Raw genomic sequence first — 144,179 nt, 5'->3', positions numbered from 1 at the left:
CAGCGTTGGCATCCAAAAACTAAAATTGTAAATAAAGATAAATTGTTTATATTATTGACTTCTGTGGCTTTCAGCTGACGGGTAACACAAATTTATATCTACTTGCATCCTAATTTATCGTTGTGCCATTTCAGAATCTGTTTGCATATTTGAGAATCTCTGAAAAAAAAAATAGAAACAGCTGCTCCTGAGAGTTTACACAAACATTTATCTCACTTTTTCTTATTTGACTTGGGGAGGCAGGCAGATTACCTCCCGTTTCCCCGGTGCCCTTTCCCTTCATCCTACATTTCCACTTCTCAGCCTTGATCACAGACGTGTTTTTCTTCCCAGGGAGAGAAGTGAAGGGGAAGGCTGCGCCTTTCACAGAGGGGAGCTAAGTCACAAACAGCACACTGACAAGCGCATTCACAAAACACAAGCTGTCAGCAGCTGGACATGTGTTTCAGTGTCACAGAGGAAAATAACATCCTCTCTGAGGCTTGTTGTTTTAAGATTTGATGGCTGAGAGGAGAGATGCACGTCCTACTTGAGGAGAAAATGGACAGAAAATGCTGCAGCTGAAAAGCCAAAAATGACCATGTGTTGGCTCAGTTTTCTGGAGATGAAATACAGACATTTTTTTTCCACTTGTCCACAGTTTTGGCTTGTGTTGTGTTGAGATGGTGCTGGCACTCTGAAGAAACAGATGCCTTTGATTAGCTGCCATTACTCCTCTGTGACATCATGCAAACATATTCCTGCTTCCTCCCATGGGTGATCGCAGGCCCAGTGTTATTTTCAGCCAGTGTTGTTCAGGAGTGTGTGTGTGTGTGTGAGTGTGTGACAGAGTGACAAACAGGGAGATTAAACACAAAATAGGACAATGAGATTGGGGATGCATGACAGAGAAAAAGATATCTGCGCAAGGAGGCAGAAGACTTATCCAAACACAGCTCTTACACTTAGTCAGCTCACAGGGATGAAAATCCAGGTTCGATGGCACAGTCAGGTTGGTCAGGCTGACGGGGAGCCTTTAAAGACCGGTCCAGTAGATTAAAGCAAGACATCTGGCTTTGATGCTGCTTCCATGGTGACTGAAGTGGAGCAGGATGCTGAGCTGGGTTGTTGTTTTGCCCGGTACTCAAGTGTCTTCTCATCCTTGGATGTAGAAGTAATAGCTTTTCCATGTTTTGGATGTGGAACCAGGGGTCATCTTACAGTAATGTTTTACATAAGGAGCTGGCACCAGAGCCAGGCCAAAGAAAACCAACTTTTAGATTGATGGCACATATCTGGTTATTTACATGCAGTACGTTTTGGTGGAGTCACAATGCTTTTTGAGGGACGGGTTGTCAAGTTGCCAGCACGTCATTTGGCTAAATTTGAGGTATGAGCTACTTTATGCAAATCAGGCCTCTGAAAATTCACCAAAAAAACTTTGAAACTAGCAGCTGTCAGTTTCAAAGAAGACCAACTGAGTCACTGTTCCTGCTTTCACCTGACTGTGCAGCATCAAAATGACAGCAAAAAAGAAAACTTTTGATACTGAATTGATGTAATTAAGATGTAATTAAACCTACGGCCATCTATGACACTTTTTGGGCATATATAGAAGAGCTTTAAAGTGTTCTATTCTATTCTTTAATCATAGCCCAAATGAAATAGATTTGGGGGTGATGTGATTCTGCTGGCTTCATTGAGCTTCATTGCTTAGATTGCTGCCCCCGCGACCTGGAGTGGCAGAAAAACGGATGTTGGATTAAAACAGTAGAAAAAAGTCATAACGATGATAAAAATACTGTTAACTAAAATATGTGCCTAGATCAGATTCGACCCAATATGTGTAGTTGCTGGTTTGATTGACAAGACTAACAAAATTTGCTCATGTAGACGAGGAAAAGTATACAAAGCAAAATAAGCTGCCTGCAGCTGAGTGTACGACTGTTTTTAAGAAAAGTTTCAAATTATTTGTGAAAGCAGCCTTTAGCTTCTTCTCTAACATCTGTAATGGTAAATAAATGTAAATGAAGTGGCTTCACGGCTGCATTGAAATAATGTATCTTATCACATTTAATAAACCTCGGGGGACATGGTGCGTTCTGATGAGTTACTGAGTGTATTTACATACTTTAATAGTTCCCAGAAAATGCCATATGGCACATTTATAATCAGTGAAATCTTTATTCTTAGTCACTTAACAGGCGCGTGAGCGTGCAAGAGACAGCACTGCACATCAGTGCTGCACGTGAGAAGTGACGGGCTAGAAAAGCATGACATCTAATTTGTGTATTTCACATGATTTTGAAGCTTTCTGAGATATTTTGACTGATGCATGAAAACATTCTTGCAAATTATTCAATTTTGAAACACTAAAAGCAAGATGGAAAATAATGAAAGTCAGAGGAAAAGGTGGGAGTTTTACTTTGTATTTGTAGTCATCATCTATAAATGCACGTACACGAGCACCAAAAATGAATTCTACTTCTAAAAATCAGGATTTGATAAATTCATTCTCTCTTGCTGTGGGACTGCATGACTCACACATTATCTGCTCTAGACAAATTAATGGCTGATACTTGAGGAGAAAATCATACTGAAATGTGTCACCATCCAGTGATGCCTTGGTGATCATGTCTTGTTTTTATAGCCATCTTAGTTAAAAATCATCAAACGTAACAAAGATAAATCAAGTCAGGAAGGTCATGAGTTGGATTTCATGACGTACTCTGTACAGACTATTTACCAAAGTTGATTGAAATACCAGCACATCAAAGAAGAACACTTCCACTGACAGGATTAATCACTCTCACTGTTAGCAGTGCTTATTTGTGCGCTCTGTCTTCTCGCTGCTGATGATGTGGAGGGGCATTAAAGTCTGAGAAAATTAAGGCCATCAACGCATGTGTCATGCAGAGTGGATGATTGCAGAATTCCCACATCAGGGAGCAAAGTCCATTACCATTAGTTATCCACCGATATGTGCCGCTGAGAGTCACGGATGATGGAACGAGAGGATGCAGAGGAGGAAAAGGCAACCGGGGAGGAGGGAGGAGACGAGCTGGCTAAGATACAACAGAGTGGGGGAAGAGTTCAACAGAGCAGGCGAGACTGAAAAGAAAAAAGAAAACGCAGACACATACAGAGCTGGGGAGGAGACACGGGGTGAGGAGATAGTGGGGGGAGAAAGTCAGAACAAGAAAAGGCTATTGATTGTCGCCTCTGCACCTGCCATAGTGAAAGAAAAAGCTCCAGACAAAATGAATTGTCATCATTTGGGAAGAGACTGGCAGGTTCCCTGACTCATCTCCCTGCAAGGACCACTCCGGCTGTCATCCAGCATTCCCTCCAACATTCATCAGCATTCATCTCCACTGGCCCACAGTGACATTCATCTGACAGAAGCACACGCAAAAGAAATAATAGTGGACTAACATCGATCACTTTGTTCCGTTATCTAAGCAAAGAGTCGAGCTTTCTGAGCAGCTTATTAGTTTATTGTTCTTATGGTCTCGACATGGTTCTACTTCAGCCTGTGCAACCTGTACAGCAGCCACAACGGCGACAACAGTGTTTTCTATTGTGTGCTGAGTTGTTGTGAAACTGCATAAGACATAAGTCAGTTTTACTCATTTAGACGCCAGATTGACAGAACAGATTTTGTCCATATGGCCGTGATGGTTCTGAAATGTGCTGTAATCCTGGATCTGGATCCAGATTAATAAAATACAGCTCCAAGCCAACAATTTCATCATTTATCATTGGCTGAAAGGGTAAACGTCCAGGAGGAGAATATTAATTGTGGATGCTTAATGTTATATTCAGACTCTATAAAACTGGGTCTGATGAGTAAAGCCATTGTATAAAACTGCTTTCTTTGTAATGGTGTCATCATGCAGGCAGAAAGGACCCAAACGCAGTCGCTACAGGCAGATGGATGCTAAAAAAATAGCAAACATTTATCCAGGTCAAAGGTCAAAGGTAAAACCCCCAAATCTCAGCATCTATAAAAGAAACGGCAAATTAAAGCCTGGAACTGATGGAGAACACACAGGGAAAACAGTACGACAAGGACAAAGGGAGGACTGAGGCTGATCAGGGAACAGGTGGGTAAACATACAGGTGCAAACAATCAAGGGATACTAAGATAAAGGAAGTAAAACTAAATGAAAGACAAGGGACAAAAGAGACTACCAAAATAAAATGGTGTAGTAACACAACAGAGGTGGAGACTAAACAAGACACAGGGGAGGCAGGATAAACAGAAACTCCAGGAATTAAAGCCATGCAAACCTAAAGCCACAAAGAAACCAACCAGGAAATAATTGTTATAAAGAAAAAAAAACCCAAAACACAAGAATACAAAATTAAAGCCAAAACTCAGGCATGAAAAACCCACCGTCCATGACAGCTGTGGCTCCTCTGGCTGAAAAAAAAAAAAAATGAAAGTCTATATGAAAATAACCATAACTGATCAATGACTTCGAACACTTCCCACTCATTTGTGTCATTTGAAAACGTTCATGGTCCCGTTTTAATCCTACAGCAGAAAAATCAGGTTATACTTCGTTTTTCAGTGACTTCATTTTTTTAACCTGCTTTTAAGTAAAAACTACAAACAGCAGCCCAATCAATATCAGCCTGGCATTGCTCCATCAGGTCTGCCATCTCATCCGAATATGGTCACATAAAATAAATAAATAAATAAAATAGTGCTAAAAGGCCAAAATCAAGGCTTCAGAACAATGGCCATGCCCATCATCCATATACAGTTCATGCATTTTTTGCTGAAGTAAACCTAAAGATGAACTATAACATGGTGCACAGAGTTAATATTTTACTTCACTGTGTGATTACTTCCACTCTATATTCATGATTAGACTGTTTGTATTCCAACTGGCAAAAACTCCAAATCTTTTCTAGTGAAAACAGCTTGTTACAACCCACCTACCTGAGGTCCCGGGGTCACAGGGAGTGTAACACAACTACGCCGGCAAACCGCAAACTGAGTCCTGCTGCACTTAAAGAGTTTATTTACAATCTGCTGTTTACATTTAACTCAATCAAAACAAAAAGTCAAAAGGAAGCATGTGAAACGTCAGGGTCCCCAAGACCAAAATAAACCACACACACACACACACACACACACACACACACACACACACACACACACACACACACACACACACACACACACACACACACACACACACACACACACACAGCTCATCACTTCCCACTGTAAAAAATGCCTCCTACTCTGATGGATATCATAAGGAAATGTGGATTTCTGGAATGTGGAGCTGAGTAAGTAATCTGTATTATTTCAATGTTAAATGTTTATTTATCATCTATTTAAACGTAGTTTTCAACAGCTATGAATAATTGAAATGTAAAGTTACTCAGATTTATTTTAAAAAATGCTGTTGAGCTCCAACCTCATGGCCATTATATAAATCTCCGTAATATCGCCACTTTTTTGCCTTTGCATCTCTCTACATGAAAGGCTCTTTAGTTGGATGGCAGTGTTTCCACCATCATTTTCAAGGACCTCTACACAATGACACTAGAAAGAAAACAGTGTCTCTTCATTGTCAGAACCAATACAAATGCCTCCTTTTAATCTCTGCAGGGTTGAAAATGTTTCCACACCGATTCTTGACCCCTTTCTGCTGTTGTATATTTAAGCGAGCTGAGTTTTTGTTTCCACCTGCACAGCTTTCTCTGACAATGTCACACTGGGATGGGAAGATAAGGAGAGGGAAGGCTGAGGGTAAATGGAGCCAACATCCCTCCTGTCTGCTTCACTTGATTTCAATTTGGAATCTACTGGAAACAGGCATTCTTCTCTGGGCTCATAATACCGCGTGCACCTTACCGATATCTTTAAAATGGGCTCATCAGCACTGACTAATTTTGAGCGGGCATTGATTTTATTAAAGAGAGCCAGGAACAATTTATGGTATTTTTCCAACACACTCACAAAAGATTTAATAAATAAATAAATCAAATTAGGACAGTTGCATCTCCTCATGAGCCCTACTTCACTGCTGCAGGAAATGTGGTCTCTGCACTGATTGTGGTGGTGGGGACGTTTATGAGTTATTCTGGTATTGTTGTATGATCTTATTATTTGTTCTTTTTGGGTCATGGTTTTTATATCAACATTTGTATGACTCATAATTGAATTCAATTAATTAATAAATTAATTAAAATGGCAAGTTTACCTCTTCTTTTTAAAAAATTATAGATCCTTTACTTGAAACCAGGAGGTCACATTTAATTGCAACTAATGTTGGGTAGAAGACAGCTGCCTACCATTCCACTGTGTCACACATGGGAAACTGGAAGTGGGGAGCGCATACTAACAAGTCGCCCACACTCTGCACAACAGATCAAACAGGAGACACTTGGGTGGAGCAACTTAAATATGAGGCCTCTTCAAGATTTATCTTTGTGTACTTCTGCACCATTTTCAGCTTGTGCACTTGTGCCTCTGGATATGCAGTAATCTGGATGTTACTCTGTGTTGGTGTGCAGGCACATGGCGGGTCGCTGGCTCAAACCATAGCTCAGACCTTTTCTGCTGAATTCCCCTCTCCAGATGCCTCAGGAGCTCTATTTACAGTCTCAGCTTGGGGAACCAATACATGGTTTACAACCCCAAACACATATGCTCCTGATCACTTGGAAACTCTTCAGCTGAACTCATAAACAATGACTCTTCAGATGAGGTTTGACTTCCATGGTGAACTAATAGAAAGCTGCTCTGGAAGCGGTGTAGACATCCCCAAGAAGATGATCAGCTACGGGGGGAAATTTAAATCATGTAAAGACTTGAGCCACCCCACATATCTTTGAATCTAAGTGGTCCTGAGCAGGAGTTCTCCAGGCTTTCTGGAGGTCTTTCAAAGTCCTTTGGACAATTTTCAACTCGTACCTCACCATTTTTAGAGGTTGTTGTCATCGCCGTCGTTGTTGTCAGTGGTTAAGCCACTTAACACTCAGCTATGAATCATTCAAGCATTGAAAAAAAAGGCATTCAAGGGATGAACCAGTGTTGTGTCTACAACTTAGCAAAGAGTCCATTTTAAACTGAATCTTTGTTACTTTGTTACTAGCAGCCTGACATGACAACATTTGTTTTCCTGTCTTTGGTGAAATCTATAAAAAATACCAAGACACAGGTGAAGAGAAGTAACAAGATGAGGGGAAGCAAAACTGAACACAATGCAATCAAGGCAAGAGACTATCAAAATAAAACAGGAAGCAACTAAACACGTGACACAGAAACGCAGACACGGAGAACACAGGAAAAGTAGGAGAACGGAAGCATGCATTTAAATAAAAATGAACTATAACCAAGAGCAGACCCCAGACAACTGAAACCAAGAAGGCTTTAGGTTATAGATAAAGAAACCATCCAGGAATAACTGCAAAAAGGTACAAAACTCATAACAGCAAAAACTACAATAAACTAAGAGTCAGACAGAAAAGATAAAAACACAAAGTCCAAAACCTAAAGCACTGGTCAAAAACCAGGATTATGACAATTTCAATTTCAAAAATAAATTCACATTGTGTGTAAACAACATGAAAGCACAGATCCACTCTGCCCCTCATCAATAGTTGTTGTTGTTGGGGGTGTAATGGTGTGGGGGATATTTTCCTGACACACTTTGGGTCCTTTAGAACCAAATGAGCATCATTTAAATCTCACAGCCGACCTGAATATTGCTGTTGCTGACTATCTGATCACATTATGACCACAGTGAGCCCATATTCTGATGGCTGCTTCTAGTGTGATAATAATGCACGATGCCACAAAGCTCAAATCACAATCATCAGATCTCAGTCCAGCGGAGCTCCTCTGGAATGTGGTGGGATGGGAGACTCTCATCATGGCTGCTGATGCTATCATGGCAAAAGAATCCACAAATTTCTGAGGAATGGTGTGTGTGTGTGTGTGTGTGTGTGTGTGTGTGTGTGTGTGTGTGTGTGTGTGTGTGTGTGTGTGTGTGTGTGTGTGTGTGTGTGTGTTGTATTAAGGTCTATGAATGCGCAATCATTCACGGCACTCGCGCTGGTGGCCACGGAGGGTTAGGGGGTGGAGCTCTGCTCAGCCCTTGATAAGGAAGCCCGGCGACAAGAACCGTGTGCCACTTGTAGATAAAATAAAAGGACAAAGAGAGACAAAAAATAAAGAGGAGGCTAAAAAACACTGATTTTATGACCGTGGCGACTCTCCCTCAACTGAATCAAGGTTACAGCGTGCAGGGGCACACACATTTCCAGACACTGTAACAGGATTAGTTTCACCATACAGTCTAATGCAGCTTTGTGTGTGTGTTGTAGTTTGTGTGTTTGCCTGTGACTGAGGATTCAAGCATCCCCCAAAAGCTCATACAAATACACACTTGATGCCTGCACTGCATAAACCTTATTTGGTTAGTTTTTAACAATTTTATTAGATTCCAAAGCATGCTTGTACATGTCATTTTCATAAAACAAAACAAAACAGACATATCATATAGGAGCAAATGCCACATTGACATTCCCTGCCACACATCGATTTGACTCCTCTGGCTTTGTTGGGAACAATCCTGACTGGTAGCAAATATGTCTTCAGCATCGACGCAAATTAGAAGAGTCCAGGAGTAATCATAGCGTGCCTGGGAAGAAAATTAGACAAACAAATGGGATTGAAGAGGATCTGAGTTCTGCAGGAAGTCACGAGTTTCACACCAGCACCTGCAGGTTTCTCAGTGTGTTTGAGTATTTTTTTTTTTTTTGCAAACAGAGTCCCTGTGAAGACATTCGGCATTTTTCACTTGCAGAAAACACTTTTTAAAAAAAAGAATTTGGAGCCAGGCTGTTTGCAAAGGAGCTTCTCTGAGGCTGAGTTGTTGTGGAGCAGCAGGTGGTCACCAGGTAGGCAGGTTCTCAGAAATCCCAGGACTGCAGTGGGAACAACAGAATATTCTAAGGAAAGTGTTCACAAGTGGATACAATGCACGTTCAAACTGTTACTTAATTGCAGTGGATGAATGTAGACATGGACACACGTGTTTCCCACTGTTGGGCGTATTTGGTAACATATGTGTGGAATCCAGGTTTGTGTGTTCTTGAGTTTGGGTAGTGTTTTCCCTGCCTTTGCCTCCATCTTTGTCATCATCCTGGTTTATTTTGGTAACTGCTTTTCTTCCTGTGGCTCTTCCCCGATTCCCTCATTGTTTTCACCTGCTGTTTGTTGTTTCCTCCCATGTTCTGTTCTCACCTGTCTTTTAGTCTTTTGTCAGATCCTGTTTTTCTCTGTGTGTTCTGGGTTTACCACAAAGCACATTCAACACACCCACAATATCTCATACAGTCAGGTGGTTATGGACTCCATAAGTCCACCCAGGCTGTCCCCATCTACAAGTGTGATCACATGAAAGCATGTGACCATTCACAAACATGGAAAAGTCTGCTGACAGCAGTGACTGATATCATAAAGGAAGATAAAACTATGATGTTAGAGTATGAAGGTTAAATGCATCAGGATGAAAGTAACACGAAACAGTGAGCGTGTAAAGAAAAAGTATCTTATGAATGCTTTAAGCACTTTGGTAAGTACAAGCAGAAAAGAGCTGTTATATTAAAGTCTTGCCAGGCTGAAGGAATCATAACTTGATCTTTAAGACAGGAAATCTGACAGAAAACTATTCAGTAAATTAAAGTGAGAGGCAGTTTTTGCTTTATTCTTTCAGCTGCAAATATAAAAGCAGGATTCTACAAATAGGTGAGCTGTTTTAGGATTATACATTAAAGCAAATAAGTCAATAAAATTGCTGAAATATTATTTGCTGCCAACAGGGGGGAAAAAAAAATCCAAAAATCGAGGTGCCCCGAGCTCTGAGGGATCATTCTGGATTGGTGATGCTGGTTTGTGGAGAACTGGTTGGTCAGTGGGTGGAGATATCAGTAAACCTAACCTGCTGTTAGTTGTGGTGTTTGTGTGTCCTGCGTTTGGGTCTCCACGACTGTAAATTATAATGTTTTGTTAAAAGTGACACAAAGAAGCTCTAAATAAGTTCTTAATTTGTTATTCAGTAAAATAACAAAAACACATAAATCTAATCCTCTGATATTGATCCAGTAACTGAAAATAGCTGTTTGAAATTCTCAGGTGTTTTTTATTTATTTATTCACTTTGTTTTGATCTGTATAACTGGTCATAATATGTTCCATCACACATATCATTTTGCTCCTGATTCCTCTGCTGCAGTCATCTTCACCTTCCTGTCACAGCTGGATGCCACTTTCAGATCATCTGTGCTCCCGTTCAGCATCATCACGTCACATGGTTCTTTATCCCTGATGCTTCGGCGTGCTCGCGAAACAAAGATGAGCAATGTCTGTGTAGATTCTCAGTCATCCAGGTCATAGTAGTCTCTGGAGTCTCCAGTGGACTCCCAAAGATCCACAAAGAAGGAGTCCCACTTCGACCCATTATCAGCAGTATAAACTCGGTCACCTACAACATTTCCAAACACCTCGCCACCATCTTATCACCGCTTGTTGGCATCACACCCCACCACATTGAAAACTCTACAGATTTTACTAACAAGGTCCAGAATCTTGTACTGGATCCAGATGAAACCATGGTGTCCTTTGATGTGGTTTCACTTTTCACTTGCATACCCACAACTGAGGCAGTGGAGACCGTCAGAAGACGACTACAGGAAGACGATTCCTTACTGAACAGAACCAGCTTCACCCCAGATCAGATTTGTGCACTTTTAGATCTCTGCCTTACCACAACATATTTTAAATACAATGATGGATTCTACAGACAGAAGCATGGATGTGCCATGGGCTCCCCAGTGTCTCCCATTGTAGCCAACCTTTATATGGAGGAAGTGGAAAGTAAAGCTCTTGGTTCTTTCAAAGGGATGGCACCTAGCCACTGGTACAGATATGTAGATGACACCTGGGTCAAAATCAAAACCCAAGAAGTAGAAGCCTTCACTCGTCACATTAACTCAGTGGATAAATACATACGTTTTACCAGGGAGGACACCAGAGATAACAAGTTACCATTCCTGGACTGTGCGGTGCTTATCGAGGAAGATGGAAGCCTCAACATTGAAGTTTACCGGAAGCCCACACACACAGACCAGTATCTCCTCTTTGACTCCCACCACCCTCTGGAACACAAACTTGGGGTGATCAGGACCCTACAACACCGTGCGGAAAGTGTTCCCTCTAAGGCAGAAGGGAAGCATAAGGAACACACACACATTGAGAAAGCCCTCAAAACATGCGGTTACCCCAACTGGGCCTTCATCAAATCAGCTAAGATGCACAGGAATGAAGGCCAAACACAATCTACAGAGAATAGGAAGGACAAGAGGAACAACATTGTCATCCCATATGTGTCAGGCTTGTCAGAGAAACTCAGAAGAATTTTCTCCAAGCATGACATCTCAGTATACTTCAAACCAAGTCACACCCTAAGACAAAAACTGGTTCATCCCAAGGACAAACCCGCCAAACACAAGATCAGCGATGTAGTGTATGCTGTTCAGTGCAGTGAAGAGTGCTCGGACCTCTACATTGGTGAAACCAAACAGCCTCTTCACAAACGAATGGCACAACATAGAAGAGCCACCTCGACAGGACAAGATTCAGCAGTACATCTGCATCTGAAGGAAAAAGGGCACTCTTTTGAGGATGCCAATGTTCACATTTTGGACAGGGAAAACAGATGGTTTGAAAGAGGAGTGAAAGAAGCCATCTATGTCCACTGTGAACAACCATCATTGAACAGAGGAGGTGGATTACGTCACCAACTTTCCCCCGCTTACAGTGCTGTCCTGAGCTCCCTTCCCAGACGTCTCAACCCCCATTCACACCTTTGTTCCAGTGACCTCAATAGGCCACAGGAAACAATGGAGCGGAGTCCTAAATTGGTTTCAACTGAAACCACTGATTAAATATGACCCACGCCCCCTTCACACCTGGGCACATGTGTTCACGCACATGATCAATAGAGGGTCATAACCACCTCCAGGGGACTACGCCCACAGGGGTTTAAATACCTGGGTCTCTCCACCATTTGGTTGAGAACTGAAGAAGCCTTTCGGATGAGAGGTGAAACGTCTTCAAGAAACAAAAAGAAGTCCAGTCGCCTTTTTCAAGCTCCAGAGACAAAGATGAGCGATGTCGCGCTCAGTTTTGGCACGTGTCAACAGAAGCATTTGGATCATTAATCGAGAATGTTACAATATTTCATATCGGCTGCAGAAGGAGACAAAACAAAGATGTTGAAGCTGTAAAACTGCCCCGTGCAGTTCAGCAGATACAAATGAAAAACCTTCATTGAATGGGGAGACACCAGAGGATGGAGCCTCTGCAGCATTAAGCCTCTGAAACATATTTTGAAGATAAGAAGTGATAGAGATCAAATGAAAAACCTTTAAAGTGTGCAGTGAACTGGGCCCGCCAATGATTTTCTTTCTTTCCCCGGGTATTTCCAGGCAGCCAGGACGGCTGATTGAGATTTTGCTCTTGTGATATGGAAGTCCTGTTGGAGACGAGGTGGTAGAAGGCGCAGGGGGTCTTATCTCGTTCGGAAGAATTCCCACTGAAGATATGACTAACTTGCTCCCACACAAGGGCGCCGAGTCATTTCGAGAGCAGTTGTTGCCTTTCTCGCTCCTGGAGTGCTTCTTTTACATGAGAAAAGTTTCCGCTGACATGTAAGACAGTCTTATTTTTTCCTTGTTTGCAAAATCTTCTTACATACAGCCGCCGCTGTTAAACCTCTTTAAGCTCTCAGTGGGTAGAAGAAGCGCGCAGGGAAACTTATTTCTGACAGAAAAAAGCATTTCATTTATTTCATGGCAGTGAAGCTGAATGAAAGCTTCAGGTTCATGACTAACATCTCTGAATGAGACAGCGTGACTCACAAACAACTTTCACTGCATGATTTCATGTGTAAAACATTCACGTGTTAAAGATTTATTTTTAGATGCAAATCTTATTTTAACCAATGTGCTTTTTTTTAATGAAAAAAGTCTCACTTCTGGGAACCAATAATTCAATCAGTTCTCAATGATAGTTTTCTGATTGGAGAGCACAGATTACACGCCGGCGGGGCGCTGATAAGAACGTCTGGTTTGTGGTATGTTGTTTAAATTTTAGTACGTTTTCCTGAAATGCTCTGAGCTCAAATGATATGAAAGTTTTGAATTCTCCAGCCTGAAAAAAAAGGGGAACTTCACAGTATTTGATTAAAAATAAGAACAACTGGGTTTGAAAAAAATGCCCAAAACACTTCATGTTTTCCTACACGTGTCCTTTTGAGGCTGTAAAAAAGTATGCAAATTAAGTTCTTACACTGCCACAGTATAATTTAGGGAGGCCTAATTAGTTAATTGCATCACAGTGTGACATGTTATAATTATACTTTCAGTATTGATTAAACTGTCAGTTATTTTCTTCCAACAAGCCGCCCAAAAAAAAAGCATCACACTGAATGTTTGTTTCTGTCTGCATTTGGTGAGAGGTCAGGGAAAGATAACGGACACTTTAAGAAAAAAGAAGCCTTTTGCATCATGATGCACATTAGAAAGCAGGTTACTGGGGTATCAGGGTCACCCCCAGCTACAGGTAATGACACAGGTGCACCTTTTTCCTGCTGGGGTGGTTCTACTCTTCTGTTCTGCTGTGGTGTGTGTTATTGGACACGCAGCACACTGCAGGAGTTCAGCTACACTGATATTCACTCACTAACTGCATTAGTGCAGCTTCATCCTCTAAATGGAACGGGGGATACTGTGAGGAGAGCTTGTGATTAGAACATGACCAACCACACAATAGATCGCTGGAGTCTGCACACCGGTGGTGGTGGAGCAGAGTACCCAGATAATGGTGGTGATGGTTCGGGGCCTTTTGCCCAGTGTTTTGTGGGTTTTGGTTTTGTTGAGGTCCTGATATTTTGTGTCTGCTTCTGGTTTAGATTCTTAGTTTGTAGGATTTGTGATGTTGAGTTTTGTACCTTCTTTAGTCCCTTTTTCATTTTTTGTTATCGTCTCAGACCTTCTTAGTTTAATTCTTGAGTTATGTTCTTGGTTACAGTTTATTGCGTTCCCTGAGTCCCCGTCTGGTATTGTTGTCAAGTCTTCATTTGCGTCATGTTGAGTCACTTCCTGTTCTGTTTTGTCAGTCTGGGCTCTTGTCCAGTTTTGCTTCCCTTGTCTCGTTAGTTTGATTCAGTTCACCTGTTCTCCCCAGTTGTGTTCTGTTTTCCCTGACCACCCTGTGTGTATTTAAGCCCTCAGTTTTCCTCAGCTCACAGTCCCCTGCTCTGAGTTCTCTGTGTTCTAGTTAGTTTGATTAGTGATGCTTGTAGAAGCTCGACATGTTCCATGTATGTGTGAGGAATCAGCACTAAAGCTGTGCTTGCATGTTTGGGTCCACATCCTGCCTACCACACTGCCCATTATGACAGGCTGAGTGAGACATTGGATAATATGGGTCAGCTGAAGGTGGGTAGACGGGAGATCCGAGACAGATGGCCTGAAAGGCAAAGTGACAGATCAGCTGATTATTGGGTAAGACGAGTGATTAAGATTAAGATAAATTTGAAAGCAGACGAGCACGATGAGTCCATAACACCCAAAGGACTGGAGACTGCAGGTTTAAGTGTTATTGTCATTTCAGATACATACAAGTATATACTGAAACGAAACAATGTTCCTCCAGGGACCAGGGGGCGCTACATAGAACAAAAAGTGCGAGATAGATACAGCACACAGTGCAATAAATACAGAAAAAAAATTTAAATACACACTTCAATAAATACAGAAAAAGTTCCAATTCTAAAAAGTCATTAAGGAAGAAAACAGAACGAGGTGAGAGGACAGGTGAACTTTTGGCAGCAAAGCTTCATATTAATTCTTCATATTCTCTCAGTGTATGAGATTCAACTGTTAACCTGCAAAAGCAGAAACAAGAGAAATGAACTGAGATACAGTCTAAAGTCAGTACTTATTAAGGTGGATGTGTAAGTAAGCCAATCACCATCTGGCAGCTCTCAGGAATTATGGCTGCAAAAAACAAAACAATGAGAAGGCCACAGATTTTGCTGGTGACAGCTGATCTATGCTCCTGTATGAGTTACTGTGTCTTTGGAGGCGGGATGGGACTGGATCGATCTGTTTTTGTCCTTTTCATTGATTTTAATGTTGACTGCCCCCATCAGCTTTACCCTTCACATGAACAAACTGAGCGTGACGAGAGTCGGCTCATGATTTAGCTGAGTGATTAATTTTTAGAGCTTCTGTCATCTGTGGTGAAAACACGGCAACACTGTAACATCCGTGATACGGAGCAGAGGTAGAAGATGGCATCTGCACCTTGAAAAATCCCTGCAGGAGAATGTCAGTGATGCAGCAGTTCATCTGGATCATGATCCATCAACACTCAGAGGTTACGGTGTTCCATCGTCATTAGTTAGTTGTATTGCACAAACAAATTAGAGTTAAAATCCACTGAGAAGTCAGGGAGGCTTCCAAGCAGCCATGTCCAGGATAAAATAATCTTGTTTCACTAAAAGCTGTCTAATAGTTCAGGAGGAGGAGTGATTCTCAGAGGGGACGGAAGGATGCACGGAAGGATGGACAGAAGGATGCATAGAAGGATGCACAGAAGGATGCACAGAAGGATGCACAGAAGGATGCACAGGCAATGGCCTTGTCATTGCATAAGCTCATCATTCCTTCAGCCAGATGAGGTAAAGCTCTTTGGAGTGCATACAAACATTGCTGAGTGTTTCATAAATAACACAAGAATAACATAAACATATAGCTGAATGGCATAACTCAATTTGCAAAATGATGAATCTGTGTGAACCTGTAGGTACCCTGATACAAAAATCCTGAACAATACTGCAGTACTGGTCACATTATACTGCAAGGGTGGATATCACTGCTAGTGAGCAAGGCAATCACACGAAGGTTTTTGGTGCTGCGCCCTCTTTGTTTCCCCAGAGACATCCAGCAGTTTTTCCACAGGACCTGGAGAGTGCCTCGAAGGACTCTTTTCAAGTTGATGCAGATAACAGAATTGAAACAAAGCTTCAAACTTTACAATTTCACCAATTTTAAATTATTTTGCAATTTTTTATTTCTATATAAATAAATGAAACGTAGTTGAGAGCCTCTATTTCAGCTCATGTTTGTTCAGAAGTAGTAAGGAGGCTGAAATTAAAAAAGCTCTCTGAGACTCAAATGCATTTGAATGTTCATACCCTAAAGAAAAAGGACGGTTACTCACTGGTGCTGGCTTCCACCCCAGTGCCACCAAGCAAACTAACGACAATGATTGCTTTCCACTGTGTAGCCAGAGGAAGAAAACACAGATAAGTGGAGCAGTGAGTGCTGCTGAATGTTGTTGGACAGGGTAGATGGAGACCAGACATTTTTTGACTTTAACGTTGCTCCTCTACAAGCACAGAGGAACATAAGCATAAAGTAATTTGAGGCTTAATTTCCAAATGTTAATTTTCCACAGCATACATAGTCAATTTTGAAATGTCATGATCTGTGTTAGACCTTTTCATTTGATTCTAGTGTCATCAACAGCTTTGTAAGATTGAATATATTGTGACAGTGCCTCTGTTGTACATTAAGGTCAAAGTTATTAACTTTAGCAGAGAGCAGATTCATTAGGATTAACACTCAATCTGAAATTCATCATCTTGTTATTTTAATTAAGGCCAAAGAGACATCTCTGTTTTTATTAATGGGAAAGCACCCTTTCTGAACTGCAAGTGTGTGTGTGTGTGTGTGTGTGTGTGTGTGTGTGTGTGTGTGTGTGTGTGTGTGTGTGTGTGTGTGTGTGTGTGTGTGTGTGTGTGTGTGCACCCCTTTGGTTCACTTATCTTCCACTTCCCTCTCAGAGGCCGGTGCCAGTTTGTGGTTAATATTCCCTCACTATCACTCACTGAAGTGGAATATTAAGAGTTTCACTTCCAAAAACTTTCACATCCTGTTTCCTCTGAGCAGAATATTTTTAAACTGTCCACTCTGGAAGTGGGGATTGCATCGACATTGGTAAGAGTCGTGGTTGCAACTAATTATATACAGTACCAGTCATAAGTTTGGGCACACTCGCCCATTAGTCTTCAATACAATATGTATATTTTAAGTTCAATTGTCTTGTCAGCTTTAATCCATCCATCCAGATTCCTTCCACTTGTCTGATTCAGGGTGGAGGGCTGGAGCAGTCATTTTGGTTCAGGGAATAATGGCTCAGTTCCATCCCGGTGAGCCAAAACAGTGAACAAGCTCACACAAAAGTGGAACCTCTTCAAACCAGAATGCAACCATCATTATTTTACCTGAGCTTCCTATGACCATGACATGTCAAAATATCCATGTAAACTGTCTAAGCTGTCATAATGTATCCATGGTGTCTTGCATGAATATCCAGTCTGTGTTTGCAGGTGCTCACTAACTCCATTGTCTTGTTATGGACGAATGATGGGAACATGGCCGCTGTATTGATCCTCCTACCTCTGGAGTAGCTGGCAGGTTGGAGACATCAGGAGCTGCAAAAAGCACTCGTGTTCATCAGTCTGTGACCACTTTAGTCCAAACCAGGGTTATAATAGTTTTGGATTTTACATTATAGTTTAGTTTTAGTTAGTTTTTAACTTTTTTTTCTCTAATTCAGTTAGTTTAAATTAGTTTTCAGAGTGGTTTTTCTCATTTTTATTAGTTTTTATTTTTGGTTTCATGCTTAATTTCAGTTAGTTTCAGTATTAGTTTTAGTATTTTCATACCTAATCAGGTGCAAGACTCAAGGCGCAAAAGTGACTATTGTGTAATGAAAACTTGACAAAAGATACAGTTTAAAGAAATATATTCAACACCCAACAGTTCACAAGACATGCTAAATGTGTGTAATATTAAGGACACACATGAACATCAACAGGGAGAAACAAAGAAAAACACGAACTCCCAAACTCAATAAATTCTACAATAAACTCCACAATAAAGTTCAGCATCAGTGCAGCAGATTAATAACAGCTACATGTGGTGTTAAACAAAAACAAACTCTTTGAAGGAGTCAAAGCTCAAATCCAGCTGCATCCTGATGTTCTCACCACCTGAAGCTGCTTCTGTTTTGGAGCTAGCTTGGTTAGATGCTGCTAATTAAACTTGCAGGGTCTTTGTACATAACCTACGGAAGTGTCCGACCTCATGTCCGCATTTATGCTTGTGTAGCTGGTGTGTGTTAATTACCTTGTGGTCGTGTGCAGGTGTTTTATATGCGGTGCATGCTGGGACTTCTTTTTTGGTCCTCGCTCTTTGTGCTCAGTTTTTTGGCTGCAAACATATTTGTCCCTGTTTTTTTTCACTTTCTTCATTCCTTCACGTCCATCCTGATAGTTTCAACAGTCTCCTACCAGGAATTTGCTGACAGTTGTGAGTCCTTATATTGATGCTTTGATTATTATTCCTGATTGTTATTCTCTCACTGATAAAGTAGCCGGAAACGCACAAGGACGCAACAGTTTGAGGTGGACTTTGATGTTGCTGGTTTTTCCTGACTGAGAAATGTTCCACACATTTTTCATCATCCACAACAAAACTTTCGATTCTATCTGTGCTCTTGTACTCAAAGAGCCTCCATACGGGACTCTGCCGCTTTCTCGGCAGACCGCAGCCATTACAGCGTGGTGAGCGCACGCACATGCGCACTCACACAGTTGTCCTGTGGCGCTCCCAGCTTAAACTCGGAGAGAGGAAAAAATGATTTCATATCAATCCACAAGGCTTAAAAAAGAAAAAAAACAAACAAGTAAATGAAAGTCAGTTTATCGATAATTTCAGTTAGTTTTAGTTAGTTTTGTAAACTCACAATTCAGTTTTAATTAGTTATCGTTTTTTCCTTTTAATTATAGTTTTTATTTATTTCAGTTAACGACAATGTTTTTTCAATTTCAGTTTTCGTTATTTCGTTCGTTTTCGTTAACTATAATAACCCTGGTCCAAACAGAGAGGAAAGTAGAAAAAGATATTGAAGCATCCCGTCTTAGTGGTTTAAGATGCAAAAGGATGTATTAATACTCAAGAACTCTGTCTGCACTTCTGGGCTCGTGTTGGCTGCTCCTGAGATACAGCATTGGGCCACCTACACATTACACCTGCAGGAGCTGCTCAGCTAGGAAAACCCATGCCACGAAGCTCCCGGCTTCCTGGCTGTGGTTCCTGAATGCTTCCACTTTGCAACAATGTAACACATTTGATTGTGAAGGAGTGAAGTCATTGTTACAGCAGTCAGTGAGCTCTTTAGGACAAGCTTTCTTTCACAGATGTTAGTAAAGGCAGGTGGAAGGGCAGGGTGCTTGATTTTTATACACCTGCAGCAGTGAAGCTTAAAGCACATGAATCTAAAAACGGAATTCTGCCTGATGGAGTTAGAATACAAAAATGTAACATTTACAGGGTAAACTCTTGTAATCAGTCTGCATTATGTTTAGAGTTTTAGTTAAATATAGTGTTATGGATTTCAATGTAACCAAAAGCCGCTTGATTTCACATTAAACAGCCTGTGACACCCCCCCCCCCCCCCCCCCCCCCCCCCCCCCGCCCCATCAAAGGAATTCTGACTAAATCAAACAAAGCTGAACGTTAGTGGAAACCTTTGTGTTTCCATAGTGTAGGTGTTCCCACATTCACCAAATACATGAAAGATCCCAGTTTGCAACCAGGAACTAAATCTCAGCTTCCTACTTCCTGGTCACAGGGCCCACTGCTGCGGGTCCCACGCCCAAATTAATGGGAAGGTTGCATCAGAAAGAACTTCAGATGTAAAAATCTGTGCCAATAATTCTGATTTTGTTTTTAAAGTTAACCAAACATGATATTAAAGCTAAAGAATAGCTACTGTTTTTTTTTTTTACAGTGTATTTGTTTGAGCCTTTTAACTTTATTCACGTCTATGCATTAAGGACTATTTGGAAGCACCTTCCAGGTGACTTGCAGCCATTCTCTGTGATATGGGATTAAAAGGAAACGGAGCTCTCTACAGACTGACTCAGATATTTCTTATTTAAGTGTCTCTCTGGAGAGCTTTACTCACAACACCACAGTTCTGTGCAAGGATGGAGCAACAGAGGTTTCATGCAAGTGTTTTTAACATAAGAAATTGTATGTATGTATTTTATTACTAGACAAAGCCCAGCTGCAAAATAATAATCTTGTCATCACTCCACATATAGCATACATATACCATTAAACTGAGGCTCAGTATTTCTCAAAACTCCTCGTTAGTGGCAACACCTCGACCTTTCAGGGAGAAAGATAAACCTTCCTCCACAGACTGTAACAGGGATTTAGGCCCCACACCCACACCCACAGTTACAGGTGCGTGCAGTAAATACTGCACGTAATTTATACAGGATATCTTATGGCTACTCATATCAGCCAATCTTCTAATTTCCGAGAAATACTTTACGACTGCCAAGAAATAATAGGTATGGCCTCAGTGTTAATTGCATTCGAGATTCAGAATTATACAGCAGTTGGAGTCTGAATTAAGTTATTTCTACGCAGCTCCTGTGACGATTCCTTGTGAATATTAAAAGGCAGATTTGTATAATGTGGGACACAAATGTGATGCATACGGTTGGCAAACTTTGGACTGGGGCGGGGGGTGGATGGTTGATGCTGTGCATGCCTCATCTCTGCCTGACTGTAGAAAGTGGGCAGTTTTGTTGTAAACGCAGGTTAAAGCAGCTGGAAGAGTTTCAAATGTGATCTGTTATTTTCTTTTCCCTGAAAGCTACGGAAGATTCCCTCGGCTGCAGTGACGGCAGTTCCACCCGTGCTCCGTTTTCCCGTTTAGTTCTTCATCGGTTGATTCAGAAACACACTGCGTGGATGCAGCACGGAGGTTTAACACAAAGCTTCAGGCATTATTTCAGGACCAAGTCATCGCCGTGTTTTATCAGTCACAAAACATACATTTCATTTATACATAAATGTAAGAAAAAAAGATAAAACCATGGAATGCAAATATGAACAAAAATGCCTGTGAAGCGTTGAATATAAAGCAGTCTGTAATGGCAGGTCACCAAGAGGGTTTTATGAGCTACAAAGGCTCCCGTGCTGGTGGGCACAGGATGTCGGAATTAAAGAAAAGTTGAACCGGCAACAGCATAGTTCATGAAATGTTAAATAATCAGGCTCCAGAGTCATTTACCACCTGCTGTCCCTGCTTCCTCAAACACATGACTGAGGGGAGCGCTGCACAGCAAACTGGGAAATGCTTATTTTCCATTATCTGGGATTTACACTGGGACAACAATGAGGTACTTCTGCCAATTCAACAAGGGCCAAGCCAAGAAAATGTCATGGTGATGGTTCGAGGCACAACCGAATGAGAGGATTTCAAAACACGAATAACCTCGTTTCTGAGAAGTTAGAAGCAGTGCAGGGTTGGCAGAAGGCAATAAATATTTTATAAAATGATCCAGTAAGTCACCAAATATTTTTACAGGCCTTCACATCCAGGTTGGTTATATTTGCTCTGGATGGTTAGCCCTTCAGTGAGGTTGTGGTGGGGCAGAGCTAAGCTGGGGGACCAGAGTCAAAAATATTAAATTATGAATGATCACTCATTCAGGAAAATTATCCCTGTGCGTGCACAGCGTAAACTATTTAGAAAACAAAACAAGGACTAATTAAAATCTCGGGTGATCTAGAGAGATTATATGAATGTGAATGTTTTCAGAGTAACTTGTTTTGTGGGCAGCACGGTGGTGTGCTGGTTAGCACTGCTGCCTCACAGCTAGAAGGTTCGATTCCACCTCGGCCCGGGCCTCTCTGTGTGGACGTGCATGTTCTCCCCGTGTCTGCGTGGGCTTTCTCCGGGTACTCCGGTTTCCTCCCACAGTCCAAAGACATGCAGTTATTGGTGTGAGGTTGGTGATTCTAAATTGCCCATAGGTGTGGTTATGAGTGGTTGTCTGTCTCTCTGTGTGACCTGTACAGGTGTACCTCCCTCTCACACTGCGTCAGCTGGGATAGGCTCCAGCCCCCCCGCGACCCTGAACAGGATAAGAGGATGGATGGAGTTTGTTTTGTATCTTTACAAATAACAAAGCAGACCAACCTATCATATCAAATTTGTCCAGTGTTTACATTATGGCAGAAAAACAACAACAACAAAGGTTGATTTGTTCCACAAAATTAAAGTTACTTTTGGCTGATTCATATACACTAATAATACATTTATGTAATAATATTAAAGGCTAGAGCAGTGACTGAAAAACATTGAGAGATGCAAATATATATATATATATATATAAAATATAAAATGGTACTGAAGAAAATTCATTAAAATTTCATAAGAAAAGCAAAAGCCAAAGGAATAAGAAATAAATCATGATGACTGGGTTGGTTAATGCAGGTAGATTTATCTAGTGTTAGGTATAAAGGGCACACATTTTTCTCTGCAGTCAGCAAGTCCCAAAGTTAAAGTCACAGTGTAGAAATCTCATAATCTAGAAGATCGAGACGTCCCATTACTGCTTGAACATGCTGCCCAATTAAAAAAAAGAGGATATAAACTAAATCAAATGTTTCCAATATGAGTTAAAGTAGGAGACGGCTGAAGTGCTGCAGAGTTGTTCACAAATAGGTCAGGGACTAGTCTTTGTCCACACAGCACTTTGGAATTACTTATTATTGCAGCTTGCATCTCAGTAGTTTTCCTTTTTTAAAAAAATGCAAGTTTATTTTAGTTTTTCTTATTTAATTAATTTCCATATGAATGTTTGACACAGACGCGGTCATATTTTTATCTCAGGAAGTCTCTGGGACGATTGGCACTAAAGTAAACGGACTGACTCATTAATTTCTGCCGTGCTGTGCACAGACTGACCGGGCCAGAAACTATCATCATAAACAAGGTGTCTGATGAACAGCAGACAATGTAGCACGACATCCTGTGAAGCTGATGATTCATGTATTGCTAGCCTCAAAGACGAGACCACGGGATCCAGGCAAATTATTATATTCATGATTTTAAGAAGCTGAGATCACGTTCAAGGGACAAATGTATCACCGTAAAAATGTTTGTTTTTCTTCTCTGTGTGAAGCCGGGACAATTACTGTGAACACAACACTTCAAAGCCATTTTATTCACCACAGCTGGGGGTTCGCTTCGAGGAGGACTCTATACTGCTACCTGTACCACACATAACACAGAGGCCATTAGGGTTTGCAATAAAGAAGATACAATTTTCTTTCACATCATTGGCTCAGTGGCCACATAGAAGGGCAAAAAACAGAAACACATCACCAGCCTGCTGGTTTCATAGCTGCAGTCTATGTTTCTGCTTTTGTTAGAGAGCTGCAACATTGCAGTGCTTCACTACAGAAAGCCTTGTTTGCTCTCACTGATAAGCACCTGCTGAAACATCTTACACTAACACTGTATATGTACAAAGGAACACTATTTAATCAGAGTATAATATTGATGTGGTCAGTAAGTATCAGAGGGGGTTCAGTTTCAGCTGCTTTGGTCTTCATGAAATTAATAACAGGTGCACTAGAGGGGCAACAATGGGACGAGCCCACCCCCCCAAAACAGGAATGGTTTTACAGGTGGTTTCACATCCTCATATTTTCTGACTGTTTTTCACTAGTTTTGCATTTGCCTAGGTTCACAGTCACTGCTGGTAGCATGAGGCCATACGTGGGCACTACACACAATGTGTCCTCCTTTGCAGGCATGTTTTATAACCAATACCTACATTTTAAAATAAAATTAAGCAACCTCTAGCCATCATGCACGTGTGAATAACATGTTTGGTTTTCCGAAGAAATACGTAAATATGGATTTTCTCAGATTTCTGAAAGGTTTACGGGGTTAAAATGGCATTAGATACCACAGGAAAAGCTTAAACATTAAATAAATAGCCTGCTTTTTATATTGCACTTGTTACGCCCCAGTCTAGGGGTCAAGGGTGCAACACAAGGGTTGGAAAGGTATCTGGCTCCGGGCTGAACTAAGGCCAAAACAACAAACAAAACCAACTGTTCCCAAAGAAGTGCTACCTAATCCCTGTGAAAGGAACCCAAACAAGAGACAGACTAGATAGGCTAACCCTCCCTCTCTAAGTCATTAAACAAGAGAAAAGTGTACAAAATAAACAGCATTTCACTCCTTCAGCGATCACTGTAACTATTTACAAGATACTAAACACACACAGAGCTGCGAGCACACAGTTGTAGAGCACTGCTGCTGCCCAGGGACTAACTGCTGGAGACGGGGATCTGAGGTGTCAGCTGACGACGGGGACCGACCAGCAGTCAACACATCAGAACCAGTCCTCCAGTTTAGCCAGGGGCTGGAGAAGGACCTGCAGGGAACTCTTCCACAGTGTGTCTCTCTCCCCCCCCTCAGCAGATGACCCCCCCTCCCTGAGCCTGGTTCTGCTGGAGGTTTCTTCCTGTTAAAGGGAGTTTTTCCTTCCCACTGTCACCAAGTGCTGCTCATAGGGGGTCGTTCTGACTGTTGGGTTTTCTCTGTATGATTGTAGGGTCTTTACCTACAATACAAAGCGCCTTGAGGTGACTGTTGTGATTTGGCGCTATATAAATGAAAGTGAATTGACAAAATCAAAGTGAAAAAAATTATGTGGCAGGCTGGAACATTTTTGATCAAAATGTTCCAGCCTGCCACATAATTTTTTTCACTTTGATTTTCGCTGTCTTTGAATTCAGCTTCTGTAGGTTGGTAAGTTTCATTTCCATCAAACGGTGTGGCATCCTTTCATTCCTACCACATTACCCAGTCCATATCAGTGTACATATCCAGCATGATTTTTTTTCCCATTGAGATCTGATGTGTTTTCAAAGTGTTCCTTCAAGTTTTTTGAGCAGTGTATAACAGCAAGCGGTGGGTAGATCTCAACAATGTTACAAGCAGTGTTATCACACAGTAAAGACAAATACAGTATTTCAGTAATATGGGTGAAGTAACATTTGGGAGATCCATCTTGGTTTGAAGGTGCAGTGGGTGATTATAATTCACATACACGGATGTTCTTCTTCCTGGAAGCAGACTGCCTTGCACAAGAGCCACTGACACAAGAAAGCTGTCAAACTAGAGAAGTATCATTCTATCACTGAGATAATGTGATTTGGATGTATTCCTGTATAGATAGCTGTCTTATCACTACTAATGATAAAATAATTGATAATGATAATAATGAAAAATATGTTACATTCATCTTGAACATCTTGTCTTTTTATCTTCGTGGTCTGTAAGTGGCTTTTAAACGTTTCTCTTTCCTCGTTTCTCATACAGACACCGATGGCTATCATGCTGCCTTCCTTTGGCCGTTGGGAGCAGCTCGGGGCTCAGTTTCACTTTGACATGTGAACGGCAGGACTCAGACTCCAGTTTCATGAGCAGCGGATAACCCCAGCACCACCACTACCACCACCTGAGAAACAGCAGTGCACTTCAACAAAGTGGAAATTTATCAGACAGAGAGGGACTCATGGACGAGTTTCACTGCATAAAAGTTTAATATCCTGCGTTTTTGGCATTTGACTCACAAAGTCTGGATCTCTCAGCCTCTGCTGCTTCAGTTTGAAATATTCTGTTTTTGTTTGTTTACTTTGTCTCTAAAGATTTTATGGATGCAGTAGTTCATCAATGAAATTGCACTTTACAAAATTTAAGACTGTAAAAGCAAACCAGCTATTACCATTTTATTATGGTAAACAGGTCTTAAGAAAGAATTAAGGAACTGAATACATTTATACTACATGCTAAAACTATCTCTCTCTTTAAGTCAAACTGACTGGACCCACTCTCTTACCTTTCAAGAAAAATAACACACAAAAGCGTAGTGTGAGAGTAGTGATATAATGTCCGGCAATTAGCAGTTTGTTCTATAGATCTCTTTTTGTTTTATTTATGAGAATAAGTTATTCTATGGACAGTAGTGCCAAAGCCTAATTCGTCAGGTCTTTGTTCATGGCTGGTTTTGCACTGGGCCTGGTCAGCCAGCAGAAACCAATCTGAGGAAGTGTGTTCAATAAGCATACACAGGCAACAAATACTACTCTAATATATGACCATAACTACAGTGTGTGGCATTGTAAACCAACACCAAGCAGTAAAAAAAAAAGAGTATTACTGAGAAGTTTTACTTGGTTTTATCTAAGTAGTCTTTATGTCATTTGTTTTTAATATTTTAAAATGTAAAACAGTGAGTTTCACTCCACAAGCAGAAAATTAAAATGTAACTATTTGCAATTCAATTAATGTTGTAACTCAAAAATGACCAACACTGGTTTCTCGCTTTTTCTATTTCAAATGATTTTAGATTGAATATCTTTGGGTCCTGAAATGTAAATAGCCTAGTTTTTATATACTCTAGCTGAGCACTCAAAGTGCTTTGAGTGAATTTATTCACTCCAGAAATAGGTAATATTTATTGATAGACTGCATTATACACCAATCACAATAAAAATAAGTGTTAGTTATAAATACTGTCTCAGTGGGGAAAAGGAGACCATATAGTTGTCATTGTTATAATTAGTAAATAAAAGAGAAGTTATAGTTGCCTGATGTCAAAGGTGTCAACATGTAGTACTCCGGTTCTGTCTTCAGTCTATCGTTGCCTCCTTCCTAACCAATTTCTGTGGGTGAGGGGGTTCGAGTTTCCCTCACTAATCACTAGAGATTAACTTTAGTGCCACCCGTGGGTGTAACGGGGGCTCATTGGACTGCCTGCTCTTTTATCTCACAGGAGAAGCCGTGAACTCCACGGGGTGGGCAAATATAAAGATCTTTAGTCATTCAACAGTTTTTGCTCACTCGTCGCCCCTTTAACCCCAGAATGAATTTCAGCACCGATTCCTCCTGGGTGCTGCTGCACAGTAACAGTACAATTCAAAATAGCAAGCACCATAATGTTTCCTGTATGTACTTTTGCTTTCTCCTCTGCCCATTCTCTGAGACCCACGCTGAGAGTCTGAGACAAGAGTATTTGTGTATATGCACACTATTATCATCTATGAAGAGCAGGCACCCCGCAAGCCTTCTGCATCTGTATTTAGATTTCAAAATGTCCAATTATCCATGTAGAAAATAATGAGCAGATCAAGCAGAAGATTAGTCTGTCAGAAAAGGCACAAAGGGAGGAGTTATTTCTGCACATTGATATTATTTGAAAGGTTTTGCATATTAGAAAAGTACTGGATATTTGTTTGTTAATATTGACAAACCTGTATCCATCAGGTGGTGAGTGAGGGTGCAAAGGCTCGAACACATGTAGGAAAGATGGAACAAGACTTCATAAAATTCCTGGTTAAGATTTGAAACCAGTGATGTGCACCTTAAAGATCATGTGCATATGCTCTCTATTCAGTAATGATAGGTTGTAGCTTATTTTGGTTCCTGTTGAAAAAAATAAAAACTTCTATCTGTCCTCATGGAACAATTTTACTGTGAATATAGTCAATATATACCATCTGGTTCTTACCTACCCAATACTCATGACACAGTAGCTTTTAAGCATCTTTCTCAATACTGTCATGTGTCGCTGTGTGAACAAAAAACAGACCCAGGATCAGTACGGCTGAAATACAGTGAATCCTGACCTTCAAACTGTCTGCTCCATACTGGGGCTGAAACTATAAGATGAATAATTTATTAGTTGGTCAGCAGAAAAATAACCAAGAACCTTTTTCAAGTAATACTCTAAAAATCTGAAGGATTTCTGCTTTACCAGTTTCTACAATAGCCACTAAACCCACTATATATACAATGTATCCTGTCAGTGTATGGTCACATAGTCAATAAAACCCCTAAAAATGAGTTTTACCTTGTTGATTTGATTCCATCTTGTTATGCTCAAAGCACATTTTTTTGATTACAGAAAACAAATGTGATGAGGGTGTGTCAGAAGCCCACCGGCTGACTGGGCCTGGTTTCACTTCCTGCTGGCTGAAGCACCAGGATATAGTTATTTATTTATCAGCTCATCTGGACGAAGAACCAGTGAGTGTGTTTGTCATCCATCTGTCCACTCACAAGTCACAAGAATTGCTCCTCCTCCTCGAGTATTGGTCAGATTTTAGTGAAACTCAAACACAGTTATCACCTAATGGCTCTTCACTCAAACTGTGCAAAAGTCAGGGTCACATTTATCATTTTATTGGCATTTTTCCATTTTCACAGCGTAATATTCATAATCTTCATGTGCACTGTGTAACAATTTCACCACATTCCCGCTCCTGAAAAGTATCCAGTTCAAACGAAGTAGCATAAAGTCATTAACATAAGATTCTCAGTGTTGATGAATTTTGTAACTTTGAGAAAATGATGTGATAAGTTGAAATATTACTTTGCCGCAGATGTCACTTGTGTCCTGTTGGATGGTGATGGTCTCATTGGTCATTGATCATAGATGGTAGTCCTGTTGGTGGACTTCCACATTAGGAAGGTGTGGCTGGGCCTTCCTGTCACCATTATGTGGCCACGATGTTATGATGTAGTCACATATTTTTATACTTTTTATGGCCATGGTTATTACTAACCATGAAGTCATAATAATCCTGAACAATTTCTCCTGGATATGACTGTTGACTGTTTCTGAGTCTCTGTGACTTCTCAGTAAATTTTAATTCTCATGTTTGTGTAATACAGCCAACCAGTGATAACAGGTAAGCAGGTGAGTCCTTTCCTTTGAGCCTCTCCAGTTAACGCATGTGTCCGACAACTGGAAAAGCAAATAGAACTGGAGTTGGATTACTGTTATACAATTTGTTCATTCAGGTCTACTAATTAGAGCTCACAGCAGCCCTGATCATTTTTTGCTGCAGGTGGATGAGGCTGTCTCACTCGTATAGGCTGTGAAGTAGGAAATAAACTCGCAGGCTCGTGCTTTTCGGAGCCACTGGAGGCAAAAGCTTTTAGATTATTTTCCATTTATTGTGCAGAAGATTCTTCCATGAATATTATGCCTTTGCAAGCAATGGCCTTCCCAACAGACTCTGACAATGTAGCATGTGTCACTGTCCCAAGTCTATGAGGAGCAGATAAACTGTGCTCATATAATCTTACTTTTGTTGAAATAAAGTGGCTTTTCTGTCATTGTAAATCATTTTTGAAATATATTTGATGTTAAACTTCCTGTCCATTGCCCCCCCCAAACCATTAATATTTTAAAGTCCAAAATATAGTTTTGAATTCAAGCCTGATAATTAGCAGTTAACGGCAAAGCTATCCATCACCAAAGAAAAACCTGCAAAACAGCTCAAAAACACTTCAATCCCTTAATGCCCTCAGAGAATAGAAAGGCAATCTAAAGCTAATTATGATGAACCATGTGCAACGACAGCATTAGTTTTTCTTTTTTCCTGTGGAGTTTCAGCATATCATTAATCGCACGGCAACCAATGCAGTGTGAGGGCTCAGCATGCATCCTCTTATTTGTCTGATCCAGACTCATCAGATGCAGATTTAGGCTCCCATTGTCCACATGCTTCATGTGGCACTTCTTTCCCTCTCAGGTAATTGCATGTTACCGTTTTGAAAGACCCCTTCGCTCTAGGAAATAACAACCTCCTTTAAGCCAGCAACTGAACACACACAAAATAGTTCTGATGAAGTTTGCCGAAGATTTGTGACAGTAACAAAGTCGCCCCGCTCTTTGACATGCATATTTTACATTTTTTGAGGCAGAGGATTAACAATTTTATGGATGTTTCTGACATCCTTTGTCCAAAAGCCTCACCAAAGCAAATTGCTGCATTCTGGGATTAGCACCATTTAAGACAGTTAAAATAAAGAGTTATCTTTATCCTATTTACAGACTCAGTCAAATGTACTCATTGGATTCTTCCTTTAGTTCAATATGGTCATGCTGTTATACACAATACACGATCAGAAATGGGCTAATGCAATCAACCATTTACTGATGAGAACATTTGAAACTTTTTACAGAAGCCTTTTTTATGCTTATAACTACACTGCTCAAAAACTAAAGCAACATTTTGAAAACACATCAGATCTCAATGGGAAAAAAATCATGCTGGATATCAATATGTATCTACGCTGATATGGACCGGGTGATGTGTTCTGAATGAAAGGATGCAGGATCGTTTGATGGAAGTGAAAATCATCAACCTACAGAGGCTGAATTCAAAGACACCTCGAAAATCAAAGTGAAATAATGATGACGCAGTTTGATGAAATTTCATCAAACGGAAAACGGCGCTCAGTGGTTCGTGTGGCGCCTGCGTGCTGATGACGTTGGGGCTCGAGCAGGGAAAATCTCCACCTCACATTGTGCTGTTGGTCTTCTTTAGCTGACGGGAGCCTCAAGTGTGAGAGACAATGAGACCAAATGTGATCACTGATGATTTCACTGGATGGTCATTTTTGGAGCCGCCGTCTTCTGTTAATGTTGAATGTGGACGAGGCGAGTACTGATGGTCACAGGAAGACAGCCTGAACATTATTCACATCATCAAAGTAAATACACACACACACACACACACACACACACACTGATATAAGTTTACAAATTGTTCTTTCCAAAAATGACACAAAACGTTGGTGTGCAGAAAATTATGCATCCTTTCTTATTTGATATTGCTGTAATTTAATGAGAAGTGATTTTAAAAAAGCAGAGCAGAGCTGGTTTATCATACCAATAAAAATTCTTCTTCTTATTTATTTAGTCAAACTCATTTTAGTCCATGGATGCACCTACGGCCCAATTTGACCTCAGGTGGTGGCGAAACTATGAGTTTTAAAAGCTATAAAAAGAAAAGATTTTTTTTTCCCCCCAACACATTTATTTTCAGTGTAAATCAGTAGACGTAAAATATTCACATTTCATGAATCATCAGTTTATGGCACAGATAGCAGAATGAACATGAGATACAGTAAAAAAGTTTTTTAATAATACATCTCAGTTTCTCTAAATTCAGTCCATCTACAGTTGTTACAGTTGTTCCAGATCTACCAAAAACTTTGGATGAAAGGTGTTTTAGATGCTCCTGAAAAATGGCTGACACTCTGATGGCTTCTCAAATTCACACCTTCAACAACTGAACTCTATTAATTAATTCAACTCCATGATCCATCCATCCTGGAGCCTATCACAGCTGTCACAGGGTGAGAGACAGGTCACCAGCCTGTCTCTAACACAGACAGACAGACACCCCACTGACTGCATGTCTTTGGGAGGAAAACCCACACAGACACGGGGAGAGCATGCAAACTCCACACAAGGCTCGGGACAAAGTGGATTTGAACCAGAACCTTCTAGCTGTGCACCAACAGTGCTAACCACCACGCCACCATGAACTCCAAGAATGGGCACATTTTATTTTCCTCATCTCACAGCGTGCTCATAATCCAAAGACTTCTAATTCCTAAAAAAAATAAATGCAAAAACAGCACAGAGCTATATCAGTACCAGCATCTGTAATGCAGTAGGACTCTGGAAAAGTCATTAAAACTGTCTGGCTACAGTATTTACACATTTATTCAGGTGTGTATTTAAAAAAAAACAATTCATTTCTCAAGCAGGATTATTATTCCTGTGTGACTGTGTCACCATGTTCTCCCACTGCAGCCAGTTATTCAAACTGCCAAAAAGTATTTATTTAAAAGTTAACAAAATGATTTTTTCAGACCAACAAATCAAAAAACTTCATCATCGTCTCCTTTTTTCAGCGTGTCAAAGGTGATGGGGAGCGTCTCAGTAAAGCAGATCTAATGCTACACATTATTTAGCACACTTGTATTTTATCATCATAAAGCTGCCCTGTGAGGTTGTCCTAAAGTTCCAGGCTTGAATAAAACTGTAATATTATCTAAGTTATAATAATTTAACAACTGAATGGTCATTACACATGTTGATCACACATGACACTAACAACTATGTGGCACAATAGCAATAGTATTACAACAGCAGTAGTAGTAGGGCTTCTATATTTAAGTAGCTGATATAGTATTGGTATACTGAGTATACTGATATATTGGTATTCTGGTATACTGAGTACCAGGCTGGGCAGAACTGGGACAGAGTCAACAATGATAGCATCATGCAGCTGCTGCAGATTTGATGCCTGATGGAAGGTGCTGAACTGGACTGAGATCTGCTGACTGTGGAGGCCGTGTGAGCACAGTGAACTCATCATCATGTTCAAGAAACCAGTTTGAGATGATTTGAGCTTTGTGGCATGGCTGGAAGCAGCCATCAGAAGATGGGTACACAGTGGTCATGAAGGATGGATGTGGTCAGCAACAATTCTCAGGCAGGCTGTGACATTTAAACAAAGCTCAGTTGGTCCTAAGAGGCCCAAAGAAAAATAGCCCCCACACCATCGCACCAACAACAACAGGCTGAACTGTTGATAAAAGGCAGGATGGACCCATGCTTTCATGTTTACACCATAATTCTGACCCTACCCTCCAAATGTCACAGCAGAAATTCAGACTCAAAGCAATGTTTTTCCAATCTTCCATTGTCCAAGTCTGAGCCCTTACAAACTACAGCCTCACTTTCCTGACAGGAGGGGCATCTGGTTTTGTCTTCTGCTGCTGCAGTCCATCTGCTTCAAGGCTCGATGTGTTGTGCATTCAGAGTTGCTCTTCTGCATACCTTGGTTATAATAAGTAGTTATCTAAGTTGCTGTTGCATTCCGATCAGCTTGAAGCAGTTTGGCAAATCTCCTCCGACCTTGGGCATCAACAAGGCATTTTCACCCAGAGAACGGCCGCTCGCTACACATTTTCTCTTTTTCAGACTTTTCTCTGTGACCCCGAGAGGTGGTTTGCTGTACAGTCAGCAGAAATCAGACAGCCATCAAGCTAAATACTATAAATAATAAATATACAAACAAGGCAACATTAAAATTAAGAGCATAGTGAGTTCTTCAAAAGACCAATTATAGCATCAGAATCAGAATCAGAATCAGAAGGTTTTTATTGCCATATGGGTGAACAGGTTCACAGCATTAGGAAATTGCTGCGGTACTTCGTGCTTACAGAAAAAAACAAATAAGTATAAAAACTATAAGACAATATACAAGTATACAAATTGCAAATATACAGAGATATTAGAGCTATAACTATAGCACAATATTACAAAATTACAAAATATACAGTGCAGAGACTAATTAAAAGATAAAAGAATGTAGACTATATTCCACTAATATGTACATCAGTGCAGTCAGACAGGTGCATAGACACAGGGTCATCAGCGTTTGTGGAGGGTGGTGGTAACAGTCTTAGGGTAATTGTTCATGAGTCCAACAGCAGAGGGGAAGAAACTGTTCTTATGGCGGGAGGTTCTGGTCCGTATGGACCGTAGCCTCCTGCCTGAGGGGAGAGGGTCATGCAGTTGCTGTATCCATGGCCCTTAATAAGGAGTGGCTAGGATCATCCAGGATCGACTGGGCTTTCTTCAAGGTCCTAATCTTGTATAGGTGACAAAGGTCATTCGAAGTTGTTCTTACAGTAGGTTCAGTGACCCATGCCGTACCACAGATCTTTGTGCAGGAAAATCCCAATCTGGCACCAACAACCACACCACACTCACTTAAATCACTTTCTTCCCCTTTCTCAGGCTCAGTTTGAACTTCAGCAGGTCATATTGACCATTTCTGCATGCCTAATTGCACTCAGTTGCTGCAATATGATTGGTTGATTAGATTTTTGCACTATAGAGCAGCTGAAAGTGGCCAGCGCCTACAGCAGTCCAGATGAACACAGCACTGACCGTGAAGGAAAAAAAATAAGCCAAATTTATACAAGGATGGATTTTTTTATTTTAATGAGAGGGGTTTTTGAGAACTTTTTGATCATACCTCATAATTCAAGACACATGATTATCTCAGTTTTACCTTTTAGGCCTTATTACAATTTTTTTTAATGCAGAGCCCAAGGGGGAGAAAATTTGCAAAACCATATTCTTAAGTGCTCACACCTGTCTGTGTATAGCTGAGTGAAGTAAAACCCACATCGATACACAAAGTAATAAATCCTGCTTTTTAAGTAGTGCTTGGAGCAAAATAAAAGCCATCGCCCATCAAATATTATTAAGCTGGAAACACACTAAACTCTGCTGGAGAACACCAGCGGGCTCCCAAATCATATATTTTTTCCAGTGGTGATGAACACACAGTTACTTTCTGTCAAGCTGTCCAGCGATTAGTGATGTCTAGCGGGTAAAGGCTATTTGAGTGTAGGGGGAACAAAACACATCATTGCCCATGATGCATTTCAATGAGAAACTACACATAAAAACGATTTGCCTTCAAATGATTTTTCTTACGAGGCTATCTTCTGCGAGTGTCCTCTCTCATTGTGTTCTCCTGGCATAAGAGCTCCATTACAATGATTTAGTCTGCACAGAGCAAGTGTGCTCTTGAACACACACACACACCCACACACACACCTAAATGCACTCATGCCTCAGGCCTAGGGACCCATCAATTACAGTGGGTTCAGTCAAGTTATCATCATCCTCCCCTTTTCTTTTTTTTCTTCCTCAGTGCACAGAACTGGCACAATATGGACTCTCAACCCCTCTGAGCACTTCAAATCTAGAGCACTTGCATAAGAGTCTATTTTATAAGCATGTTAGCAAAAATAAATCCCAGATTCCATCGGGGTATTGGGAGTGAATCTTCGTTATGTCAAGCGGGGAAAGTGTGAAAGTCAGAAAGGTGTTTTGGGGAGCAAAGATTGGCCATCAGACTGTGTTTGTTTGCAGGCTTCAGGTTTGCTTTGCACCTCTGCTGTTCGCTGTCCTGATGACAAAGACTGCTGTGCTCATCAGGGAGCCGCATTTACGTTGTGCTGTCAGATGTCATCTCAGGAAGATGTTGGGCTCAGTGTGCGCGCACATGCATGTGTGCCTGCACGTACACACACACACACACACACACACACACACACACACACACACACACACACACACACACACACACACACAGGCACTCCACCATCCCACAGCTGTCTTTGAGTCAGGTGTATTTACTGTTCACAACCTTATGCTCCACTTTGATGTGCATCCAGAGGTTATTGCAAGGTGATGTGTTTTTTTTCTTTGTATTTATTGCAGTTTATCCTGTTATATTGATGTTCCAGGGGAACGTGAAACTATGCTTAAAAACAAGAATCAAAGCTGTAACAATAACAACAAAATATACTGAGACAATTAGTGAAGATGCTTTTTTTATATTGTACTTGAATTTAACAACATCCTGGAATGTGGTATGCTTTCTTTTTTGCTTTAACAACATGTTTTTTTTTTTTTAACAATTTTTAAAAATGTCTTAAATTTATATTCAATATACTGAAAATATGACCAAATCAGAAACGTGATTTTTGATGTGGATTCAGATGTCTTAACCCCACTGTATACTAGCTATGGTCTTTTTAAAAGAAAGCCTCAGATTAGATTAGATTAGATTAGATTAGATTAGATTAGATTAGATTAGATTAGATTAGATTAGATTAGATTAGATTAGATTAGATTAGATTAGATTAGGAGAAAACTTTCTTGGAAACCTGAGGAAACACATCACATGAAATAGTCATCATAACATTAACAAATTCAAACATGAACACGTTCACTGTTGAATTATTATTAATCAACAGTTTGATTGATAGTGGCACTAAAAAAAGATCACAGGGTAAATTAGGACACTTTTTGGTTAATCACTTGGAACACTAAGAAAATAAAACAACTACATATGTATGCCATTTAACTATGTTCCTGTCAATAAAAACCATTTTTAATATTTTTATGTTGAGTTGATTTAATAAAATCCAGCTGTCCCACATTTTTTAGACGAGCAGTGTTCAGGTAAAATGGGACGGTCAAACCACAAAACAAAAAGGAGATATCTTTGATAAAAATGAATTGAATTTATTTCAGGATAATTTTAATTTATTAATATAACAGTGTAATGTTGTATATTTTAGTGGAATATTCCACACTTTTGAATGAAAGTCTGCGTTTGCTTTTTGGCCTCTCTCGACTGTCTCCCTATAGTCAGCTCACCTCACCCTCTCCTCAAACCACTGACTGTATTATTTATTCATTTATTTGGTCTCTGTGTCTGCCTCTATCATGTGTGCTTGTGTCACATTACCTGTGCTTACCTTCTCCCACATTAGGTGTGGCTTCTCCAGGCTCTGGCGGGCACACCTTTGTCTCATCGTTCACTTCCCTGCAGTATTTAACTCCAGCTCGCCTCTTCATTCATTGCCAGATCGTTGGCACAGTGCAGCTGTGCTGCAGTGCTGCTCTGGCTGTCTGGAATATAGAAACTACTTTTGAAACTTAGCTTTTGTTTTTGATGGCCTGAGCACATATTAACACACATCACGTCTAAGCACACTTAGAAGGAAATGTGAAAAAGGTATAAAATACGTGTAATAAAATATATTATTATTACAAATGTATTTTTAATAAGAGGAACCACCAGAATTGGGTAAATTCAGCTCAGAAGGGGGTCCGTTTAAGTGAACTCCTTTCTAAGACATTGGTTTATTTGAATCATTACTTCTAGACATTCATTTATTTGTTATTGACACATCAACCTTATTACTGACAAGTGCAATTTCACATCAGTCACAAAAAAGAAAAGAAAGTTCAGGCTGAGTAGGACAGCTATGAGAACCACTTGTGTTTGACAGCACGGCTTTATCGGACACTTTATTATGCAACAGCGATGGCTGACAATAAGCCTGATACACTGGGTTAGAACATGGAGTACATCCCTTCTCTAAACCAAACTGTATCCCCTTTGAAAACTGTCTGTGTCCTGCACCAAGCAGTGCCCTTCCTGAACAACCTATTTTGTAAGTGAATCCACTGATGGGCTCCTCTAGCTCCGGGGTCAGAGCAGCAGCCATATTGATTTTTCTGTTTATAAAGACAGTGGCAAACAGGGCAGACTCTGAATGCCAAAAAGAGTGACTCGAAAAAGGCATGGCCTGGAGGTATTTCTCTTTGTCTGCCACTCTGTTTACCTTAAATGCATTTCACTCTCTGTGCCTCTCACAGTATTTTTACCAGTGCTTGTTTGTCTATTTATCTACTACATCTTTTGTTCTATATGGATAAATAATTTCTGATAAGATAAACAAGAATGATAAAAACATATAAACACAGCTGCTACAAAACTGCTCCATTAGAGACTGTTTGTTGTGGGATATTCTCTGCCACCCAGCTATGGATTTCTCTGACAAGTTGATAAGTAATGCAATTAAATGGACTGCATGCTGTGGAACAGGGATTATTTATTCATGGCTAAAGCCCATTAAATTTTTTGCTTAAAAAAAGAGCTCATTTTGAGTGTTTTAACAGCATGTGTGCTTCATTTTGTTTCATTTCTGAGGGTTATACGCAGTGAGTGAAATACTTCATAGTACATATTAAGTATGTTTAAGAGTCTGTTTAAAGCAGGGGCAGTTAACATGAATACAGTGCTCATGCTACCAACAACAAACTTCAAAATAATGTATCAAAAAATAAAAAGATGCATTATTTAGAAACGGCATATTTTTCAGGCAAATCTCTTCACAGAGACAGTGATAATGTTGACTTTTGTACACATGAAATATCTGTACAACCCAAGCAGTTTGCTAAAAATCAAAACAAAACACGAAGGATGGTTATATTACTTTACACTGCCAAAAGCATTTGCTCGTCTGCCTTCACACACACATGAACCTGAGTAACATCCATTCTTAATCCAGAGGCTTTAATATGATGTGGGTCCACCCTTTGCAGCTATAACAGCTTCAGCTCTTCTGGGAAGTCTTTCTACAGGTTTGAGGAGTGTTTATGGGAATTTCTGACCATTCTTCCAGAAGCACATCTGTGAGGTCAGACACTGATGTTGGAGAGAAGGCCTGGCTCACAGTCTCCGCTCTAATCCATCCCAAAGGTGTTCTATCAGGCTGAGGTCAGGACTCTGTGCAGGCCAGTCAAGTTCTTCCACACCAAACTGGCTCATCCATGTCTTTATGGAGCTGCTTTGTGCACTGGTGTGCAGTCATGTTGGAACAGGAAGGGGCCATCCCCAAACTGTTCCCACAGAGTTGGGAACAGTGACCCAACCATTCCCAGAGTCTGCCACTCTGCAGCTGTACTGCTGGCAGTTAAAAGACGTGCAGTGTTGAGTTTGAAGTAGACTGTAGAGCAGGAACAGTCAGTGACTACGATACTATTGGGATGCCTTATCAATGTAATTTATGACACTGATTACAGCAGCGTTGCAGAAATGGCTGTGTCAAGTCAAGGCATCGATTCTCCCTGAGAACAAGCTAAATGGTGACTGGAATTAGTGCCGTTCTAGTCTTATTGACCACTCAACACTGCAAGCCACATCCACAAACCTACTCACACAGCTTTCTATGCACATATCACTTTTATATTACACATATACACAGCGATGCATACATCACGTACTCATTACACTTTGACAATGGAGGATCACACCATTAACTCTGATATTTGGAAGACCTGCTCTACCTCCCAAGCCACAGACACCCAAGCTGCTCCTAAAAAAAAAAAATACTTGTCCACAATCATGTAAATTGTGGGAGTACTTTAGACAGAGACCCAGCAATATGCTGCTCTGTAAGGACTGCAGATGGGAACTGGCTTATCACATCACTAATACTGATTCTTTTGAGCACTTGAAGTGAAAGCATCCCAGAGCATTTTGTCAAGACTACATCAGAACCACAGCAGCTCCGGCACAGTTCAGTGTAGTGCTCTCTGGTTCACATGAAGAAAAAGTCACGGGCACAGTTCAGCTGGACTCACATTTGGGAAATGGTGTGATTGCTACAGTAACTGTGCCCAAGCACAGAAATGAAACACTTCCTGTGTGCCTGCTGCCTCTGTGCTGCACAACTGCTGCGATAAATATTTGATAAATCTATCGGGCATGTGAGAGGGCTGTGTTACCAAAAACAGCACCAAAACACACAGGTAAGAGGTAAATAGAATCATGAATTCCATTGTGCTGTGCAAACAACAGTCATACCATGACGATGGTGTGTGTGTGTGTGTGCGAGTGTGTGTGTGTGCATGTGCGCGCGCGCGTGCACTGAACCCAACAGCTCAGAGAAAGAGAGTGATTAAGACTCGTTGATTTGGGCTTTAACACTGCAGTGATACTGAATTTAGATGATGGCTTGATTATTTTAAACACTGATGTAATATTAAAGAGACCGTTTTTTTGATAATTTATTTGTGGTTATTTCACTTGAGTAATACAAATATCTGAGGATCATTTGAATAATTAGTAAGTGACTAATCTACTCATAAATTGCTGATGATACTGATCAGATGTAAAACAATTCTGCCAAAGCTGAACAGGCTCTAATTTGAACAAAAAAGTTGTTTCATTGCTTCTATTGAGAAAATCACAGTGAAGCTATATAAAAGTAATGTTTAAGAAGTATCTTACAATATTATAATAATTTTACAAGGGAACAGTTTACCTGGCCCAGGATTGGCCTGGCTCCAGGTTGGGGCCACATTCAGAGGTTTCCAATATTACTGAACTCAAGAATAGAGTAGTGAGGAGGAAAAAATATGAAGATTTCAGATGCAAAACCTGCTAAACGCCACTTCCATCAAAAATGAGATAATGATATTTACAGAATACTTTCCACACAATCAATCATGTTGAGTCATAACCCAATACCATGGCTGACTAATCTGAATAATCAAAAGCCCGCAAACGCCACTTCCGATTGCCCGTAAATGCCTCCATGTCCCTAGAACCAATCAGAATGCAAGCTCGGACCACGCGACTTCAAGTCTTTTCAGCACTACGCTGCACTGAGGAGCCGGTGTTGTGCCAAAAAGTGATTGCCAGAAAATGATTGCCCATATTGAAACTGTTGTAAATGACTTGCTGACCTATCATCTGTGAAAAATATGTCAAACATTTCTCTCGTGAATGAATCAAGTCATTTTGAGTAAGAAACAACATTTCTGTCACAAGCTAGAAGCTGCAATCAGTTTTTGGCAGCGACTTTTACTTATTCTTTATTTATCAGGGTAAAAACTGTGATTGGCCAGATTTTAAAGAGATATCTGGACAAGAGGGCAGCAGAAATCAGAACAAATATGACATTACACTCTATATAGATATTTTAAGTGACCAAAGAGGACTGGATTTATTATAATGTATGTGCAATAATGCAGAGTCATAAACATACTTGAATAACAGGTCATTTCTTCATTTTATATTTAAGCCCTTCATAAATCCTATTGTTTACACTCTATTCACCAATATGAGCCAATACATTACACATTAAAGCACATAGAAACATCAAAAATCACTTTCTGGCAGACGATCACTTTTTGGCACAACACCTGCTTTTGTTGGTGGTGCTTAGATTGCAAACACAGCTGAAGGTGAGTCTGACCTTGTTTTGCGTAGAAAAAATGTTCGAGCTTGTCTGACTAAAGGAAGTAAAAGCTGTAAAGAGATTTCCGATGGTGAACCTGCGGAAGGATCGTTACCGGCTGCCGAGCGTACTCCCCGGCCCGCGGGGCTCCGTCTGCTTTGAGCGTCTCTCACACGGACTTCTTGCGGGGATCGGACGGAACCCCGCGGCCGAGTATCTGCTACTCTGTTATTGTTAAAATAAATGTGCTGCCATTTTGTGCCATTGCGGTTGTACTGTGTGAATCTATGTTGAAATCTTTTATCATAGTCTGATATTTGGGCCTTTTGCCTTCATTCACACTGGGCAGAGGACGGACTGAAGACTTTGCTGGTTTTGCCACAAAACAAAATGCCAAAAATGCCAAAATGCTCCGTAAATCTGTAACGTTCTGACTCGACAGAATACTAATTCAAGATATCAGTGATGTCATTCTGACTAGTCAGGATGTTGATTTAAGATATCTTAAAGATAAAAACCGTCTAATTCAAGATATCTCTAATTCGTTTGGAGGTATCTTAAAGGGAATTTTGACTAGTCAAAATTACAATTCTAGATATTGCTAATTTAGTTTTAGTTGCCTAGTCATTATTTGCTTTCGTGATATCTAGAATTTAATTTGCACTAGTCAAAACTATATATCTCCTATCTAAAAATACAGTTAATATATCTTGAATTACTGTCATTCAAGATATCTTTAATTAGAATTATGACTAGTCAGAACACAAAGTGAGATATCTCAAATTAACTTTATGACTAGTCATAATTTATTTGTAGATATCTGAAATATGTGTTTCAGATAGTCAGTAATTCATTGTAGATATCTTGAATTGAAGCCTCCATTCAACTCAGTGGTAAATCTGATGTCATTTCTACTAGTCAGAATATAATTAGAGATATCTTAATTTACTAATACGTCTAGTCCTAAATCAATTTCAGATATCTGGAATGTAAGTGTGGTGAATCGGATTTTATATTAAACGGCCTGCCATAACACACACAGCATTGCTGAGCGATCACACGTCTCTCTAAATGTGCCGTTCACTGACAGAACTCGGCGATAATCAATTCACGTTTAAATATCAAATTTACTTTTTGTTTAAAAACATTAGCAAAGCGGTTAAATTATTGTTTTATGCTTTCATATACATTAGTCCATGAACACAAGCAGCTTGTTCGGTGTGCGCAGCCTATTGGCAACAAGCAAATATTTCTATCAGTGTTTTACAGAAAGGTTCAACATTATGATTCTGTTATAATTGCAGAACTTCTGAGCAAATTTAAAATGTATGAATATACAGCCTAGCGAGCCGTAAATTAATGCGCTTCCATTTTCACATCACCACCAGTTTTCCTAAATGCTGCTTAGGGGCGTTACCGCTCGTGCTCGCATTGCCAACGTCACAAGCAGCGGATCTCATTACGGCCGAGGATCCGCAGAGGATCGGCCACGGACCCGCCAAGGTCCCGTCACGGACTCGCCGGCCATTGTTGGTAGCTGTGTCTGCATAGATAAATGACTCAGCCATCGTGGGCTGGACGGCAGCACTGCAAGTTGATTGAAGCAGCAATTGCATCAGTTGGATCTTTGCCATCTGTGTAAACAGAGGGAAAGACATAACAAAAATCTTATTCAGTTTTTATAGATTGTTATTCATAGCTCAAAAAAAAAAAAGATGCAGCATGAACAGAAAAATCTAGCAGACTTCTGCACATGTTGATCAAAAGCATCTGTTAAATCTCCTGGAAGTTTCACAAAAAGTATTTTCTCCCCATGTGCCAAAAGCCCTTAAATTCTGGCTGAACACTCCAACATGACTGCTGTCCTCTCCAGTGACAGCTTCTGAGGTGACCCTTAGCTCGTCTTCAGGGGCCCTGCGTAATATTTCACGGCGCTGCGTGACACTTACCACAGATGAGCGCTATTCTGTATCCTCTGGGCCCAGGACAGGCAGATCTGCCATGTCGTCCTCAAAGCCTGCAGTTTGTTTACCCTCATGGAGACTGGTGATTTAATTTGGCGAGATGGTGTCCTCTTACCCTTGCCCTGTGCAGTCGGATCTCTCCGTCACACGGCCGTCCCTGAACGCCTCTTCACCTGCCTTGCTTGATTACACTGTGCTGGGTCACAAAATAAAATACTTTAGAGTCTGAATGTTAGTTATGTAATGAGCCTGGGTGCGACATGCAGTTTGGTCGTTATCCTTGCTTTTATTTCCCTGTTTTATTACTTTTAGATAAAAGGTCATATTTGGGTTATATCACAAAAATTGCATGCTTTTGCATAAACAGACTCTTAATTTTTGGAAGAAAAGCAAATTGTTCACACCGAGGTTCGATGAACAGGGCAGATTCCTCACTCTGCAACTTTGCTTAACTAAAATCCTATAGTTTATTCTGATGCTTATAAGTAACAAAGCATGCATTTTTGCATAATCTGTGCAAAAATAAAACATCATACTGAAAATCTGTGACTCAGCAATCTTTGGGGGTTAGTTTTTATATCCCATTTTTAAGCTGCAGGTTGGTGTAGATTGACTGGGCCGTTATAACTGTGTCTTCACACTAAAAGCACCTCTTTCACATTAAGGTTTCTGATTCTGTTACTGAATGTTTACCTCTTTAGTCCCTCTCTGCTGGTCTAAGTGTGCTGTTTGTGTTTCAGGTGTAGTCATTTCCTGTTTTATTTTGGTAAAACTTGTGCTGCATTTGCTATTTTACTCCCCACCCCACCTCCACCACTTTATGATTACTTTTCAAACACTGATTAGTTTCACCAGCGTCTAGCGTGAATATTGTGCATTGATGGACCTTTATGACCTTTTAGTCTTTGCTTTTGGTAAACTTATCTGTGCTCCTTTCTGCTCTGCAGTCTATTTCTAGCATATCTCCCACTGTCTCCTACCCTTTCTCTGTGTATGCATTTGAATATTTGCTCTTAAGTTACATCATATATATATATATATATATATATATATATATATATATATATATATATATATATATATATATATATATATATATATATACACACACAGGAACTGTAGATTGCTGCTGCTGTTACTGCGACACTTTGAAGTTTGCCCATGACACAGACGGGTTCATCCACTCACCTGCCAAGTGCATTTTTGAAACTGCCTTCTGTTTTCAAAGCAGTTTCCAAGGACAGACTCTTAGAGTATGTTCACATCCAAACAGCCTTGACTTACACTGCGCTCAGCGGTCTGAGCCCGAGTACACTTCAGTTTGTCTCGGCATCTCAGCGCCCCTGTACTTTCATGCACACACATGCTTTTGTAGAGTTTGTGTAGAGCACACCGAGATCCATGGTTTGATACATTTTGCAGCTTAATTGTTGCAGTTTTCCTTTCACAATCCTTAGCCTTCATTGAGGCTCCTGTTGGTGAGGAGGCTTTGTAGGTGCATACTTGGGTGTGGACTGCTGTTAGGATTTGGGGCAGGCTGGTTTTTTTCTTTCTCTCTCTCCCCCTCTCGGGTGGAGAGGTGAGCAGATTACCTATGCCTTCACCTGTTTGTTCTTGCTCACCTGTGGCTCGTTGCCTTCATCAGCGCCTTCTATTTAAGGACCGACTGTGGCAGCGATTCTCTGCCAGATCGTTGTCTTCACTACGGTGTTAACCCACTCTCCACCAAGTCATCTCCAAGCTACGTCCTCTCATGGCTCAATGTTCTTCTCCAACAAATGTACACCAGTTATCATCACTGAGTAACCAGCTATCTTTCAAACTTCTTGTCCGTTGTCTGAATTTGTTCCTGAACTTAAACATTAGACTCTGTTTCAATGGTTCAAGTGACTACATGAAAGAAATCAGTTGAAACCAGATAATTTTTAAGTTAATTGTACATCGTGTATTTAGTAAATGCAAACGGATTAAATGTCGTTATTGAGGAAAATTTAAGCAAATCTTATTTAACTCATGTTAATTGTATTGAAATCAATGTTTACGCTTTAAACTTGTATGCATTTGATCACTTAAATGGTTTCATTAATAAATATGCATATTCTTCTACATGGAAGACACAGCTGACCCATTACTCCCTCGGTTTCAGAGGGCCTCTATAGTTAGCATGACTTTACAGATTTAATTTTGTGCCTAACTGACATCATGTACAAAACTAAAAATGAAATATTATTTATGGCCAGTCTAGAATGATCTACATTATTAGCTATAAGGCACTGAGTCATTTTTTAAAATGACAGCCTTGTGTGGTGTCCACAAACCAACAAAATAAAGTTAGGCTATCAAGAAAGATCCTGAATCCCATTAAATGGGAACAAAAATCATTGTTATAAAATCTGTAATGTAAGCAAAGATTTAGCGCACGTTGCATCTACACCGTGTAGCTCACGGCTAAAACTATTGTATTTGCTCTCAAAATACATTTTGAAATGAAGAAACCCACTGAAAGCTAAACTTAATCATTCAGAATCAGCTTAAACAGCATGCAATAAATAAAGAGTGAAAAAACATCTCTAGAACTAACAGCATGTATCTGACATGATGACACAAATGTGTTTTACATATCTTTTAATAGTTACATGTAAATGAGTAAAATTAACTTGCTTTACATTGGGCAGTACATTTTGGCTATAATTAATATGTCTAGTCTTAAATAACACATTAAAATCTAAGAAATAAGCTTGATTAAACTATATGACATCTAAAGGGCATGGGACACTTGGGCCTGTGTGCATGTATTGCTGGCCCCGGTCTGGGGCTTGCTGTGCCTTGCCCTCCACCCCTGTGGGACATGTTTGCTGCCCACCTGGGAGGTAGGCACTGATGGTTTGAAGGTTGGGTTTTTTGGCATGGTTTTTGGCCCGCTCACTTGGGGGTTGTGCTTCGGGTTGGCTCGGGGGGGAATGACTGGCCTCTGGGTCGCGTGCCCGTCATCGCTGGTTCTCTGGGACTCTTACTCTTTGGCCGTGGGAACCCCAGCTGGGACCTCCCTCCTCCTTGTGGTGTGTGGTCTTTTTATTCATTAACTAACAATACAAAAAAGGACCCACATTGATTTTTATTTAAAGGTGCTTATTATCAACACAAACTACTGTGTGTTTATTTTCACAGTCATTCACCTCAGTTGCGTCTACAACTAGAATCCATTCCTTTAATACGAGCAGATCAGAAACCTCACAGTTCGTACTCAGAGGGCAGAATGTATCCATTAAAATACAGCAAAAATAGGGCAATTTTCACATTTAAATAAGCCTGAAAATGCATAAAAAGCCACGTTTCTATGGTGACAGCCTGTACTGCAGTGTCGAGTTAGGTCAGATGTGAGGGATTATCTATATTGTATCACTAGGGAGAGAACTTTCTGTGTGTCTGTGCCGACAGGGTGATAGGAAATCATGTTTAATATGATTGTAGAAAGATTTAGTAAAGCAACATGTGCCATAACTTTTCCAGCAGGTCTGCTAAGTTGTTGCTCTCAAAGCTAAATAAGTTTCCTTAGTTCTCACAGCTGTGTTAGAAACCCTACACTCCATCAGTCCTACTCTGAGCAGACAGCTTCCTCACACCTTGACCTCAGTGCCACATCACACAATAGAGTTAAACCAGGTGCATTTACTCTCAGGTACTTGAGGGAGGTTTAAAATGTAATTTTCATGCAAGTCATTCTAGAATACAAAAGCCTGCAAATGAATTATTTTAAAAGGTTTGAGCAGACAGAGCCAGAGCAGCCAGTCTGGGTTTTATAAGTTAATATAAATCTGTCAGAGCCTTTGTCTTCGTTAGCAGCAGTAATGCTGCATGCATCTGGGGGTTATGTGGTTTATTAAAAAAGAAGCCTCAAAGTTTAACTAGAGATTTGTTTTAGTCCCGGTGGACATTTTTAAACTGTTGCAGTACCATCTGGAGATCAGGGAGCAGCTTTGTGACCCACTGAATGGTCTCATTATCAGTTGTGCAAACCACGACTGTCACCAGGTACACAGAGACTTCCTGACAACTTGTCCAGGTGTGATCAAGCCCTGGTTCATGGCCTGCAGTCAGCACTATTCTAACAATGCCATCACCACTAAAGCATAAGCCTTTTCTAGAACTCAAGCAAAGTACAGATTTGGTACTTTTAAAATATATATAATGTTGTTACATATGTTAATAAAAAAAATGAATGCCATTTGATTCTGTAATATGACTAATTTTGAACTAGAAGATGAAGATCTTTTCTTTCTGAGGTCTTTTAGAAGTAAACAGGAAAAGTGAAATGTAAATGTTTTATTGATGTTCATCACAAATATTACCAAAAGTTTTTCAACTAATTAAAATGCATTTTGGAAAAAACAAACCAAAAAAAAAAAAAAATAAGCCTTGTGCTTTTGAATCATGTACTGATGTGGACATGTGGCATATTGTTATCTGGTCTGCGGGTTTATTAAAAGTGAGCTTGTTATCACATAATTTTGAGTTTTGCCAGAATCAGTTCAAATATTAAATACATGACATACAAATATTAGCTACTCTTAAGCCAAAAGTAATGGTCCATAATATTTTAATTGTTACAAACTAGTTATTCAGTGTGCACACTTAGGGCATTTAGTCTCTCTGATGAATATTTCTTTCTAAATATTGATAATAACCAAATTTGAATACATATAATTTCCTTATATTTGTTAAAGGTAATCAGTCTTTCAGTTATTGTCCCTTTAACCATGCATAGGTTCCCCAGTAGTATTGTTGTGGCATCATCTATCCATCCCTTTTATTACTGAGAACCTCCAGCATGATGTTCTTGTGCTTTTGCTCCTCATTAGCATAGATACAGTTTATCATGTTTAACATGTAGACCAATCAGCAGCCCCCCTGAAAAATGCATTTGCTTCTTTGTGACCAGTTTAACCCAGTGGTTGCCAGTTGATTGCTGACTGATCTCTGGGTCTGTGTGACCAAAGCCAAAGCTGATCAAAGCAGTGACAGTAAATGAAATTTGAACAAAAACATTTTTGATTAATTGTTCTGTGACAAACTCATGGATTAAAAGTGCTCAGGAGACAAGCCACATTTCTGTTAGCTTCACTTTAAATGTAGATTTTGGGGCTTGTATGCTGAACTAAAGTTTACAACTACTTCTTAAACTTAGCATTAAATGAATAGTGACACTTCAGATAAAAAAGCAGATCCCAGATAAATCATTACTGTAATATCTCCTCAAAACTTTTTTTTTTATAAAAAGTAGCCTTCGTTGTCCTGAATGCTGTGGTGACAGCCTATCCCCAGATAATACCAGTGGTTGATTTCTCTTGAAGTAATGTGGAGGAGTGCGTGCTGAAAGTGAAGACGGAGAATAAGAACAATGCTGTGAAAAGAAAATATGGTTTTGAAAGAAAAGGTGAATCTTTGCTTTACTGTTTTTTTTTTCTTTTCAATTTATGCAGAAGTGCCACAAAAAGAAAGCTTGATTCTTATTGATAAAGAGAAACCAATGTTACATTTGTGAACAATTTGCCTTGTCTGTTTCTTTTTGACTTGGAAAAAAAAAACATGAATTCATCTGCTCTAACAACTGCAATTACTGTCAGCTTGAAATCTGAAAACCATTCAGAAGTTTTCAAGTATTCCTTTCGCCTCTTTTGAAAAACTCAGATAATATGTGCTTTGCTTGGAGTGGATTCACTTCACGCTCAGCCCCGGTTGTGTATCAGCTAACCCAAAAAATTACAGAGGATTGTTCAGTTGTCTTTTGAATAGGCTTAAAGATGGAAATGGCGCAAAGCTAGATGCTGCTGAAGAACTAAATCTGTAATTATTTCATCTTTTGATGTTATATTGATTGGTTAAGCATTAAACGCATTAATGCATTAAGCACTGACTTTGATGGAGAACACAAAGGCTCTTAGATATATGTGATGTGTAACATTTTAAAATCAATTATTGTCACTTCATTCCTTTAAAACACCAAGGCTGAAGCATGAAATTATTGTCTTTCGACAAATTAATGACTTTTCCTGCACAGCTTAGTGTCCTTCAGCTGAGCTTCTCACATAAAACCACTGCTGGCAAAAGCACTTCATAAAAACACTCTGCAGGAGGAACCCCAACCTGCTGCCCCCAGCGCAGCCCTCCAATGTAACCTCAGCTTCATCTCACGGCAGAAAAGGCTGTTTGATATTCCCAACCATAAATGAAACATATTCTGTGTTTTGCTGTAGCTGCTCGTCTCTGCCCTCTGGTTTGATTTGAGAGTACCTCTGCTCCATCTTTATGCAAAGCACACTGATGAAGCAGCCACTTATCATTAAGTGGCTGGCGTTGTTATACATCAAGGTTTTGTGTTATCAGCTAATATATGCATTATTAATCCAGACAGGGTACAGCACTGTGTCTTTGTGCATACCTATCAGGAGGCAGTGATATTAATTCCCACCTATGCCTACAACTCTTCATCAGAGAAAAGATAGGCTCGCATGACAATGCAGTCAGTACAGCGAGAGAAAACTTGGGTTTATGACACCTTGTTCACAACTCGGAGCTAAACACCTTGTCAGAGTCAAGCAGCGCAGATTAATTTGGAGTCAGCTGTGTGAATGGCACATTCGACAGCAGGAACGTCATATGAACCGATATCCAAAGACAAGAATAAACAGATTCATGGTGACGCGCTGAAACTCTAAAAAGCAGCATTAACTCTGGACTATCTCCGGTCTCCATGAAGGCCTGTCAACAGAGAAACACACCACCAAAGGAAATTACATTTATTATAAATATAAAATCTTTCACATGAATACGAGGTGAATACAAAAGAGCTGTGGCCAGTTTGCCTGATTTTTATGATGATTATTGTTTTCAAACTTTAATTAATATTTTCTGTGCATTTTGTTGTAGTTCTATATTTCAATTCAATTCAATTCAATTTTATTTATATAGCACCAAATCACAACAAACTGTCGCCTCAAGGCGCTTTGTATTGTGGGTAAAGACCCTACAATAATACAGAGAAAACCCAACAGTCAGAACGACCCCCTATGAGCAGCACTTGGTGACAGTGGAAAGGAAAAACTCCCTTTTAACAGGAAGAAACCTCCAGCAGAACCAGGCTCAGGGAGGGGGGGTCATCTGCCGCGACCGGTTGGGCTGAGGGGAGAGAAAGACATGCTGTGGAAGAGAGCCAGAGATTAATATCAATTAATGATTAAATGCAGAGTGGAATATAAACAAAGTAAATAAGGTGAATGAGAAACAGTGCATTATGTGAACCCCCCAGCAGACTAGGCCTACAGCAGCATAACTAAGGGATGGTTCAGGGTCACCTGATCCAGCCCTAACTATAAGCTTTATCATAAAGGAAAGTTTTAAGCCTAATCTTAAAAATAGAGAGGGTGTCTGTCTCCTGAATCCAAGCTGGGAGCTGGTTCCACAGAAGAGGCGCCTGAAAGCTGAAGGCTCTGCCTCCCATTCTACTCTTAAGTATCCTAGGAACCACAAGTAAGCCAGCAGTCTGAGAGCGAAGTGCTCTGTTGGGGTGATATGGTACTATGAGGTCTTTGAGATAAAATGGGGCCTGATTATTCAAGACCTTGTAGGTGAGGAGAAGAATTTTAAATTCTATTCTAGATTTAACAGGGAGCCAATGAAGAGAAGCCAATATGGGAGAAATCTGCTCTCTCTTTCTAGTCCCTGTCAGTACTCTAGCTGCAGCATTTTGGATCAGCTGAAGGCTTTTCAGGGAGCTTTTAGGACAGCCTGATAATAATGAATTACAATAGTCCACCCTAGAAGTAGTAAATGCATGAATTAGCTTTTCAGCATCACTCTGAGAAAGGATGTTTCTAATTTTAGAAATTTTGCGCAAATGCAAAAAAGCAGTCCTACATATTTGTTTAATATGTGCATTGAAGGACATATCCTGGTCAAAAATGACTCCAAGATTTCTCACAGTGTTACTGGAGGCCAAAGTAATGCCATCCAGCAGTGGCGGTCCTAGCCTGTTTGGCGCCCTGGGCGAGCATCCCTGCCGGCGCCCTCCCACCCCTACCCCAACCCCCCATAGCAATCGCGCAGCAGCGCCTACCGCACTACTCCACTTGGGGGGTAATGAGCACCTGCTGTGTGGTGCATGTAGCTTTCTGCCATGGTCTGACAGACAGCTTTTAACTGAAGGTCTCCCCACCATCACAGGCACACTCAGAATTTCTTTTAAATTTTATTTGAAAAAACATGGAAGAAACTGAAATATTACACAGCTTCTGCTTACCTTCATCTTTGCTTATTTCTCCTGTTGTTCTTTTCTCTTTTTCCTAAACTGCACACCTGATGGCTTTGACCTTTTCCTTTCCATCTGCCGTAATTTGCACTGAAGCTGAATAGGTTATAACCACCACCCATCCACAGGGTTGTCAGATCTGACTGACAGTTGCCAGCCCAACACAACAAAACCTCCATTGAAACTCATGTTAATAACACCAGGTGTGATATATATTTAACTAGAAGCACTCAGAGAGCGCAAACCTCCGCCAAGGCCATAGGGTCACTGACTCTGTAATATGTGTATCTAAATACTTTGAAATAATCTTTCATCTTTCCCAGACAACAATAACCCCCTATCCCGCAATGTGGGTCACCTTTAGCAAGGCGGAGAAATGCAGCAAGTCGAAGGATTTTAGCAACAGAACTTTTATTCCTTTTTCCACCGCCACCGAACACACTTTTTCCCTCGCGCTCATCTCCCACGCTAGCCTGCATACACACACACGGAAAGTGGGTGGTGTCTCTTAAAGGGGAAGGCTCTGCCTGTATCCCGCAATACTGAAGAATCCTTAAAAAAATTCCTGGATCCAGATCGTGATTTGGATCGCTGCCAAAATTTAATCACTTCTTCCTCTTGTCATTTCCAACCGCTCCACAAAATTTCAGTGACATCCGTTCATAACTTTTGGAGTAATTCTGCTGAAAAACAGACAGACAAACAAACAACGCGACCGAAAACATAACCTCCTTGGCGGAGGTAAATATACAGAGCTTTGGGTGAGTTGCCTTTATTTATAATTCAGCAGTTACTGTTGGCTGTAACCAGACCAAAACTGTACAGGCATGAATGAATGAACCCGGCTGACTGTCTCACTCTCACGCCATCACTGCTTCACTTGACTCGCAGGAGAAGGGGGCGGGGCAGCGCTGTGTGTGTGTGACGATCTAGTGAAGCAGTGACAGCGAGACAGAGAGAGAGAATCCCCCGCCTGCCCCTTTCCTTCTGTTACAACCTGTCAGACCATTGCAGAAAGCTACATGCAATACACAGCAGGCAGAGGGCGCCCATTACCCCACAAGTGGAGTAGTGCGGTAGGCGCTGCTGCGGCGATCGCAATGCATTGGGGGAAGGGGGGCGGTCATGCCGCCCTAGATGAAATGCCGCCCTGGGCGGCTGCCCATGTCGCCCATATCAGAAACCGCCACTGCCATCCAGAGTAAGTATCTGGTTAGACACCATGTTTCTAAGATTTGTGGGGCCGAGAACAAGAATTTCAGTTTGATCTGAATTTAGAAGCAGGAAATTAGAGGTCATCCAGGCCTTAATATCTTTAAGACATTCCTGCAGTTTAACTAATTGATGTGTGTCATCTGGCTTCATTGATAGGTAAAGCTGAGTATCATCTGCATAACAATGAAAATTGATGCAGTGCTTTCTAATAATACTGCCTAAGGGAAGCATGTATAATGTAAATAGAATTGGTCCTAGCACAGAACCCTGTGGAACTCCATAATTAACCTTAGTGTGTGAAGAAGACTCCCCATTTACATGAACAAATTGGAGTCTATGAGATAAATATGATTCAAACCACTGCAGTGCAGTACCTTTAATACCTATAGCAAGCTCTAATCTCTGTAATAAAATGTTATGGTCAACAGTATCAAAAGCTGCACTGAGGTAGAACAGGACAAGAACAGAGATGAGTCCACTGTCAGAGGCTCTAAGAAGATAATTTGTAACCTTCACTAATGCTGTTTCTGTACTGTGATGAATTCTGAAACCTGACTGAAACTCTTCAAATAAACCGTTCCTCTGCAGATGATCAGTGAGCTGTTTTACAACTACTCTTTCAAGAATCTTTGAGAGAAAAGGAAGGTTGGAGATTGGCCTATAATTAGCTAAGACAGCTGGGTCAGTGATGGCTTTTTACGTAGAGGTTTAATTACAGCCACCTTGAAGGTCTGTGGTACATAGCCAACTAATAAAGACTGATTGATCATTTTTAAGATTGAAGCATCAATAAATGGAAAGACTTCTTTGAGCAGTCTAGTAGGAATGGGATCTAATAAACATGTTGCTGGTTTGGAGGAAGTAACTATTGAAGTTTCATACAACAGAAATATTTTTTGGACTCGCCTGTTCTCAATGCAGCCGTTCATACCGACTGCATCATTTCTTTTTTTGGATCAAGTTTGATTTTTGAGACTTCTGCAAGTGAATAAATTGATCTGACCAATCAGAGCCCTGCATTTAGCAACATGTCAGGTCATAGCTCAATGTGCATTGATACACTGAATATACAGTAATGTGGAAACAGTAAAATAATAAAATTTTACCTCAGACACACAGCTACACGCTGCTCAATCGGCTCTGAAATGATTTCTCTGCCTCCTCAGATGTGATCCTAACTCTGCCAATAAGAGCTCAAACTGCCCGCTGACATCCTGAACTATGTTTGAAAGCGGTTGTGATGCAGCTTCAGCTCCGGGATCAAATCATGAAATTCTCCCTGCTGCTGCTTTCTCATGAGAGCTGGATAAACCCAGAAACTATTTCTTCCTTCTCTTGTTTAGAAACTTGAGGACCTCGTTACATCATCGCTTGAAGCCGACTGGATTTCTTTCATGAGGACACGCTATTTGCAAAGATGCAACACATTTGATGTGTATGTAGGTTAAACAAGTTCACATCTGAAAGATTTGGAATTTTGTGTCATTTTTTTTTGCAATATGTCTGGTGTGTAAAGGCCTTAAATCTGAAAGATCAACTGGAGAGAAAGATTCTAAATATCAGTGGTACTGAAATTAGCTGTATAGAAAGATATGTCTTTGAGATGGTTATGAATAATTTTTATCTCTAATGGTTAAAAGGTGAAGGAATACTCGGTCCAACAGAGTTGTCAGGCACTGATTTGAAGCTTACATATTGGTAACAATGCTGGTTGGCTTTGTTGGCAGGTTGTATTGGTTTGCTAGTTGTCAAACCAGCGTGTATTTTTTGGTAATATGTCTACCCTTTTGTTGCAATATTTCCTGGCAGTCATCATCTGCTTTCTGTATTTCACATAGCTCCTGAGTACAATGTCCATGAGACCATTTACCACATGACCATAAAGTAAGAAAGATGGTTATTTGTACAGTGTGGTGGTGTCTTTGGTTCATGCAATATTGGAAAATTGGAAATCAATCTACAAATTTATGTTATAATTTAGGAGACTGTTTGCAGCAAGTCTGAGTTTTGGCTTGAAAACTGCAGATTAATTAATCTATATCTAGTAAGAACAAATTCCTAATTGGAAAAGCTTGTTAGAACAAAAAGAAGCCACACATTGACTTAATAGAATCAGACATAAAATATCCATTCATCCATCAATTTTTTTAACCACTTACCCAGCTGTCACAATAGGTTGAGAGGCAGGGTACACCCTGATGATGCCAGGCTATCACATGGCTAACACAGAGAGATAGACAACCATTCATGCTCACATTCACACCTGTGGGCAATTTAGACTCACCAGTTAACTTAACATGCATGTCTTTGGACCTTGAGAGGAAACCAGAGCACTCAGAGAGAACCCACACAGGCACAGGGAGAGACACACAAAAATGCCCCAGATTTCCAGCAAGTTCAAACCCAGACCTTCTTGCTAACCACTGTACCACTGCACCCCTCCTTATCTAATGTGCTCAGATAATCTCAGTGATGTTGTAAACACCATCTTAAATTTCTTGGAAATATATGCACTGCTACAAAATATTTCAAACTATTGAGAAAAAAAAGACATAGTAATAAAAGTTAATTTGCCAGACATAAAGGCTGTTGGTATGTGAGCTAGCTTTGCTCTATCAGTTTACAGCCTGCAACCAATTCCAAACGTCTATAAATAGGATATATCCTTTAAAGTATTACACAGAGTTTTCTGTTGTGGTATAAACAGGGTGGTATCCCTGTAGTAGTCTGTAATCCCCTCGAAGATTTCCAGCAGAGTCCTCAGCAGTGGCAGCCAGCAGATGATATGCAGCATTAGAGACGGAGTGAAGAAGAGAAGAGAGAAAAAAGGAGGGAGGGCTGGGAAGGGGGTTGTTGAGTTGTGCCTCTGTGCTGTGTGTTATCTAGAAGTAGACTAAAGAGCAAAGGAGGAGGTATCCGATGGTAGGGAAAAGCTTAAACCCCTGAGGGGAAGTTTGTGTCAGCCGGCTGGTCCTCTCTGAGCCAGGCCTTTTATTATGCTGATTTACTCGGCCTTTTGTCCAAGATATTGACGAAGCAATTGTGTGTGTGTGTGTGTGTGTGTGTGTGTGTGTGTGTGTGTGTGTGTGTGTGTGTGTGTGTGTGTGTGTGTGTGTGGGAGGGAGGGAGGGAGGGAGGGAGGGGGATAAGAAAGACAGACTTACACTGTTTGCAACATAATGCAGACTATATGAAAAGTAGACAAATCAGTAATTACATATTTAAAATACAGAAGAGCATAAAACCACATAATACAATACTTGATACATACAGTGATCAATTATTCCTGTGACTGGATATCAAGACAAAGGCTCAGAGATGCTCGGTTACAGACATTTTTCTAGGCATTAATATAGTCATCTCAGGGACATAGCTCCTGCTGTGAGCACAACAAAAAACACCACTTACTGTTCAGCTTTGTTGTTTACAAGGAGGAGCCAATCAGAAGAAAGTTAGCTTAAAGGCAGGGAGAGGAGAGCCAAAGGTGCCTGTGGCTCAGGAGGTATAGTTGGTCTTCCATCAGTCAGAAGTTTGAGGGTTTGATCCGTGAACCCTCTCAGGTCAAGATACCCAAGATACAGGATACTGAATCCCTCATTGCCTCCCAGTGTGTTCAGGTGTAGTGTGAGTATGCGTGTGATGGAAAGTGCTTAAATGCATAGAATAAAAGTACTGTGGCTTTTAGTAAAAAGTGCTTTGAGGGCTCAGAGCTACATGATCTACATGAGTTACTAGTTACCCAAATGGGTTGCTCCAGACAGTGGGTAAGATCAGTGGCTGCACCAAAGCTCAGTATATAATAAAATAGGATCATTTGTAACTATGAATCATGGAAAGCTACTCTAGTAGTGAGTCTAAGATTAATAATATGGAGCTGAAATGAACCTAATAGGTCCTCTTTAATTATTCAGGAAAAAGAAATTGGATTGATTTTCTGTTTATGAGCTAATGTATTAATTCTTGTAGGTTTACAACTGAAATAAATTTGTGATGCTTGGAATGAATTACGGAAGGCATGGGGAAAGGAAGCAAAAAAGGAGGGACCGAAGATAGAAAAGGACAGAGATAGAAAGATGAAAGTGAAAGAAACAGAGAGAAAAATGGTGCTGGTGAGGAGGAGAAGTGAATCTAATCAAGGGTTTAGTCGAGTGAGAGTAACACACAGACAGAGAGAGAGAGGTTGACGGAGGATGTCCCCTTTACTCAGTGTCCAGCCCCCAATTTTGACGTCACAGGCTGAGAGACACAAAACGAGCCGCTCTCAGCTGAGCTCCTCACTTGATTTTCACTTACACGCTCCGGCATACCCGCTCTACAACTTACATATACGCCTGCCCTCAGACACGCCGCGGCACTTGCCTTGACGCCCGCACAACCCTCAGCCTGTGTGCAGGGGCGCACAATCATCTCTACACTAAAATACTGCACTCTAACAGCAAGAAAAGCACTAGGTTTCTCACTCCTCACGACTGAAACATGCTCCATCTATTGTCAAGGAATGCCTAATTTTGCGTAAAGCTGCCGAAAGGGAAAGAGGAGCGCTCCGACTTCCAAACCCAACCCAGACCCCCATCCCAAAGAGCAGCAGATGTGACAGAAGAGGAGAGGCGGAGTGAGAAACACAACCTCTCCTACCCCTCCTCATCTGGGAGAACAATACCCCGTCTCTAGTTGGAGAGGGTCAGCTTTTGTGCTTCTCCCCACGCTCCCGCTCAAGAGTGAAGAGCAGACAGACGCGCTGACACATTGACCTGCTGCTGTGAGAAGAGAAGACGGAGCAAAGCAGCTGCTGCTCTCTGCTCGGTTTGATTCAGTACTTGGACAGTTCCTGAGCAACAAGCGGCGTCTGTGTGTGAGAGGAGACTGTCTGCTGAGTGACTGAAGGCTATTCGATTTGGAGAGCGAGAACCAGAAATGCAGCCACCGCGTCCACTTCAGCTTGGCCCCTGTGGCCCCTCTCCGTCCCTGGGATCTCAGGGCGGCACTGCCGGCCTCCAGCTGGAAGAGAAGCAGCTCTTTGAGAAGTTTTGGAAAGGGACTTTCAAGGCTGTGGCCACCCCAAGACCAGAGAGCGTCATTGTGGCTAGCATCACCGCCAGCAGGAGAGTGACTGAGTGAGTTTATAGTTTATTATTTTGCTCCTATTCACATCCAGCAGTTTATGTGGATTCTTGCTCAAACAAGAAATATTGTCCACAAGTGCTTGTGGAGTCATTGCTGATATAGTTGCTCTACTTTCTTTTAATTTTATGCCAGTTTTATTATTATTATTATTATTATTATTATTATTATTATTATTATTATTATCAATTTTCAAGAAGTGCAAGTTCACAAAATTTCCCCCAGAAGAGCATGCCTTCAAAGACATCTGATTATTGACTGAAACCTGGAATAAATATTGTTGTAAGGATGCAAAGTAAGCTGAGCGCTTTCTATGTAAGCAACATGTGAACAAAATTTCACTCACCTCGACATTTTCTGACCCACAGATCAGCACATCGGTGCACACGGGGGTCGTGTACGAGGCTAGCTCACACATGGCTTTGTTATTGATTTATCGCCCGGCAGCCATCTGGATGATCTTTCTTCGCTAATATATGCAGCCACATGCAACATGCAGCCAAACACAGCTGGCCTGAAGAGTTTGATGCTCAATTATCTGACCTCTTTAAAGGTCACGTGGCAGCACTTTTTTGTGCTTTTAATGTCAGACTTGTCCTTTCTTCCCTCTGTGACATGGCGCTGTGCCAGAGTTTCTGTTGAAGGAGCAACATATGAGACATTTTCTTCCCCCTTTTCATCCCTTCGACCAAAGGTTAGCTGTAGCACTTAAAGCCTTTAGGGGAGGATGGATGTCTGATGCCCTTTTCCTGCACATCTCTGTTCCCTTGTTTTTGCCCCATCTTTGCTCGTGTCTGTACGATCAACCATCATCAGCTGGCTTTGACAGCTTTATCCATGTTATCAGGCTCTGTTCTGCCTGTTTGTCAAATGTCAGAGGAAGTTACGCTGCTGCAATTGAAACGGCACGTACGGCTGTAATAAACGCTCAAACGTATACACTATTTACACAATCGCGCTCACAGAGCCACAGGCGCATGCACACTTATCTGTCAAACGGTGTTGCTTGCTTGGGTGACCTTTGAATGGTTTTGACACCCACTATCAACTTTCTCTTATGTGAAATTAGCTATGTTAATGAGGATTAGAATGGCCCATTTCATCCTACATTGGCACAGGCAAGGGAACGACACAGTGAACCACATAATGTGTCCTTAATGGCTTCTGTTACAGCAGGACCGTAATACTGCATATGGCCTGGTTATAAAAGATTTTATTGGCTTGTAGGATATGGCTAAAAAATACTTTTTATTATAAGAAAATGATCAAATATGCATTTGTTGCACTGTGCCCCAGCTCTGCAATCTAACCAAATAACTGCAGCCACAATTTTTCTGTCAGTCAACCATCGCCTGGCACCGATGACAGATCCAAGTCTATTTGGGGAAACTGGCAAAATAAATTAGGAGCAAAGTGAATAGACTCACGAAAAAAGGAAAGAAATGTATTGTGGCTAGCTGCCGTGAACTGAGCAGCCTTTTTTGAAATAGCTGGAGACTCTGGAGCGGGGCCCAGCTGTCTATTCAACTTTAGCTTCTCTAGGAAAGAAGCTTTCCTCAAGTGGCTTTGGCCCTCCACGGGCTCCGTTCGGCTGACAGTGATGATGATGGCGGCATGGCAGGGGCAGGCGAGAGCAAATGTCCCCACAGAGAAGACATAATGTTGCTACTTTGCCCGAGTCTGTTTGTGAAAGACAGCGCTGGCGTCCCTGTTGTCCAGAGTTTGTCTCTCACCCTGCCTCTGCACATATTTACAATAAGGAGAAAGTCAGAGGGGCTCGGGTGATGCAGATTGTAAATAATGAGTAAAACACAACAAACAAATGCAACACCCTGAGAATAAGGATGCAGGACAAGGCTCGGGGAGCCTAGCTCCTTTCCGACTGCACTGTTGGTTTTGCCCAGGCAGAGGGTGACTGGAGAATGCTTAGACCATCAGAATGTGTTGCCTTAGGCTTGCTCCTCTGCCTCTTTCTCTCCAAGAGGAGACATTATTATTCGCTGTGGATAACTGAGGGGTGATGAACAATTGCAGTGAGAGCGAGAGGGCATTATGTGCAACAAGCAGAGATGGAAAGAAGAGAAGAGACTGAGGGAGAGCCACAGGGCGATGCTTCATGTTCAATCAGCACGAGTCTTTCTCTGTTTGCACCGTCCTCGCCTTTCCTCTCTGTTCTCCTCCTCCTCCTCTCTCACGGTCTCCCCTAACTCCTGACATAAAATTGCTGGAGGAGCCAAATAGCCACAGAGGAGTAATTAGAGTCCGCTGTTGTGCCTCTGTCCTCCCTCGATCCTCCTCTTCAGGCCAGTCACACAGAAGAGGGGAGGAGTTCACTAGCTCGATGCAGTGGGGTAGGGTTTGTCTCAGAACCATTATGACCCTGCAAGCTGTTTTTACTTGTGGGGGGGCTTCTCATTAAAAATGCAGCCTGGCTAACTTAATGCTTGTGTAGTGTGTGTGACCATGAGTGTGTGTAAATGTGTGCATTCATGTGTGTCCATACCGTTTTTCAGCAGTTGTGAGAGTTTGAAATAAGGGTGTAAGCTTGTAATGTATGTGTATGTGACTGCATGTGTGTGTGTGTGTGTGTGTGTGTGGCTGCCATATTAGTGGGGTCCTGTCCAACTCTGTGGCAGATGGCAAGCTTGAGAGACTGCAAAGGAAGGGAGGGGTGAAGTGGGAGCGCGCGTGTGTGTGTGTGTGTGTGTGTGTGTGTGTGTGTGTGTGTGTGTGTGTGTGTGTGGTAGGGGGTTTCAGGCCTCTTACCTCAGCAGATGCTGGTGTAATGAGACAAAGAGGGAAGGGGTTTGGAGGGGCTTGTACGCTGACAGCACCGGTGGGAACATGCAGCAGGATGGACATAATAATAGGAACACTTTTGAACAGAATGCAATGGAAACTCAAAACTTTAGTTTAAGTTTGAATACAGTTTATTGGAGTCACATTACACTTAAGACTTAAATGTAATACAGATGTTTAAATGAATTGCAGGTTTATTGTAGTGAACTGGTTGTATTTCCAGATTTGGTGAGTACACTTTTATTGTTGAGTCATAAAAATCAACAATTGTGTTTTTTTTTTTTAATTGTAGAAGGTCTACGCCTGCTGCTGTGTGTGGGGTGCACGTTAACTGCTAGTCTGAATGGATTATGAATAAAACAAGAAGCTAGTATTTGCAGCACAATAAACCATTTTAACCTCAACAATAATCTCTGAGCTGTTTTCCCATTTGTATTAGAGGCACTGGAGCGAGTGAAACTGTGCATCTTATTAGTCCAAACTTACTGAATTTCACCAAATTGATATGGTTTTACTTCCAGTACTGTAAACCTGACTGATACAGAAATATTTACAAGATGTCAGCTGATACTGGCTTGACAGATTTACTGCTCTAGTTCAAATTTACAAGTGGGATCGTTCTGTTATCTGTAATGAAAGGACAGTTCTGGTTACAATTTTACTGTTCACCATTGTCACTTTTGGATAAGTGGCAGTTTCTTGATGCCTTCTGCCCTTTCAGTGTTTGCTTTATTGATGTTTGTGTGTCCACCTCCTCGGTTTTATGATGGGCTGGAGCCTATCCCAGCTGTCATAGGGCGAGAGGCAGTGTACACCTGTACAGGTTGTCAGCCTGTTGCAGGGCTAACACAGAGAGGCAGACAACCATTCACACCTATGGGCAATTTAAAATCACCAGTTAACCTAACCCCACTAACTGCATGTCTTTGGACTGTGGGAGGAAACCAGAGTACCCGGAGAACCCACGCAGACACGGGGAGAACATGCAAAGGCCCGGGCCAAGGTGGAATCGAACCCAGATCTTCTAGCGGTGAGGCAGCAGTGCTAACCACTGTGCCACTGTGCTGCTCGGTGTTAGAATTAAACAGAATGTGTTGGGTTTAAATTGCTATGGCAGCCACCTCTGTAAAAGAATCTGCACCCATTTAGGCAAACACAGAAATAACACTGACCTGAGAGTAAATAAGTGAATACAGGATATACTGTAGAGTCTGGGAAACATCAGAGTAGAAGTCACAGCTCCCCTCAGGACGAGGCATCGCTCTCTTTCCTCTTCTCTCTGAGACAATGACAAACATGATTTAGTGACGGACGAGAGGTTTGTCTACCGTTATACATCTCTGTCTGTTCTCCCGCTCTCATTGCCGAGTATCTTTTCCCGACTTGTCTCCCTCCCCTCGCATCAGCATCTCTCTCCCTGCCTCTCCCAGTATCTTTTCAGTGTGTGTTAACTCGGCCTCTCTGTGTCTGTGTCATATTACTCAGAGCGCAGGATGCGGCTGCTGAAGCATGCTGACAAGAGAGCAAGAGATGATGCCAGCTCCCCAGGCAGGAATCGGACTTATCACCAAAATGGATTCCCATTTGATACTGACTCCCAAATCCCATTTGAGCCAGTCCCCCTTCTGTAGCTTAAAACTTGATGCACTTTTTATGTCGTGGCATGAGAAGAAAGAGCAGGAAGGTTGATTGGAGAACTGAACTTCTATTAGATTATTATATCTGCATTGCTAAGCCAAACACTGTTACAGCATGTAGCTGTGCATTAATAAAAACCACAATATTAATATAAACCATATAAAGCACAAAGGAATACAGACTGTAAAGGTTTAAAATAATAAAAATATTCTCCTTTCTCAGATAGCTGGGACATTTGTTACAATTTAAAGTCTGCAGGATGTTGACTAATAAATTCATCATCTCTCAAGTTAGTAATGAACTGATTATATCTGTCTCTAGAGACTAAGCTGTACTTGGGGTAAACTGCAATTCAAAAGGTTGGAAACAAATAACACGTTCACATTTTTGACAGAAGGTGTTGGCCAAGTTATTGGCAAACAAATTGCTTCAGTCGCTAAAAAATAGGGTGAAAAAATCCCCCCAAAACACGAGCTCTTCAGCAAGAGCTGTTTGTAGCTTGAAGATGAAGCATTTTTGAGTTTGCCCAATAGAATTTAAAAGGGTTTCATAAATACTAAGATGTGCAGAATTTCCCCTTTTCTCCCAAGCAGCACTGAACTATTTAAAAAGCATCAAAAGAATTCCAACGGTATATTCAGTACCTCTCATGTGAATAAGCAAGTGAAATAAACATTTGAGCTGCATAAACTGATGCTAAACTGAGTTAAACAACTCTTTGGTGGCAGGGCCCCCCGGGGTGGACGAGGTTCGCTCGGAGGCCCTGAAGGATCTGGATGTTGTAGGGGTGTCTTGGTTGAGACGTATCTGCAACGTCACGTGGAGATTCAGTTGAGTTTAAATCAATTTTATTTATATAGCACCAAATCACAACAAAGAGTCGCCTCATGGCACGTTATATTGTAAGGTAAAGACCATATTATCACTACAGGGAAAACCCAACAGTCAAAATGAACAGTGGGAAGGAAAAACTCCCTTTTAACAGGAAGAAACCTTCAGCAGAACCAGGCTCAGGGAGGGGCAGTCATCTGCTGTGACCGTTTGGGCTGAGGGTAGGGGAGCCTATCAAAGATATCTGAGTTTGTATTCATGGGTGACCATCTGACTAAGATGCCTCCTGGACATCTCTTGGGTGGGGTGTCCTACCAAGACGAGGTCCTGGGGTAGACCCAAGACATACTGAAGAGATTATATCACTCGGCTGGCTTGGAAACACCTCAGTGTCCCCCATGGATGAGCTGGAGGAGAGGGGAGGTCTGTGTTTCTCTGCTTAGGCTGCTGCCCCTGTGACCTGGTCCTGGCAAATGGATGGATGGATGGATGGAAAACATATAGAAAACCTAAATACCTTCTTAGAGGTGGTGAGTAAGAGAGCAAATCACTGCACATGGGCAAGAGGAATGAATCAGGAAATTTTTATTGCATCCTATTTTTACTCAATGAGTACAAAAATCCTTTAGAAAGTAGTAGAAAGCATTTGTGTCATTGCAGTTACCTTTTGTGGGAAAATAATAGCCTGCAGGAGTTGTGCTAGTGAGGGAGAATTACAGAAGAGTTGAAGGAAGGAGGACTTTTTTTTTGCCCCCATTAAAAGTGAAGCTAAACAGCAGCCTCTATGACCACGAGTGACAATAACTCAATGGTTAAAAAAACAAAAGAAAAAAGCTAAAAACCGAGAGACAAGTAACAAATTAAGTAATTCACTGCTCTGTGGAAGGTCTCTAGATGGACATTTAAGCGATTCAATCAAAAATCCCAGCTTTACCTGGCTGAGTTTGCACCTGACCTCGTTTTTTTTGTTTTTGTTTTTTGAGAATATTTTGATGACTGTGTTTGTCTTTGGCTCTGCATGTTTCTCCTGTTTGTGCTCCGCACAGGTTTGACCACACCAACACTCAGTAGATGGTGGGGCATTCTTGGTTTTGTTTTTTGTTTTTTGTGTGTGCTGGTTACAAATAGTTTTTAGCTGCATTACTGCCACCTCCTGATTGGAGTTGCTTGTTACTTTTGTGCAATTGGAGCTGGATACAACATGAGATTTGATTGCTGTACAAACATATAACTGGTTAATTGCACCTGGTCTTAAAGGAATATACATGCACATGCATTATTCTAGAATTAGTGGATTAATTAGAATATTTACTGATATAATTTGTACATTAAGTGATGCTGCAATGAGGTCTGTGAAAGCAACCGATGGCGGTCTAATCCCACAAATTCAAAGTGCTGCTTCACCATCCATCCATCCATCCATCCATCCATCTCCCCAGCTAACTCCTCCAGCTCTTCTGGGGAAACACAGAAGTGCTCCCAAGCCAGCCAGTCTCTCTAGTGTGTCCAGGCCCCAGGTCCTCCTCCTCACAACTCACCTAGAAGGTATCCAGGTGGCGTTCTAGTCAGATGACCGAAATACCTGAACTGGCTCCTCTGATGTGGAGCATTAGCAGCTACTCTGAGCGCCTCACCCTAATGCAGCCTCGCCTCCTCAGAGAAAGAGAGCCCGGGCTGAAAGCTTCAGAGCGTCTGCTTTGGTATAGAGTCAAAAACTGTGAAGCTCAGAGATCATATTCTGTCTTAATCTATATTAAATGAAGGATTTCGTGGAAGATGAAAGAATTTGTTCACTTTATCAACAGCCCCCCCGCCCCCCCCCTCAAAAAAAAAAAAACCTGGCATGCAGAAGGCACCACCTTAAAAGACATTCACTGGTCTATATATCACTGGGGAGACTCTGAAGCTGTTATTGATGAATGCCAGTGACTCAACAATTACTTCAAAAGGTGATATTTCTGGCTTTTAAAGCTCACTTTGACATTTCCAAATTTAATTCTCATCTCGGCATGTTAAAGGCACGGCCCCGCACAGTGAGAAATGAGTTTAGTTAGAATGACACACCTATTGATTCTGGCTGAAGATAGCTGCACTTGTGCGCTAACTTGTGATAGATGTTTAACATTGTGTAAGCATGATGGAGATAAAGGCTAAAAGCAGCACTGTGAATGGATATTTGAGCCCGGGAATGGTCCCCATACTTCATGAAATGATCTAAGAGTGTGTGTTTATTCAGGTTTATGAATCAGAGGATCAAGCTGCTATGAAACCTGCAGGGCAGTTTGTCCACACACACACACACACACACACACACACACACACACACACACACACACACACACACACACACACACACACACACACACACAAGTGTGTTTTGCTATCTTTGTGGGGAATTTCCATTGACTTCCATTCATTTCTACAGCCTAAACCTTACCTTTACCCTTTTCCTAACCCTAACCATCACATACCTAACCCTAACCCTAACCTAAACTCAATTCATACCTTAGCCCTAACTCTGACCCCTGACCCAAAAACAGGGTTTCCCCTTGTGGGGACAAGGTTCCAGTCCCCACAAGGAGCAATTGGTCCCCACAACGTAGTATATGTCAGGAAAATTGTCCCCACAAGGTATTATAAACATACGGACACACACACACACACACAAATATATATACTGCATGTATGCATGCTTTTATATTGCACGAGCTCTTCAAGCCCCCAAAGGCATCAACAGCCTGGCAGTGAATTGGAACATGTGTGTTATTGTTGCTATTTCATCTTGTTCATTGTCTTTCTCCCCGTGCCTGACAGGCAACATGAAGATAATAAAAGAGGTGGCTGTAACATAAACAGAAATAACATAAAACTGAGAATGGCAGCAGCAGCAGTGACAGAGTGAGGAAGATGGTTTATAGATAAATGTGAGAATGGAGGCAGCTGGTTCAGCATGGAAGCTCAATTTTAAAAAACTAATTATGAAACCTTGAACCAGCAGTTATAGAGACTGTGTTGCAAGGAGGGAATATTTAATATAGATTTTTCCCTTTGACCTTTTCAGGTCTGCCAAGGATTTGGCAGCGACTTTACAGTCGCCTTAACCCGAACCCTCACCGCACAGTGTAATATAATAACTATGATAATGGTGAATGTTGGGAAAGGAACAAGTTAATATTGGTCAACCTTCATCATCAGTATAAACACTTGAATAATGTGCTTTCATGTGCAGGTGCCTGCACACATGATGGAGAACAGACATACTGTAGGCTCATACTGATTCAGGTTGACATATACATTCAAAGCTGAACCGCAGCAGCATTTTTTTAGATGAAGGCAAAGAGCCGAGAGTTAACCCTTTTTGTCAGACATCAGCTCAGAGCTGCTGTGAAATTTTCCCCTCAGGTTTCACAGTTCCCCGAGTGTGGCAGCTCCTCTGCTTGGAAAACGCCACCCACTGCCTTCCTCCTGCAGCTGCCGGCTGCTGTGAAGTCATATCCGGAATATTATTATGTGTGATTTGATGTAGTCCAGATTTATTTTTTCTAGTTTTACAGGAAATAAATGCTCAGGTGTAAATTCAAAGGTCAGGAGTCTGTCTGTGCAGGCTTTGCTTCGTTTGGTCCGGTTTAGTGCCAACAGGACAGTTAGTGGTGGACTGGCCCTCAGGGACGTCCTAATCATGTTTTTTAAAATTAAAGAGTTCATGAAAGTAAATCTGTGCATCACCTGTCACACACAAGACCCCTGATTCAAGACTGAGAGGAGACACAAACCCCAGGAGGCATAAAAATTAGCCAAATCAAATATGACACATTTGCCATAATTGTATCCATTTGTATCTATTTTCCACTAATCTAAACATTTAAGAGTATTATATTTTATAAAATCACAGTGCATTTTTACTTGTAAAAATGACTAAATATTAAAAGCAAATAAAGCATTAAGTTTAACAACAGAAGACACAAAATGTTCATACTTATTTTCTAAATCGCTCTAAAGTAATTGCACAGACTTACTTTCCCACTCCGAGCGCCGGCAAAACGATGACAACAGAGATTTCATTAAAGCTGTATGCAAAGATGTAGACGTTCAATAAGCATCAGTAAAACATAAGGCAAGACTGTAATCTGTCATGCTGGGAAGAGAAATTTTCTGCTCCAACAGCAGAGAAGGGGGAACTGATTCTGTTTGAGCCCAAGTTTTTATGCTTGAATTGATTTAATTCCATAATGATAACAGAAAAAAAAGAGACCCATCTGAAAGTTAGTGTCTTTCTCATTAGAATTTCAAGTGTTTGTGAGCTGGAGTAATATGGATCCATTCTGCACCTGCTGCACTCACACTATGTTAAAATCGAGTGCACTGACATTTAAAAAGATTCATGGCATTTAAGTCCATTAACATAGTAAATTGTGTTGCTTGTTCACAAGATGTGCGTTAGAGTATGTGCTTGTGATTTTGCCAGTTTGCCGAGTGCAGGCTCTGCAAGAATAAATATAACAGATGGAGACATAAAGGTGGGGAATCATAAGCAATGCACAAAAATCTCTGAAATGGAAAGAGCCTAAATTCTCCTGTAAAAAGCAAAATATTTGTTCAGTGCTTTGGTTGACACACAGTCTGATTACCTGAGTTTTTTTGTTTTGCTGTTTTGGCTTCTGCTTTTTTTTTCTTTTAAGAACAAAAGCTTTGCTTCTTGGAGCTGCTGCATTATTTAACCTTGTTCGAAGGCTCTGAAAGAAGATACTGCATCCTTTGTTGACAGTGAAGAACAAGCACACAATAAGGTCAAAGCAAACTTAGCTGAATAGGGAAAAAAAAAAGATCTTTCATTACTAAAACATGTCCAGCATTATGTGAAAATCACATGCTGTCGAGAGCCTCTGATTGCAGCCACTTTGTGTAATTGACTTGTTTGTAAAAGAAAGAAAGATGGGGCGAGGAGAGGTGGTAAAATGAGAAATGAAAAGGAGAAACGGTTATTATTTGTAATAAAAAGGTGATGGAAATCAATATAACAGTAGTGCGAGGCATGGCTGTAATAACTTTCTCGGAGGGGGGAAGAAGGAAAGGAAAGGACAAAGGAAAGACGGAGAGAAGGAAGGAAATAAAAGTGCAGACTCTGTGAGTGACATTTTGAGATTGTCCATTTCAGGACACCAGAGCAGCAAAGGTTATTACATTTTACTGAATATCATATTCCAGCCCATGAATAGAAATCCTTTCTCGAGTTGTGGCCAAAGGGAATTGAATTATATGTAGGCGCATAATGTACAGCATTGAATAAACTCATAATAGACGGTGGGGGGTGGGGACTGCTCCTTTGTCCTCTGCTGGCTCAAGTTGAAATGGACAGTAGTAAATCTTACAGACAGTAAGAGATGACCTCTTCCTTTGAGCAATTCATTACCGATGAGTGTGGTACCGAGAGGGACGGCTCGCTCATTAGAACCTATCAGATCTTCACAAACCAGAGACAGGAAAAAGGTACGAGTCGGCTTTTACTGCTGATCACTTTGCCGGCAGCACCGAGAAGAGAAACACAAACAGATGTAAAGTATATGTGAACCAAAGGCTTACTAATGCAAAATAGATGAAAGTACTATTGTCATAATTCCTCAGTGGAGTTAACGTGGAAACATATGAACTGTAAAATCTCTGGTATTTACTGTTGTCTCTACTGCTTGTTGCAAACTGCTTGCTCACACGGTGTACACATTATTGATCCATTCACATGTTTTATTATTTATGAACTTTGTGAAGTGGTTAGTCAGTTTCAATATGATATATTATGACTGCAGTGAATTAAATCAGATTTTGGGACAACGTGATGCCATCGACAAACAACCGGGTTACCCTTCAGCTCATCTGCTGACTCAGCGTTTGGGGACCGTGGCCAGTTTTTCAGAGCTATGGGGGACATCTCAGTGAAAACTTCCTGTTACAGCCGAGTGTCATTGTTTACAAAGGCACATAAATGTAAAGAAGCCAAAGAAGAAAAAATCAGTCAAAGCCAAACATTCTTTGTAAATGGATGCAAACTAGAAAAGAACCCCAGAAGGCTTCTGGTATCAACATCTCGTCCCTTGCCTGCAGATTTGGGATGTTTCTTTAAGGATAAGGTTTTTATTAATCAGCACCTACAGTAACTATCTGCAAATCATACTTCTTTTGTGCTACAGTTTGAACTGCTGCAGAAACTGGCTAAATGCATTTGAGAAAAGAAAATATTGAAAGCAGATTGCTATTGTTTGAAATCTGATTTCTGATCCAAAGCATTTGATTTGCTCTGATATCCTGATGTAAACTTCCTCAGAAAGTGCACACGTGTGACACCCAGTGTTTAGGTTTTGCTGTTGGTAAACTGCACAAATTTGCTTGTTGAATTTGACAACACAGCATGAACTTCACTCCAACGTTGTGTATCAGTGATAAATCCTGTCACATCTGCTGTGGTACCAGTATCAGCACTGGTTTGTTAAAACTATGACCACAAAGTTTCCTAAAAACAACCAAGGATTTTATTATTGAGGCGACTTGATGCGCAGCAGCATATCAGTCTCACTGCCAGCTGCTGCAAAATCAGCACAAACCCAAAAGGAAATGGAGATTAACAGTTATGTTGGTGTTTGTGTGTATGCGCTGATATAACAAACCCTTATTAGTTAGTTGATCAACTGGTAACTATTTTTATAGTAATAGTTTGTTGCTTCTCAAATTCGGAAAACAGATCAGAATAAAAAAACTTGGTCTGTGAATATTTTTGCAACCTTTTTAAGTTTTTTCATACTTTATTTGCAGTCATAGGACAGGCTGATTTCTCAGTTTTAGCACAGCTCTAAAATCCTCGGTCTAAATGATAGACTGTGACAGGTGCTGAATATACAGCAGCTGATCATAATAAGATCAGTGGTGCTTTAGGGGTAGACAGATTATTGCCACATCCAACTGGAACATGCCATTAGGTAGCACAATCACTCATAATGACAGTAGGCAGAAATCGTTCTCTCTCTAAAATGGCACTGAGGCTAAAGCCTCATTAAATATGTATGCATGCACCGGAGTTGCCATTTTGGAAAATCTGAAAAATCCCAGATAATAGGCTGAGGCCCCCCTTTTCCTCTGGCAGCAGTTTAAAAAAAACCCCACTGAGGAGCCTCTTATTTACTGCACTGTAGGTCCACACACACACACACACACACACACACACACACATGCCCCCACAGGGCACTGAGGAACAAGCTTCAGCTTTGTCTTACACAGACTGACCATCAGCCTGTTGGTCCTTTTTATTTTTGTGTCATGTGTGCTATTTCTTTATTAAAATGCAAACTTATCAAAGTCAGCTTCTCATCACTTAAATCATTTCAAGGCTGAGTGGCTCCCATGTCTCAGCCGCCTCCTCCATTTTTCATTTTTGCTTCTTGCCCATCCTCATTTCAGTAAGATGGTCTGCCACTCATCTGAAATTGCCACCATTTGCATAACTGATGCAGGGTTAAGGGTGCAAACTGCAGCAGTGTTGATGTCACAAATGCAATCAGAGATGGTAGCTCAGGAATTAATTGGCCCGCCACATTATTTCCTTCCCACAGCTTCACTCTCACCTTTGCTGTCGCTGCATGACTCGAAAAGTCACAAAGTGACAAGCGGTTCAAAAACTCTGGCACCAGTAAGGTTCGTGCTCGCAGAAAGACGAGTTTGCTTTATATGTGGATCCTTTCAGAAACTTTCCCGTGAAGTTACATCAGAGTAGTTACTCTGAAATGTTTGTTTTTAGCTGCTTTTATCCAAGTCAATCAAAGACGAGGACCTTTGCAACCTATGAAAAATTGTCGGCGTTCAGTTCAATATATAGTCTTAATAAAAAAAATCCAGTTAGTCCTTCTCTTTAGCATTCTGCTGCCCATCAGCTGCTATTCATTTTTGCTGCATGCTTTCTTTTTAAGTGGTAATTTATTTTTTTAGTGCCTTTTTAGCAGTAAAATTCCTGTATTTTATGTCAGGGTTGACAGGATTGTTGATCAATACCAGTGTCTCCCAATTTTAAGACACTCCCAGCATATAACAGCTAGTCATTAGTGCTGTTATAGCCGCTCTAGGGAAGATTTTAATGTAGTGTAGGGACACAATGTCACAGACAATGAAGCACCCTTCAGAGTTTAGCACTGTCGCAGCAGGGAGATACGTGAATGATCCTGTTTCAATCTCTTTTCTAAAAAAAAAAACACAATATAAATCTGCTTGTTTTCACAAATTAAAGCCAAATTAGTTCAAGTGAGCTTAATGTACAACATCTCTCCCTACATGCAAAATCCCAACCTTTTTACTGCAATGAATCAGGACTGAAATGCATCAGTATGGGAAAGCATTTGTAAAATTTCTACTATAAACTTGTTATACATAACAGGATGAAAAGACTGCTTTAAATGTGATTCATTTTGACATGTACCTTTAACTTTTGTCTTAACAAGGCTAACCTAGAGTCACACAGAGTTCCTGAATCTACCCAAAATCCTACGATAGTTTATAAATTGTGCCCATTTTTCTTAACATCCTCTGTCAGAGCACAAACTACCCAACAAAGGGGAGCTGCTTCTACATAGGATTGCATTCAGAGTCAAGCTGATGAGCTTTTTAACAGAAAGCAAGCTAGCTATGTTTTTTTTTTTCTCCTGATATTTACACCCCTGGGAACAACATATCATTAGCTACAGAAAAATCACAAAGAAGTACAGAGTCAGGTAAACTTTTTACTGCTATGTTTCTCACTTGCTAACGTGTTAGTGGTTAGCATTGTTTAGTTTAGTTTTTGTTTCCATCTGTATTAAATAACCGGGCCCTTCCAGTATATCATTTGGTCTAAAATATTCAAAGCTGCTGTTTGATTTGATCACATACAGGGTTTTTGGTTATTAAAGTAAGCTAGCTGCAGTTCACATTTTGGCCTTTAGGTTTCCGCTGCCCTGTGTGAAGCTGTCTTATAGAGCTTTAAGTCAGATTTCAGAGGCACACGGTGTCTAATGACATGCTGGATAAGTATAGCTCAGGAATACTAAAGCCAAAGGCTGATTCAGAGCAGTAGAAAACTGTCAAGGTCAAGGTCAAAGAATGACAGTGAAGCTGAGTAGAAAGCTGTGCAGAGGGGACTTGCTCAAAAACCTATCTTCCCAGTGTGCTCCTTCCCATTGTGAGTGTTATTCTGACTGACAATGCAGTGGCCAGCTCATCTTACTGAGAACTGATTAGGACAAATGGAGCTGACAGGTTTGTCGCTGTTCCTGAAGTAAGAGAGACGTGCTGGGAAGTGGAGTCAAAATCTCCCGTTCTGACACACCAAATCAGAAAGAAAGAAGAAGATGATTTATAAAGCTAACCAAGACTTTCATTTGAGACTGTTCGATGGCTCAGTTTTGTTTTAAGAAATAAAAACACATTTTCTTGGCAGCACCCTCTAATCATTTCTTCAAATGACAAAGCAAAATTATGAAAAGCAAAGATAAACAAAGTCATCTGTGTTTGGCTTTCTTGTTCACACAGCAAATAGATGATCTCTCAGATTGAAATGATTTCAACAAATGGTGAGTCAGCCGTGCAATGTTCTATTTTCAGACTACAGACGATAACGCAGAAAAGTTATTATTTTTACATACCCAGACACCATGAGATTGCTATTTGAGTCACCCAGGTCTTTGGGAATGGCTCATTTATTTCCTTAATTAAGTTTAGTGATAGCCTTGTTAACTGCTTAGTCATTGGACATTAGTTAAATGGGGTCAGTGTAAGGGAATCCGTGGCTCTGGACGCCACGAGCACAGAAATGACTTTGCAGATTTAGCAAATGCATCGCTCGCTCATTCATTCATTCACTGACTGAATGAGCGAGCGATGCATTTGCAGATTTAGCAAATGCATCGCTCGCTCATTCAGTCAGTGAGTAGCTTAAGGATTTGATGAGAAACTACTCAGCCAGGATAATTAATGAAAATCCTAAAAGTGAATACAGCATTAGTTTGAGAAATCTTGGCAGGTCAACATGTTTCAGTGCCAGCCCCCTGATAGCTCAGCTGATACCACTCTGCACGTCCTTTTGGCAAATCTTTTAAACAACACGCTATTTAAGCTGTAGTTGTGCAGCCTGCAGTTGCTGAACATCTGCAAGCTGCTTTGCAAACCACCTCCACCTCAGCTCCTCCTTTTTATTGACCTTATTTGTGTTGCCATTGCTTCCTGTTTCCTGGCCCTGCTCCTGCTCTCAGGCTTCCACTCTGTGCACATGGAAAAACAATCTCTACAGAAGGAAATAACTACCTTCTGACTAAAATACAGATCATATTTTTGTTGTTTTGTTAGTCACCTAACACCTAGTTAGATGTGTTATGGCTACGTTGGTGTGATAAGATATTTTAATCATGCTAACATTCATACTGCTCTGAATAGGAACCAGAATATCTCAAGAAGTACTGAGTAAATGCTATGAAATGTTGTACAATACTAATTCCTTTGGTCACCCCCATCTTTTCCTGTAGTTCCACCAAAGGGATCACCTTTATGGTTTTATAATCATATGCATACCCCTCAGAATCAATTATCACTGTGGCAGTGCCTTATCTGATACTTTATCTCATCATCAAATAACATTTTTAATTCATTCACTGTTGTAGTTCATGCCAATTACACGAAAAACTACAGTTTCCATCAACCTCTGCTCACAACTTTGTTTATTTGATGACAGATTTGTCTGACAAGAATATTTCAAATCTAGGTTAAGTAGCTGAGAACCATCTTAGAAAGCTATCAGCATTTGGATTTTTTTTTTTTTAAATAAATCGTGATTCCATAAAGTCGTATGCCTGCTTGTTGCTTGCTGTTGAGCCATTTTTAGTTCCATCAGGTCTTCAAAAAGCACCGGTCAGTGCAAACAGCTTTATTGCCTGCTGTGGTGGAAATATGCCTTTGAAAACACCTTGAAAGTGAACCAATACAAACTGAGACATCTATTATCCTCAGAAGAACTGCCTTGTAAAAATATGGACAGAGCATGCTGAGTTGAATTTGCCCAATAATTAAATCTATCTGGCACATATCGGGGTGATGTGGGGATAGTCTACCTAATTATAAGAAATATAATTAATGTCTCTGGCATAAGAGCTCATTTCAGTGGCTTCCTATCACTTTTGATGGAAGCTGAGAGACTTTTTTTTTTTTTCAGTTTCACATCGATGAAAGAATCGGTTATCACACTCCCCCTGATTCATTTGGAAAACATGAAAGCCTCTCAGATAGCCACATAATTAAACAGTTATTTTGGGGCATTCAATTTAAACTTGGGCTCAGCGGTGCCCTTGCAGGAGAAATAGAATTGCTTTGTCTCAGCACTCTCTTTGAGTCTGAAGACAGTTTAAAGAAATCTAGTTGCAATAAAACACCAGATCTGACTACAACGAGGATCCACGAATTAATGATTTGCCTTTGATCCGACCAGGGCGTTGCACCAGTGCCTTTTGTCCTCAGCTAAATGAGTTCCTAGTTCTGAGGAAGACTGCTAAATTATTAAGACTGTTCTAGAAGTTTGACTCTTTGATTTTGCTCTTCTTGCATTGCACCGAGGGAACATTTGGGAAAGAATCCAGAGGTTTAAAATGAAAATCCTGAACCATGTTTATGATAATCACGATGCCCCAAAAGACTGGAGTTACAGGACATGTGCCTAATCCAATCAGCTTCCGCATTAACCTACATTGTCTGCATTTGAATATTGCTTCAGAACGTGCTGCAGTAGAATGCAGCAGAGTACATTAGATGTTGTGATGAACCTCAAGCTGCCAGCTACAGTGTGACAACAGGACGCCCTCATCCTGTTTGATATATTCATCCAAGGTGGGGGAGTTGGCCCATCAAAGGATGATTTGCGTAAATAAACAGAACCCGACTGGTGGCATAATTCTTCTCATGATGGCCAAAGGGCAAACTTAATGCATGTAGAGATCAACGTCAAAGTCAAGGAGCAGAATAGTTTCTATTTTTAATCCGAGTCCTTGATTTCCTGCACATTTGCCTCCTTATTCAGTTTGATGAAAAATGCTTTTGAAATGCAGAGCTTTTTAGATACAGGTGGTGCGCATGATTCAAAACCACCACGTATGCGTTGATAGTGAAAACAATTTCTTTAAACTCGCGCCGCATAATAAAGATCCAGGAGTCGTGTGTTCTGGTGTGGTAATGTGAAGGCTTTCCATGCAGAGATGCTGGGGAAGAACAGAGGCAATGAGCTTGTTGACGTTTCTCTCTTCCTCTCCAAGAAAACCCCCTCAGTGCTTCAGGTGATTGACATATTTACTCCTTCTCTGGCAAAGTCCTCCACTATCCCTCTCTCCATCTGTCAGTGCCCTTAACAGCACCTCATCCTGCTGAGAATGGGCCGAGAGAGGCAGGAGATTAGGGGCTAATACTGTATTGGAAAGGACAAATAATCTCACAGACACCCTATCTTTACTCATAAACTTTGAGGCAAGAGGACAGTCCTCCAGCTTGACTGACAGACTGGCTTGCTGTTTGACTGACAGCCGCCAAGGTGAGGGTATGTCAGATTGAAGGAGTCGTGTTTAAATACCCGTTTAGCAATATACCATCTTCGCCTCCAGGTCATGGTTGTGGATGACCGCCTGTGCTATCAGCCCTAATCCTGTCCTAAAGCCCCGTCCCCCGTGCGCCCGGGCCAAATATCGCTCGGGGACGTGACGAGGTTTTGCGATGACATCTAATTTTTTCAAAGATCTGTAACGATAGGGTGTCTGGGCAATTTTCTGATTGTATTTAGATGAAGCTAGAGGTCTCCAGATAACAATAATCTACTGAAAACTGGACTTTGAGGTACTTTTATCGATTTAAAGAGACAGTAACCCCAGAATCTAATTCTTTCTAACAATCCAAGAACAAAAAGTGGTTTTAAATGGTTCAAAATGAGTAACATCTGACTGCTAACCAGCTGCAGTAACCACTCACATTTCCGGCTGTGATAAGATGTTTAATGATAACTTACTTACTGGTGTGCATTACAGCAGTTCTTACAGATAATATGAGGGGTTTTTAATTGTAGTCAGGCTTATTGAGGTTGGCAGGTATTTATGGAGTTATCTATTAATTGCGCGGGGTGTTCAAATGACCCCGTGTGAATACAGCTTATGTCACTTTTCATCAGCCTGCTGATGTTTTTCTTAATCTGCCTCTGCTCAGAATACTGCGGGATCAGACTCACCTTCCTTTAAACCCGGCCACCTTCGGTTCCCCTGAGAGCTCAGAGTGGACTCTCAACTCCTGAGTCACTTTTACTTTGCCGTCCTCGTGCTGCTATTTCCTGTCTGGAAAATGTACTTACAAGATTTCTGTGACAAAAAAAATTCAAGTTTATTTGTATGCACGCTTCTCGGGGACGGCCGTACTTCAGTTCACTCAGGGTACGACTGTGTTTGCCAGCAAGGTGACAAAAAACATGCTGTCAGGATGCTGGCAGCATTGGAAGCATGAGACCGGCTTTTCCTTCAGGGAATATTTTTGAACACATCTTATTTCCCAGTACAGTGGAAAAAGATATGAAATGTGCAATTTATAATTTTATGCCTGTTTGGCTATGTTATGAAGCAGTGATGCTTTTCATAATGCACTTAAAATAGTTGATAATTCTGTATGCTCTGGATGCCTACACAGTGCATATCGTTAAGCACTGATGAAATCTGTTTTCACACTGACGCACAACTCAAAGAAAACTATAAAATAACCAGCTGGAGTTAACCAGTTTGTCCTTTTGTGTTTATTTTTGTCTTCTGGTGGTGCACAGATTCTTTGCTAGTAACACTGTCGTTAGATACTTTGAGAAAGAGAGTGAAGTAGCAACATACAACACTAACTCTTGGTTGGTGTGAGGATAGGCGCCTAAACATATGTTGGGAAATACATGCATGGTTTTTACTATATAATGGATTTCAGGGATATATATTCTATTGGTGGCTATATTGAACCATATTTATTTACAGGATCTTCTCCCAGTGCATGAAACGAGTTTATCAGTTTTAGAGTCCAGACATCTGTGAACCCTGCAAACTGCTTTAATTTGGTTTCTATACAGGTTACTGCTAATCAATCCAAGGCCATATGTGTATGTCGCTTTACAGTTGATGCCACTTATTATTTGCACATTAGTACAGTACAGCCTGCTAATGCTGCATGGTGAATCCTTTAAACAAAACCTTTGACTTTTAGGGGGATTATCCTTTAATAGGGTTTAAGCCAAATATGAGACAACTCTTTCATTAAGCCAATGATTTCGAGCAGTGTGGCTGCGATGCTTTTCAATTACATTTTAATACGGTTTTCTGTTTGTCTCATCAGCCTCTAAATGAGAACTGAATGTCTGGACAGAGGCCTTGGAAGGTTGCTGCATTCACATGCAGTCACAGCACTGAGTGCAGCTTGGTCTACTGAGCAAAGACATGCATGATGCTGGTACTTAAATTTCATTAGTATTCATTTTTATTTGTTCAGCGCATGAGACAAGCTGAAGGAAATAAAATATTTGTAAAAATTTAATTTCATAGGATGATATATATTTTTTAAACCCAAAGAAATATTATAAATTAAACATGTTACAGAGGAGTACATACTTAGTTATTGTTTCATCCAGAGGGACAGAGGCTACACAGCTAAATAAATCCCCGTCATGGCCTTGACTGCATTTGCCTTCCTACACATTAGGCATAATGGAATAATTCACTTGCCCTTGAGCCCCCTTGCCGTGCATCCATACAGAAGTTCTTATTGGGTCACCAGCAAATTGAATGAACCTCCTTTCCATAAAAAGGTAATGGACTCCTCTGGATAGCCCTCTAAATAACAGGGATGGTAGGCGAGGTGAGATGAACCAATTTATTATCCAACTTTCAAGAAGGTGCGTACAGAGGGTAAGGTCACCCTCTCATTGATCACATGTTCCTCCCTCAGGGAAATGATAATTATGTGTACCAACACGGACTGAGGTCACCTCCAACCATCACCACACGCAGGTTAGAAACCCCTCCAGGGAGGATGTATCCAGAGATTTGTGGAGCATAGATTGAAACTGGCATTTGTCACTGAACTTGTTACAGTGTTGTGATGTCTCTGAAGTTGTTGCAAAGATTATTTGTATCAGGTGGACAAATGAGAAATGTTGCTAATAAAATAAGCAGCGCACAGCAGTGCAGTGACAACAATAAAGAAATAAATAAATAATAGAAATGTGTCACTATGCAAGTTTCTGTCTGTTTACTGTGGACTGCAGTACGACGTAAAACTGAAACCTGCACTGAACACATTTGTTATTCAGTGTCAGTCAGACCACCTTAAATCATGATGCTGAGCTGCAACATAAATCCACCAATTAACTGAGAGGACAGACAGATAATAAAGTTTCCATCTGGCATCTGCTGGTCCAGCTTTGAGTGGGTGGGGTGGGGGTCGACCTTGTTGTTTTATGATGTCTGTGTGAGAGAGGGAGATTTGTGATGTGCTGATTGGTTCATCTACAGTTGGTTCATCAGTTAATCGGTGAATCACCCGCTCCGTGTCTCCAGGAGCTCACGTGGTGTCTTGGGTTGGGATCTTACTCCCTTAGAAAGCAAAACAACCACTCAAAATATCAGAGGTACACAAGTTTGTCCCTGAAACCGTAACTGTTAATAAATGGTTAATAAAGAATAAGCCACTGATTCATCAAATATGTCATATTTATTTATATTTGTTTAATGCATATATGTCTCTAATATAGATTTATTTATATGTAATTGTTTGTAATAGTTCACTTTTTAACTTGAATTAGCTCATGTTTTCAGCACTCCGGCTCTTCAGCCAAGCGCCCCCTTCATTTTCAACATAAGAAATATAAAAAGATAATACGGGTGTTATATGTTCTGTTATTGTGCACATATATTTGAGCAAATAAAAGCAAATGAATATGCCATATTAATGAGTTTGTTTTATATTTCGTTTTTAATTTGACACTTTCCGTCTTCCGTATTTACACACACGCTGACAAAATGACTCGAAATATTGAACAAACTGTGTGTAACTATCTCACGGAGAGCAGATGTGAGGCATGCAGGCATTCATAGGCCATCACTGGCTCACCGTGCCGCCTCTGATTATGGTATATTGTGTAGGTTGTGCTGCCTTTTTCCCTGATAGCTGAAGGCATTTCTGTCTCAAATCAGATCAACTCCAGCAGACAGCAGCTCCCTCGCTGATTAGCATCAAGGAGGAGAAGTGGGTGGAGGAAGGAAAACTCAGCGGGTGTCTTGATTGCTCTCTGTAGTCGCTACATTGTGAATGCCCGGCTCCAGTTTTTTGTTGATTATTTTAGCTGTGAATGTTAGTCTGCATGTAGCTAATACTGTATAAGTCTCCTTGAGGGACAAAATTAATACATACCACGTATACACTAACTGGATATACAAGCACAGTCAGGTAGACATGCTCCACAAATCCAAGGATCATTCGCTGTGTGTGAGTAGTAAACACGGTAGTGAGATGATGTCGAGAGCGTTGTAATGTTGCTGCAGACAGTGCCTAAAATTGCTTCTCTAACAGCAGTGCAGAGAAATATGACTGGAGACAAACTAGAGAGAGACACAGACAATGTGAGGTAAAAAAATAAAAATGAGTAAAACAGCAAAGAGAGTTGGCAAAGGAGAGATCACACTGAGGATGTGACATCCGTGGCCCACAGGGTATAGCAGCACATGTGGGAGAAGGTCCTGACTCTGATGCACTACAGACAGCAGGTGCTGTGGGACTCTGGAATTTGCCACGTTTTGGATGAGACTCAAATAGACGGAGACAGAAGGTTAAAGGAGCGCAGAAAGCCTGGAGGTTTTATACAAGAGCGTAGGGAGGTTGGTTTTTTGGATGCAGGTTGTATATGATGCCGTTCGATGGGGCACATTTATATCATCGGAGTGACGGTAGATCTGCTGAATTTGCTGGATGCTGTGCCTCCATCTGCTTGTGTGCCACACCTGGTAGGTGGCAAAGGATGGTGCGGTGATGAGAACATGAGGAAGGACCATGGGGATTGCTCACCTGTTCAAGTCTCCATGCCAGAATCAGCACGATAGAACTGAATGCACGATGTGAAAACTATAATCAGAACAGGTGAGGGGGAAGAGACAGGTGAATCGAGTCCAGTGTTAGACACTTCCGTATTACAAACAAGCCTTTTTTCTGCATATCGAAGCAGGAAACTGACACGAGAGAGTGAAACTAGGAAATTAGGAATCCAGATGTTTCCTCATTTGGCCTCACCCCTCCCTGCGATCGCTTCCACAATATGAGGTAGAAAAAGGAGAAAGGATCTGCTCCGCATTCCCTTCTGCTGACATTGATTACCTAATGAGGAAACAGATCTTCTCAAACATGATCATAAGCTTGGCTTCATGAATTATTTATGTGGTTTTTCTGCACTGTGAAGGCATTCAGAGCTGAAGCTGAAGAAAAAAACAGAGCAGGAACATGTTTGTCCACTCTCAGCTGATTTTCTAATTACTGGCATAGATGCAGATTTTTTCAGGATTTTTTTTCCACTCTTCCTTCCACACCCAGGTGTCAGCTGACCCACTGAGCTTCACGTTGCTTGTCATGGCTGGCTGCAAACCTGATATGCTTACTGACACAAATGAGTTTGGAAATCCAGCAGCTCATTAAGGCGGAAGGAGGGGAGGGACTGAAATACCAAATTCTTGGGTCATAATTTGTTTGCTCGTCGAGGTCTGTGCACCAAGACAGGTGTGTGGAGAAACTATTAAGTTAATGCTAGGAATTATTCCCATGGAGCAACTACAAGGAAATGTGATGGTGGATAATTGGAGGCTCAAGTGTGGAAAGGCGACTCAGAAGGTCCTTAATGCAGACAGCTCTGGCTGCTGGTCTGTCAAATCAGGTTTTAAATTAGCTTCGGTGTCATGGATATACTTATTTATGGTTTTCTTTGCAGCTGCTGGTAAATATTACTTGTGTAATTGGCTGATAAAGTTTGGGCCAGGTGGTAGTTTTTTCTATTTTACTCCCTTAATTAACTGGGAGAAACATGCTGCAAAAGTTGATATTTGTTTAATCTCTCACGGAAATGCAGTTCTGTCTCACTGGCCTACATTGAAAATGGAGCAACAGAGATGTCCAATCCCAAAAACATCTGTCAGCTGCCTGTTTGACTGCTGAAATTAGGCTTCAGCGGCAAAATGAGTTCCTTTTCGCAGCAGGCCCGTTTCCATCATCCAACTTTTTGTCTTCTTCTTTGGTCAAACTGCAGGGACGCCGTCTGTCAATCATCCAGGGGATCAGCATTCAGCAGCTTCCTCCGTCTCTGATGACATGGTTGTGCTAATTAAACACTGGCTTCACAATGATTCTTCCTCAGTGCTCTCCACGTACATTAGCATCTGCAGAAGGCTCTTCAGTAATCTCCTTCACACAGGAAGAAGTGCAATGAGGAAGTGCAGCTCACGAGCTGCTAATTAAACCAAGCTATGCCTACTTCCCTCCCTCCGCCTTTGCACAAAGAACCCTCTAATCACTTCTAACTTAATTTAGAAGCAAGTAATTGATGCACACGTTAGATTTATGATGCATGAAAGATGAGAAACACTACCAGTTTAGATGTTAACAGTCTGTGCTGTGAGAGCCATGTGATGCCAGAGCTATCCTCCTGCCTCTGAGCATGAATGGCATAACGCCCGTGGTGACAAAAATATTACCGATAGCGTGATGATGATGATGACAGACGGAGCATGTTAGCATTCATGGGAATTTGTGGGCTAATCAGTTGTCCGTGTAGCGTTGTTGTGCATTTCTCTGTTTGCTGTGGAACAGTTTTTATGCACATGTTAAAATCCTTACTGGTACTGCAAGTCAGCTGCTGCCGATTACTCCATCGGCTTTGTCTCCTTGCACCACACTGGAATAAATTTAGCCTCACATTAACCTCACTTTCAACAGGAATTAAACATAAAGCAGCAGCGGCAGCAGCGAATGGATCCATCATCTTAGAAACCTCGAGCTGTAGTTTCCAGTTCACAACTGCTGCAGCCATATTTCACTTGTCACTTTCCAATTAGACATTTTATACTGAAATCAGACACTCTGAGCAGCTGCAGCATGTCACATAAAGATGTTATCCAATTGTTGAGATACCCCAGTGTGCCTTCCTACAAGTTCTCCTCTCTTCTCAGTCTGTAGTGGCTCCGATAATGAACCACAGCGCTAGCAGCTCTTGTGAATCTGAGCGCTAATACTGTGCTTTGATTTGATTTTTAGCCCTGCTGAGAGAGGGCAAATAGAAAGCGCTGCCAATGAAATGCAGTAGGTTTACCCAAGTCAAGTGAAGCCCCGAGGCTTTAATTCACTGGCTAAAAACATGAATTTATTTTGTGATGTTCTAGTTTTCATTTACAGAGCCGTGGAGAGGAGCAGCCACAGATATTTGGACTTCAGTGAGCAGGTCTTTGGTACCAAAGCTTAAGGTTTTAGTTTTAGAGATAGCATGGTCTGATTTTACAGATACCCTTTTTTTATTTTATGGTAAATTATCCTGTCTAAGGTTCTAATCGGTACCTTCTCAAACTAATAATAATAATAAGCAAAGTTTGAGGCAAAGACACTGGTTCATTTGCTTTATCATCATTGTGTGGTTGTGGTTTATTGGTAGTGAAGAATAATTCTGTTACTAATTACATTTAGCTTCCTATTCCAACTCAACATACTGTAACTTTAATTTGGGAAAAAAAGTATTCCAAATCAATAAGGCTTGAAAAATAAATAAAAATAAATATATATATATATATATATATATATATATATATATATATATATATATATATATATATATATATATATATATATATATATATATATATATATATATATATATATATAGGCATCGTTGCTCATAATGAGCAGCCATGTTATCACAGAGGGCTGAGGTCAGAGGTCACAGTTTTCCTCCTGCATCGATCTTCCTCACCTGCCACGAGCTTCGACTGATCTCTGTTAGCCGAGCCCGACTCATTAAAACAGCTGCCAACACGACTCCTTACATACCATAAAGGAAAATCTTGCTCCACAAACACGGAGTGTGAGTAGTTTGTAGGACAGTGGTAATGGAGTTGCCCCGCTGTTATTATAAGTTGACATTCGATTGCATTTTTAAACACCTTTCCTGCTAGCTTGTAGCTGCCAGTTGTCAAAATTGTCATGAGCTATAATGATGGCTCTGGGCACACAACACCACTCAGGTTCTCCACAGCCTCGCTCATACCGACAATATAATTGTGCAGACACAATTTCCATTAAGATTTCTGACATATTCAGAGATTTCTAATCAACCTAAGTAACCTTTGCTTGGAGTTACAGTTCTTAGGTAAACACTACACTGGCCGGAGGCGGGAGTCCGAGCCAATCGACTCATTTGTTCTGTTTGAAAGTGATTGCTGCCGAGTGGAGGCTGCTTTAATTTGATTGATGTGTGGTTCACCAAGCGCTGGATTTGGTTGTAATTACTCTTTGTGCTCGCCGTGATAAGGAAATTAATCAAGCCATTATGTTGCTCCCATTTTATCATCAGGACACAATAATTGAATAAAACAACCTCACTTGTCTTCAAAGTCACTCCAGCACACGTGGTCCTCAGCCGCTGGAAGGGGAACGGCTTCGCTATTCCTGATGATGAGTGTTTTTCTTACTCACAGATTATGTAGGCATTTTGATTGGACCAGTCAGAACCAGTTCCTCTGATTTCACCACCGAGCCTCTGTGTGGCATATACAACCAAATGACTCGATTTTGTATTTACTGCATGGACCGTGGTGGAAGTGAACGTGCTCACACCACACTGTAAAAAACTGCAAGGAGCATTTTTAAGTAAACATGTATCAAAAATAAGATCATGCTTCACTGCCATATAACGGTTAGTCGTAGTATTGTACTCGACCGTTGTGTTGCACTCGATGTACTTTGGCATCGACACACCAGCTGCAGTAATACTGGACACCAGCCGGTCGACCTTTGTTTGAGGCTTCGTCCCGTTGTGTTTTCACTTGCCTATCAGTTCTGGTTCGGTTTAGGCGCTAAGACTGGTTTGGGTTAAAACATTCCTCTTCATAACAATAACCCTGCAAGGTGAAAAATGTCCCTTACACGTTGGATTTAAATGTCATGGTTTGGGTTCTTGTGACAAGTGAGAAATGCTCCGGGAAAGTAATTCTTTAGCTTCGTCTAAAATATCGGCTAATTTGACCTCTTTTGGCCTCTGATGGTGGCAGGGAAAATCTCTCTGTGATAGACCGCAGTGAGCACTATTTCATTTTAAGTAAAAGTGGGAATGGAAATACTAAATACCAAAAACTTCAATAAATTACTTTTAATGTCCAATGCATGGAGTTTTTCAATAATAAAATAGTGTATTTATAGATAAATTTGCTCTCATCATTACATAATTGTAGCCTAATGTGTGTCAAAGCTTTCTGCTGAGATTCAGTGTTAGACTGTTGGAGCAAACTAACAAAGACAGAAAATTGCCTGGAGCCTCTGACGCCTCGTAGCTGGGGCTTACATCTTTGATACTCATTTCTATCATTCTGCCTTCCCTTCATGCGTAGTCTGGAAAAAAAAACAAGAGGCGGCCAATTTAGGGCTGATCTCAGTCCCCCAAAAGGATTTTCATCCAGAGCTGCAATTTAGCTGGTAGGAGAAACGTCACCAAAAATCTATTACCCATCTGCGCACATTTGGGAGAAAAATTGCCTCCTCTGGGGAGGGAAAACTTTGGGTGATTTTCAAAATAGTTGAAGTAGGTAAATTTCACCGTGGGCAGGTGTGCTGTGGGGAGCATGCTTTCACACAAGAAGCCACAGAAACTGGAGCCTCTTATGAGGATATACAGTACACACTCACCCATTCATCAAATTAATACTTCATCATTTCAGAAATGATTGTGAAACTTTTAGTACAGAAACCAGTGATTTTCTGCAGTTTTAATGATGGAGTGGCTGATTGATTAGGACTGTGTAATTCCAGGACTGTTTGTATGTTTCTTCAGCTCAATGATTGCCTCGAAAATCTCTTAACATTTAATCTGCAGCACTTGACCTAAAAGTCGCTACTTTAGCAGTTTGAGCAGGTCCTGTGTGCCCGAAGCCTTCACCACGTGAGAGATGTGCTTCATTCTCTCTGTGTGGGTTTAATTGCTCTCCTTTGGATGGTGATAAAGTTGCTCTTCGCTGGACGCTGACATGTAGATAAACAGTCTGAGTGTAAATGAAAGCGAAGTGACTCGGGACCACAGTGTTAGGATTTTAATTGTGGTAGTAGATCACCTCTTTCCCAAGTAATTATCCCAACTATCATCACTCCTGTAATAACAATAATCAATTGTTCCTGGTCAGTGTGACAGGGATAATGAAAAGTTTATTAGCCTCCCTGAACCTCACATGAGTAGTTGGAAACTCTTAAATCATTTATGGAAACAGGGTCAAATGAAAGCATCAGTGCTGCACTTTGTCAACTTTTTTTTCCTGATTTTTTTTTTTTTTTTTTTTTGAGGAGTAGTGTCATGCAAGTCCTCCTACAATCTTTATTATCTTCTATATTTGGCTTGACATGTTTGCAAGGTAGTAAGTTAAAGTGGAACTTATTGAGTGCTAATTTGGAAACCCTCCACTCTGAATAATCAGGCTGTCAGACGAAGGGCCGCTCTGCTGTATGGAGCAGTGAGACTCTGAGGAAAGGTTTACACGAGCGCTTCGCTGGATGTTAACAATTAGCTCAGTTGGGAAAAACTGGAAGGAAAATGCTGAACAGTAATTTTCTTTAGCTTTAAATCCTCTCCTCTTGATGTCACAGAGCAGACAGATCATGCACTCAGTGCCAGATGTTGTTTTCCCTTTGTTGCTTTAGCATCAGCAGTATCGATCTTCCCGGGTATCCCTTAACTCGTTTCCCGCAGTTTGTTATTCACTTGCTCCATTAGGCGTGAGTCTCCTCGGCTCACGCTCAGCGAGGCGGAGCACCTGTGAGGATGGCATGGCAACCAAAATGAGAGGACGGTCAGCCAGCATGGATTTTTGAATGTTGGATGCTCGAGTGTCTTAAGGTTTCACAGTGACACTAGTTTATTGTTTCTCACCACGTTAACGATGTGAAGACAAACCCTTATATCTGACACTAATGAAAATCTTTATTATCCATAGATGGCCCATTTTAGTGGTTCATTCTGCCACAAAGGCAGAAGAAATGGGATCACAAGATGGATCAGAAAAATGAAGCATTGTTATAAAGTATCCATTTCTGCTTTTTAAAAACTGAACTTCGGGGTAAGACAAGACTGAAGTTCTGGCATTAAAGTAGGCCAGGAGTATCAAACTCAATCCTAGAACGGGCCAATCAGGATTAACCTTTATTGAACATCTAAAACTGACAATATTTTAATCAGCAATATGAATTTGAACGGCCAGAACACAGCAACTTGTTCCTCAACACATTAAATAAAATATGTTTTTCCTCAAAAATAACATCAAGGAAAATGAGAACATTTCAAGCTGATGAAAATTTGCAAATTTCTTCTTTGATGTGATCAGCAGAAAGTCCAGAAACAAGAAACAAGATATTTAGTTTCTCTTTTATTCTGTTTCTTTCTTACTTTCCACGAACTGACAGATTTCCTCAGCAGCTCAGCTGTTTCCTCCATAAAGACTGAAACTGCGCTGATTTTAACCTTTTCCTCTTATAAAGTTCCCTGTCCGTGTTGCGGTGCGTATGGCACGTTGTGTCGTCAGGACTTTGCTGCAGCGTTTCCTGCTGTGTGACGCAGTGATGCACTGTCAGCTCACCTGTGCAGGTCTCCCTCTACATCTGCTCCCGCATCCGGCCCAGTTTCACTCTCTCCCCCGCACATCACAGGTAGAGACCTCCTCCGCTGTCAGCGAGCAGGCCGTCTGCCTCCCGCCTGTTTTCAAAGTCCACTTTTTGTTTGGCCATTGGGGGGGGGGGGGGGGGGGGGGGTAGCTTGAACGTTGCAGTGCTGACCGATGTCACTGGCAACACTGGAAAACGGGTTAGTGCACAGGTCTTGACCTGCGCAGCAGCTGTTGCAGTGCATTGTGGGATTTGTAGTATAAGTGGTGGGATCACTATTTTCCGGTGGGGCATTAATAAAAGCTATATGAAATCATCTCCGGGCCTTGAGTTTGACACATGTGAATTAGGCAAATAATCTACTTGCAGGAGTAAATCTGTCTGTCCAGTTAGTCAGAGCATATAATAAATCCATCCATCCATCCATCCATCCATTTTCTTCCGCTTATCCGGGGCCGGGTCGCGGGGGCAGAAGCCTAAGCAGAGAAGCCCAGGCTTCCCTCTCCCCAGCCACCTCCTCCAGCTCATCCGGAGGGACCCCAAGGCGTTCCCAGGCCAGCCGAGATACATAATCTCTCCAGCGTGTCCTGGGTCTACCACGGGGCCTCTTCCCGGTGGGACATGCCCGGAACACCTCACCCAGGAGGCGGCCAGGAGGCATCCTAATCAGATGCCCGAGCCACCTCAACTGGCTCCTTTCAATGTGGAGGAGCAGCGGCTCTACTCTGAGCCCCTCCCGGATGGCCGCACTCCTCACCTTATCTCTAAGGGAGAGGCCAGCCACCCTTCGAAGGAAACTCATTTCTGCCGCTTGTATTCGCGATCTTATTCTTTCGGTCACTACCCAAAGCTCGTGACCATAGGTGAGGGTAGGAACGTAGATCGACCGGTAAATCGAGAGCCTCGCTTTTACGCTAAGCTCCCTCTTCACCACGACGGACCGGTGCAGCGTCCGCATCACTGCAGAAGCAGCCCCGATCCGCCTGTCGATCTCCCGTTCCCTTCTCCCATCACTCGTGAACAAGACCCCGAGATACTTAAACTCCTCCACTTGAGGCAACTCCACCTCATATAATAAATCATACCTTTTTTTTTTTTCTTTATTTTTACAAATTCAAAACAAGTGCATATGGATGCTACTTGTACACTATACTTGCAAATATATGTAATTAAAAGGTAATTGAACTAAATGAATCCAGGGAGCTGTGGTAGTCGGGGTACGCTGAGCTATGCTGAGAGAGCATAACTGCATTTGTCTGTTTGTGCTTTCAGGGAAAGATGAGATCACAGAATAGAAAATGCACAAATTCCCCTCGGGTGTCTCTCAGCTCTGTCTCGTGAGATCGTATTCTGTCACAGTGGGGCCTCCATACACACAAGGTTTGAAAGGAAAAGGCTGCATTCAAGTGTGTTTTGTTGTATCCCAAAGAAGCTCTAAACTCACACAGCTCTGCAGTAGGAGGCTTGCTGAACTGGAGGGCAGATTTTACTCACATGCTTTGAGTAAAAACTCGATTTGAAATATCAGAGTTCAGATGAGAACATGAAAACATCTGTGTCAGATGACAATGTGATCTGTATAAATCGTCAGGGTGAGCTTTGACACCGGAGCCGTGCAGCGATGTTTTGGTGGTGGGTTTAATGGCTGCCTGCGTGCTTGTTGCACACCTGTACGGTGTCAGACCCCCAGCTGTGAGCTGGTGGAGTGTAAAGCAGCTGGCAGATTACGGCGCGGCTCCCGGCAGATACTGTAGCAGTTTATCTCAATTTTACATCGTAAATGGGGTGTGGACAGTGAAACTGTACACAAACTGTGATGATCCCTCTGTAACTCTGGCAGTCTGTGATGTTTTATGATGATCTCAGCACACAGCTGAAGGTAGGAGTGGGAGGCCCTGCCTAAAGATTTTATTTTATGGGAAACTCATAATCTACACTCACACATCTAGTTGGACTCTTTACAGTGTTGGTCCTCTCACCACAGTTCTTCATGCTGCCTCCTGTGAACACATTTTGTCACGTGCATGCTGATGCTTTTGCTCAGTTCATGTGAATACCGTGCTGCTTCTCCAGTGAGCCTCTCTCACACCGACGACCATCGCCAGCTGCAGATAATGGAGTTGGAGTCCATCCAGGTACAGAGGGACGAGATGGAAAAGGCTGCGGCTCAAAATAAAAGACTTTCATGTTGGATCTTTTAATGAGTTGATCAGTAGTTACTCTGAAAAGCAGATCACATCCCAAAAACAGTATAATTATTTACTGAATCATCATTAAGAAATAAGAATTACTCACCCCTAGCTGGAAGTTAAACAGATGATAATATCTGATTATTGATTGGTTAGGGAGGATCTCCTCTGTGGAAGCATTGTGTTGTGTTTTTTAGCCAATAACAGATCATCATGAAGCCATAAGAGGCTTTTTATGGAGGACAGCAGGAGCCCATCCTTCTGTGTCCTGCACCACCACCTGTATTAGATAGTTCATAATTAATACAGAAATTTGGTAACATTTATTTCAGCCAATTACTGCCCGTTGTGAGCTTCTGCATCTGGTTTGATGTGCACTTTACCAGTCCCCTATCCAAATTTGGAGTTACACACAGGGGGAAATCACATCCTCAAGGCCTTAAAAAAAAGTACTTGATTTGTTTGCAGCATGTTTTTTTTTTTTCTTTTGCACCATCTGTCCGTGTCAGCATCAGTGCTGAACGATGGAGCAAGGGAGCCCCATGTTGAGAGGAGATAGACTCTCCCTCTGTGACAAAGACTGGAACAAGAGTTGATCACAGCATGGTCACTGCTCACTCCCTCCTGGAACACAGCCAAAGGAGATGTTCTACAGCATGCACCTTCAGTATGACACGCTTAAGAAAAGAAAGTTCAAAAAGTCAGAAAGTGGGATGCTGCGCTCACTTTGAATTTCATCAGCCCGTTAAGTCCGTTGTAATCCCTCCTGTACATGCATCTTGTTGGCACCTCACTGAAAGTTACCCAGATTACATAAGATTACCATGACAGCATTGTTTTAGTGCATAAAACAATGGGAAATTAAAACGGAAGTGAAAGCAAAGAGTCCAAAGACAAGTCTGGAAATGATGTGACTCATCGACACTTCTATGGAGAGTGGCCCTGCTGGCTGATGGCATGTCCGTGATTCAGAGACAGAGTGGCTCCGTGTGTATGTGTGGGAGACGAAGCAGCTCGTGATGAATCCAGCTGCTTATAGCTTGGAAAGTTCTAGCCATAAATTGCGTGGCGAGATGAAGGGAACGTGCATTTGTGATAGCAAAATTGATTTCATTTAAAAGTCATCAACCGCTGCTCTCAGAGTGACAACAAATAACAAAGAAGCCAAAAACAGGCCAGTAAAAGAAAATTGCTCTTTGTTCAGGGACATAAAGTGGAGTGTTTAACAGGGCAGCCTTTAGCCTGTTTGCAGGGAGCATTGTGCATGGGAGCATATAATAACTCATCTTACAGTACTGTCAGGATACTCACGATAAAAATGGTGTTATTATACAGTGATTCTACGATACATGATACATCAGATCGGTAAAAGGTGGGAAACTGTCATTTTTTGAGTCCAAGTAGCTCATGTAGCTGGCCACCAGGAGAGCAAATGATGTCAAATCAATAAAGGATGAATTTTTTCAAATGGTCTCCATATTTCGCTGTGTTGACACCTGCGGTCATCAAACACTTAGTGACCTGTTTTGCTTCATACAATGCCTGAGACCTACATACTGTATATAATGGGGAATATATATGTAGTGCTTGTACACCCAACACATTACTGTAATGTAATTCACATGACGTGACTTTTTCCTGTAACATAAGGTGTTACTGTAGTAAATTCAGTGATTGCATCATTGTTACAGTTATGCGTTACTTGTGTTACAAAGGTTCTTCAGTTGGGCAGATAGAAACAAAAAAGAAAAAAAAAAAGCCATCAAACATGATTTTTCTTCCTGTGCACATGTGCTGCAATCAGCTGATTTCAGTTTATGTGTGGGAGGAGGGAAATGGGGCTGCAGCTTTTGAGGAGTGGAGATGTGCACATTACTTTAATTACTTTAAAAGGACAAGAGACAGAAACAACTGCATCATCCCTTGAACACGACTTTGGCTCTTTGCAAGCATCTGCACAAACAGCATGCTAACACAAAGCTAGCCAAGAACCCAGAGTGATGATGAAGCCGAGTGCATGCAGCCTCCAAACCTGCAGCCAGAGCCTGAACTTTAAAAAGGCAGTGATGAGTCTACTCGTACATGCTTTGGGCAGGTTTTCAGCTTTGCTTTGTGTTCATACATATGTGTTTCAGGTCATTTTACAGAGTTAACAGGAACGTAATGTAATGAGCAGTGTAACAAATTACTTTCTGTGGCAGGTAAAGTAGTGTACTGCATTACTTTTAGGAAAAGTAATGAGAAAAAACATTGTAGCAGGCTGGAGCATCAGGCAGTACTGTGAAGTACTCAGCACATGGTGGTTCCACAGGTACGTTTGTCTCAAAGTTGCCTTTAGAAATTACACAATAACAAAGTTACACAATGTTGCAGTGACTTTTGGGGTAAGTCTACAACCAATAGTTCTACATACAAACCAACACAAAGGATTAAGTCATGTTTTTTTCCTCATTGCAATCACTGCATGTGATGCTCAAAACACCCCAGCTGTCAGTCATGGCCGTCAGCTGATATTGTGTGTTTTGATTCTGGATTGTTGTAATAATTGGAAATTGGATGATACAGATTGTATGGAAACCCCTTTGCTACATGCATGAATACCAACTTGTGATTTTTATGTTTTTGTTTCATGTATAGAAAAAATTGTGCCTTTTTTTTTTTTTTTTGCTTGTTTTTTTGGATGAAGAGTCAAAAACTGAAAAAGATTCAGTTGAGGAAACAATGACTCAACAAGATGCATTAGTTGCTGTGTTACAGCTGTTTTATATGACATTATTTCATTAAACAAATCGTACATCTTCATCAGCATATGAGTTTTGTGTAGTATTGTAGATGTTCAAGTTTGAACCCTTTAGTATCCATATTAGAATAATAGTTAAGGTCCAAAATATTAAAATATGTGGTCTACATTAAGAAATTCCTCACATTTGAGAATGTTGGTTTACTTTTTTATTTTTACATTATTTCAGTGAAAATCTGTGTTTAAATTTTGAATTGAAATCTTTATTTAAGCAGGCAAACAGATTAAAAACAGTTTCTTATTTACAGCTGCGGCCTGGCCTGTATCTGATTAAGCATCCTTAATCGCAGACAGCCGTGTGGTCTCACATTTATTTAGCTCTCCATCAGCCGGGAGAGAATCAGCCAAATCACCGGGTTATTTAAAGGTTCTTTTCCATCAGCCTTCCTGATCAGACTAATCATCCTTCCGGTGGCTGTCTTTATCTCTCCTATCACCTTTCACACACTCGGTCATGTTGCGGCCCCTCGTCTGCCATTTTACATTATTAGTTCCCTGTCAGGGGGCACTCCCTGTGATGCTGAAAAGCTGAGGAGAACCAAGGTGAGGAAGATAGAAAGCGACGGGCCCTGCCTGCTCGTCACTGAGGGAAGAAGAGGGGGCGGTGTTGACGTCCTAATCTCTGGCTCTGATTATCTTCTCATTACAATCAGACGGGAGCCACTCGATGAAGAGGAGAATGTGTAATTACGCTCAAATCTCCCATGACTAAAACAGAGAATAATAAGCAGGGCTAGAACTGTGTGCTCACATCAGATCATTCAGTTTATTTAATCATTCATTCTGCCGCCGAATGTCACTGCGGATGACAATTTGGAGGGGGGGGGTTCAGCTGAGAGCGGCTGAATTAGAAAACACCTGACTTATGGAAGAATTATTTTCCTCACACAGAAAACTTATTATTAAATGTATGTAGATCATAGATGGAGAAAAACTTCAAGAACTTGAACTATTCTTCATCCACCCAGCACCAGAGAGAAAGCACCATTTTGCAAAATGTCAGGGCAGCCGAGGCGTGTAAATAACTATATTTCAATTGACACGTCGATTTGAATGGTAAATGGCTGACCTCCAATTTTCCTAGAGAATGGCTGGCAGAAAGAAATGGAGGGGAATGAAACACATACCCAGTGGACCAAAGGGAATAAGGCTAACCAAGCATGGTAAATGCCCCCTCGCTGTTGTGCGATGGAACTGTTAGCCGTGTGCACAACTGCAAAAATCACTTGGTGAAGTTCTCACCGAAGGCTCGAGAGCAAAAAACTAACTCTTATTTTCTCCTTTTTTTCCTCCCCCCACAGCTCAGAAACAACAACCTGCCAGCAGCTCAAGCCTGATGAGAGGAAAGCGGCGGACACCAGGGACAGAAACGGCTGCATCAAAGGAAGCAGGCGCAGACATCACAGCCATCGCAGGGCCAGGAGGTGAGTTAGCCTCCACAATCATCAGGAGGCTCTTCTGAACTCAAAGAAAAAGCACCTGTAAGAGATGAGAAGAATGGATTGTTGATCAGAGTTTTGTGATTAAAGTTTGTTTTTGTTTTTTGGAGGTGCTTCTGGAGATTACAGAGTAGACGATAAAGCGTTTTAACGGCACACCGAAAACACCTCCGGGGCACGAAAACCGAGCTAATCTCTATATTCTGGTGCGGGAAATGTAAACAGTCTTATCAGGTTAGGCCCAGTGGAGAAATACAAGTGGCGTGAGGAATTCCATACTGCGGCATTCCGATCCAACAGTCCTCCTCACAACACTTTTTAAGCTTTTTATTCAGAGTTGGAGAAATCAACCCGACCATTTTTGTTATTTCTTTTTTGGAAGGAAACCTTTTAATTAATCTGACACCTTCAAAGCTGTTGCAGCTGCACAGCAGGGAAGCAGGCAGTGATATGTAAAACACGGCTCTGAAGTGTAAGAGCGGATCACAAACACGACTCTCTTCTCTGTGGATGAACTTTACCCGGCGGCTGCTTCTCTTTGTTTTTGAATTTAACGGCAAGCGCAGAGAACACGCAGGCATGCAGGCTTCTGATAATCATTTTTCTGGTTTATGTGTGCAAGAAAAGACATCTGATAGAAAAAAGCATAGTGAGAGAGATTTATGGCATTGTTATCTTTGGAAGTTTTCTGTGAGACACCAGCACGCCGTTCTCTCCAGCAGCTTCAAATGACTGCTTTTTAAAATGTGAGCACTAAGAAATCAGAGACGTCCTCAGTGTACACAGTGTGCGTGGAAAGTACACCAAAGCAAAACGACTGCTGTGTCTCAGTCTTTACTCAGTTGGTTCATTAAATGTTTAAAGTGATGACCTCACATTTTCTGATAGAGCAGCTTTGCATCAGTTTCTTCTGACAGCAGCAGAGATGCTCTTATTGTGGAAACACATCTGTGTAAATAAACTCGATACATTTTCACTGATCTCGTGCAGCCTGGTTCCCAAAAGCAGAGCAACGCTGGGAGAAGACTGCTGCAAGCAGTCGATGAAACAAGGAAAGGAAGTCCACTTTGAGCAGCACATTCATTCATTCTAATGAGATGCCAAACAATTCAACCTGTTCAGGTACGATGACATCACAGCTGCTAGAGTCCTCGCTGAGACTAAGGAAAGTAGTCACGAGTTTACACGGATGTCCTCTGTGCCACAAACTCACTTTAAAGGAAACATCCATAAAAGGTTTATTGCAGATCGACTCCATAATGAAGAATCCAGCTCCCCCTTAGCTGATTTGGCGCACACCTGCTTCCTGTTTGGTTTTGAAAAATAAACGTGATTATCACTCATTTTTTATGCAGCACACAGAAAACCGAAGTTTTCGAACAAGGACTTTTCTATTTACAGCTGCCTTTGATTCAATTCAATTTAATTATTCATTTATTTATTATTTATAGCATATCTTCTGTCCTGCCCTGTGATTTCTATTCAAACATTTAAGGCATCCAGCTGTATTTTGTTTGAGCTGAAATTTTGACTCTTTCGCACTGATCTGTGTGTGTTTGCTGTGTGTGGGTGTTACACTGCTCTCGGTTCTTGGATAAGTTTATAAAAAAGTAAAAAAAAGTAAATCTGCCTCGTGAAGAAATTAATGCACTGGTATGTGCACTGTGCATTTTAAAAGTTTCTCAGCAACTTTTGTTTATGTACAATATCTACTGGCAACTCTTAGCACAAGGTTCATGTTAATAGAAGACCATCGTAGTGGTTTCATCCTGAAGGGTCCGTCGTAACTTTAAACACAACGTAAATAAGCAACACCAATAATCAAACTTATCCTCGGATCCCTGTTCTCCTGTTTTTATGTCCACCACCGTCTCTGTTTGCAGTCCTGTTCACTAAAATAAGGAAATGGTTCTCACTAAACACTGAACATGATCCAGTTTGCTGTTAGCACATGAACACATGGCTCATTGACTACCCCTTTGCAAATACCAAGAATATCAGAATTGTATATTCACTAAATCATTAATAGAAATATAGTGAAATATATAGACCTTTGCAAAATTAAAGGAAATCATAACTTGTCTGTTGGAGATGTGGGGCGTCATTCCTCCCTCACACCAGTATGGCTGCTTCTTCATCCCTCATTCCCATATCCTGTGATCTGGAGCTGATTCCGAGTGTGCATGCTGGTGATGGTAATTCTCTATATGAGGATCCAGAGAGATGTCAATGCAAGTGAAGGAAGCCATCATTAGAAAACAAACGAAACAAGTAACACTGCAAGAGAAATAAGAAAGACAATACAGTGGGATACACTGGCCAGGTTAGCAACACCAAGGAAAGGCCTGAAAGACCACAGAAGACAACCGCAGTGATCGATCCCAGAAAAATCCAACATTTACCCGAGAACGCTGCTGGAGACTCAGAAACCCACAAACAAGCAGCAACTGAAGGCAGCTGCAGTGAAGGCCAGGAGAGCATCTCAGAGGAGGAAACGCAGCACTTGGTGATGCCCATTTTTACTAGACTTCACTCACTGACTGACTGCAAAGGATTTTTCATCTGCGTATTAAAAACAGTCTTTATATTACGTCAGTTTATCCAAGTACTTTTGAGTCTCTGAAATGTCCAGAAATGTCTGTAATTCCTAAACAGTTAAAAAACAGGCCAAAGTCTTCAGTTCAGTTACATCTATGATTATGCTGGTTCAAACAATCAGTCATTATGAGTCACAGGTCCAAGATTTACAGACTTAGCTGCATATATTGGCATGTAAGTTGTTAAGTCTTAGCTGGTAAATTCAATTAAAAGATATTTACTTAAAATGATGAAGTCAGTCTCACATACGTCTCTGAGAAGATCCAGATGAAACGAGGAGGAAGAGAGGCCCGTGCACGTGATGAGTCGTAGTTTTGACCACAAGGTCAGCAGAGAGGAGGAGACATGACCACCACATCAAACCTCAGGAAAATAAAAGCTGTGTGTATGAAATGTCTCCTAACAGCCAGCACAACAAGATGCATGTGTTTTTTTTTTCATTTCCTTTTATTAAAATAGCTAATGAGCCAGATCCATTTCCAGATACTTTGTCTCAATTACAAAGCGCTGCCTGAGAAAAGTCTCTTTTGTTGAGAAGGACATTTGTTCTGTGGATTGTTATCTTGCTAACTGGCCAGCAGCAATTTGGCAGAGAGAAAAAAAGTTAATTATAACATGAGACTGTGAGCCGCTGACACCAGATTCCTGCTAGGAATGGTATGTTGCTATAATGAGGAAGTTTTAGGAAGCACTTGTTGTCAAACAAACAACAAAAATGGGAGCTAAAGAAAATCTGCCTGATCACAGTTATAATAAATGCACCACAGAGCCGGATGGGAGAGAACAGCTTGTTGTTGTTTTAATAATGACATATCTAGGATGTAGTCACATACATTTATGGTGGTCTTAGAAAAAACATCCATTCTAAAATCAATAAATTGAGCATTGATCATATTCTGTGGAAGCTTGTTTCCACCACCACAAAAAAAAGAAAAAAATTGCCATCCATAACAGGAGGCTGAAGGCATCAGCTGTCCAACAGTTCAACATGAGAACATGGATTCCTTTTGTGCAGCTCTGATTGGTTAGAGGGCATCAAAGGTCACAAACCTGACGACAGCCTGTTCACCTTTGCTCACTGATACCATCGCTACCCAGTTTTCCGTTGGCATCGTCCGCTTCCGGGTAAGAAGGAAATGACGTTTCTCACTGAGCTTCCTGAAACTGAAATTTTGACTTATTAACTCAAAATTTTGAGATACAGATAGCAATTTCTTTGGAACAAACTTCCATAATATCCTAACCAGATGTTCCCTAAATCCTCTTTTCATACACCATTGTTTGACAAAATCACCATTCCCACTGTAGCTGCCAGCTGACTGCTTTTCATTCTCTCAGTTTCATAAAAAAAGTGTTTCTGCTGTAAGAAAAAATGCAAATGCTCGCTCTGCGCTCTCTTTCTGCAAGGCCAGAATGGTGGAGGTGTTAATGAGTGACAAAGCGTTCTCATTACCAGGAGAGGGTACTTGGGCTTGGTCTGTCTAATCAGCTCTAATGCATTTCAGTTCCTAATGCTCGCAAACTGCCGACTACTCCAAGCAGGGCCATTTATTACAGCAGGACACTCTTCTGCATCCAATGAAATGGGCACATAGTCTCCAGAGCTCTGCGCTCGCATATATCAAAGGGGAGAGCAGTTTGTCACTGTCTGCATCAGTCCTGATCACACTCACCTGTGTGCACGACCTCTGTTTGTGTAACATGGTGCTACATTCAATTTGACACATAAATGGCAACAATTACCCTCCTGTAAGCAGAATTATCTTACATCGCTGCGTTTGCAGCAATTTTGATATTTTCTGAGCAATGCTGAATGCTGAGCAATGAAAATATTACCTGAATATTAGTAACAATATTTTAATTATGAGTTTTATTCTAATGTACTTGTTACATTCATTTTTAAATAATGATGAATTTTATTGTGATACATACAATTAAATAATTGCTGATTGCTGTCATCTGGCGCCCTGTTGGCACATTCAGAAGCCTGGTCTTTGCAAAGAGATTCTTGCAATTAAAGTTCTACCACAGAGAACTGGGAACGTGATCACAACAGTTAGCTTCTGTTCACATTTTTACTACTTTTATACTGTTTGTACGACAGAAACTGCTCTGAGCTTCTGTCACACCAGAGGAAATTTACATAATCCTAAAGCTTTAATTCAAATTCAGTGTCTTTAAGACACAGCTGGTAATTCCCAGGGTTATTATAGTTAACGAAAACGAACGAAATAACGAAAACTGAAATTGAAAAAACATTGTCGTTAACTGAAATAAATAAAAACTAAAATTAAAAGGAAGAAACGACAACTAACTAAAACTGAAATGTGAGTTTACAAAACTAACTAAAACTAACTGAAATGATAGATATTGTTATTTTTTCAAAAGTCTTGTGGATTGATATGAAATCATTTTTTTCCTCTCTCCGAGTTTAAGCTCGGAACGCCGTCGGGCAAATGGGTGCGCATGTGCGTGCGTGCGCACACCGCGCTGCTCCTCAGAGAGTCCCATGTGGTGTTTTTTTTTTTTTTTTTACTATGATAGCACAGATAGCAGCGAGTGTCTTGTTGTGGATGATGTTGTGGATGATGTACGGAACACTTCTTAGTCAGGAAAAAAAACACCAACATCAAAGTAGACCTGAGAAGCGCACACAAGGCAGCTACGGAAACCGCTCTCATCCTACAAGGCAACCCGGCCTGCACCTCCAGAGAAACGTGACTACTCGTCGGGTCAACGCAGCCACAGCGTTGTGTTTAGTCCTTGTGCGTTTCCGGCTACTTTATCAGTCAGATAATAACAATCAGGACTAATAATCAAAGCATCAATATAAGGACTCACAAATGTCAGCAAATTCCTGGAGGGAGCTGCTGAAACTATGGGAATGGACGTGAAGAAATGAAGAAAGTGAAAAAACAGGGACAAATATGTTTGCACCCTAAAAACTGAGCACAAAGAGCAAGGACCAAAAAACCCCCAGCACACAACCACAAGGTAATTAACACACGCAATCCAGCTATACATGCATAAATGCGGACATGAGGTCGGACACTTCCGTAGGCTACAGAGGCTGCAAAGACCCTGCAAGTCTAATCAGCGAGCATCTAACCAAGTAGCTCCAAAACAGAAGCAGCATCAGGTGGAGAGAACATCAGGATGCAGCTGGATTTGAGCTTTGACTCCTTCAAGGAGTTTGTTTTTGTCAAACACCACATGTAGCTGTTATTAATCTGCTGCACTGAGGCTGAACTTTATTGGGAGTTTATTGTAGAATTTATCGAGTTTTGGAGTTCATATTGTTAGCAGTTTCTCCCTGTTGATGTTCATGTGTGCCCTTAATATTACACACATTTAGCATGTAGTTCTGCTGTCTGTGAACAGTTGGTTGCTGAATATATTTCTTTAAAGGGTATCTTTAAAGCGTACCTGATTAAGTATGAAAATACTAAAACTAATACTGAAACTAACTAAAACTAAGCATAAAACCAAAAATAAAAACTAATAAAAACGAGCAAAACCACTCTGAAAACTAATTAAAACTAACTGAATTAGAGAAAAAAAAGTAAAAACTAACTGAAACTAAACTATAATGTAAAATCCAAAACTATTATAACCCTGGTAATTCCACATGTTTCCCAGCTTTTAGTTCTTAATTATCACCGTTGTTTTGCCATTGTTTCTGCACAGATGAACAAGTCGTTAAATGTTTTAACTCAAAAAGAGCATTTTTAGCAATTCATTCTAGCAATGTTTGTTCATTTTGGAGAAATGACTGAACCAGTCAGAGCCTTTATATGATTGTACGATCAACAAGTACCACACGTACACACACACAAACAACAACAACATATCCTTTGATATTAACCTGTTATAAACGTTCTCGATGAGGTCATCGGTTGCTTTCATTTTTCATTAATACAACAATGACTTTGAATCTTTTAGTCGTGTGAGCTGCTTCCAGCTGCTCCTTTGCACAGCAGGTAGCTCTGCATGTTTGGTTTGGCAGTTTTATGCCAGATGCTCTTCTTAATACAACCCCAAAGGGGATTTGTGTCTCCGTCTGGAATCGAACCAGTGACCTTTCGCTTGCCAAGCAAATGTGTTAAAGCCTGCACCATTTAGTCTGTAAAACATCATAAAACAGCCACAAGTTCCCAGAGCTAATTATGATATCTACATTCTTTTTGCTCTGCATCACACGGCGTGGCCACTCGCTCTCTCGTGTCTCTGCTTCTTATGGATTTCAGTTCCTTCTGCACTTGAAAAGCCCGTTCAGGAGCCCTGTGGCGCTTCAGAAACCTTCATCTCCTTTTCAAAGAGTAAATGAAGTGGCGCACTGGACAGCAACCAGGCTGGTCAGCAGATGGAATATGACCACTTTCTTTCATGTATAATGAGTTCGCACTTCAAGAGAAGAAAGGATGGATAACAAGAATTTCTCACCCTGTAATGAGAATGTGTGCAGAAATAAAGCATCCATGAAATACATGAGAGATTCAGATCTCACATTCTCCATTACCCCGTTGCTGCTGCTCCATGTGTGTCACTAGCTGCCTATGTCCAGGCACGGCAGGTGGAATTTACCTGGACCTCAGAGCTTGTGAGGCAGCTTTGTGGTACGTTAAAGTATTGTGCTTTATCCCTGTTAATTTCTGAAATAAATAACCATTTCCCAGTCGAAATCATAAAATTACCGATCAGCTGAAAGAGTGAAGGTCCAAGGTCAAACCTGACCCCCCCCTCCCTCTGAGTAAAGTTTAGTGGAGCTTGCTGGCATGTGATTTGTTTTGTGTCTAAAGCGGTTTGGAAAAGATTTTATCATCCTTTTGTCATGAGATTATCTCGTATGGGACATTTGGATCACAGACAATCTTGCTTATGATTGTTGTGAGAGGGAATCAGGATGCATTTATGTGCAGTTATGTGATGCCAGTGATGAGTCATGTGGATTATTTTACCCCACCCATTCTGTCACGGTTATTTATCTGTAAATACATTTTTTGGGGGGGGGGGGGGGGAGAGGATATACAAATCAGTTTCCAAAAAAAGAAGAAAAAAAAACTATGATGCTGTGGATAAAATTGCAATGCAATGATCTGCAAATGATTTCAACCTCATATTTAATCGTGCAAAGACGACACAGGAAACGTGGGAACTGAACGATGTTGCTTTTTTGTCCTCATCTTGAACCGATGCCAGTTACATATTTCATAAAAGTCTTACGTTCAGTGCTGCGCTTCACGTCTTCTTTGAACAGCGTAAATGTTTGGGGACTGAGGAGAGCAATTACTGTAGATTTGAAACCCAAATGTTTTCCCATGCTTGATATAGGATTTCAGCTGCTCAACAGTCCAGTGCCTCCTTTGACATATTTTCCGTTTCATAATGTGCCAAATGTTCTCTGCTTCCTGCAGGCGGATTAGTTACAGCACCCAGACTGTTCCGCTATGGAGCCATGCTGCTGCAGTGCATGCAGGATGTGGTTTGGTATTGTGCTGCTGAAACAGACGAGGACTTCCCGTGCTGCTCCAAAGTCTCTGTATTATTCAGCATTTATGGTGCCTTCACAGATGTGTAACAGGCAGTGCACACTAATACACACATGCTGGAGTGTGAGCTGTCTACACAGAGCCCGTGGAGAGGGATTTTCACCCCATGCAAACATGCTTGTATGCAGTCCTTCAAAAACGAGCATGCAGCTGAAGCTGGAGGCTCGAATGTGATTGGTTGAAAAGTGAAACAGAGAAGGAACCGACGGCGCCATTCACCACAAACAGGAGACAAATAAAAAAAGCATTAATTACATATGAGAAGCAGAGAGGGAGGCTGCAGTGCACGCTTCACTGTTTTTAACACTCAGTTTCGCTGCAGCTGCTGAGAACTAACAAGAGCACGAGCGAGAGTACAAACCACTCATTTGTGATGCTGCCTCCTGGTGACAGTAAATGCTACAGCATGAAGACGATGGCCTGCACAGCTGCCTCAGGCTCTCTCTCTACCCCACATGATGCTAACCTAATGATTTCCAAAACGATTAAACTTGTCCAAAGATAACTTTAAATGAACTTCAATGTTTAGAGATATCAGCTGTGTTTCTTGGTCTTTTTTATACTATATATTTGTATTCTCTTAATTTTATGGAGCAACAACAAACTTTGTTCATTAACGGTTGTTTTCAGCAGTGTTCCTTCAAAAACACTGCAGACCTGTGATTTGTAGGTTTTACACTTTTGTGTGTTTGAGCACGTGTCTGTGTGTGTGTGTCGGTGAATGGTATTACACTGCTGAACTGTTACCCACAGACTGATGAACTCCTCTCTAGGATGCACTTTCATATTGTTAATAATTAACTCAATCGGGTGGGAGATGTATTATTTAGTGAGCACATAATTATCAAAAAGTAATACAATATCTCAGATAGCTGAAAATGTTAACCTGAGAAATGCAGGATCTGTATTAACCTCGATAAAGCACATCTGAAAAACAAGGCGGCAGCTTTATCACCTGGATCTGCAGCTCCTCTCAGGGTCTCATTGCTTGGGTCACTGAGGGAAGTTTGTCTTCAGGACTTTACACCTGAGAGGCTTTTTTTAACACACAGGTAACAACAACAACATGTCAAAGTCTAAACGTGCCAGTTTTGGATTGCCTTTGTAGAATTGCTGGGACACAAACTCCACTGAAAACCTGCTGTTTGATTTATTCATCCATCAAAATCCTGCAGCAGCTGCGATAAGCTTGACTTCACCTGACTTCCTGCAAACTTCTGCCTCTAGCCTGTCATTGGCTGCTTTTTGCCAAAAAACAAAAAGCTTTGCTGTTGAACTAAACGATACTTGGCACCAGTTACAGGAGACGTATTTGGCTACATGCTAGTTTTTGAACATAGTGAAGAGTTTTTGGCAAACATGCTGCAGTTTTCATTCAGGGTGTGGTAGAGCCCAAAAATAAAGCTCAAAAAGAGTGGAGGCAGGACTTTGCTTCATCAGCACGACGAGTTAAACCCCATCAGCCTGCTGTAACAGGCAAGGTGCAATTTTCATTTCTTTATAGGTGTGCAGGTGCTTTAAATGGAAAAATCTAAAGTCCAGAAATAACTGTGGAATTCCTGAAGCTACGATTTTGTATCTTTCATCTCCAAAAAGATTCCCAGAGTGTCGCGTCTGCTCTGTCTCTGCTTACAGCCCATCCTTTGATGAGGACCCCTCCCCTCGGCCGAAAGGGAAGAAGAAGAAGAGGAAGTCTGAGCGGAAGAGGAAAAGGAAAAGGTCAGTTTTCAAAATTATTCATTTCCTCTGGAAATGAATAAACTGAGATTTGCACAGAGGAATGCTTGGAGTTCATATTTTTTTACATTTCCTTTATTTAGGTCTCCTTCTTACAGCCTGTCGCCACCGAGGAAGAAGAAAAAGAAGAAGAAGAAGAGCTCCAAGAAAAGCAAGCGGCGTAGGTAGGCACAGCGGATGTTAAAACAACAGCCAAAAACAATCGCATGAGCTTCATATTTATGTGACCTAACGCGTCCTGTTTCCCTTTCCAGGTATACCTCTAAGAAGTCAAAACACAGGTACATGTGTGGCTATTTTCTGTTTAACTTTGGCATGCCTGCTTACACTAAAAGGGAGACTTTAAAGGCAAACAGTTAATAGCAGGATGAGTTCCACCTGAAATGCATTTCTCCTTTTGTATCAGCACGAAGGCGGGCTGTCTGTGCAAGCTCCGTCAGTATCAGCGCCCCTCGCTCATGCTTCTATTCTCTTTCATCCTAACAGCTCTTCAAGTTTAAAACATAAGAGGAAGGATGAACGCAAGCACAAGAAAAGGTCAGTCTGTGATTGTTGCATCAGAATCACATACTCTCCAAAGCCTGCAGCACCTTTTTTTTTTTTTTTGCACCCCTCTTCTTCCGTCCAGTCTTTTAAGAGTAGCTGTTGCTGAGGAAGGAAAAAAAAAAGAGGATTCTCCAAAAAGCTCTCATGTAAGGGCGCGATGGGTGAATACAGAAACGTGCTGCTTTTATATTTCCTGAGCAAAGCGTGAAAAAAGCCTCGCAAAGAGAAAACCTGATTGAACACTTGAGCTGCAAAGAGAGAGAAATGGGTGAGAGAGGGTAAGAGAAACCAATTTCATGCTGTGATCTTGCAACATTTGATAATTTGACTTTGGATGAGCGCGTTGTTGTTCGTAAGCACAGAGCCGTGTTCAGTAGCTGCTGGCTCTACTGGAAACCGTTGCTTTCCAGCTGACTACAACTCTTTATTCTCTTTCCTTTTATTCAGATCACTCCACTCTTTCAGGACTTTGTCATTCTCTTATGTCATTCAGAGTATAGAAATATAAGCTAATGGTGTGAAATATTGAACCCTAAAGTTATAAAAGCAGTTACTTTATTAGGCACACCTGATCGGCTGCGTGCAGACACAGGTCATCACAACTCGCCGATGCCAAGCGTCAGAATGAGGAAGAACGCTGATTTAAGTGACTCTGGTTGCTGATGCCAGATGGGCTGCTATTTGCCAAACCACCATCTCTGAGGTTTACGGAGAACGGTCCTCTGGGTAAAAATGCCTCGTTGATGTTGATGCCACACTGGCTGCCATCCTGTCAGCTAACAGGAGGCTACAGTTTGAATGGCCTCCCCAACATCAGACACCAGAAGACTGAAAGAACCTCGTCTGGTCTGATGAGTCCTGCGTTCTGCTCCAGCGTTTGGATGGTAGGCTCTGGATTCGGTGTAAACAACATGAAAGCATGGCTCCATCGTGCCTCGGATCAGTGTTCAGGTTGGTGTGGGGGATATGTTCTTGGCTTTGCACCAACCGAGCATCATTTAAACACCACATACTACATGAGGAGGCTTCCTTGTTGCTGTCCATGCCTTTATGACCACAGTGTGCCCATCTGCTGATGGGTCCTTCCAGCAGAATAATGCGCCATGTACAATAAACTCAAATCATCTCAAACTGGTTTCTTGGTCATGAAAATAAGTTTGTTGTATTCAAATAGCCTCCGCTGTCAGCAGATCTCGACCCAGCGCAGCACCTCACCTTTGAGATGTGGTGAAGCAGGATTTGCATCACAGATGTGCAACAAACAAATCTGCAGCAACTGAGTGACGCCAAAATCTCTGAGTGTTTCCAGCACCTCATTGAATCCATGCCATGAAGAATTAAGGAATTTAATGAAGGCAAAAGGGGGTCGAACCCGTTACTATAACACCTAATAAAGTGGCCAGTGAGGGAATCTGTGGCTGCAGGAGTATTTTAGATTTTTGATGAAGTGATCTATATCCTTAATCAGCTGATCGCAGTAACAGGTGCATCGGCGCGGATCGCCGCTGTTAAAGGGTTAAATGGGAATCTAATTCTGCTGCGTGAACAACGTTCGGTTTGCTGGTGTTCAGCAGACACTTCTTTGCATTTGCTATTTAACTAAGCGTGTTTCAAAGGTGGGTGAAGACGAGAAACTGAAGCTGCTGCCAACTGACTGTTCAACATGTCAACATGTGACAGCATGTGGAATCGTAAGTGGACTATTGTGGTTTTGACATAGTTTTCTTGTATTAATATGGTCATTTTTTGCCTTAGCTGAATGGCAGATAAATGGGCAAACAGAATGTGACAGTTAAATCTATATGTGGCAGAGCCTCACTGGGCCTGTAAAACAAGTTAAATACCTACTGCAGTACAAACACAAAAACGGAGTGTCTTTTAGTGCAACTGAACGGTGGCCGTGCACTTAATTATGCATTATTCAAAGTGCAGATGAGTGACAGAAGGGTAGCACGAAGGTGAAAGGGAAGATTTAGAAGATGTAATGAGACCTGCTGTGATGCAATGACACAAAGACAGGAGGTGGAGCAGGAGGTGGCAGACCTGAAAGGATGTGAAGATGGAGCTGCAGGGCAGGAGGCAAAGAGGAAGAACACAGAGAAGATTCATGCATGTAGAGAAGGACATGCAGAGGGTTGGTGTGACAGAGGAGCATGCTGGGATAGGAGGAGGCAGGTGATCCATGGTAGCAACCCGAATTCTGTTAAAAAAAAAATCACCGTTATCACATGCATTAATTCATATTTATCATGAAGAGGGAACTAAGGGATAGAGACCAAAAAATGTTTTTAGACCAGGCTCCAAATATGTTTATTTTTGCTGTAAAGATGAGCAGTTTAAAATGTTAGAGTGGATTTGCTTTAATAGTGGAGGAGGACATAGAGCGGTCCTGCAGTATGAACATTAACTCTGGAAACTGTGACCTCAGGATATTCTCTCAAACTCCGCTGCACTCCGAGTTAGCCAGACTTTGGGAGAGGAAACAAAGGGTCCTAAGACAGTATTAATAAACCTGTTAAGGTTTTCAGTTTACTGTAACTGTTGTCTTTACATACATATGCACGCACAGAAGAGAAATTCAGTTTCGCCTCAGAAACAAAGAGCTTGTATAACAGCTTGTGTTTCTTGTGCTGCTCAGCTTTGTAGGAGTGACGTCACTCTGTTCCCTGATCATAGCAATAACATGTCGTCATAATGCACAAAAATACACAAAAGTTCTGATACTACAAGAATTTATTGCTTCATAATAACGTAAAACAGTGTTACGGCTGATGAGTTAAAGTTGTGTAATATGCAACACTTTTAAATATAAATGTTTTTTTTAAGTATTTGTTTATTTGCTTTATATATGCACAGTTCATAGATTGTACCAGATATAGCTAAAAGCTTTCATTTGGAGTCTCTGGGTGAGGCTCCTATTGGTGATGAAACAATGATAAATGCTAACAATCAATAAAAAATAGCAGTCAGGAAATGACTGGACCAATGTTTAAATACATTTTATTTTCATTTGTAATTACATGATATCAACAATGCTCAAATGTGGAACAAATGCAACATTTTATTTGTTATAATTGTGCAATAATTTTTGATCGCTTGTCCAATGGCGCCATTCACTCTTTATTGCTTTTATGTCGCAGAATCGTGGTTATAAAGCATTTTTTTACATTTATTTTTCTCATTATTAGCCTGCCATGTAAACCTAATTTATTAACAACATGTTTAGATGTTGATCTGGCTGCTGACAGCCACCAAGCTTGTAAGTAGTTGTAACATTTTCGACATCATTTAACACACAAAGTTACTGTTAGCTTGATTGTTTTGAGCACAGAGCACCAAACTACCCGACGGTTGAACGTGTATCAGTAGGGGTAAGTCTGTAATCAAGATTATGTTAGCTGGAGCTTGTTTCTTGAAGACGTTTCACCGCTCATCCCAAAGTCTTCTTCAGTTCTCAAACCAAAAGGTGGAGAGGCCCAGGCACCACCTCCAGGGGACTACGCCCCCGCCAGGGTTTGAATACAGTGCCTTGAGAAAGTATTTGGCCCCCTTGAAGTTTTCAACCTTTTGCCACATTTCAGGCTTCAAACATAAAGATATAAAATTTTAATTTTTTGTGAAGAAGAAAGCCATTTCTCAAAGATATCCATAAAAAGTCTCGTTTAAAGTTTGCCACAAGCCACCTGGGACACACACCAAACATGTGGAAGAAGGTGCTCTGGTCAGATAAAACCAAAATCGAACTGTTTGGCCACAATGCAAAACGATATGTTTGGCGTAAAAGCAACACAGCTCATCACCCTGAATGCACCGTCCCCACTGTCAAACACGGTGGTGGCAGCATCATGGTTTGGGCCTGCTTTTTGTCAGCAGGGACAGGGAAGATGGTCAAAATTGATGGGAAGATGGATGGGGCCAAATACAGGACCATTCTGGAAGAAAACCTGTTGGAGTCTGCAAGAGACCTGAGACTGGGACGGAGATTTATCTTCCAACAAGACAATGATCCAAAACATAAAGCCAAATCTACAATGGAACGGTTCACAAATAAACGTATCCAGGTGTTGGAACGGCCAAGTCAAAGTCCAGACCTGAATCCAATCGAGAATCTGTGGAAAGAGCTGAAGACTGCTGTTCACAAACGCTCTCCATCCAACCTCACTGAGCTCGAGCTGTTTTGCAAGGAAGAATGGGCAAGAATTTCAGTCTCTCCATGTGCAGAACTGATAGAGACATACCCCAAGAGACTTGCAGCTGTAACTGCAGCAAAAGGTGGCGCTACAAAGTATTAACGCAAGGGGGCCGAATAATATTGCACGCCCCACTTTTCAGTTTTTTATTTGTTAAAAAAGTTTGACACATCCAGTAAATTTCATTCCACTTCACGATTGTGTCCCACTTGTTGTTGATTCTTCACAAAAAATTAAAATTTTATATCTTTATGTTTGAAGCCTGAAATGTGGCAAACGGTTGAAAAGTTCAAGGGGGCCGAATACTTTCGCAAGGCACTGTACCTGGGTGTCTCCACCTTTTGGTTTGAGAACTGAAGAAGACTTTGGGATGTGAGGTGAAACAAAAAGCTCCGGAGATACTGTGACCTGGATCACTGAGAGCCTACACAGACATGATGTTAGTTAACATAGCTACTAAACCAAAGCCAAGCACAAGAAGACAGAGATTATTTTGATCTGTGAATTATGCAAAGCTGCATTAGTAGAGTCACAGATTATTTATCTGATGCTAGAAATGACCAGAATCCTTCATGAACATGATTTCTACCCAAAGCAGATCAGATTGATTTTTATCAACACTGGTGCTTTAGACCACAAATCCATGCTGCCAACACTTTTTGACGACACCGAACAATAGAAACGTGTTTCGATAGAATTTGTGCCTGATATTTGCATGATTAGTGGATTAAACTTTGCTACTGTTTGCTAAAAAAATGAATCCTATTTTTAGCTCCTTATCCACGTTTTCCCTCTGCTCTCCTTCAGTTCTCGGACTCGCTCACGTCGGAGACGACGTTACCGGAGGTCAGAGTCAGAGAGTTCTTCCTGCCAGTCTTCAACAGAGGACAGGTAGGCACCCCCCACCCCCACCCCCAGCCGGCTCCCTCGGTTTATCTTATCAGTCCGAGGTGTGTGCTGAGTTCTTGGTCACACCACGGAGATGACTGATAAGGTGGAGGTGACTTCCTCAGACAGGCTCAACCAGCCCTTATCACAGCTGCACAGAAAATGGCTGCAAATGCTCTCCAGAGATCAATACACTCAATTATAATGACGTATAGAAAAAATATTGGCTGTGTGATACTATGAAAGATGTCTTCTATGGTTCACACCGGGTTGACAGCATAAGGATGTCTAGGAGCCAGAGGAATAACTCGATAGTTTCTGGTATTAATTAATCCATGAACGGTCATTTATCACGGCTGAATGCATAATATGTAAAGTCATAAACACACATAATATTCAGTGAGTGAACCTTTATCCCTGAGAGGTTTGAAGTCAAATCAAAGTCCAGAATTCAAAATGTCCAGATTACTTACTCAAAAAAACAGAAATATGTAGCTGTATCATATATTCTTCCTGCATTTTCATCCAATTAAACCTGTGATTACAGCAGAAAAACAGCAACAAAATAAAATTTGATATTTTTCAGCCTTCAAATTTGCATTAGTGCCACTTTTTATGCCATTTTCTGAAGTGCAGAATTGGCCCTAATGGAAGCCAAACGTCTCTGTCATTTTCCCACAGACACCATCTGCAAAAATCTGTAGTTCATCAAGCGTTTGGAAACCTGGCAGCTGCAGGAGAGGAAACCAGCGCAGCGCTCAGCTACACAGACATGAAGTGGAGACCCACAACCAAATCAGTGTGTAAAATGGCTCCAAAATATCGCTCCATCCTCTCGACTGGCACCGTAAGTACTCTTCAGGACTCTCACGGTGCTTCCGCTGGTTCAGTTCCATTTTCTCAGTTAATGTCAAACAGCTTATTTTCAGGCAGCATGAAATTCCTACAGTGCAGTGAGGCGGCCGTGTTTGGCAATTTATTTTCAATACTAAAAGTATTTTTACAAGGGCCATTGAAACAATATCATGCCATTAATATTCAGCTGAAACATATTTGATACGGCTTAAAGCGCTTCACTGTCCTCCAGGAGGTAAACAGTTACAAAATTAAAAAACTGCCCACGGCCTGAATCTCAGTTCATTTTATAGGTTCTTTATTTTTAAGCATTTTATTAAGCACTTTATTTTTATCAGCTTTTATTTCCCTGCGTTAATAACTAACGTGATTATGGAGAATGGGTAGAAGAGGCTCCCCACATTCCTGCTGGATAAACATGTTGGATAAACAGTGGGATTCGGGTATTTTAAGGCTTATTTCGCCTTCTGTTAAGAAATCATGCTACAATCAGTGTGCTAGCATAAATATCAGACACTGTAAGTGGTAATTCCTCTTACCCTCTGCATCAGTAAACAGATACTTTTCAGTCTCAGGTTTATATTGATAAAAACTGCATATTCAGAAAAGGAGCATCGCAAACGTCCCAGTCCTGGGCTGTCAGACTCTCCTGGTGTTCGGTGCCGGTGATGCATGAACTGTGGCCATATTAGATACCCAGAGCCCTCTTTTAGTAGTGGAGTGAGTCATGAGATGGTCAGCCGGGGGACTGCAGTTCATGTCCTCTTTGGGAGGGTTATGCTTACGCTGTGATCTGCATGGTTTTCACTCACTGAATAAATTTGTTTTCACTGACATTTTACTTTTTGGGTTTTCTCTCTGGGTAGGTGCATACTCTGGGTAGATTTAGGCTACAAAATTAATCGGTTTAATTGAGGAAGGACTGTGGTTTGAGTGGAAATATTCTCTGCAAACTGAAAAATAGCAATTACTGCATTTAAATGTAATGCTGAGAGGTCCTTTGCAAGCATTCATAGATAAGGTGGGAGTGAGAGACCCGTCTCAGTATTACCATAACGCCAGAGGACACCTTTTGTGTATCTGTGAGACGCCGGCAGCTTTGATAAAAGTGCCGTGTTTTGGTGGCCTGGGATTAAGAATGGGCTGAACCTTGATAACTGACAATTGTACTAAATTCAGTGATGGAAAAAAAAAATAGCCAGTCTTATCCCTTAAAGCTGCGTGTTTTCACTTTTTCATTGGAAACTGAGAGCCGTGACACGCTGCACAGGATGATAATAATAATGATGTGATTTTTGTTACTGGCATGGCCTTAAATTGTTGTCTCACAGCAGCATGCAGTTCTTTCTGTAATGGCATCAAAAATGGATGAGACTGCAGCTTCTTTGATTTAGCACTTAAAGCTACAGACAGCGTGAGATGGGACAAAACTCACTTGTTATAGGGCCACTCTGCTTCCTGTATTGACATTCAATATAGGGATTGTGCACAACTCAAACTTTTCTGATCACATCATCAATATCAGGGTTCTAGTCAGAAAAGAATTTCAGCCCGGTGCGTGTGTGCGTTAGGGGGTGGGGGCTAATTAGCACTAGCTTGCTAATGCTAATTAGCATGCTAATGCTAAACACTAGATGCCATGCCAGCTTGCTAATTCAGTGACTGAACAGTTGGATAATATGTATGTAATATTCTGTGATACTGGTTGGTCCTACGGGTCATTGGAGGCACCTGAATCTGATTGGACCATGTGACTTAGATAGAGCGTGTGGATCCCTCTAGTCCAGGGGTCTCAAACTCAAATGACCTGGGGGGGCCACTGCTGGTTCTGTCATCTCGACCATGTTTCTCTGTTGAAAGTCTGGTATCGGGGACAGGGTGGAGTGTGCGGTGTGCACCTGATCGCATGGCGCAGCGCCGGGCGATCAAACGCTGGCTAGAACCCTGATATGGAAGGTGGCTGATCTCAGAGATGAAGGTGAATAATAATCAAATCAATAATGACTGGATCTGGCCCTTTGGACCAAAGAACCAACAAAGAAATCAGAAGACATAAATATCTTAAATCAGATTGGTTTGTCTGTACTTGGATGACCTTTTTTAAGGGTCGAAGAAGATTCAGGTGCAGGTATGTGTTTATGATTTGACCTATGAACTCTCAGTACTCTGAGCATTTTTCCAGGAGTTTCAGATTAATTAGCCCCCTCAGCCCTGCACCTGTTTTATGGCATACTTCCTGCAGACCATCTCAGTGGCTCCAGGATCAGACCAACACAAACACATCCTTAAAGTGAGACCGGCAGATTTTGGATTTCAGAGTTCGGCTCTTTCTTGGAGGTCGAGTTTCCTGTTTTTTTGTTTTTTTTCCCAGAGCCTCAAACATGCAGCTATGTCCTAAAACCCCTTTGTCTCCTGTGTATTGGAGCATAAAATATATTTAACTTCTCTCCAGCAATCATTAAATTATGCTAATTGCACAGACGGATGTTTTTAATTAAACACCACAGGGTTTTAATTGAAATTCAATAAATTAATCCATATATCGAATTATGCCTGGCATTCAATTTCCCACAGTCTTTCAGGAGGACTTCACAGTTGGTTGCTGGGGGTGGGGGTGGGGGTGGGGTGTCTGTATAGGGTTTATTTGTGGGGTTTGATCCGGTGAATAAAGGCACATAATCCAAAAGGTAATGCAGCATGATTTTTGTTTAATATTTCTTCCCCAAAAAAGCAATCCATAAAGGGAAAGGTAGGTATGAGTGGACTAAAAAAAATGAGTGTGGTTGATTGTAAAATATGTCACCATATGTTCATATGGTGAGTTGGTTATATTTGTGCAGTGTGTTTGAGGCAACAGCCTGAAAAAAAAGCACCAAAGAAGCAGAAAAGTGTGAGATTAAATGTTGATCTGAAGTCAGAATATGCTGAGGTGACATTGAATAATGTGTTTATTTTAATATGTATTTCTGTAAGTGAGTATGCACAGATTGTGGCGACTGCTAAAGAGGATGTTAGATGCACAAAGATCTGCTTAAATTTCCCTCAGGGTCGCTGCGCTGTGCTGACTGCAGCCGTGATAATGGGAACGCTTTGGGAGAAGCAGATTCTGGATCAGCCGTGTTTTGGAATCAGAATCAAAGTTTAGTTAAAAATCACTTTTAAAAGGTCACTGCTTTCTTTTCCTGCTGTGGACATTTTGCAATTTAAAAGGAAAATTAAGAAAAAAAAACGTTCTGAATTGAGTGTTCAGAGGTCAGATGAGCACAGACGTAAATGTTCTCGCTCCCCAAAACTTTAACCATTGCACCACTGAGGAAAGAAAAAAAATGCCAGTGGCTCTGGGTTTTCAGGAGAGGGTTAATGTCTTTTTCTTGCCATTTACGACTCTAATGATGCACTTATGTTGCCCGCTCTTCCCTTTTTTTTACACCTTACCTACTTAAGGAGGAAATCTTGATTGGTAAGTCGATGTTATCAGCAGATTTAGGGGTTTACTTGTAGGTCGCTGCAGGCTAATTATTTACTTCTTACAGGAGAAAGAGCACAGTCTTCTGTCCCACTCTGAGGACTTTCTTAGTTAGACTGATGGGATCTCTCTTTGTCTGCAATCCTTTTCATTTCTACATAAAACCCATTTTTGTGATGTTTGTTCAATGTTCTTTAAATGAGGCTTTTCGATGGGGTCTATTATTTACTCTTTTCTCTTTACTCGAATTAGAGCCAGTAGATCCTTTCACACGTACTTTCTCTTTTCTGTTCTTCTTTTCATATACTTGTTTCAGTTTAGACTTTCCTTAAAATCTGTTTTCTTGTTGATTTCATTGACTAGTTGAGTTCAGACTTTCTTTTGAGGTTAATCGCATGCTTCAAATTTGCATGTCTTTATCTTTCAAAGCTTTCTGTCCAAAGAAACAAAGAAATCTCCTCACTGTGTTTTCGAGGGAATATGTGCCTTTGTGCTAGAATATTCACAGTGCATCAAAGCAGGTAGCAGGATCCACGCGTCAGCTCACGCCTGGTTCTAAGCTGCAGCCTGTTTGTCTCTCTGCAGACTTTGTCGTCCAAACCTGGAAGCGAGATCTTACATGGGAACGTGTCTCAGCATTTAACGAGTCAGACTGTAGGTCCGCACGATTACGATTCTGGGAATGACACGTCTTCGCCGCCATCGAGCAAAACCGGTGTTTCTCAGGGGGGTGTCGCTCTTGACAAGAGCAGCAGGTGTCGTCGTGCGGCCTCGCCGGGGAAGCTAAAGTTTGCTGACAGAGACAGTGTCTCTGATTCAGGAAACTCTGTGACCAGCTATGCTTCCCTGTGCAGACCTTACGGGGAGGATGGCTTGTCTGCAACGTTTTTCAGTGGAAATGGAAAGAGGTAATATTTTGTTCATCATCCATGTGAATGAATGCAAGCTTGTTTAGCTGCTGTTTTTTTCTCTGAAATATTACTGTGATGACTGGAGAACCAAGGGAAACATTGATTTTAAAACGATCCCGAATGCAGTGCTGCTTTCTTCACGCAGTGTGAAACATCTTAATGTATGTCCTTTGAAGAGAGCAGATAACCTTGGGGTGTCGGCTAGAAGTTGTGAGATCCCCAAAGGCGGCCGGCTGCTCCGAGAGGAGGGGCGAGCTGTCTCAAGGGCGACCGAAAACCCGGTCCTCCCGCAGCAGGAGCAGGAGCAGATCATCGGGGAGTTCCAGATACTCTGGACGCTACTCTCGAAGCCCTTCCCTGTCATCTTGCAGGTACTACTTTTATGTATTTACTTATGTGTGTATTTAAATGTATATATTTTGCTTTGCAGAAATGTTTATGCCACCCTAATGATCTGATTTTCTCCCTGCAGCTCATATTCACGCTCACTGAGTAATTCAGCTGATCTGAGGCGAAGTGTTGCCAGCCTGAGCTCCAGAGGAAGCTACTCCAGATACAGTCCTGACAGGTGAACTTTACTAAATGCTTCAACTGCTAATTAGGACTCGTTAATGCATGGGAATAAACATATACTGACATTCTCATTCGCTGCATTTTCACAATGTTATGTCTGCTTCCCAGACTACGAGACAGGAAAAGAACAGCCAGCTCCAGAGACGCAGAGATGAAGCATACGCATAAGGTTAGTGCGAAGAAGCGAAGACGCAAATCCTACTCTCCTATGAAGAAGAGGAGGAGAGACTCTCCGAGCCATCTGGAAGCACGGCGAATCACAAGGTACGGCTCTACTGGCCCGCTTATTTATAGCTACAGTTTTACGCCTGAAGGCAGCAAAAACGCACCGTCGGTCCTGCCCCCCCACCTCCTCAGTTGGACGCGTCCCCAACCTGAAATCTTTCACCCGTGTTGATGAGCTTTGTACCTTGAAATGGCATTTAGCCCGAGGATGAGACAAGTGTTGGATCAGGAGCAACCACAGGGGCTGAAGAAACAGATGGCGAAGGAAGGAGGTCTGAAATTTAGAAGGAAGTCGACTATTACTTTTATTTGATGAAGACAGTGATAAAAATATAATATAAATGTATCTATATAAATCAGAAAATACAGAACAGAACACACAGCAACCACAGGAAGATTACAACTTACCAGGAGGTTTTAATTTAAACATTTATTGAGTTATTGTTTCATTGTTTTGAAGTTGAACTTATTAATATCACTAAAATCTCATAAAGATTGCAATCTCCTGTTTAATATAGTTACATTGTATAAGGTTAATGCTGCAGGGATGCGTTAACTGAGGTCTGTGGATATTTTGGAGGCTTTGCCCCCCTGCAGGGAATGAGTCTGTGGATTTTATTACATATTTAAAAGTATGCCTTTGCAGAAGCTAGTGAGGCTCAGCTGTTATGGTTAACAAAGTGTGGATGTGAGGACTGAGTCTTGTTTTTACAGCGTACCCCACGTTAAAGTGAAGTGGGTGCAGAGACTTCAGGGTGAACAAGTGTAAGTGAAGGCATGCGGTGGGCTGCCACTACAAATGAATGTTTGTTTGTTTTTAAATTATGAATAAAGTAAACAGGCTTCCCTTTAAATTAGGGTCTCAAGCCTCGGCTAGCCCACGCATGAGTAACACATGAACACAGTGAGAAGTCAGATTTCTCCATTATCTGAGGGTGAATACTGGGAATAAATTCAGTTGTAGTCAAGAAGCAGGGATGAAGATCGTGAGATCCTGTTTTTCAGGCATCCTGCTGACCTTAAACACGTCACCTATCGATGTTATTTACATTTTAAGCAAAAATGTACAGAATTTCAGCCTGCAGTGACTGTGTTTGGCCAGTAGAGGCAGCAGATGAAATGTTGGAAGATTAAACAGAGTAGTGTCACCATTGATTTGGAATTTTTATGAATGCAAATTCATGTGGTAACAATGTCTGTTTGCATTTTGAATTCTAAAAAGAAAAAAAAAGCTAAATGGATTAAAATAGTAAAACCGTTGCAGTGCTAGAACAGTGAGCTGAAAGATGATGAGTTGATCTGTATAGCTGAGGGGACCTAGAGTACGGTCACTGGAATAAAAGCCCTAAAATACGGTACTATCCGAGGTAGTGATACCTCTGTATCCTTCACAGGTACGGACAGTATCCCGAATTATGCGCATCGGATCTTTGACAGATCCGTTTGGGAGATTTCTCTGTAAACAGCCAAGATTGGACCCTGAAAAATCCAAACTTTGAATAAACATCTGTTAAATATCTGGATAATATCCATGTAAACATCTGTGACAGCTCAGATCTTCCTGTATTCTCTCTGGAAACATTCTGGATACGTGGCAGATCCATAAAGTTGTATACTGCTGGATCATTCCGGATACAAGCCCTTTTTGTCCAGTGGGTAGTAGTTCTCGGTGGGTTCATCCCTAAAACCTGCCTCTTTCGGACCAGACAAATCCATCTGAAGCACTTTTCATGTAAAAATAATCTTTGGGGTTCAGGAAACTGTGCATATCACGTGTTTGACATCCCTTCTTTTTTTTGGCTCTCTTCAGTGCCAGGAAGCGACCCATCCCTTACTTCCGACCTAGCCCTTCCTCTAGCAGCCGCTGCAGCAGCGTGTCATCCTGGAGCAGCCTCTTCACCCACAGTCGCAGCCGCAGCCCGCTGTACAGCCTCAGCCGCAGCAGGAGCCAGAGCCACAGCTACTCCTCCTACAGGAGCTACAGCCGCAGCTCGTCGTGGAACTCAATCTTTGGCAGCCGCAGTCGCAGCCGCAGTCGCGGTTCATTGAACAAACGCAACAAAAGCAGACGTTAGGTTTCTCAGAGAACATCGGGAGACTCTGCAGTCGTGGTTCCTGTTAGGAATGTGGATGTCAGTGGACTCGACCGAAGCTTTCACCGAGGCAGTCCTGCTCACTCTGCCCTCGGACACCTAAAGAGACTGAATGTCTTTGTTTCTTTGTTCTGCATCCTTCATCTGCAATCACGATGGCCTGAGACTGTTCATCTCTTAGATATTTACAATAGAAACTGCATATAAGAAACATTATTCCTGAGTTTACTCCACTAACGTCCCTGTTCGATATATTTCTTTCCAGACTTCTGTGCGTTCACTTTAATTTATTCTTTAACAGTCTGATGTGTTTTCCATAACTGGCACATGATGCAGCTTAATGATGGGTTCAGAAAGCACAGAAATGACTTCATTCCCATTTTGGTTGCAACATATGTTTATGTTATGTATGTTATGCAAGAGCACCAGGTTAACAGATGACTAACGAACTTACAGTATGTCCAGGAAATGAATCATGGAGGTAACGTGAGCAGTTTGATCCACTTCCAGATGATTTCACCGGGATCGTTATCAGGAATAAAGGGAAGGTTTGTCGCTCTGATCTCAGCACTTCACAAGGTGGAGGACAAACATGCTTCCCCCTCCTGACAGCCAGCAAACTGCCTGCCTGCTCAAATGTCAAATTAATTTATCCTCTGATCAAGTGGAAAACAATTGAAATGTCAGCTCGTGAAGTATAACAGAGAGCGATCGACAAAAGGGGGCGGAGGAGGATTCTTTGGATGAAACATCTGATGGACTTATTCTGAGAAAAGGATGTTTTAAAGAACCTTTAAATGAACATTTTCGGCAGTCTGAAGTCTTCATGTAGGAAACGCCGTCTGATTTTAGTTTATTTGAGAGTTTTGTTTTTAGTCTTGGGCACAGAAAAAAAAAAGCCAAACTTTATTTGAATGCATTTACCACACCGCTGGAATCAAACCCACAGACATGTTGTTGCTCAACAGGAGGTCAAGTTTTGAATTGTGCAGCACTATTACATATTTATTACTTATTTAATATTTATTGGTTCATTGTAACTCTCAGTCTTTCTATGCAACACTGTCAGTTTGTAGTTTTTATGGCACGGCTGTAAATTCTTTTGTTGTAAGTTAGAATCCGGCTCATAAACATTGTTCAACACAGACTGGATGAAAAATTGCAGAAAATTATCCTCGATGTCTAAAACTTTCATTTGTTTTTTTTTTTAAAGCACAGTTTGACATTTTTGTAAAATGTGCTCCTCGGATTTCTTTGTCAGCAGATACATTTAAACATCAACACCACTCAAGGCTGCTTAAAACTAATAAAACACGACAGAAGAACAACCAGCAAAGCTCCAGCTAAAGCTATCAAACCTTCCACCATGCTGGAAGTCTGCTGATTAACAACTTACATTTATAAGTATATAAATGTCATTTTTAAAACTAATGAAGCTCGGACAGTCAAAAGAAAATTGATATTTCCATCTGCAGTAATTTATATTTGGGAGCAAGTCGCTGTTATGAAAACTCACTGCTCCTCCTGGAAGCGGCGAGAGCAGCGGCGAGACCCGAGCACAGAACGGTGCAGGTATCAGAGCTGATGCAGATTAAGGAGGAGCGGGGGTGGAGGTGGGTTGCAAAGCGGCTTGCAGGTGTTCAACAACTGCAGACAGACTGAACTTAAAGAGCATGCTTTATGTAACACGAGCTAATTGAAATCTACGAATACCTTTATTAGTCCCACAATTCCGATGCGGGCTGGCACAGAGATCAGCTCACTTGCTGCTCGTTGTGGCTGATCCCGAGTCTGCGGCCTGCCTCAAATAAAGCTGCGCACCCAAAGGAAACCGCAGAAATAAAGAAAACTGTTCATGAGTGGGCGTTAAAGATTGCAGAAGGTGGAATGTGTCACCTTTGGCTAGAACCAGATGGCTGTTTCCTGCTAACCAGACATGAGTGTGGTATGTTCTCATTTGGCCTTTGCACTGCATAAAACATCAAACTATTTCTTCAAAGTTAATTTCGAGGCTGATCCAACTCCATAGTTTGAATCTTGGCTTATAATTAAGAGTTATATTTCTCGATCATTTCAAATCCATCATCCTGTCTGCCTAACAGCTCCAGGCCTGACAGACTGCTCTCTATGCACTCAGTACTCTCAGCTTATTTCCCTGAATGTCATCTAAATTGGAGGAATGAAGGAAATATGAGGCAGGAAGAGGAAGGAACTTGGCACAGGACTCATTCATAAACTATAAACTGATGATGACTCGTGACAACCAGTGTTGACTAGGAGCCATGGGAAGATTTGTGCAGTCAAGTTGACAGATTTTATTTATTTCTTTATTTTTGATGAGCACCCAGGGCGATGCTCCTCCCCTCCCCATTTCTCAGTGTAAAGTTTACATCAGTTCTTGTGCAAAATTATTTTCAATATGTGGTGTAAATATGCATCTGCATTGTATAATTATACAGAGGGTGTGACTCTTTGGATGTTATGGATGAAGAAGACCATCAGTCATCAGACTCTAGCTGTCCTCGTGCTTAAGGTCACTTTGATCATGCCCTTTGCTGTTTTCAATTTTCCAATAACAAGCTCATATAGCAATAGTGATTCAATGTTGGTGTAAAATGATGCATTTCCTCCCCGTTTTCCACATGAACGAGCATATTGCAAAAGCATATTTTTCATACTGTCAGGTTTTATCTTGCGTCAGTGTGAACTCCACATTGTAATGTCACCTTGAGATTGACCCCCCCCCCCCCCCCCCCCCCCCCCGCTATGACCCCATGAAATTTCCTTTTCACTGTGTGTTCAGGAAGCTATATAAAATGATGTTCTGAATGATGATGATTGCAGTCTTGTTTTGTGCACAGGTCGGTTTACAGATTTCATAATCACTAAGTTGAGCTCTTCGCTGTTTTGTTTTATCCGGACTGTGACATCAGCGCGTCTGACGCGAAGCTCTGCGTTATTTTCTATTTAAAAGTGTGTGAGTCACGCAGCATGCGGGACATGTGGTCTCTGCACCTTAGTTTGCTGAAGGGTGGGCTGGGCCTCGGTCAGCTGTTGCGCGTCCACTGCAAAAAATCGTCACATCAGGAAGTCATTTTTATCTTAATTCAGGACTGAACACGTAACTTAATGCTTACAAGTTCTGAAAAGAATAATTGTGTGAAGACCACACTGTTGTGTTTTTGTTGCCGTGTTTTTGTCTTGTGCTTTTAAGATTTAATATTAGTACCTACATGGGTATTTTTTGCAGCGTCAGGGCTCCAGACCCTCCCAGCACTTTCCGGACTTTATTCAGGGCAGACTCGTCGGCTGAAGTATAAAAGCAAACGCCAGAAGAAATGACATCAGTTCAGTTTGGAGTTGGAGACAGTCCGTGTCCGCGGGGGGAGTTTGTTGGTGGCTTACTGAGTAGCAGTGATGTGCCAAACCTAAACGATAGAAAGTTCTCCACACAAAGAGACAAGAACTTATTTATTGATTTTTTTTTTTAAACAAAAGCTTTTTTCTTTTGTTCAGGGTTAATTTTGCACCAACACCAGAAGTTTATTCCCGGATCTGAAATCAGTTGGAGATGGCAGAGGGAGACTTTTACACGATGGGAAACCGACAGAGGTTTCCCAGAGATCCGTTTGGAGAATCGCCATTCAGAGATCAGTCTCCATTCAGGGATCAGTTAGCGTCCCGGTTCATGGAAGATGATTTTGGGATACCACCTTTCCCCGACGATCTGTCGATGGACTGGCCAGGCTGGGCTCGGCCGGGTCGGCTAAGCACGCGTCTCAGCTCCTCGCCCTTTAGCAGCAGTTTACGCACAAGTTTCCCCCCGCGTCAGTCCACGGGAGGCCCCACGTTGTACACCAGTAGGTACGGCGAGCCCTCCTCCCGGAGCTCACCCGTCACTACCGGTGGGGAGCCCTGGAAAGTCTGCGTGAACGTCCACAGCTTCAAACCGGAGGAGCTGCACGTAAAGACGAGAGACGGATTTGTAGAAGTGTCAGGTGAGTCTGGATGTGGCAGCAGAGTCAAAGTGAGGCACTTCTCCTGGAAGAAGAGTTACTGTGAAGTTCAGCGGGGATGAGAGCTTTAAAGGAATAAAAGGGGGGAAAGTGCTGTTTGTAATAAGTGTTATATCTGATGAATGACGCAGTGACACCAAAAGTATTTCATCGGTTCAGATTTATATGAGAAACTGTAAAGTTAGTTCTGCTTATAGAGCACAATTAAAAACAAACTGCTCTAAATCCCTTTGGTCAGGTCAGAAGTTATATTTAAAGCTAATTAAAATTTTGCACATTAAATGGAATATACACATCATAAATGGAGAGCAGTGTACTTGTGAAAACACATATCTTCATGGCTGCAGCTGCCACCGGCAGACTGACGTCATACCCTCCGTCTTATTTAAGAGAAATTAACTGTATTACTTTTGGGAAATATTCGTTCTTGTGTTAAAAAGATGCTAAAAGTTGAAGTGCAGTAAATAATTATTTCATATTTAAATGTGATTAAAAACACAGACGCATGTTCACAGGGTTTCATGGGACTGTGCAGGGAATTTGAACTCCTGGCCCGAGTTTGTCTATATTTAGAAAGATAAAGCATCACGTAAAGCCGCAGCAGCCCGCGTGCATGTGTGAAACACATATTAGGTTAAAAAAAAAAGAACAGTTGAAAAAGTAAAGTCACAGCAGTCGAGCCAAACCACAGAAAGTCACCCAGTCTGGTTTTAAAGACTAAAAACACCTTAGTATTTCCGAGGATCCTCGCTGTAATCTGGCCTGAAATATTCCTTCACTGTGGCAGCGTGACTGACACAGCAGAGTGAAAAGGCCTCAGTGGTATAACAGCATTAATGAGTCTTGATATGGAAGAGTGGGACAGATTTGGGGGACTGGGACTCGCAGGTTGGCAGGCAGATCCTGAAACTCAGACACCTGTTCTGGATTCTTGGAGAATCAGTCCCACAGCCGCCCATGAGCCCGATTTAGATTTAAGGCAAGGCCGTGACAACAGTCTCTGTTTACAATAAGACGAGCTGCTCAGTGCCACTAAACACCAGAGAGAATGTTCTGGAAATAGGACCTCACTTTTTCCCAGCAGGTTCTCCCTCAGTCACTGATTACAGGAGTGAGGTCCACAAATTGCTTCCTTAACTCGATGTTTCAAGAGACAGCTGAATTCCAGGGATGCCCGGGACTGAGGAGGCCACAGAGGACAGCAGCCCCCCCACCCCCCCAGCTCTGAGGGGTTTTTTTAAGCACATTGTTGGTATGCCAGTTGGGTCATTCAGTCAGCGCCATGTTGGGCCTGTCTGCCTCAGGGACTCATCGTGATCAGGACGCGTGACAGTGAATGTAATACAAGCAAGTTTGAGGTGTTCAGCACAGGAATGAACTAATATTTAACATGGAAGCACATCGAAGCACACTGAAGGACAGGGGGCAAAGATTAAATGATGTGCAGTAATAGCTGAACACAAATGTAGTCTGGATAAAGTGCAGCTACATTTTGATGCTGGTGGTCTGTACAGGATCTCCAAGCAAGGTTCCAGCTCACCAAATTCACACGTGCAACAGAGGGGGGGACAAACAGACAGGTGGTGGTGGTGGTGGCTCCAGAAAGGAAATGTCAGTACGTGTGTTTTGTTCAAATTCCTAAAAGTAGTTTATTTATATCTACTGGGTGTTGCACAAATAATGATGCTCAAGCAGGGGCGTAGCTTTGGTATTAAAAGTGGTAGGGATGTGGTCTTGGGGGGCAGGGTGGTGCCTCGCTGCTGAATCGGGCTCGGGTGCTAATTACACCTGTGGAGCAAATATTGGTAGGGACATCTCCCTAATTCTACACCTGGTCCTCAGAGAAAGACCAGAGACTGTACAGTATGTAGAAGCTGGTTTGTGAAGTCCTATAAGCCCTGATTTTAGCCTTTTAGCATAATAATAGAGCACATTATTTAAATATTTTCCCAAATTTGGTAAAAATAAAGTAACTTTTTATCTGCCTGCTTGGTTAGCAGGATGTTTCGCTGTATACCTGCAAGTAGTAACATAAAAAAAACCCAACAATTTCACTCACCAAAACTGAAAAAGAGCCTTTTAGACTCTGTAACTACACAATAAGCTTTATCTGTCAGACTGCATTAAAATGCTCCAAAGGGCCTGAATTAGCTCAGGTGAAAGCTAGCAGGCAGCTCCCAGCTGTGGCCACGCGTCACAGATCACAAACTTTAAGTCTTATTACAGTTTAAATGTGAGTTATAACAAATTTAATTGTTATGAAGAGGTCTGAAGTTATAACTTTTGCAGATGTAACCTGAAATGATGAATGTCAGAAGCAGTGCTGAAAAGGGCAGTAAATGAGTAGCGTGAGCTGTGGGCTGATCTTTAACCTGCACACAGTCTGCAGTGACCTTGGCTCAATGAAGTGACCTCAGCACAGCGAGTACCTGCAGAAAAACTACAATTACTGCAGTAAAAGTGTATCTGACAGCCAGTGGGGCTGAAGTTTATGTCCATGTCTCCTTCTGTTACTAAGCTATGTTGCTCGGTAATGGCCAAAAGGGTATAATGTCATTATTTTATCATATTAGATGTTTTACGATATTTCATCATGAGTAGAATGTGTGGCATTAAAAGCTGCATCCTCTATCTGCAAATATGAAAACTGCACCCAATGTCCTGATATCTGTATCCTCTGCATAAAAACCCCACAAACATGAAGTATCACACATCTGGAATCTATAATCTCTGTCGTAAGAAACGAAACAATGAGGACAGCCAAAGACTTGTTGAACAACACTTTACTGAACCACTCCCTGAGTTTGTGCTTAACTCATGAGGACGTTTTCCTAATAATCCCATGACATCACTGGTGATCGTGGCTCCCTCCTCTCCAGAGCGTCACATGTTGTAGCATCAGTCTCTGGAGTCGAGCGCTTTGAGCAGCCAAGAAGCGTCACTGCGGGGGTGCAGGGTAGCACAGGGTCCGGCCTGTCGAGCGTACGGAGGGGTCGAGGGGTGGGGCGGCAGCAGCGGCCCAGGAGCAGCTGCTGCTAAGCCTGACAAACAGACCAACCATAAACGGTGAAGGAGGCAGAGGTACTTCTTAGTTTTGTTCTCTCCAACACGTCCTGCTCTTTCTGAATCGTTCTAGGAAACAACCAAAGAGGAAGAGAGAAATCATTTTAACACGTTCACTGCAATCCCAAAGCAAACATTCAAGAGGGAACGAGCAGCAGGAAAACTCTGACGTGTGCCGAGCTTTGAGCTTTTTTATTTACACCACGTTAAAGGTCTAAAAAGTCAGAGCGGTGTCCATTTGAACCGGTGACTGGGACATTTATAGTGCATGACCTCAATGAATCATTGCATAATGCCAAATGAAATAATTTCTTAAGTCATGTTCGCTCATTTTTCCCAAACAGGAAAGCATGAAGAGAAACAGGAAGAAGGAGGAATTGTGACAAAGAATTTCACAAAGAAAATACAGTGAGTATAATTCAGCACTTTCACAATCACTGATGGCTGCATCATTTTTTCCTCATAACAGATGAAAAGGCTCCAGTTTTCATCATGTATGGCTGCATACTAATGCATCTCAAACACACAGAAAATCATAATGTGGTGTTTGATTGGCCGGCCACCTCTGCTGACCTGAACCCCGCGTTTATCTCAGAAAATAATCCAGGAATTTTTAGATACTGGATCGAGTAGGGGTGCAGGTCAAAGTTCAATTAACAGTCTAGAATTTTGAACACAAGGAAACAAGAAAAACAACAGGAAGACCAGGAACACTAAAAACCAGCTGGAACGCTTAAATAACAAAACAAGACAATCTGACTGCAGGTATATTTACTGATGAGACCGTTTACTGACTGAACACAGGTGTGGCACTAAAAGGGTGGCAAACAGAACAAAGCCTGGAAGTAGAAATTTCAAAATAAGGTAGGAAATACCTAATACAGCACAGGAGAAATGAACACAAGGAGGGAAACTACCACAGGAAGAAAGTACAAGTGACAGCAATAGGCCATAATCAGTCATCACAAAATAAAACAGGAAGTAACTAAAGAGAAACTCCTCGCAATGACGTTAACCTTATATGGCCCTCAGTGCTGCCCCCAGTTTACTGTCTGAAACAAGCTCCTTTCCCTTTAAATCCACCTGCCTTTAAGACACTTTCCTTCTGATTGGCTGCCCCTCATACACAGAAGGTGGGCGGGGCTTCTGTGCTCACAGCCAGAGAATAGAATAGAATAGAATAGAATGCCTTTATTGTCATTATACAGAATGTACAATGAGCTTGGAAGGCCTCTCCTGTTCAGTGCCATGCAACAGAAAGTCACACTTTCTAAAATATAAATTAGAACTTCTAGAAATATACAGAAAATAAAACAGAATGTATAAAAATATATACATTGTAAAAAATAAGATAAGTATATACATATAATAATGAAGATGGTGAGTATTGCACTAGTGAATGAATACTGGATATTGTACAATATAGGAGTGTTAGATATTGTTCAGTATGAATGATATAATATTGCACAGAGACGTGGGTGTTGCACAGTTACAGTGGGTGAGTGTGAGAGTTCAGGGTGGTGATTGCTCTGGTGAACAAACTGTTCCTGAGTCTGTTTGTTCAGGCTTTGATGCACCTGTAGCTCCTGCCAGAGGGCAGCAGGTCAAACAGGTCAAAGCCAGGGTGTGAGCTGTCCTTGATGATGTTCCTGGATCTGCTGATGCAGTGGGAGGTGTAGATGTCCATCAGGGAGGGGAGAGGGCAGCCAACGATTCTTTGTGCTGTGTTGACTACCCTCTGAAGCCTCCCCCTGTCTGGCTCAGTGCAGCTGCCGTACCATACTGTGATACAGTACGTCAGCAGGCTCTCAGTGGATGAGCGGTAGAAGGTCAGCAGCAGGTTTGAGTCCAAGTTGTTCTTCCTGAGGACCCTCAGGAAGTGAAGTCGCTGCTGAGCCTTCTTGATAACAGCTGTGATGTTATCTGACCAAGAGAGATCAGCAGAGATGAGGACACCAAGAAACCTGAAGGTGTGGACCCTCTCCACACGCTCACCAGAGCTGCATTCCTCAGATGAATAATGTTATAAATATCTGTTCAGTTACATAATATAGAGCCAAGAGTTTACAGCTGTCTGAAGCCTGAGCGTTTGCATCTTAGGGATTATCTGTGACTTCATCTTTGGCTATGTTCAATAAGAGCATCCAGCACTGCAACAGCATAAAGGACAGAAACTAAAGAAAAGCATAACAGGTGCTCTTTAAAGTCACAAAACACAGTATTTATCAGATTTCTGCTCCCCAATGCTGATATTTGAAAGAAGGTTTAGGAGTGTTTATGGGAATTTCTGACCATTCTTCCAGAAGCACATCTGTGAGGTCAGACACTGATGTTGGAGAGAAGGCCTGGCTCACAGTCTCTGCTCTAATCCATCCCAAAGGTGTTCTATCAGGCTGAGGTCAGGACTCTGTGCAGGCCAGTCAAGTTCTTCCACACCAAACTGGCTCATACATGTCTTTATGGAGCTGCTTTGTGCACTGGTGTGCAGTCATGTTGGAACAGGAAGGGGCCATCCCCAAACTGTTCCCAGCTGCTCAGCCATGGAAACCCATCCCATGAAGCTCTCTACTCACTGTTCTTGAGCTGATCTGAAGGCCACATGAAGGTTGGACGTCTGTAGTGATTGACTCTGCAGAAAGTTGGTGACCTCTGTGCACTATGACCCTCAGCATCCTCTGACCCCACTCTGTGATTTTACGTGGCCTACCACTTTGTTATAATCCCACTAACAGCTGACTGTGGACTGGACTTGTTGCACAGGTATCATCCTATCAGGGTACCACGCTGGGATTCACTGAGCTCCTGAGAGCGACCCATTCTTTCACTGATGATTGTAGAAGCAGTCTGCATGCCCAGGTGTTGGTTTATACACCTGTGGAAGTGACTGGAACACCTGAACTCAGTGATTGGGATGATGAGTGGTCATGTTTGGCAGCACAGTGTATGTAAAGTTAAAGGCGACCTGTCCAGGGTGTACCCTGCCTCTCAGCCTATTCCAGCCAAATTGGAGAAGTGGTTGAGAAAATGCAAGTTAGCTTACACGGGTTTCATTTTAAACAGTCCATTAGAGCAGAGATCATTATGTAGTTTGAAAATTACAGATTAAAAAAACTCAATGAGAGAGAAGAAATGTGGAAATGAACAACATGAAAACATCCTGTGATTGTTTTTATGTCTCAGAAATGTAAAAAAGTGGGCGACTCTGCATTTCTCTGTTAAATGTTTTAAAACAGCTGCTCCAAAGTCGCGTTCAGTTGTTCAGTCCCTGCACGACTAGAATCCTGAAGCAGCTTCTACACAGACAAAGCAGTACTGGTACACAGAGCAGGAGCCTCTCACAGAGAGTATTCATACGGTAACTAATCCCAGCCAAACGAGCGACACAATAGTTTCCACAGGCTGCCTGCCTCTGAGCCTTTGCCCGTTTAATTGGACAGTGGAAAGACTTCAAACAGAAGCGATAATTGTCAGTGCAAATCACCATCTCACTGCCACATCAATCCAGTTTAGCTAATGTCATACTGGCTAATTAATAAGCAGGTGCTCGAGCCCCTCGCTGTTCATATCACAATATTTTTAATTGGAATGCCTTCAGATCAGGCCCAGGCTCCTCAGCTGGGCAAACTTAGGACACACTGAACATACGGAGAACAGGAGTGTGTGCTGGAGTCAGTGGGTCGTATATAAATAACTGTCCTCGATACACAAATACTGTAGCTGTGTGAGAATGAAGAAGACTGAGACTCAGCATGATTTGATTGGTTCATTTTGCTTCTTCTTGCATATAAACTTTGTTTGGTAGCAATAAAGTTTTTATGCAGATTTCTGTGACTTGTATCAGCATTTTAATGTTAGAGCAGGCAAGTCTGAGCTAATTATAACTATCCTGCATATTTAAAGTCCTTGTCTGCAATGTAGACAGCTTTGTTTTTGTTAATATAAATATAAGACAAAGGTATAAATGTAGATGTTTATCTGCCTGCTGATTCTGTTTGCACGCCCATTGAATAATTCACAACAACAAATCTCACACCTGAGGTTTTAACACTTCCACCGCTTTCAACCGTCTCATCCATAAGTTTAATATCCAGAATAAATACTTCTGGAATTTCATTTAGCTCGTCCCAAAATAATAATAAAACTGGGCTACCTTAAATGGGGCCCTCCATGAAAAGTTAAACATCCCTGATGTTAATGACCTCACTTCCTGTTTGGCAGGAAATTGCCATCAATTTCTATTGTGACTGACCAATCGACATTCCCTAAAAATGAAATTCCATCTGACGGCACCCGTTTAGACAAAGAATGAGAAAAATGTGACCTGTGGGGAAAAAAATCCCATAAAGTCCAGTTTGATCTAAATTTACATCATAGTCTATTTTTCTTTAAAACTTTCCATCTTTTTGTGAATTTGTGAAAATGCACCGATGGCACTGAAGCAGACGTGAAGCAGGGGATTGGTCTCCATCACGTTATACAAGTATTATTATTTTATTTTTACTGCTTGGCTCAAGGGGCAGAGGGCTAAGGCAGGGACTCCAATGGCAGAAGAAGTAAGAAGATGATGGATATTGTTTCGACCCTCAGGATGAACATAAACAGGTTAAGCCAAGTTTTACAATTATTGAGACAAAGATTTAAGAGGAACAGATACTTTGGAGAGCCCGCTGGCTGCGAGAAGGGGAGATGGTTGGAGGTAGATCAGGTGACACTGAGGAGCAGGTCCTTGTTTCTGAAATGAGGAGGAAGGAACACCGATGTAAGAATAAGAAAAGGCACAGAGAGTAGAGGAGTTTTGCTTCTTGGCCTCCAACAGTGGCACAAACACTAGTAAAAAGTAACAAATGTAGCGTCGCCCAACTGCAGTAAATAAATGCAAAAAGTGCAAAGAATAGACGGCTCAGCTTAAGCTACCTGAGAACTCGCAGGAGAATTCTCCTGCTCTCCAAACTGAGAAATTTGTAAGTTATTAACAGAAAATATTGTTAAATCAGCCGCGGGGGCAAAGGCAACTTTCGGACCTCGGGTCATCGACGACAACCTTCCTCAGCTGGTCTGTGAGTGTTTTGTTGTTCAGTAATCTCCTTTTCTGTTTGCTTCTGTTCTCATAAGACAAACGATCCTGCTGGGCGGACTTAGCTGAAGTGTGTAGTGTGTGGGATGGAGGAAAGGGTCGTATGTTCTGCACACACATTCACGGTCTCACTCGTCTCCGTCTCCGAATCTCTGCAGGGGAAAAAAGAATATTGCCTCGTTTTTTGGCAGCTTTACAGAATCAATGCTTGAGATAAACTGTACGCTTGCCAAAGTTAAATAAACTCCCTGAGCCGGACAGATAAGGGTTCTGCTGCAGTCCCACGTAAAGGGCCGGCTGAGTTATTTGACTTTGTCAGAAGGGGCACAGATACATGTGAACTGATTACAGTGATTCATATTAATGCTTTCTTACACAAACCGTGCTCGCTCCAAAATCCTGTTTGAATTATTTCCTCAAAGTGATGACAAAACTTCCAGGTTTATTTTTTTGGTTTTCATGAATGAAAGATGAATGAAGATGCTGATGTCATCCACCTTCATCCACCTTCATCCACCTTCATCCAGCATACAGACAGCAGGAGTTTGTCGTTAAAGCTCTGATGTTCTGTTTACTGACCCCACGTTGCTCTTTTATCTCTCTATACCTGTTATTTATCTTGTTCTATCTAAACTGGCTTTACTGTAATACCTCTGCAGGATACTGTATTGCTGCATTCATGTTATTGTTTTCCACCCATTGCCAACCCTGGAGTTTGTTTTTGCGGCTGGTCTCATTTTTGGTTTTCTGGTGTTTGTTGCGTGTTTGTGATCTCAGGCCTGAGATGTGTTATTAAAGGTCATATTAAGGCTCAGTGACACTCTGTATGTGAGCTGTGTGTACATAAATAGACATGACTTGACCTCTCTGCCCTCCTGCTCCTGTGAGGTTCCTCTGTGTATTAGAACTTGTACTTCACAGTGGAGTGGTGTCAGTGGAGGGTCCTCTCTAATTAAATGGAGGGGAGGGCCACGAGTCTCAGCCTCCAAACACACCAGTCTGGTGTTTATATTAACTCCCTGAAACACTTGGCTGCTCACACAGAAACCCTACAATAACCATATTTGGCCACACTGACAGAGTTCACTCCACCACCTCCACCACCAGCTTTCAGAGTACTTTCAGTTCAAAGTAACCTGCATATATATTTTTTGTTTTTAAGGATTTAAATTAACTTACTTCCCAAGCATGAATCTGTTGTTTTAAGTTTCATTTAAAGTATCATTGTTCTAAGTGTACGTGCAGTTTTAAACATTGTAACCAACAACACTTTGTGTCCTCCTGCAATCATCGCGCTCTGCTCTGGAAAATCAAACATATCTGCACGAGAACAACAACCTAAAGCAAACAGTGAGAGAGAAAAATGCTTGAGACAGAATTAGCTGCAGATTAGGGAAGTACACAGCATCAGAAATGTAACAGACAAAGACAGTCTCACAAACTGAACCTGCAGCTGGATGGAGGTCATGTGTTTTCTCAGGGTGACTGTTTTTAAGTTGGTTTTTCACCTGGAAATAAACCACTAACAATAATTCGACTGAAGGTTGTTCATCAGCATTAAAAACTATCAATAAAAACTTCCAGCATTCAAAATGTAAAACTCTGTTTGCTCTTACAGGGTTTTATTTGACCTCTGAGTAGGAAGTGAACTGTTCCTCTAGGCTGTTTCTCCTCACTGCTCTCCTTATAGTCTCTGCTCTCCCACACACACTCTAAAACACACTGAACACACACAGCTTAAAGATTCCTGGCCATATAAACATCTTCCAATAAACTGCATTAAAATAATCAAACTTTTTTTTCCTGAACTTCTCTCCTGTGTCATCAGGATCCCTACAGATGTGGACCCTCTGACGGTCTTCGCCTCTCTGTCCCCTGAGGGCGTCCTCATCATCGAAGCTCGGCAGACGCCTCCATATTACCTCTTCAGCAACGAGGGCTCCCAAGGTGGTGAAATGCAGGAGGTGGAAGCCCCCAGGCCCCAGGAGGCTCCTCTGGCCTGAACACGTCATTCTGCACAATCAGTTACGAGTTTGATGTGAAATGTGTTGCCATAGCTTCATGTTGTTTGGCACCTGGAGGTGTTCGATGTCCATCAAAACAGATTTATACTTCTGATTTTTCTTAAAGTTCTCTTAATGAAATTGGAATTCACTCCTCTCTAGCAGTAACAGTTATTATCATCAGTTCGTAGTTCTGCCCGTGTCAGGGAGTTTTTAATAAAAATACAAAGATCATAGGAGGCCGTGGGTGGTTACTTTATGATTTAATTTCTGTCTGGCTCAGTTTTATTTGTAACTCTTCATATTCAGAGTCAAAGATTTTTTTTTTTTTTGATTGTATAAAGTGAATTTATTAAGTGTAGCAGTCTTTCCAACATATATTTTATTCAAAAATAATCTTTCCGAGTGCCTTTGCTTCCTTCGGGTCCTGCAGGTGTTTTTTATTTAACATAATGTCAAAACAAAGGTAATATTATGACATGTCTGTGTATCCCAAGGGTGAATTTTGTGCATTAATGCATTTAATATATAATAATCTTCCACAGTGTATTGTAAATATAATAGTGCCAATTTATTATAAATCTTAATCTGAAATGTTCCACATTTTGCGGTGTGGCTCGACGTTGTCTTTTCTATTTGAGCTTTAAGGAAGACAGCTGCACGACTGTTGGAGAGGACAGACTGCCGTGTTTGCCAAAGACGTTTGTTTCCTGATGTCTTTGTATTGACTGATGCAATAAACATGTCCAGCCAATCGCCCAGTGTGTCTTAACATCTGTGTCTTTCATTGAGAGCCGTGCCGCTCGGGGGGCCGGTTCCAGGGATCCCAGAGAGCCTGTGGTGTTATTGTTGGATAAAAGAAGGAACTGGGCAGCAGATTAGCAGAGGGCTTAGTGCTGGGCGAGGTTGGCGCCGCTGTGTGCTGCAGAATGGGCCGAATTCATTGAGGCAGCCCTGCCAGAGCTTTTGAATGTAAGTGCAAAAAAAATAAATAAATAAATAAAATCTGGGGCCGTTCCACTGCATGTCGTGTGATGCAAAATAATGAAATCCTCTCTGTGTATTGGAATCGAGCGGGATGGTCGGTTTGAACTGAAAAAGTTTCCAAACTGGAGCCACAGCTGGAAACAACAACAGCCTTGCACTGTTTGAGCTTTCCAAAGTCACCGCTGTGTGTAAGCTTACATGAAGTGCTGTATTTAACGCTATTATAATCATGGACTTCAATTATGCTGTTGCCATGGCAGCAACAATACTGGAGTCACACCAGTTTTTTTTTTTCTTTAGGTAATTGTTTCATATTGATGTGACAAATGCACAGCTGTGCAAACAGAAAGCACCTGATTGGTGTCAAACCCACAGCTGGATTGTTCCAGAGGTGATGGAGAATCTCATTCTATCAAATGTGATCACGTTATTCATAAGGAGCTTAAAACTACACAGGAAAATACATTTTTATGTTTTTGTAAACATAAAACCACGCAGACATTAATAACTGACACACAACATAATGTTTTCACATGCTAGTGCTTTATTGGATCTCCACAGCATGGTAATACTGCTGTTATACCTAATGACTAAAATGCATCTGTGAGTCTAGTGCAAGGCGAGCTGTGCAGGCTGTTTCAGTATTTTGTCACCATAAAGTTGTTTTTACTGAGTGTGTTCTTGCTTTATATTAGCCACTTCCAGGTCCTGGACCTGCTCCTCAGGCTGGGTGATGTCCTCAGCAGCCTCCCTCGAGCCTGCCATCACCTGTAGCTCTTCATCCTCGACTGACCCTTGGAGTTCCAGCTCTTTGGATGTGTCTACGTCTGGGCTTTCTTGGCTCTCCAGCGTTTCATGGTTTGTAGAAGACTCTTGAAGGCTCTCTGTGCCTTCATCACCTACGGGCACTGAAGGGTGGGACTCTCCAGCTGACTTTTCAGGAGTCTCCTCCTCTCTTTCCCGCCCCTCGTCATGCTGCTGAAGCCCCACAGCGGCACTACCAGGCTGGCCCTCATCTCTGTGGACATCCAATGAAGAGCCTTCCCCGTGATCCTCTGAGGATGCAAACTCTGGGTGGTCTGTTGCTTTGCTGCTCTCTTCTTCTTTCTCATCTTTCACCTCTGGTTCTCCATTGTCCTCCACCATCACCTGCATTTATGCATAAATACATAAAAATATCATTTCACTGAATTTAAATGCCATTTCTGTGATTACATCAAAATCAAGAAGGATATTAAATTGGAAACAATATGCAAATGTCATTTGGAGCCTGTCTTAAAAATCTCGATTTTAATGGAATGGTTTCTTTTTTAGGAGACCCATTTCCTAAGAGCTAGATGAACGGATCAATACCACTTCAATACAAATACTCTGCTGCTGAATCTTAGTCACATTTTGTGGCTTCTCGACAAAAGAAGAGAAAAAATAATTCCTGCAAATTTTAGTCTTTCTTGTAAGTTAACCGCTTAAACAAATTAGGCGTACAGTAAACCATTAATGTGCTTTAGAGGCCCCGGACAGATCTGGGTTATCTGCACCATCCTGATCTGAGGAACGTGGCTCCAGCTGTGTGAATTAAATGTGCCAGACAAATATGTCACTGGCACCAAGGTTTTCCTCTAACCCTCTGCAAATAATCAAAATGTTTAGTATTTCTTTAAATATGACTCAGCTTCCCAGTTATTACCACCTTTATGGGAATGGGGGTCGCAGCAGGAACAGAGGTTTCGGGAACCGGAGCTTCCACACTCAGGATACCATCAGCAGAGAGTGTGGATGTGACTTTAGTGGCATCCATCTCCTCCGGGAGTCTGATAATGACACAACCATGTTTTCACTGGCATTATATACAAAGTTTAAACAGATGTGTCATATATCGGCTTTTTCGGTTCCATCATCATTTTAGAGATTGTTAAAAAAAACCCTCTGTGCTGCATGATTGGTTGCTGACTTAAGTTTAAAATGGCTTAAAGTGTGCATGTTTCATCGTCTGCAGGTTATTGTTGCTGTTTACTTTGCGTACCTGTATTTCCTTGTAAAACATCTGGCGATGAATCCGTGCTGGTCTGGCCTCTCCTCGTGCTTCCCTGGGGAGGGATTTACCATTTATGGGGAAGAATGTGAGGACACGCAGACAAATGGAGCAACACAGAGAAACCACTCACCACGGAAATTAATTTCTGCCACACAGCAGTGATTTTAATTTCCCCAAGCACATTATTTAAGCAGTTTTCTAATTTTGTTACATTCAGCCTTTTTTTCCCCATCAGTGTTTAGTTTTAAGGTTTTTTTTCCCCTGTGAACTGTGAGAAAAGTCTATTTAAATAATTCTCTGAGATAATACTAGATAGATAAGATCTTTAATACTTCATTAAGACCTGAGACTATCCTGTGTGTAAAAGCAATGTTAATAAAGTGAACTCGTTGAGCTCTTTAATTAACAGGACTGTAAGCCAATGTTCTATACCTCTGACTTCCAGGAATCCGTCTCTGATGCTGAGAGAAATCTCTGAGCGGGAGAAGTGAGCCACATCCATGATGACCCTCCACTTACTAATCTTCTGGCTCGGATGATGCCTCGACCCTGAGATGTAGGGCACAAACAGCGGAGCGGGTATGTACCCTGGCCAGGAGCTCCTCTGCAGCCAGTCCACATCCATCCAGCAGGCATCCCCTGACTCCAGCCCAGCATCCTGACTGAAAAGCTGGCTCAAATGCCACCACTTTCTCAAGGGGTACCAAGGGGCACCCCTGCTGTACTCCCCACACGGTGGGCCCGTTTTGGCCTGTTCACTCATATTTCAAGAAACAAAAGGAGGTTAAAAAAAAACCCAGCACGCGTCTTTTGATTAAGTCAGCTGGTAATTTATGAACTCTTGGGGTTGAATCACTGAAATTCAAGCAATTAAAATCTACTTAAACAACAAAGAAAAGATAAAAACAAAGTGCGGTGAGACAGAGACATCTCAGAGGGGGTTTATATAGTGCTCCTGTCCATTCTAGCACTTATTAAGCACTCATGTGATCCCATGAGAAGGCTGCGTGGACATGGGGTGATGGGTGTGGAGGACAGGCTGTTACCATTCGCTGGCCTGGAGATGGTGGCAGACTAATTAGCTGTTTTTATAACTTTTATAGGCAGGATGGCAAATAGGGAGCAGTGAGCTGTGGCTGGTTTGTATTTGAAATGTTACATGTGTCACCTGAAGACCGTTCCTCTCACATACCTGTGAACTCTATTCTGTCAGCAGTGACTGGGCTCCTCAGCCTTGTCACGAGCCCATCAGACTTCCCCTGTGTTTCGACCCTCAAAGGACTCACAGCGGTAACAGTTTGTCTGCAGCATAAAATAGCTCTGCTGCAGGCTGAGAAGAAGACACAAATGCTCTTTCCTGGTGTCACTTTAAATGTTTCAGTGGCATGTGTGTGTATTCAGTTTACAAAGCTCCTTTCCATGCATTCTTCTTTTCCTCACCACTTTCAGCATGATTATTGCTGCTCCCTCCTTTATCGAGTGTGACAGACATATCACTGCTTTGGTTTTTGAGCTGTGTGCCCTGAGATCTTGGCATAATATCCACTGGACCACAAAGCAGATTGAACAGATGTTGCTGACACTCCGTGTGATGCTTCACCCTCAGATTGAGTCTGCGGGATGCGCTGTGAGAGGTTAAATTGGGATTCTCGGCTGCTGCTGCTGCTGCTGGAGTTGCCTGAAAAATTGGTTCCTTTCTTTCAAACATCATTAAAGATTTTCATCTCTAGTGAAAGAAGGGCACACAGACTGATAGTACAATAGTGTTCATACTATTCTCTTGGTAGGAAGGGTTAATAAGAAATTCAACAGTTGTGAGGAAAGAGGAAAGCAGGGGGACTATAAGGATTAATTTTGTGGTTATTATTTTATACTTCTTTAATGTGAGCTTTATTGTGCTTAGGTTGGGTATATTTTTAACAGGACTGACGTACTGTAGTCCTATATGTGGGCAAGCAGCATTTGAACTCTTGCTAGCCATGCACATGCAGGTTCCAGCAAAACACCGGCAGCTAATTTTCCTGATTACTTCCTCCTCTCTTCCTCTGGTTGTTAATTAGTGGCAGAAGTTCAAGTGGCTCCTGCTCATGTGGGTAAACTTGGGTATCTGTCTTCTCTGTTCTCCAAACATTTTTTGTTTGTATGTGTCTGAAATAAATAATTGGACTCGGGGGATTTGAGGGTAATTTTTTCATATTCAGTATGTTAAGATTTCAGCCAATAATGAAGATATGAGGTGTAAAAAAGGTAGGTTAATGAACTGATTGTACTTGTATGAAAAATTATTTTTGATTTTCCAACTATATACTGATTAATTAATTTTGAGTGATCTCACACAGAGGACCTTGATTCACGACAGCCGGTAAAATCACAAAACTGACCGATGGGTCTCTTAAGCGGTGCTTGATAAAAACTCTGACAAAAATAGTGAGCAGAAACATTTATAACCAGCAGAAGGAAGCCAAATGAAATGTCTACACTGATTTCTGCCTATAATGCATGTAACTGAAAAATCTGAACTAGGCTATTAAATTATGTGTTTGTGATTCAGCTCAGATGGAAAATTACAGCTGCTCAGTAAAACTCAGGCTAAAGCTAGTAGAATTGCTTTAACTGCTATGTCTAGTGACATTTGCTCATTTAATGCCGTGACATTCATCCGAAGCACACTTTATGCTGCAAATTATATTCATAGTATTCACTCATTGTGTCTTTAGGGATTATTCGAGACCTTGGCTGTGAGAAGAATAATTTTAAATTTCTGCTCAGTGTGTCAAATGTTTAGCTATTCCTTCACCTCCTTTAGTAATAATAATACCTGTAATGATTTTAGCCTGTTTGTAGTTTTGGAGGCCAGGCTTCACACCCTTGAAAATCCTATAACTGGCCAGGCCCCTGTAGTTGGCACAGGCAAAGGTAGCTTAGCCGTCATTACCTGTCCCCCAGCAAAAGCACAGGCCGAGGAGGAGGAGTAGCAGCAATCGTCCACTCCAGCTTCTGCTGCTAATACACTAACATTAGTGTTAGCTGACTAATGTCAGACAATAACTCAAAGTAAAACAAGGAAACTAAAAAACAGTTTGAGAGGCTTCACCGTTGTGTCGCCCCTGACTGCAGCAATGAGCTTTATGTTAAAAACCAAGGAAAGACTGCTGGGTAGCTGCACTGAAACAGGAGAATCTACCAGTGAGGTGAAATGCTGGGGTATTAGTGCACTTTATAAATGAGGACAATGTGGAGGAGAGGGTTTTTGAGTCTTGTCGCCAGGCCAACAAGCTGAAGTCAACACCTGTCCCCTCTGTTTGATTTTTTTCTTGTCAGATTGGGTGTACAGAGCGAGTAGCACAGTCAGGTGGCAGACTATATGTCCACAAGATGCCATCAGCATTATTTTATGCAGTATAAAGGTGTGATTCAACCCCCCAGTTATATTGTAAGGTGGCTTTTTTTTTTTTCCTGAAGAGATTTCTGGTCATGCTTCAGTAAGAAACGTAGTTGTGGTTGTAGTAAGATGTGCACGTTGTAATCTATTATATTGCAAACTGGTTGGGTTTGCTTGGGAAAAGAGAGACTTAACTTTGATCTAACTGGGTGTTCTGCCACTAGTTAGTTAACAAAAACTAATATAGCAGGAACCAACCAATCTAGTGACATCATATTCTGTACTTGGATAAGATGGCTCTACACATGCTCTAAAAACTCTAACTTAAGGGACAGTTTTAAATTGGTGACACTTTTTATCCTTCCGCGCAAAATGAAGTGGGAGTATCCTTCCAGGTATCTATCTGTCTGTGAGGTTTTTCTGGTCTGGACTCCAAAACCACAAGGAGCTGAGCCATGAAATTTGGCATTAAGTCTTCTTTGCTCTTCAAAGATATGCGACACGATATTCATATTCCTGGATGTTTCGTATCCTTTGTACACTTTGGCTGTATTTATCTGAAGTGGAGGGTAAACAACATGGAGGATTTCAGGCTGCTAATGCTATCATAATATATGCTAATGATATGTAGCCTCTTACTCATGCCTGATTGGCTTAGCTTAATCATGTGATCATATTGTGCTGTGTGATTGGCTATACCTACTTTACTATTATTGACTGAAATGGAGAAAGTGGGGATGTTTTGTACATTGTTGCCTTATGATTACAGCCATATTATTGTCAGGTTTGCAAAGCTGTATCTGAACAAACCACAAGACTTCTGAAACAATGTCCTTTGGACAGATGAGACCGAAGTGGAGTTGTTGGACCATAATGCTCAGCACCATGTTTGGCTTAAACCAAACACAGCACATCAACACAACCTGGTGGAGGGGGGATGATTTAGGCTTGTTTTGCAGCCACATGGGCCCCTTGCTGTCATGATGTTGGCCATGAACTCTTCTGTATACATTTCCTAAATTATTCTAGAGTCAGACGTGAGGCCATCTGTTTGACAGCTAAATATTGGCCAAAATTGGGTCATGCAAGCAAGCACAGCAGCAAGTCTACACCTCAACCCAATAAAGTGCTGTGACAGGAAAGCTTTGCATGAATGTGCATAAATGAATGCCTGCAACCCTCAATGAAATGAACCAATGGTGTAAAGACGAGTGGGCCACAATGATGTAAGAGCCTGATGAAGCCATACAGAAAATGATTATTTCAAGTTATTGCTTCTGAAGGTGGTTTTTCACAGACTGCATAGAGACCCGTGAAAACTCTTTTTCACATCACTGTACACACGTTTCCTGGTTAATTAAAATTCTGCATTTGATGTGAGAAGTAGAAAGAGGAAGATTTCAAGAAATAAAATGACTCTGTTGCTGAGATGGCAGCAGAGGTCAAGAAGCTCTCCGGGGATTGAGTGAAAATCCTGCACGGCCTTCACATCTGGAAAACCAAGTGAACCTGAATATTGGAGCAACACATGGGAAAGATATGCAGTTATTAGCCTCCATAGGCAGCATGACTACAGCCCAATTCAGTGCTGTTTGTTTGTGTGTGTTTAAAGAGAGACTTCAGAATATATTCTGTCAGATGATGAGTTTCCCCACCCTACTGTAAACACATCATTGCCAAATCATTTTGATGCCTTGAATCAGGATTAACTTCAAAGATCACTGGAAGTTTATTCATCTCACCCAAAATAATAAGTCTCTTTTGAAGGAACCCAGACTCCCTTTCTCCATCTTTTCTATTTTTTTCTGATTTCTGATTCATGCCATCCCATCTGGCAGCTGCTAAAAATCAGAACGTCTTCATGGTCCCTCCTGTTTTCCTCCCTTGAACTGCTAATACCCTTCTCAAGTGATATTTTTATATCTCTCTGTGTATGTGATCCCTTTCATTTCATGGCAGGGCTTCTATCTCTCATTCATCACCCCCACCCCCACAGGCTACACAGAGTAGACTCATCCAGACCTGTCACTTCATCGGCTTTTAATGGACGCTGAGATTTTTCTCTACGCAAGCATATCAGCCGTGTCACGAAATAAAAATTTCTAGACCCAGATGACAACACATCTCAGACTTGCAGTCAAATAATGGGAAACACACTCGTGACCCAGTTTACTTTGAAGTGACCTCAGTGTGACTCCGACAACAGAAGATCTCGGAGAGAGTTTTCCTGATCAGTAACACAGATGCTGTGTGATCCACCAGAGACTGCCCCCGGTAGCAAAACACATCTGAAGTAACATGTTGACATTTTTAAGATGATTATAGCCACGTATGCACAGGGGAGGGGCCAGCAGAGGCTAGTCACACCCAATCAAAAAGCTTCAAAGAGCCCGTCGTGGATCCACAGGATATTAGCAGATAATGCATCAAAGGGGATGAAGTGTCAAATGGCTGGTTTGTTCCTGTGGACACTGCATTCATCATAGTTATTGTGAATCTTGCTCTGTCGGCGAAGCAGGCCGTCTGGCCGGCGAATAGAGAGACGTGTCGGTATCAACACTGACACATTACAATGGGGGAACTTATCTATTGAAATATACACTGCTCAAAAAAATAAAGGGAACACTCAAATAACACATCCTAGATCTGAATGAATGAAATATTCTCATTGAATACTTTGTTCTGTACAAAGTTGAATGTGCTGACAACAAAATCACACAAAAATCATCAATGGAAATCAAATTTATTAACCAATGGAGGCCTGGATTTGGAGTCACACACAAAATTAAAAACACTACAGGCTGATCCAACTTTGATGTAATGTCCTTAAAACAAGTCAAAATGAGGCTCAGTATTGTGTGTGGCCTCCACGTGCCTGTATGACCTCCCTATAACACCTGGGCATGCTCCTGATGAGGTGGTGGATGGTCTCCTGAGGGATCTCCTCCCAGACCTGGACTAAAGCATCCGCCAACTCCTGGACAGTCTGTGGTGCAGCGTTGGTGGATGGAGCGAGACATGATGTCCCAGACGTGCTCAATCGGATTCAGGTCTGGGGAACGGGCGGGCCGGTCCATAGCTTCAATGCCTTCATCTTGCAGGAGCTGCTGACACACTCCAGCCACATGAGGTCTAGCATTGTCCTGCATTAGGAGGAACCCAGGGCCAACCGCACCAGCACATGGTCTCACAAGAGGTCTGAGGATCTCATCTCGGTACTTAATGGCAGTCATGCTACCTCTGGCGAGCACATGGAGGGCTGTGCGGCCCTCCAAAGAAATGCCACCCCACACCATTACTGACCCACTGCCAAACCGGTCATGCTGAAGGATGTTGCAGGCAGCAGATCGCTCTCCACGGCGTCTCCAGACTCTGTCACGTCTTTCACGTGTGCTCAGTGTGAACCTGCTTTCATCTGTGAAGAGCACAGGGTGCCAGTGGTGAATTTGTCAATCCTGGTGTTCTCTGGTAAATGCCAAGCGTCCTGCACGGTGTTGGGCTGTGAGCACAACCCCCATCTGTGGACGTCGGGCCCTCATACCATCCTCATGGAGTCGGTTTCTAACCGTTTGTGCTGGTTAGAACATGCACATTTGTGGCCTGCTGGAGGTCATTTTGCAGGGCTCTGGCAGTGCTCCTCCTGTTCCTCCTTGCACAAAGGTGGAGGTAGCGGTCCTGCTGCTGGGTTGTTGCCCTCCTACGGCCTCCTCCACGTCTCCTGGTGTACTGGCCTGTCTCCTGTTAGCGCCTCCAGCCTCTGGACACTACACTGACAGACACAGCAAACCTTGCCACAGCTCGCATTGATGTGCCATCCTGGATGAGCTGCACTACCTGAGCCACTTGTGTGGGTTGTAGAGTCCGTCTCATGCTACCACGAGTGTGAAAGCACCACCAACATTCAAAAGTGACCAAAACATCAGCCAGAAAGCATAGAAGTGGTCTCTGGTCCCCACCTGCAGAACCACTCCTTTATTGAGTGTGTCTTGATAATTGCCAATAATTTCCATCTGTTGTCTATTTCATTTGCACAACAGCATGTGAAATTGATTGTCAGTCAGTGTTGCTTCCTAACTGGACAGTTTGATTTCACAGAAGTTTGATTTACTTGGAGTTATATTGTGTTGTTTAAGTGTTCCCTTTATTTTTTGGAGAGTGTATTTCTGGAAAGCTGTTTTACAAGTTATTGCAGCTGGTAGGAAGTCAGAAATAATACAGAGCGATGCCTGAACTTCAATCTCACACAGAACAACGTTATTGCTCAAAGAAATTTGTTCTCGAATTGGTTTAACCATGCCTGTTGCCAATCCATTGTCTCTATGACTACAGCAAACAAGAACGGGGCCAAATACACTGTAAATCACTAAGGAGGGAAAACAGGCAATCTCATCCTCTGCAGTTTCCTGCTCCATGGGATTTCATTTACAATGCTTCTGATTCAGCTCTCTGTGGTGCTGTTAAGACAAATGCAATACTAACATCATTGTTCAGTGTGTGTGTTTCTCGTGGTTGTTGGCAGAAATACGCAGGCTAAGAACCGCTTCACAGACCTTTCATATATTAATAAGTATTTCAAACACATATTTACTGTCTGGAACATGCATTTTCTGTTTGTGTTTAAATGCGCACATACAGTATTTATATGCTGAGATCTCAATCCTCAGTGCCCACTGAAGTAGCAGAGAGGCAACAACAGTGTCCCGGTTTGACTCGAAAGAGATTTGCAGCAAATGAGCTCATCCATCAGCAGAAGCATGCGGGGACAGGGGGATGATGAGGAGAAGGAGGGCGAGGAGGAATATGAAGAGAGACGGTGGTGCTGGGCAGGGGCTGAACAGAGACGGGGCTGCTTGCAGAGAAGCCTCAAAGTGAAATATGATGGACTTGCTATTTCCACACCCTCCAGCACCTTCTATGGTCCTTTTTGAAGTCTTGAGCTCAGCTTGGTCTCTGTCCAGTTCATCTCAAGACTTGCCATACATCGAAGCAGCAGTGCAGGGGAGGGGAGGGGAGGGGCATTTCTTACTTTATTAACCACAAATCATTCAGTATTCACTCTCCAGGGCAGTTTTCTATAACTAATCCAATGATACACCGGAGATGCATTACATATGGCTCATGTTTATTTACACTGACTTAAATACTCACCTGAAATATCTGAGAGGTGTTTTAAAAAGTTAAAACTTTTAAAAATGATTTGGGTTTGAACAAAGCTCGGTTCTGCAGCATGTCAGATTAACCAGAAAGTTTGTGCATGAATAAACTTTGCATAGCAACAAATTATTATTAAATTATAAAATTTGAAGCAGTAATCTGTGCTGTAAAAGTGACTCTATAAAGGAGTAAATGAAGTAGACTGATGACTGAACAATAGATGTTCTTTGGCTTGGATTTTAGTCAGTGATCTGTGGTGAGAGCTTCATGCATCCATTAAAATGTTGCCATTTCTCACTGTGAGGGAAGAAAAGCCTCCCATGGGCAGATAACAGCAAACTGACACAAGTGTCTCATTGAAGCTGACAGTATTTCAGAAACTCTCGTAGAGCTAAAGAACGTCTTTCCTGCAATTAAAGGACACTTTTCAAACTAATGTGTGTTTGAATAAAGTTAACTTGTGGACATCGAGCCCCACTACCATAGTTATTATATCTCTTATGTGCCATTCTTACACAAATGGTTCACAGCTCAGATTTACCTCTTGAAAATAAATCTTGGTTATTTCTGAAACAATGTGTCCCTCACAGAAGAAGGGTGCACACAGCTATTCCTATAATTAAGCTAATATCAGCTCAATGAGTAGTTGGGGAAAAAGTGGTCTCCAGCTGACATTAATGTTTCCAGAAAGAAACTCCATTAAAAAGGCTGAATATGAGCTTGATGTTCATATGAAACATACTGCACTAAAAAGACTTGTGAGGCTAAATGTCAGTTTAAAATAGAATTGTTTGTGTTTATATATATATATTAGGGGTGGGACTCGATTAAAAAAATTAATCGAATTAATTACAAGCTTTGTAATTAATTAATCGAAATTAATCGCATTTTAATCGCATTTTAATATTTGACATGAGAAATATTAATTTAAGTTTAGTTGATGAATAAATCAATATACATAAGCTTAAACTTCAAAATCTTGTTTATTTTCCCACCAGTCTACTACACAGACCAACGAAGGGTGGAAGTGCTCCTGTGATAAACTCCTGAAATTAAAGTTAAGCATCATAACTGGATAGTTTTATTCAGCATTAATGTCTCACTTGTTATAGTTGGAAATTAATCATTCTCTCAGCTGTATTCCTTGATGTTGAAATGTGTTATGCTTGTTTTAACAGCTTATTTTGAATTAAAGACTTAAAATTAAACCACAAAAAGGAGAAAAAGTTCGTTCTCCGTTTAACAGCTGCTTTTACACAGCTGTGCTTCGCACTCACGGTTGCTAGGCGACATGAGCTACGCAGAGGTGACGGCAGCTGATATGAAGGCTAGCCGCTCACTTCCGGCCTTTGTGGTGTTCGTGGGCTGCGAAAGACGTGGGCCGGGTCCTTCGCAGGATGCGGCCCCTAATTTGGACATTGTGCGTCGATATAATCTGTACGCCGGGAACTCGTGCACTGAGAAACGTTCCACGGGGCAAAGTGCGATTAAAATGCGTTAAAATTTTTAATTCATTAATTTCCCCGTAATTAATTAATCGAAATTAACGCGTTAAAGTCCCAGCCCTAATATATATATATATATATATATATATATATATATATATATATATATATATATATATATATATATATATATAGACACACACACACATACATACATATATAAATCCCAGCTCGCCCTGTGGGCGGTCTGTTTTTTGCCCTCCAAGCTCAGGTCCTCTACCTGAGGCCTGGGAGCTTGAAGGTCCTGTGCAGTATCTTAGCTGTTCCCAGTATTGCGCTCTTCTGGACGGAGATCTTGGATGTTGTTCCAGGAATCTGCTGGAGCCACTCTCCCAGTTTGGGGTGTCACTGCCCCACGTGTTCCAGTTATCACGGGAACCACTGTTACCTTCATCTTCCACATCCTTTCCAGCTCCTCTCTGAGCCCTTGGTATTTATCGAGCTTCTTGTGTTCCTTCTTCTTGATTTTCCCGTTACTTGGTATTGCAACGTCTATCACTATGGCCTTCTTCCTCTTCTTGTCCACCACTACGATGTCCGGTTGGTTAGCCACCACAAGTTTGTCTGTCTGTATCTGGAAGTCCCACAGGATCTTAGCTCTGTTGTTCTCAACCACCC

General features: G+C 41.5%; 2 protein-coding genes across 2 annotated transcripts; both read left to right on the top strand.

Moving 5' to 3' along the window:
- The first annotated feature begins 56,257 nt into the window (after nt 1-56,257).
- Nucleotides 56,258-119,077, top strand: srrm4 (serine/arginine repetitive matrix 4). The gene is made up of 13 exons (XM_030738123.1): nt 56,258-57,074; nt 92,574-92,696; nt 102,494-102,577; nt 102,679-102,759; nt 102,850-102,876; nt 103,082-103,132; nt 108,139-108,222; nt 108,901-109,066; nt 113,126-113,448; nt 113,628-113,822; nt 113,924-114,019; nt 114,133-114,288; nt 116,060-119,077. The coding sequence occupies exons 1-13, from the start codon at nt 56,875-56,877 to the stop codon at nt 116,322-116,324; spliced, it is 1,851 nt and encodes a 616-aa protein (XP_030593983.1). The 5' UTR covers nt 56,258-56,874; the 3' UTR covers nt 116,325-119,077.
- A 605-nt stretch (nt 119,078-119,682) lies between these two features.
- hspb8 (heat shock protein b8) lies at nt 119,683-131,271 on the top strand. The gene is made up of 3 exons (XM_030736963.1): nt 119,683-120,340; nt 123,766-123,829; nt 130,324-131,271. Exons 1-3 carry the CDS (start codon nt 119,914-119,916, stop codon nt 130,496-130,498), a joined length of 666 nt encoding a protein of 221 aa, XP_030592823.1. The 5' UTR covers nt 119,683-119,913; the 3' UTR covers nt 130,499-131,271.
- The last annotated feature ends 12,908 nt before the right edge of the window (nt 131,272-144,179 follow it).

Source organism: Archocentrus centrarchus, chromosome 9 (assembly GCF_007364275.1).
Source record: "Archocentrus centrarchus isolate MPI-CPG fArcCen1 chromosome 9, fArcCen1, whole genome shotgun sequence".
Taxonomy (NCBI): Eukaryota; Metazoa; Chordata; class Actinopteri; order Cichliformes; family Cichlidae; genus Archocentrus; species Archocentrus centrarchus.
Note: the sequence above shows the minus strand (reverse complement) of the source record. Positions and strands in the feature narration are given on the sequence as shown.

What these genes read in the sequence shown, in the direction of transcription:
- srrm4 (XM_030738123.1), top strand. Translation starts at nt 56,875, where the DNA reads ATGCAGCCACCGCGTCCACTTCAGCTTGGCCCCTGTGGCCCCTCTCCG. An exon ending in AGCCATCGCAGGGCCAGGAG is followed by an intron (nt 92,697 to 102,493) that starts GTGAGTTAGCCT and finishes CTCTGCTTACAG; the next exon opens with CCCATCCTTTGATGAGGACC. An exon ending in CGGAAGAGGAAAAGGAAAAG is followed by an intron (nt 102,578 to 102,678) that starts GTCAGTTTTCAA and finishes TCCTTTATTTAG; the next exon opens with GTCTCCTTCTTACAGCCTGT.
- hspb8 (XM_030736963.1), top strand. Translation starts at nt 119,914, where the DNA reads ATGGCAGAGGGAGACTTTTACACGATGGGAAACCGACAGAGGTTTCCC. An exon ending in CGGATTTGTAGAAGTGTCAG is followed by an intron (nt 120,341 to 123,765) that starts GTGAGTCTGGAT and finishes TTTCCCAAACAG; the next exon opens with GAAAGCATGAAGAGAAACAG. An exon ending in AATTTCACAAAGAAAATACA is followed by an intron (nt 123,830 to 130,323) that starts GTGAGTATAATT and finishes CTGTGTCATCAG; the next exon opens with GATCCCTACAGATGTGGACC.